This window comes from Oncorhynchus gorbuscha, linkage group LG21, assembly GCF_021184085.1.
Source record: "Oncorhynchus gorbuscha isolate QuinsamMale2020 ecotype Even-year linkage group LG21, OgorEven_v1.0, whole genome shotgun sequence".
NCBI classification, from domain to species: Eukaryota; Metazoa; Chordata; class Actinopteri; order Salmoniformes; family Salmonidae; genus Oncorhynchus; species Oncorhynchus gorbuscha.
The window spans coordinates 38,802,351-38,946,529 of NC_060193.1; the positions used below are offsets into that span (position 1 = coordinate 38,802,351).

Consider the following 144,179-nt stretch of genomic DNA (forward strand, 5'->3'; position numbering starts at 1 on the left):
AGGGTGAAATTAAGTGAGTGAAAAGTTACCATGGCACGCCTGCTCCCTCCATGGCTAAAGCCAATGTGAGAAACACACGTCTGTACTATGAAGATGTCATACTATAAAGGCACAGGACGAGACTCAGAAGCAGACACGTGAGGCAGATGGTTCGAGTCGCTGATATCTAATATAATCCAAGGGGCAGGCAAGAGAATGGTAGTGAACAGGCAAAATATCATAACAAGGTCAGAGTCCAGGAGTTACAGAGTGGCAGGCAGGCTCGAGGTCAGGGCAGGCAGTATGGTCAGGCGGGCGGGTTCAGAGTCAAGCCAGGCAAGGGTCAAAACCGGTATCCTAGCAAAAAGCAGGAGCATGGAGTAACACGCTGGTTGACTTGACAAAAAAAAAAAAAAGAACTGTTACAGACAGACAAAAAACACAGGTATAAATACCCAGGGGATAATGGGGAAGATGGGTGACACCTGGAGGGAGAGGAGACAAGCACAAGGACAGGTGAAACAGATCAGGGTGTGACACATACACAAACTTTTTTTCTAACTTTTTGGCAGGGTTGGGGATTAACGGATTACATGTAATCCGTTACATGACTCCAAGCATTTATTCAAATGGGATAATCTGTAGTTGCTACATACATTTTTGAATTTATAAATGATATATATTTATATAGTTGAAATCGGAAGTATACATACACTTAGGTTGGAGTCATTAAAACTTGTTACTAGGAGTTTTGTTAAACTGAGTTTAAATGTATTTGGCTAAGGTGTATGCAAACTTCCGACTTCAACTGTTTTTATATCCATTGACTGTTGAAGAATATATCTTCTGAGCTTAGTTCAACTGTCACACTCCGTGAGAACCCAAAATATAAACTAGTTTTTTTTACCGATTTGTGATTGTTTTATCTGTGGATTTGCCCTTTAAACTGCTGCATATTATCAAGATATCAAAGAGTCACCAACAAAAAGGTAAACAATAGGCCTATAGCAAATGCAGCATATGGCATTCATTTTTCACATGTAAATAGCACTTTTCAGTAGTGCTCAAAGCATGCCATTAAATGAGCGTAACATTTATTTTTAAACTCAAATCAATGATCCAATTCAGTCCTCCATGACAAGACAATCATAAACAACAGAGTAGGGCTGGATAATAAATCCTTAGTTTTGGGGTCAAATTCAGGTAAAACAATTTGGCTAATCTTCCACATTTCCAAGTCCTATTGTTGAAGATCAAGTATTATTATATGTAGTAGAAAGCGATGGGATAGAAGAAGCCTACATAACCAACCCATAAAATAAAATTGAACATCCATATATGGTTGAAGATCAAGTATTATTATATGTAGTAGAAATCAAGTATTATTATATGTAGTAGAAAGCGATGGGATAGAAGAAGCCTACATAACCAACCCATAAAATAAAATTGAACATCCATATATGGTCAGCTATGCCAACTTTAACATTGAGTTATCCTGCAATAGATGCAGTTCAATTGGTAAGATACATTTGTCTACTTCTAACATTAACTCATCATATTCACTTTCAGAAATGTATTTCACATGCATATTTATGCGAGAACCAGAATGCATTTTTGTGAACAGTACCTGAAAACGTGAATGATCCAGCACCTCTCAGATATATTATTTGACCTTGTTTGTTCCTGCACCTATTTACCCAGCTTCGGTACCTTACACAGCATTATTTATACACTTTGTTCACTGTTTGCACTGTCTTTTTTTAAACGATCAGAGTTAAATCAGGTTGCCTCCTGGTTAATTCTCCCGCCTCACAGAAAAACCATCATGTAAAAGTGCAGTGATCCTTCTGTGCAATCATCCTAATCCATCCACACTGAATTCAGACCTGCTCTATTATTTGTACATAATAATAATATAATAATAATATATGCCATTTAGCAGACGGTTTTATCCAAAGCGACTTACAGTCATGTGTGCATACATTCTACGTATGGGTGGTCCCGGGGATCGAACCCACTACCCTGGCGTTACAAGCGCCATGCTCTACTAACTGAGCTACAGAAGGACCATATAGGTTATGGAGTGGGCCGACCAGGTAAGTAACTGACCTTGAAACAGGTCTTGGCAGTGGTGGTCAGCTAGTGAAGAGGTCCCTAAGTGATCATGTCACGTAGCCTAGGATAGTCGTCTCCCAACTGAATTTGAAACTGAGGGAAAGCCAAATAAAAAATGAATAAGAAAAGTGCATCCACCAACGAAGTGCTTTGAAGCAGGTGCAATTTGGATGGGGCTGAGTTCAAGACTAAGTGAAATTATAACCCCTGGCTTTTCAAGCAAGATTCAAAACGCAAAAAGATCGGGAATTTGGGCCCGGAAAAGACTGGAGAGATTAAACTAGCAATAGAGTGGGTGGAATGTACAGTAACATCCTCTGCCTCCGATGTAAAAAAAGCAACAAAGAGCAGTTAGAAAAAAGTTTTTGTAACATGCCTAAATTAAGGCCCATTTAGCACCTAAATGCATTCTAGACAAGGCTAAAGGGGACACCTTAACACAGGTTGTAGTTAACACTCAAAATAAAAAGACACTACAGCCAGAGTCTTCCTAACAGCTTACAAAGAGGCTAAAAGTCACTGCTCATGATTTTGAGCAATAAATTGACTCAGGAGTTAAATGGACTTGACATGGGGAGAATTCTCCATTTCAATGTTGCTTGCTCCAACATACAGCAACATACAAAAAAACTATTTGAAAGAATAGTACAGAGCTCTCCCAAAATCAGCCTAATGCTCGATGAGGCTACTAGTTTGAGTAAAAAGTACCTTGCTCATATACATCAGCTGGCAGATATGGACGTACCAGCAAACATTTTTGCTGATCTTGTGGAACTAGAGGATTTCTCTGCTGGGGTAATTGTCCGTAATCTGTTATCTGCATTAGAGGGTTTAAAGTTTACTGAGGACATGTGATGGTGCGTCTGTCATGCTGGGACGCAAGAGCGGAGTAGCAACAAGGCTCCAGGCCCTCTTCCCTAATAACTGCTCTGCACACAGGCTTGAGCTCGCACTAGGTGATGTGGTAAAAGAGGTGGGAGCTATCAATCATTTAAAAATACTTATGGACAAGCTATATGCACTTCATAGCGTATCCAACAAAAATGGAATGCAGCTGTGGGAGTGCACAGAGAGTTTAGACATTCAGATGTGCAAAATTGGCAGCATCTATATATAGTTAAATGTACATATCGAAGATACACATGCTGATCCACAGAATCTTTTCTGGCATCTAATTTCAAAGAATAAAGCTAAGAACATTAACTTCATAGCTCACCCTATAACAATATGGAAGAAAATTAAACCTATTCTACAAGAACCAATTTCACTGTAACGTGTACGCTAAGAATCGGGAGGGAAGTACAAGGAGTGAATTTAATAAATAAAGGCACAAAACAAGAGCAGCGTACAGATATGAAATACAGAAACAGAGTCAATAATGCCTGGGGAAAGAACCAATGGGAGTGACAGATAGGGGAGGTAATCAGGAAGGTAATGGAGTCCAGGTGAGTCTCATGAGGTGAGGGTGCGCAGGTGTGCGTAATAATGTGTAACCTGGTCGAGCGCCAGAGAGGGGGAACGGGAGTAGAGGTAACAATCACTCACTAAAAGCACAACCCTATGGAACAATTCTTGGTAAGATTTTCAGAATTCATAAAATTTGTCCACATGGAAAACTAAAGGCATAGAAACCATAAATGACTTGGCAATAGGAAATACATTTATTTCCTTGACAGAATTAAAAAGCAATTTTGGGCAGACCAATGTAGATATTTTCAAATACATGTAACTTTAATATCAAGACATTTTGATTTGAAATATTTTGGACCTCAGCGCAATCTTGAGGAAATCTAATTTGAGTCAGAGAAGGATATTCATATGATGGTAAGATACACTACTGGTCAAAAGTTTTAGACCACCTACTCATTCAAGGGTTTTTCTTTCTTCAAACTATTTTCTACACTGTAGGATAATAGTAAAGATATCAAACCTATGAAATAACACATATGGGATCACTTAGTAACCAAAAAAGTGACATCTTTGCACACTCTTGGCATTCTCTCAATCAGCTTCAGGAGGTCACCTGGAATACATTTCAATTAACAGGTGTGCCTTGTTAAAAGTTAATTTGTGGAATTGCATTCTGTCTTAATGCATTTCAGCCAATCAGGTGTGTTGTAACAAGTTAGGGGGATATACAGACGATCTCAAAAACTATCAAGCGCTATGATGACCACCACAGGAATGGAAGACCCAGAGTTACCTCTGCTGCATAGGATAAGTTCATTAGAGTTACCAGCCTCAGAAATTGCATTGCAAATAAATGCTTCACGGAGTTCAAGTAACAGACACATCTCAACATCAACTGTTTAGAGGAGACTGTGTGAATCAGACCTTCATGGTTGAATTGCTGTAAAGAAACAACTACTAAAGGACACCAATAATAAGAAGAGACTTGCTTGGTCCAAGAAACACAAGCAAGAGACAGACCGAATTTGACAGAATCTGGAGTCCAAATTGAAGATTTTTGGGTCCAGCCGCCATGTCTTTGTGAGACGCGGTGTGAGTAAACGGATGATCTCTGCATGTGTATTTCCCACCGTAAAGCATGGAGGAGGAGGTGTTAAGTTGTGGGGGGTGCTTTCTTGGTGACCCTGTCTGTATGATTTATTTATAATTCAAGTCACACTTAACCAGCATGGCTACCACAGCATTCTGCAGCGATACGACATCCCATCTGGGTTGGGCTTAGTGGGACTATCATTCGTTTTTCAACAGGACAATGACCCAACACACCTACAGGCTGTGTAAGGGCTACTTGACCAAGAAGGAGAGTGATGGAGAGCTGCATCAGATGACCTGGCCGTGCCCAGTCCAGGCACGGCATCCAGTCCCGATCCATTGCCAGAGCCTTCCTCTGCACCGGTGCTCAGACCAGGCACGGCGTCCAGTCCCGCTCCATGGCCGGAGCCTTCCTCTGCCCCGGTGCCCAGTCCAGGCACGGCGTCCAGTCCCGCTCCATGGCCGGAGCCTTCATCTGCGCCGATGCCCAGACCAGGCACGGCGTCCAGTCCCGCTCCATGGCCAGAGCCATCCTCTGCTCCGGTGCCAAGTCCGGGCATGGCATTCAGCTCGTCTTCAGGGTCAGATCCTCGGTCTGATCACTGGAGCCGCCACCGACGCTAGTTGCCCACCCTAACCCTCCCCATCCAGGTTCAGGTTTTGTGGTCAGAGTCCGCACCTTTGGGGTGGGGGGGTACTGTCACGCCCTGACCATAGAGAGCTCTTGGGGTTCTCTATGGTGCAATAGGTCAGAGCGTGACTAGGGGGTGTTCTAGTCTTGAATTTCTATGTTGGTGTGAGTATGGTTCCCAATTGGAGGCAGCTGATGATCGTTGCCTCTAATTGGGGATCATACTTAATGTGGTCCTTTTCCCACCTGCGTTTTTGGGATATTGTTTTGTTTTGGTTTAGGTCTATGTGCGGTACGAACTTCACGTTCGTTTATTCTTTGTTGTTTTTTTGACAGTTCACTTTAATAAATATGTGGAACTCTACTCACGCTGCGCCTTGGTCCGCTCATTATGTATACGACGAATGTGACAGCTAGACAACCATTTTTAAGTCTTGTCATAGATTTTCAAGCAAATTTAAGTTAAAACTCAGGAACATTCACTGTCTTCTTGGTAAGCAACTCCAGTGTAGATTTGGCCTTGTGTTTTATGTTATTGTCCTGCTGTAAGGTGAATTAATCTCCCAGTGTCTGGTGGACAGCAGACCGAACCAGGTTTTCCTCCAGGATTTTTCCTATGTTTAGCTCCATTCCGGAAATGATTTTCATTCTGAAAAACTCACCAGTCCTTACATGATACAGCCACCACTATGCTGGAATATATGAAGAGTGGTAATCAGTGATGTGTTGTATTGGATTCCTTTTCACTCTGTCAGTTTGGTTGGTATTGTTGAGTAGCTACAATATTGTTGATCCATCCTCAGTTTTCTCTTATCACAGCCATTAAACTCGAACTGTTTTAAAGCCACCATTGGCATCATAGGGAAATCCCTGAGCGGTGTCATTCCAGAATTTATTTAGACTTGCCATAACAGCTTGCCATAACAGAGGGGTTGAGTACTTATTGACTCAAGACATTTTAGCTTTCATGTATTTGTTAAAATATCCAGTGTCATTATGGGTTATTGTGTGTATTGTGTGTAGGCCAGTGTCATTATAGGGTATCGTGTGAAGGACAGCGTCATTATGGGGTATTGTGTGTAGGCCAGTGACCAAAAATATCTCAATCTCAATTTAATCCAAGGCGTGTGAATACTTTCTGAAGACACTGTAAAATCACTGGCCAATAGGAGTGTCACCTCTTGAATTTTTGATGGCCTTATATAGCTCATTGAGTGGGACCTTACATGCTGACCGGACTGCTCGCGTACGTGAGTCCGCCATTAAGCGCATGTTGATTTTGTCTACCCATACCAGGACACGCAGGTTGAAATATCAAAACTAACTCTGAACCAACTATATTAATTTGGGGACAGGTCAAAAAGCATTAAACATTTATGGCAATTTAGCTAGCTAGTTAGCTGTTGCTAGCTAATTTGGGATATAAACATAGGGTTGTTATTTTACCTGAAATTCACAACATCCTCTACTCCGAAAATTAATCCACATATAAAAGGGTAAACGGAGTTTGTTTCGTTTCTAATCTCTCCTCCTTCAGGCTTCTTCTTTTGACTATATGGTGGTTGACAACCAACTTTAAGGTGCATTACCACTACCAACTGGACTGCGGACCTCAGTTCATCTTTCAATCACCCATGTGGGTTTATGCTCCTAAAAACAAATTATACTTGCAGTGAGTCAAGCGTCACAAATAGAACCAAGTTATATTTTAGCGCCTGGCTATACAGACGCTAGTTGACGCGCAAGGGCAATGATTGAGTAACATGTATGTGTACATGTATTTTGCAATGCTTGCGCATGTGACACGAGCGGTGAGGTCAGCATGTTAGCGCCATCATCGGTTTGTGGTGGTAAATAGACAGCTACGAGAAATATATAGATAAACTCTTGGTAAATAGTATGGTCTGCAGGTTATCATGATGTATTCTAACTCAGGCGAACAAAACCTTCAGACTTCCTGTAACGGTTTTCTTCTGGTGAAAGAGAGGAGGACCAAAATGCAGCATGGTTAGTTTTGTACATCTTTAATAAAGATGAAAATACAACAATCTACAAAACGTGAAAAAACCAAAAGTCCTATCTGGTGCCACAAAGACAGGAACAATCACCCACAAGAGACCTAAAGAATATGGCTGCCTAAATATGGTTCCCAATCAGAGACACCGATAAACACCTGCCTCTGATTGAGAACCTGTCTAGGCAACCATAGACTTACCTAGAGTACTACTCTAACCACAATCCCATAACCACAAACAACCCCAGACAAAACAAACCACATAAATCCCCATGTCACACCCTGGCCTAACCAAAATAATAATGAAAACACAGAATACTAAGGCCAGGGCGTGACACTTCCTTAACATTAGAGATAGCATACCAGCTGTTGTTAAAAAAGAGACACACACCTCACACAAAGCTGCCGTCCGGGCTTGACGATTTTTATTTAATTTATATTAAACTAGGCAAGTCAGGTAAAAACAAATTCTTATTTACAATGACGGTGTACCCCGGACAATGCTGGGGCAATTGTCAGCAGCCCTATGGGACTCCCAATCACAGCCAGATGTGATACCGCCTGGATTTGAACCAGAGAATGTAGTGATGCCTATTGTGCTGAGATGCAGTAGGGAACACCCCCCTATCCACATTGATGGAACAGTAGTGGAGAGGGTAGCTAGTTTTAAGTTCCTCGGCATACACATCACAGACAAACTGAATTGGTCCACTCACACTGACAGCGTCGTGAAGAAGGCGCAGCAGCGCCTATTCAACCTCAGGAGGCTGAAGAAATTCGGCTTGTCACCAAAAGCACTCACAAACTTCTACAGATGCACAATCGAGAGCATCCTGGCGGGCTGTATCACCGCCTGGTACGGCAACTGCTCCGCCCTCAACCGTAAGTCTCTCCAGAGGGTAGTGAGGACTGCACAACGCATCACCGGGGGCAAACTACCTGCCCTCCAGGACACCTACACCACCCGTTGTTACAGGAAGGCCATAAAGATCATCAAGGACATCAACCACCCGAACCACTGCCTGTTCACCCCGCTATCATCCAGAAGGCGAGGTCAGTACAGGTGCATCAAAGCTGGGACCGAGAGACTGAAAAACAGCTTCAATCTCAAGGCCATCAGACTGTTAAACAGCCACCACTAACATTGAGTGGCTGCTGCCAACACACTGTCATTGACACTGACCCAACTCCAGCCATTTTAATAATGGGAATTGATGGGAAATGATGTAAATATATCACTAGCCACTTTAAACAATGCTACCTTATATAATGTTACTTACCCTACATTATTCATCTCATATGCATATGTATATACTGTACTCTACATCATCGACTGCATCCTTATGTAACACATGTATCACTAGCCACTTTAACTATGCCACTTTGTTTACTTTGTCTACACACTCATCTCATATGTATATACTGTACTCGATACCATCTACTGTATGCTGCTCTGTACCATCACTCATTCATATATCCTTATGTACATGTTCCTTATCCCCTTACACTGTGTATAAGACAGTAGTTTTGGAATTGTTAGTTAGATTACTTGTTGGTTATCACTGCATTGTCGGAACTAGAAGCACAAGCATTTCGCTACACTCGCATTAACATCTGCTAACCATGTGTATGTGACAAATAAAATTTGATTTGATTTGATTTGATTTAGACCGCTGCGCCACTCAGGAGCCCGATGCCTAGATAAAACAGCTAGAATATTATCCATATCCTTGTTCAGTATATATGCCATTTAGCCGTTCAGCCACGACTCCAAGAAACATAGGATATTATAGTTCTTCAGGTCCCATTGATATGATAGTTTCGAACAGAGATCGTCCTGTTTGTTCTCTAGTGATTTTACATTTGCCAATAGAACAGATGGTAGATGCTGGTTTATTTACTAACTGACGTAGTCTCATCAGGGAGACTGCTCTTTTTCCTCTCTTGCGCCGTCTCTTCCTCTATTGAATCCTGGGGACTAGGGCCTGGTCTGGAATTAGCAGTACATCCACAGCTGCTGACTCGTTGAAGTAGAAATCTTCATCCCAATCAACGTTAGTGTTCGCTGTTCTGATGTCCAGAAGCTGTTTTTGGTTATAGGAAATGATGGCAGAAATAAGACAAAATACACACCAAAAAACTCCATGATTTACTGTGTACAAAGGCAAGAAAATGATCAGACATTCTGAAATGTATTTAAGCATTTTACCATTGTTGTTCTGCTATAGGTACATTTAACCACAGTTCCCAAAAATGCTTGTACTTACTTGATTGAGAACTGTAACAATTATATACTGTATGTACGAATAGTTTGAATCTCTGGCATGCATAGTGGATTTTTAAGGAAGAAGACAACAGTTTGCCTTTAGGGGAACACGGGGGTGTGTTTGACCATTTCAGCCAAACCTACAAATTAAACACTGTACTTAATACCAGGGTTTGGAGGAAGCATTTAAATTGTCTAGACATGGTGTGTCATATGCCATATTTAAACAAAGGATGCGTCCCAAATGGCACCCTAAATAGCTATTTTAATGCATTATGCAATGCTTTATTTGATTTTGGTTGAAGCAAGCTCTCCTTGCTCCAAAATATGAAGCAATGTTGACATGACTTGTGGCATTACTGGCCTAATATAAGAGATAATGGTTGTTTATACTGCATGTGCAAATACTGTGTGTAAATAGGGCATGACAGAGATGGTTTGACATCCATTGCATTGCAATACAGATACAGTACATCAATTAGAAAATACTATACAACCAAAGGGATGGCCATGCTACGTTCGGGATGAGTTTCATTGTGTCAGAACCTGTGGTGTATTCATTAGTGCACACCATTGCAAACCGTAGCAAGACATTTTGAAACTGAAAACATTTTGAATCAAAAAGTTCAGATTAGTCCCTCCCTATTTCGGTCTATTTGCTTTCATTCGGTTCCTACTGAATACACCCCAGGAGATACTCTGAGCCTAAAGGTAAGAAACATTCATACTTTTTGTCAGCAGTCAAGATGTTACACATTTCATTTAAATCCACATAAAGGATCAAAATACATCATATTACATTTTCCCCTTAGGAAATGGTGTATGTAAATACCTTGTATTTCCATATTCTCCATTGGAGGCCAGTTGTTCCTCTATTCTGAAGTATGAAATCATGAGATTTAATGAGACCTCTTTCTCCCCTCTCTCTCCAGATGAAATCTCGCGTCTTGTGACGGCCGGCCGCCCAACAACCTGCCCGCTCGACCCTATCCCCTCCTCTCTTCTCCAGACCATTTCCGGAGACCTTCTCCCTTACCTCACCTCGCTCATCAACTTATCCCTGACCGCTGGCTACGTCCCTTCCGTCTTCAAGAGAGCGAGAGTTGCACCCCTTCTGAAAAAACCTACACTCGATCCCTCCGATGTCAACAACTACAGACCAGTATCCCTTCTTTCTTTTCTCTCCAAAACTCTTGAACGTGCCGTCCTTGGTCAGCTCTCCCGCTATCTCTCTCAGAATGACCTTCTTGATCCAAATCAGTCAGGTTTCAAGACTAGTCATTCAACTGAGACTGCTCTTCTCTGTATCACGGAGGCGCTCCGCACCGCTAAAGCTAACTCTCTCTCCTCTGCTCTCATCCTTCTAGACCTATCGGCTGCCTTCGATACTGTGAACCATCAGATCCTCCTCTCCACCCTCTCCGAGTTGGGCATCTCCGGCGCGGCCCACGCTTGGATTGCGTCCTACCTGACAGGTCGCTCCTACCAGGTGGCGTGGCGAGAATCTGTCTCCTCACCACGCGCTCTCACCACTGGTGTCCCCCAGGGCTCTGTTCTAGGCCCTCTCCTATTCTCGCTATACACCAAGTCACTTGGCTCTGTCATAACCTCACATGGTCTCTCCTATCATTGCTATGCAGACGACACACAATTAATCTTCTCCTTTCCCCCTTCTGATGACCAGGTGGCGAATCGCATCTCTGCATGTCTGGCAGACATATCAGTGTGGATGACGGATCACCACCTCAAGCTGAACTTCGGCAAGACGGAGCTGCTCTTCCTCCCGGGGAAGGACTGCCCGTTCCATGATCTCGCCATCACGGTTGACAACTCCATTGTGTCCTCCTCCCAGAGCGCTAAGAACCTTGGCGTGATCCTGGACAACAAACTGTCGTTCTCAACTAACATCAAGGCGGTGGCCCGTTCCTGTAGGTTCATGCTCTACAACATCCGCAGAGTACGACCCTGCCTCACACAGGAAGCGGCGCAGGTCCTAATCCAGGCACTTGTCATCTCCCGTCTGGATTACTGCAACTCGCTGTTGGCTGGGCTCCCTGCCTGTGCCATTAAACCCCTACAACTCATCCAGAACGCCGCAGCCCGTCTAGTGTTCAACCTTCCCAAGTTCTCTCACGTCACCCCGCTCCTCCGCTCTCTCCACTGGCTTCCAGTTGAAGCTCGCATCCGCTACAAGACCATGGTGCTTGCCTACGGAGCTGTGAGGGGAACGGCACCTCAGTACCTCCAGGCTCTGATCAGGCCCTACACCCAAATAAGGGCACTGCGTTCATCCACCTCTGGCCTGCTCGCCTCCCTACCACTGAGGAAGTACAGTTCCTGCTCAGCTCAGTCAAAACTGTTCGCTGCTCTGGCTCCCCAATGGTGGAACAAACTCCCTCACGACGCCAGGACAGCGGAGTCAATCACCACCTTCCGGAGACACCTGAAACCCCACCTCTTTAAGGAATACCTAGGATAGGATAAAGTAATCCTTCTCACCCCCTCCCCCCTTAAAATATTTAGATGCACTATTGTAAAGTGGTTGTTCCACTGGATGTCATAAGGTGAATGCACCAATTTGTAAGTCGCTCTGGATAAGAGCGTCTGCTAAATGACTTAAATGTAAATGTTAAATGTAATGAGATTTAAGTTGAGCAAGTATAAGTGTCATGCAGGTGAAAGAGGACCCAAAAGCGACTTGGCGAAAACAGAGTCTTTAATCCAGTAAAGTAAATACAAACAAAAAACACAACTTTCACTCGAAATGACGAGGACAAACTGGAGACTCGATCTTGAACAGCAGGTGAACAGCAGGTTGCCTCGGGAAGGCACTTGAACCAGACAGACTCAGACACCTGCTCACCACGCAGCATCTGAGGAAAACACGACACGACAGGGCGATACACAAACACAGCACGGTGAATTCTAGACAAGGAACCGACAGGACAGGAACGGAACACAAAGGAAGAAATAGGGACTCTAATCAGGGGAAAGGATCGGGAACAGGTGTGGGAAGACTAAATGATTGATTAGGGAATAGGAACAGCTGGGAGCAGGAACGGAACGATAGAGAGAAGAGAGAGCGAGAGAGTGAGAGAGGGAGGGGGAGAGAGAGGGACAGAAAGAGGGAAAGAACCTAATAAGACCAGCAGAGGGAAACGAATAGAATGGGAAGCACAGGGACAAGACAAGATAATAAATGACAAAACATGACAGTACCCCCCACTCACCGAGCGCCTCCTGGCGCACTCGAGGAGGAATCCTGGCGGCAACGGAGGAAATCATCAATGAGTGAACGGTCCAGCACGTCCCGAGACGGAACCCAACTCCTCTCCTCAGGACCGTAACCCTCCCAATCCACTAAGTATTGGTGACCCCGTCCCGAGAACGCATGTCCATGATCTTATGTACCTTGTAAATAGGTGCGCTCGACAAGGACGGGAGGGGGGAGGGAAGACGAACGGGGGTGCGAAGAAAGGGCTTGACACAGGAGACATGGAAGACAGGATGGACGCGACGAAGATGTCGCGGAAGAAGCAGTCGCACAGCGACAGGATTGACGACCTGGGAGACACGGAACGGACCAATGAACCGCGGAGTCAACTTACGAGAAGCTGTCGTAAGAGGAAGGTTGCGAGTGGAAAGCCACACTCTCTGGCCGCAACAATACCTTGGACTCTTAATCCTGCGTTTATTGGCGGCTCTCACAGTCTGTGCCCTGTAACGGCAAAGTGCAGACCTCACCCTCCTCCAGGTGCGCTCACAACGTTGGACAAACGCTTGAGCGGAGGGAACGCTGGACTCGGCAAGCTGGGATGAGAACAGAGGAGGCTGGTAACCCAGACTACTCTGAAACGGAGATAACCCGGTAGCAGACGAAGGAAGCGAATTGTGAGCGTATTCTGCCCAGGGGAGCTGTTCTGCCCAAGACGCAGGGTTTCTGAAAGAAAGGCTGCGTAGTATGCGACCAATCGTCTGATTGGCCCTCTCTGCTTGACCGTTAGACTGGGGATGAAACCCGGAAGAGAGACTGACGGACGCACCAATCAAACGACAGAACTCCCTCCAAAACTGTGACGTGAATTGCGGGCCTCTGTCTGAAACGGCGTCTAACGGGAGGCCATGAATTCTGAATACATTCTCGATAATGATTTGTGCCGTCTCCTTAGCGGAAGGAAGTTTAGCGAGGGAATGAAATGTGCCGCCTTAGAGAACCTATCGACAACCGTAAGAATCACAGTCTTCCCCGCAGACAAAGGCAGACCGGTAATGAAGTCTAGGGCGATGTGAGACCATGGTCGAGAAGGAATGGGGAGCGGTCTGAGACGACCGGCAGGAGGAGAGTTACCCGACTTAGTCTGCGCGCAGTCCGAACAAGCAGCCACGAAACGGCGCGTGTCACGCTCCTGAGTCGGCCACCAAAAGCGCTGGCGAATAGACGCAAGAGTGCCTCGAACACCGGGATGACCAGCTAACTTGGCAGAGTGAGCCCACTGAAGAACAGCCAGACGAGTGGAAACAGGAACGAAAAGGAGGTTACTAGGACAAGCGCGGCGACGCAGTGTGCGTGAGTGCTTGCTTAACCTGTCTTTCAATTCCCCAGACTGTTAACCCGACAACACGCCCATAAGGAAGAATCCCCTCGGGATCAGTAGAAGTCACAGAAGAACTAAACAGACGGGATAAGGCATCAGGCTTGGTGTTCTTGCTACCCGGACGGTAAGAAATCACAAACTCGAAACGAGCGAAAAACAACGCCCAACGAGCTTGACGGGCATTAAGTCGTTTGGCAGAACGGATGTACTCAAGGTTCTTATGGTCTGTCCAAACGACAAAAGGAACGGTCGCCCCCTCCAACCACTGTCGCCATTCGCCTAGGGCTAAGCGGATGGCGAGCAGTTCACGGTTACCCACATCATAGTTGCGCTGAGATGGCGACAGGCGATGAGAAAAATAAGCGCAAGGATGAACCTTATCGTCAGACTGGAAGCGCTGGGATAGAATGGCTCCCACGCCTACCTCTGAAGCGTCAACCTCGACAATGAATTGTCTAGTGACGTCAGGAGTAACGAGGATAGGAGCGGACGTAAAACGTTCTTTAGAAGATCAAAAGCTCCCTGGGCGGAACCGGACCACTTAAAACACGTCTTGACAGAAGTAAGAGCTGTGAGAGGGGCAGCAACTTGACCGAAATTACGAATGAAACGCCGATAGAAATTAGCGAAACCTAAAAAGCGCTGCAACTCGACACGTGACCTTGGAACGGGCCAATCACTGACAGCTTGGACCTTAGCGGAATCCATCTGAATGCCTTCAGCGGAAATAACGGAACCGAGAAAAGTAACGGAGGAGACATGAAAAGAGCACTTCTCAGACTTTACGTAGAGACAATTCTCTAAAAGGCGCTGTAGAACACGTCGAACGTGCTGAACATGAATCTCGAGTGACGGAGAAAAATCAGGATATCGTCAAGATAGACAAAAACAAAGATGTTCAGCATGTCTCTCAGAACATCATTAACTAATGCCTGAAAAACAGCTGGCGCATTGGCGAGACCAAACGGCAGAACCCGGTACTCAAAATGCCCTAACGGAGTGTTAAACGCCGTTTTCCACTCGTCCCCCTCTCTGATGCGCACGAGATGGTAAGCGTTACGAAGGTCCAACTTAGTAAAGCACCTGGCTCCCTGCAGAATCTCGAAGGCTGATGACATAAGGGGAAGCGGATAACGATTCTTAACCGTTATGTCATTCAGCCCTCGATAATCCACGCAGGGGCGCAGAGTACCGTCCTTCTTCTTAACAAAAAAGAACCCCGCCCCGGCCGGAGAGGAAGAAGGCACTATGGTACCGGCGTCAAGAGACACAGACAAATAATCCTCGAGAGCCTTACGTTCGGGAGCCGACAGAGAGTATAGTCTACCCCGAGGAGGAGTGGTCCCCGGAAGGAGATCAATACTACAATCATACGACCGGTGAGGAGGAAGGGAGTTGGCTCGGGACCGACTGAAGACCGTGCGCAGATCATGATATTCCTCCGGCACTCCTGTCAAATCGCCAGGTTCCTCCTGAGAAGTAGGGACAGAAGAAACGGGAGGGATGGCAGACATTAAACACTTCACATGACAAGAAACGTTCCAGGATAGGATAGAATTACTAGACCAATTAATTGAAGGATTATGACATACTAGCCAGGGATGACCCAAAACAACAGGTGTAAACGGTGAACGAAAAATCAAAAAAGAAATAGTCTCACTGTGGTTACCAGATACTGTGAGGGTTAAAGGTAGTGTCTCAAATCTGATACTGGGAAGATGACTACCATCTAAGGCGAACATGGGCGTAGGCTTCTCTAACTCTCTGAAAGGAATGTCATGTTTCCGAACCCATGCTTCGTCCATGAAACAACCCTCAGCCCCAGAGTCTATCAAGGCACTACATGTAGCACCCGAACCGGTCCAGCGTAGATGGACCGACAAAGTAGTACAGGATCTTGATGGAGAGACTTGAGTAGTTGCGCTCACCTGTAGCCCTCCGCTTACAGATGAGCTCTGGCTTTTACTGGACATGAATTAACAAAATGTCCAGCAACTCCGCAATAGAGGCACAGGCGGTTGGTGATCCTCCGTTCCCTCTCCTTAGTCGAGATGCGAATCCCTCCCAGCTGCATGGGCTCAGACTCTGAGCCAGAGGAGGGAGATGGTTGCGATGCGGAGCAGGGAAACACCGTTGATGCGAGCTCTCTTCCACGAGCCCGGTGACGAAGATCTACCCGTCGTTCTATGCGGATGGCGAGAGCAATCAAAGAGTCCACATCTGAAGGAACCTCCCGGGAGAGAATCTCATCCTTAACCACTGCGTGGAGTCCCTCCAGAAAACGAGCGAGCAGCGCCGGCTCGTTCCACTCACTAGAGGCAGCAAGAGTGCGAAACTCAATAGAATAATCCGTTATGGACCGTTCACCTTGGCATAAGGAAGCCAGGGCCCTAGAAGCCTCCCTACCAAAAACTGAACGGTCAAAAACCCGAATCATCTCCTCTTTAAAGTTCTGGAACTTGTTAGAGCAATCAGCCCTTGCCTCCCAGATAGCTGTGCCCCATTCTCGAGCCCGGCCAGTAAGGAGTGAAATGACGTAAGCAACCCGAGCTCTCTCTCTAGAGTATGTGTTGGGTTGGAGAGAGAACACAATCTCACACTGCGTGAGAAAGGAGCGGCACTCAGTGGGCTGCCCGGAGTAGCAAGGTGGGTTATTAACCCTAGGTTCTGGAGGCTCGGCAGGCCAGGAAGTAACAGGTGGCACGAGACGTAGACTCTGGAACTGTCCAGAGAGGTCGGAAACCTGAGCGGCCAGGTTCTCCACGGCATGGCGAGCAGCAGACAATTCCTGCTCGTGTCTGCCGAGCATGGCTCCTTGGATCTTGACGGCAGTGTAACGAGCGTCTGAAGTCGCTGGGTCCATTCCTTGGTCGGTTCCTTCTGTCATGCAGGTGAAAGAGGACCCAAAAGCGACTTGGCGAAAACAGAGTCTTTAATCCAGTAAAGTAAATACAAACAAAAAACACAACTTTCACTCGAAATGACGAGGACAAACTGGAGACTCGATCTTGAACAGCAGGTGAACAGCAGGTTGCCTCGGGAAGGCACTTGAACCAGACAGACTCAGACACCTGCTCACCACGCAGCATCTGAGGAAAACACGACACGACAGGGCGATACACAAACACAGCACGGTGAATTCTAGACAAGGAACCGACAGGACAGGAACGGAACACAAAGGAAGAAATAGGGACTCTAATCAGGGGAAAGGATCGGGAACAGGTGTGGGAAGACTAAATGATTGATTAGGGGAATAGGAACAGCTGGGAGCAGGAACGGAACGATAGAGAGAAGAGAGAGCGAGAGAGTGAGAGAGGGAGGGGGAGAGAGAGGGACAGAAAGAGGGAAAGAACCTAATAAGACCAGCAGAGGGAAACGAATAGAATGGGAAGCACAGGGACAAGACAAGATAATAAATGACAAAACATGACAATAAGGCCTACAACCTAACACGATCTGCAATGATAGTCTTACATGCAGTGTCTTCGAAAGACCCCTTGACTTTTTCCACATTTTGTGAGTTTTACAGCCTTATTCTAAAATTGACTAAATATTTTTTTTTCCCTCATCAACCTACAGACAATACCCCTTAATGACAAAGAAAAAACGTTTTTTAGAAATGTTTGCTAATTTATAAAAAAAAAAATCAAAAACGGAGAACACTGGAGGTCGAGGCTAGGTCCCCCTGTCCATATCAGGTGGCAAGAAAATGTATGTGAACCCTTTGGAATTACCTGGATATTTGCATAAATTGGTTATCAAATTTCATCTGATCTTCTTCTAAAGTCACAACAATATACAAACATAGTGTACTTAAACTAATAACACAACATTTTTGTATTTGTATTGTCTATATTGAATACATTATTTAAACATTCACAGTGTAGGTTGGAAAAAGTATGTGAACCCCTTGACTAATGACTTCTCCAGAGTCAGGAGTCAGCTAACCTGGAGTCCAATCAATGAGATTAGATATGTTGTTTAGAGCTGCCTTTCCCTAATAAAAAACACTCACAATATGTGAGTTTGCTATTCACAAGAATCATTGCCTGATGTGAACCATGCCTCAAACAAAAGAGATCTCAGAAGACATAAGACCTTGATGTTCATCAGTCTATGGTAAGACAAATTGTCTATAAATGGAGAAGGTTCAGCACTGTAGCTACTCTCCCTAGGAGTGGCCGTTCTGCAAAGATGACTGCAAGAGCGCAGCACAGAATGCTCAATGAAGTTAGGAAGAATCCTGGAGTGTCAGCTAAAGATGTGCAGAAATCTCTGGAATATGCAAACATCTTTGTTGACGAGTCTAGAATACGTAAAACACTAAACCAGAAAGGTGTTCATGGGAGGACACCACAGAAGACTGCTATCCAAAAAAAACATTGCTACAAGTCTGAAGTTTGCAAATGTGCACCTGGATGTTCTACAGCGCTACTGGCAAAATATTCTGTGGACAGATGAAACTACAGTTGAGTTGTTTGGAAGGAACACACAACATTATGTGTGGAGAAAATAAAGCACAGCACAAAATTAATTCCCAAGTTTATCAAGACATTTTGCAGGATGATAGGCTATCTGTCCGCCAATTGAAGCTCAACAGAAGTTGGGTGATGCAACAGGACAACGACCCAAAACACAGAAGTAAATCAACAACCGAATGGCTTCAACAGAAAAAAATACGCCTTCTGGAGTGGCCCAATCAGAGTCCTGACCTCAACCCCATTGAGATGCTGTAGCATGACCTTGAGAGCAGTTCCCAAAAGACATCTCAATAATATTTCTGAACTGAAACTGTTTTGTAAAGAGGAATAGCTCAACATTCCTCCCCACCATTGTGCAGGTCTGATCTGCAACTACAGAAAACGTTTGGTTGAGGTTATTACTGCTAAATGAAGTTCAACCAGTTGTTAAATCCAAGGGTCCACATACTTTTTCTTACCACAGTAAGAATTCAGACCCTTCACTCAGTACTTTGTTGAAGCACCTTTTGCAGTGATTACTGCCTCGAGTCTTACGACGCTACAAGCTTGGCACACCTGTATTTTGGGAGTTACTGTCACGTCTGCTCGAGCCCACCCCTCAGTGCTTGAGGGCGCAAGGCTGCCCTGCATCATTCACTCCTGTCAACCATTACGTACACCTGCCTTCCCTCGTCACGCGCATCAGCGATATTGGACTCACTCATCACCTGTTATTACCTCCCCTATATTTGTCAGTTACCCAGCTATGTTCCCCACTTCTGCATTGATTGTCTTTTGTTTGTGTTACTTGTTTGCTGACGCTGTTCCATGTCCGTTATTTATTGAATGTTTTAATCCCCGTACCTGCTTCATCTCTCCAACGTCATTCCATGTTTCTACCACTCTTCTCTGCAGATCCTCTCAAGCTTTGTCAGGTTGGATGTGGAGTGTTGCTGCATAGCTATTTTCAGGTTTCTCCAGAGATGTTTGATCGGTTTTAAGTCCTGCCTCTGGATGGACCACTCAAGGACATTCAGAGACTTGTCCCAAAGCCACTCCCACGTTTTCTTGGCTGTGTGCTTAGGGTTGTTGTCCTATTGGAAGGTGAACATTCTCCCCAGTCTGAGGTCCTGAGCACTGGAGCAGGTTTTCATCAAGGATCTCTCTGTACTTTTCTCCATTCATCTTTGCCTCAATCCTGACCAGTCTCCCATACCCTGCCTCTGAAAACATCCCTACAGCATGATGCTGCCACCACATTGCTTCACCATAGGGATGGTGCCAGGTTTCCTCCAGATGTGATGTTTGGCATTCAGACTAACGAGTAAAATCTTGGTTTCATCAAACCAGAGAATCTTGTTTCTCATGGTCTGAGAGTCTTTAGTTGCCTTTTGGAAAACTCCAAGCAGGCGGTCATGTGCATTTTACTGTTGAGATGCTTCCGTCTGGCCACTCTACCATAAAGGCCTAATTGGTGGGGTGCTGCAGAGATGGTTGTTCTTCTGGAAGGTTATCCCATTTCCACAGAGGAACTCTAGAGAGCTGTCAGTATGATCATCTGGTTCGTCGTCACCTCCCTGACCAAGACCCTTCTCCCCCGATTGCTCAGTTTGACTGGGCAACCAGCTCTAGTAAGAGTGTTGGTGGTTCCAAGCTTCTTCCATTTAAGAATGATGGAGGCCACTGTGTTCTTGGGGATCTTTAATACTGCAGACATTTTTTTGGTACCCTACCCCAGATCTGTGCCTCGACACAATCCTGTGTCGGAGCTCTACGGACAATTCCTTCGAACTCATGGCTTGGTTTTTCCTCTGACATGCACTGTCAACGATGGGCCTTATATAGACCGTTGTGTCCCTTTCCATATCATGTCCAATCAATTGAATTTACCACAGGTGGACTCCAATCAAGTTGTTGAAACATCTCAAGGATGATCACTGGAAAACAGGATGCACCTGAGCTCAATTAGAGTCTCATTGCAAAGGGTCTGAATACTTGTAAATAAGGTATTTCTGTTTTTGTTTTTTATAAATTAGCAAAATATAAAAAAAAAACGTTTTTGTTTTGTCATTATAGGGTATTGTGTGTAGATTGGTGAGGATTGTTTATTCTTTCATCCATTTTAGAATAAGGCTAACTTAACCGAATTTGAGAAAATTCAAGGGGTCTGAATACTTTCCGAAGGCACTGTGTAGCAATTAAAATAAGCTAATATTTTCAGAAATAAAATAAGCTATTTCTCTGGGTTACTGAACTGTTATGCAGCTTTTGATATGTTGTCAAGTCATTGTTAAAACCACAGAAAGGTGACAATCTATTGGCTTTAGAGTAGGCGGCAGCGTAGCCTAGTGGTTAGAGCGTTGGACTAGGAACCGGAAGGTTGCGAGTTCAAACCCTCGAGCTGACAAGGTACAAATCTGTCATTGAAAATAAGAATATGTTCTTAACTGAGTTGCCTGGTTAAATAAAGGTAAAAAAATAAAAAAATAAAAAGAGTAGACAAGAAGCAAATGAGTCTGTGGGAAAGTTAGATAAAACAAAAGTTACTTATAGCCTACCCATATGCGGTATACACTGAGTGTAAAAAACATTAGAAACACCTACTCTTTCCATGACATAGACAGACCAGGGGAAATATATATCTTATGTAGATGAAGGGGAGGAGAGAAGGAAGGATTTTTAAGCCTTGAGACATAGATTATGTATGTGTGCCATTCTGAGGGCGAATTGGCAAGACAAAATATTTTAGTTCCTTTGGACAGGGTATGGTAGTAGGTGCCAGGCACACCAGTTTGACTGTATCAAGAACTGCAACGCTGCTGGGTTTTTCACATTTCACAGTTTCCCGTGTGTATCAAGAATGGTTCACCACACAAATGACATCCAGTCAACTTGACACAACTGTGGGAAGCATTGGAGTCAACATGGTCCAGCATCCCTGTGGAACGCTTTCGACACCTTGTAGAGTCCATGCTCCGACAAATTGAGGCCGTTCTGAGCGCAAAAGAGGGTCGCGACTCAATATTAGGAAGATGTTCTTAATATTTTGTACACTCAGTGTATATTCTTGATTAAATAGCAGTGACGTGCAGACAGGGTAGGCCAGTCACTATTAATGGACAGGGTCAGCATAGACATCGCTGCTTTGTCTAGCCTTCTTTAGTTGCATTGAGCCAATTTAATATTTTGCACATGTATTGGGAAAGGGGATACCTAGTCAGTTGCACAACTGAATGTAATACCAAATACCTGAATGACTATGCTTGACCTCGTGATAATCAAATGCTTGGACACTCTCTCTGAACATAATTGTCCTTGGACACCTTCTCTGACACACGGAGAGCCTACTGGACCCTTTCCTGTATAAACCAAGCCGTGGAGTTTAAGATGCACTGCTCTTCCTTCTTCATAAAATCTACATGGGTCTGGATAAACCACATTCATATGACAGAAAACGTTTTGATGATTTTTCATCTGCCTTCAACAAATTAGATCCTGATATTCTGGTGAACAAACTTGCAACCATGGGCGTCATTGACCATCTCATCAATTGGATCCGGTGTTTTCTCACCAGTCGGGTCAGAAGAGTGGTTCAATGTGAATACATCGGACCCCCTAACCAACAATATAGGGGTACCCCAGGTCAGTGTTTTTTCGACAATTCTGTTCACCCTTTACACTAACGGTTGCACCCAAATAACATCAGAATGTGCAACAGTTAAGTATGCAGATGATACAGCAATTGTTGGTCTAATAGAGGGGTCCGAGGATGACGACAGGACAGAAATAACACACTTCACTGAATGGTACAAGGAAAACAGACTCATACTTAATGTAAAAAAAAACAAGGATATTACAATAAACTTCAGAACTATAAAAGACGACACCAGGCCCATCCACATTGACTCAGAGCAAATATAATCAGTTGAGCAATACAAATATCTTGGAACTATAATGGACTCAAAACTCTCCTAGACTGCAAACAAAACAGATTTACAAAAAGGGACAATAACGACTGTGTTTCATGAGATTAAATACATATCAGGTCAATAAAAGAACAACCATAGTCTACACGTCCTTTTTTCAGTGTTCTCACTTTCTGTTTCCAAGCCTGGTACAATCAGCTATCCATCACAAATAAAAATCAACTACACAAATAGTAAAGCTGTCAAGCAAAATCAGTGGCATTAATCTCAAGAACATGGAAGCGCTGTTCCTGGAAAGCGTGGTGAGGGCAGAAGCGAGAATTGCCACCAACCTGACAGTGCCAACTCCTACCAACGGGCCGTCGAAATAGAGTCCATCTTTACAAAGAGACCCATAAATCATTCATGCTCACCAGGATAAGTCAATTGAAAAAACAACAACTGCTCAACCCCCCCACACCCCCAGAATTTACGAACTGAATTACAAACGGTATCCACATGTGTATTTTTTTCTGTAGTTATCGCTTGTGATTGATGTATTTATGCACCTGTTGGTGATGCTGTACAGTTGTTTGTTGAGATGCAAGACAAATATCCCAAAAGGAACACAAAATAAAGAAATTATATCCACATCACCGGCACCCAGGGAGCAGTTGTTGTTGGGGGTTAACTGCCTTGCTCAAGGACAGAACGGCAGATTTTTCCAACTTGCAACATTTCATTTACTGGCCCAACACTTTTAACAGCTAGGCTATCTGCCACCCTTATTGCCTAAAATGTTGTGTGGGTGGAGTAAGCTGTGCACATTTGGGTGTCTCCACATAACTTGTCGCTCGCATCCTTTTAACTGAACACATCTAGCTATCTGCAAAAAGACCAACCTGACAAATGGACACTATTGGACCCCAAAAAATATCCAAGAACAATTTAGTGCTCCATTTTGAGGGTTTGAAGAGTGGAATGTCAACTATAATGAAAGTTTAGACCCGACAGAAGCAGAGGCAGCAAAACATATGTTTTATTGTCACATAGACCGGATAAGTGCGGTGAAATGTGTTGTTTTACCAGCTATAGTAATATTAGGGTTAAGTACCTTGCCCAAGGGCATATCGACAGATTTTTCACCTTGTCAGCCCGGGTTATGGCTTTAACCTCTAGGTTACCTGCCACCCAAACAGAGGCTCTACATACAACACGTCACATGACAGGAAACCACCATCTCCCTAGCTGTCAGGCAGGCAAACAGTGAGTACTAGATCATTTGTCTGAAACGTCATTACCAATTCATACTTTTTAACTGGACTTTTACACATCTTGGACATTTATTTTTGCTTTGTGGATGGAATGGGAATTACTTTTTATGTCAGTGTGAAAATTGAACCAAAAGTGGCCTTGTGAATGTGTCTCCCTGCTGTGTGCATGCACGATAAATAATGGACATGGGGTTCTGCTGTGACTTGTACAACGTTCTCACCGAGAGATTCACCAGAGAGAATGGACTTAAGTAAAGCCCTAAATGAATTTTCCTTAGCAATTTGAGGGTTATTCTACGGTTAAATAATGAGACTAGACCGCATCCCTTCGAATGCATTTGATTCATCAAGCTGGAATTTAGTTTTAATGGGACACTTTAATGTTTTGAACTGTGTTTTTCAATTATTTAGATTGTTGATATGGACATTTCATTAGAACCTTAGTTATTATATGTGTCTTTAATAATATTTCACATAACAATATTATGTGCGTGTTTGTGTATTTGCAGGTGCTGCACGTTGAAAGAATTGTAAATCCATTGTGAAAGGGTATGGAGTCTGCAATGCGAAAAATTCAGGTTAAATGTGTCAGGTTAAATTGGTATTTTACTGCCATCTTGTAACTCTGGATGCTACATCGGTCTATGGCTGACCTGAGCTCAGTTGAGCAGTGTCATTTTTTCAGATTATGTGAAATATGCCACAATAGAAAGCTTGTGTATCTTGGCTACATTGGTATTGACATTTTTTGTTGTTGTCCATTTCGTATAATAGCCCATGTCACTGTTTGTTGGAGCTATCTGTTGTATGGTGAATTTAGGCTTCATCAAGGTTTATTTGTGAGTAAATATGGCTTTGATAATAGCCAGTGCTTACCCAGCCGCCGACCTCACCGCACGTCATTGTTAAATAAATCAGTGGATGACTGACTGGTGCAGTTTCCCGATCAGATTGAGGGGATTCGATTAATGCCCAGGCGGACCAGGCTAGCGTTGATCGCATTCGCTTTGGAACAGAGCTGCCTCCTGGGCGTGAGCCAGGTGCCCCGTTTTGGCTGACAGCGAACTCAACTCAAAGGAAAAGTGACGTGGAGTAATGAGCAAGATTCTGTGTTTTCACATTTCACACAGGTAATTGCTTTTCATTTTAAAAAGCTTTATGTGCTGTCCCAATGAAAACTAGTTTGAAAATTCAAAAAAACATTTGATGGAAAACGATACAACGTGCTGCTTTGTTGACGCCATGGCCGAGCGGGTAGATTAACGTTCGATTTGAGGAGATAACTCCTCCCTCACCACTTTTGCGAGTATGTCACAGGCCATAGCCCGGTGCACTTAATCGAAATCCCTCAATTGCTACGATAATAAACTGCGTCGATTTCAGATTTTGCTATCCGATTGGCCAGACATCCTGTCACTGTTGCCTGTTCAAGTCTGGTGTTGACGTAATCCTGTCTGCATCCAAGCCCCGCCCCAATAAAAAGCTATTCTGGATCCTCGGGACGTCCATGCCCTAAATCCTAACCCTAACTCCCACCCTTACCTGACCCCGACCTTAACCATATCAATATCGATAACCCTTACCTAACCCTAACCTTACCCTTGCATGAACCTTTTTAAATGTAAACTTCAATGGGAAAGGGACGTCCCAAAGATCCCGGATTGCATGGACCCCCCCAATAGGAGCTCAGCCGACTTGGACTTGAATGAGGTGGTGAGCTCAGAAGCCCAGCAGACAGACTGATACAAAGTAGCACAAGCTGTCTGTTCACAAACATCAGGGATACTGGAGTACCTACGGCAGGCTGCGGTCCGGGTAGGGGGAGGGGGAGGACGAAGGCAACTGAGACCCTAGACCACTGACTTCCACCCGCAGAAGATTTTACCGAGAAATAAAATATCGTATGTTTTTTTTGTTGTGATTCCTGCCCCGCCGCGCGCATGACAAGTGAACTGGAGAGATATTCGAGACGTTTTTCGTTTAGCTTTCCAGATGTAAATGTTCAACTTCATGGGTCTAATAAACGGTACAGCGGCCATACAGACCAATGTATCCTGTACATGTAACTGCAAACCCTCGACTTCATTCCAAAGCATGGAGATCAGTAAGTACTTTTTGTAATGTTCAAGCGAATTATTGCTACTTTTCTGCACGTTTCTTTCCCACTTGGATTGACCAAGCTTGATTGGGTATATTAGCTCGCGTAGGCTTCCATTGCGTGGCAGGTAGGCGAACTATTAGATATCCCACCTCTTTATACTTTCAATTCAGCACAATTTCTGGCTGACTGCCCTGTTTTTTTGTGTGCAACGTTTGTCAGCCATATCATGAGTTAACTCCCAGCAAGCAACTTTTTGTCCTTAACATTTTCGTCAACTGAACGTTTAACTAACTGTCTGCCATTGTTTGACATGATGAAACGGAAGCTTATCTGATCGTCAACGTTATTATTGTGCAGGTCAGACGTCTGGCTATCTCTGATATACACTAATTGATCCTAAATAAGTTCAATTAAACTTCCATAAAAGGTGTCTCCGCGAATATGTTTTATACTACAAACCTTGTAAATTAATTGTGTATGTCTATAGGCAATAAAAGCAAATTCAGGTTATTGAAGTGAGCTCTATTCACAAGTAAAATCTTGTACATACCATGCAGACAGTGATCCAAAATCTTCAATGGTGGAGTGACAGTATACAGTGGTATTTTGGATATTTAAATCAATAGATTGATTTTTCAGACGGATTAATAATTTAATTAATAAACCCAATAAAATAGGGTAACACATATACATATGTTTTTATTAAATCGTGTAATTAGAGTCGAGGGGACATTTTATTAAATATTAACAACAACAACAATAACAATACAATTATTTTCCCATCTAAATCCACTTGGACATGTCGACATATGATGTGTGGTCTATTGATTGACTCATATATTTTGGCAGGGGCAAGTGGAATTAATGTATCCTCTTTGATGAATATTACTCTGACAGACCCTCTAGTCCCAAAAAGTAATTTAGGAGAAAAGAGGAATTTCCTCTAAAGACAGTTAAGCTAAGCTCTGCCTGCAAGAGCTGTGTGATGTTTTGTCTAGAGATGGAGGGGATAAAAATGAGAGATTGAGATGCTCCCTCATTTGATAAGTTTCCCAAAGGAGACAACCGGTCTATATATCTTAGAGAAAGATCTGGACATTTTGAATACTGTTAAGTAATGGACTGTGAGCTCCTGTCTCCTGCGTACAGTCTCCTCTTTTCCAGATAAATATTTTCCACAAGGAACGAGCCGAAATGTCAGTATTTTTAGTGCTTGTGCAGAGATTATGGAATTTCGAATGTGTCCTGCTCTTGGCTTCCCCATAATTAAGGTGCCCTCTTGTATCCTGTCTGAACTGCTTTGTTTTTCTGTGGTAGGGCAATTCTCAATTGAAGATGAACTGTAAAGTGCATGTCTAAATACACTGTGAAGTCACTTCGTTTCGTCTAGACAGCCTGCCTAAACAACGAGATGTGGTGGATGCCCAAGCAAGCTTCAAAATCAGATGAACAGAAAATCTAAATACCACTGCCAGAATGAGGATATTATCTCTGTTTGCCTCTGTTAACCAAAAACTCAGTCTATTTGGGAATGCTCTCTGTCTTTCTCTCTCTCTGCGCATTTAAAATAATATGTTAAAATCTATTTCAATGCTTATTATCTGACTATGTGGGTGGGGTTGGCGGGGAGCTCATCTCAAGCTTCGATTTGGTGCTGTCTGGCATTCTAAAGAGCACACATTTGGAAAACCAGTCGAATTTCCAGTTCTATTTGGGATTACAGAAGTGAAAGCTATTGCGCAACCCACAGTTTTCTCAGGATGGTATTTGTCACATTAGGCCTATACAATGCACTTATTCAGTACACAATCTTCTCTTTCCCCCCTAATTTATTCAGTAACGCTTTAGCCTATACACTGAGAATAGCCCCCCACCCCTTTGCCCTCAGAACAGCCTCAATTTGTTGGAGTATGGACACTACAAGGTGTTTTTAGTGTTCCACAGAGATGCTGGCCCATGTTGACGTCAATGCTTTCCAGAGTTGTGTCAAATTGGCTGGATGTACTTTGGTTGGTGGACCATTCTTGATACACACGGGAAACTGTGGAGCATGAAAAACCCAGCAGCGTTGCAGTTCTTGACACAGACCGTTGCGCTTGGCAGCTACTACCATACCCTGATCAAAGGCACATAAATATTTTGTCTTGCCCATTCACCCTCTGAATTGCCCACATACGTAATCCATGTCTCAACTGTCTCAAGGCTTAAAAATCATTTTTAAACCTGTCTCCTTCCCTTCATCTACACTGATTGAAGTGGATTTAACAATGACATCAATAAGGGATCATAGCTTTCAGAGCTGGGGTTCTTAATGTTTTGTACACTCAGTGTATGTCTATGCTTCCAATACTGCTCAACACTTAGCCTATTCATTTGATGCAATGATGATAAACACTGGTGGAAAATAGCTTTTGATGCACAATACCAAATTGTCTATGTCTATCATAAATAAAAAAGCTATTACCTTTTATGGCTATTTTGCTTTGCCCAGCCTAGAAACCAAAAACCTCTTTTAGGTTTCTTGATGTGACAAATTCCTGTTGATGATCATTTGATTCTGTCGAGGCTCTGATTCCTTCCCAGCAAGACCGACTCAGAGAGGAATCAAAAAGGACTTCCCTCAGTTCGAGACATCGTGATACTGTAATTAATCGTAATATAATACTCTCCCATTATACAAACATGAAGGGCAGAGGTTCAGCTTTTCTTTTAATCTGTTTCTCTCTTTCTCTCCCCAAAAATATAAATATGAGTTTGCCTTTAATAGGCATGTCAATGCTATCAGGGGTATAAGCTAGAGGTCGACCGATTATGATTTTTCAACGCCGATACCAATTATTGGGGGACCAAAAAAGCTGATACCGATTAATCGGCCAATTTAATTTATATATATATATATATTTGTAATAATGACAATTACAACAATAATGAATGAACACTTATTTTAACTTAATATAATACATCAATTTAGTCTCAAATAAATAATGAAACATGTTCAATTTGGTTTAAATAATGCAAAAACAAAGTGTTGGAGAAGAAAGTAAAAGTGCAATATGTGCCATGTAAAAAAGCTAACATTTAAAGTTCCTTGCTCAGAACAAATGAAAGCTGATGGTTCCTTTTAACATGAGTCTTCAATATTCCCAGGTAAGAAGTTTTAGGTTGTAGTTATTGTAGGACTATTTCTCTCTATACTATTTGTATTTCATATACCATTGACTATTGGATGTTCTAATAGGTACTTTTAGTATTGCCAGCCTAATCTCGGGAGTTGATAGGCTTGAAGTCATAAACAGCTCAATGCTTGAAGCACAGCGAAGAGCTGCTGGCAAACGCAGGAAAGTGCTGTTTGAATGAATGCTTACGAGCCTGCTGCTGCCTACCATCACTCAGTCAGACTGCTCTATCAAATCATAGACATAATTATAATATAATAACACACAGAAATACGAGCCTTGGTCATTAATATGGTCAAATCTGGAAACTATAATTTCGAAAACAAAACGTTTATTCTTTCAGTGAAATACGGAACCGTTCCGTATTTTATCTAACGAGCGGCATTCCTAAGTCTAAATATTGCTGTTACATTGCACAACCTTCAATGTTATGTCATAATTATGTACAATTATGGCAAATTAATTACTGTCTTTGTTAGGAAATGGTCTTCACACAGTTTGCAACGAGCCAGGCGGCCCAAACTGCTGCATATACCCTGACCCTGCTTGCACAGAACGCAAGAGAAGTGACACAATTTTCCTAGTTAAAAGAAATCCATGTTAGCCGGCAATATTAACTAAATATGCAGGTTTAAAAATATATACAAAAATATATGAAAAAATATATTTTAAGAAAGGCGTTGATGTTTATGGTTAGGTACACATTGGTGCAACGACTGTGCTTTTTTCGCGAATGTGCTTGTTAAATCACCCGTTTGGCGAAGTAAGCTGGGATTCAATGATAAATTAACAGGCACTGCATTGATTATATGCAATGCAGGACAAGCTAGATAAACTAGAAATATCATCTACCATGTGTAGTTAACTAGTGATTGTTAAGAATGATAAAAAAAAGATAAGTTTAATGCTTGCTACCATCTTACCTTGGCTCCTTGATACACTCGCATAACAGGTAGTCAGCCTGCCACGCAGTCTCCTCGCGGAGTGCAATTAATCGGCCATTCCGATGAATCGGTCGACCTCTAGTACAAGCCACAGTAAATACTGCTCTACAACCAACTAACTAACAGCAGTTTGATGTATACCTTGGAGGTGCAAAACCAACAGAGCATTCTCGCCAACGCTAATGAGGCTTACAGACGTTAAATCCACCTTAAATGCTCCCAAGGTTTAGAAACAAGGAAGGGTATTTGGCAAGGGTTGGTTGTCTCACTATTTTCAAAGGGAAATTAATTTCTCAATCAAGTGTAAACTTTAGATATCGAATATGATATGCTGTGGGTTCTGTCCATATTCTCGGCCAAAAGTTTGAAGAAATGATGGTTCCAGTGCAGTGAAGATAGGCATAATCATTTGTAGCTAAATAATAAAAAAATTAAATAGACTTAGTATTGTGCCCTCTGTAATTCTATCTGCAGTTTGGATTTTTTTTAAAGACAAGGGCTTTTATTGTGGAAGGAGAATACACACACACACACACACACACACACACACACACACACACACACACACACACACACACACACACACACACACACACACACACACACACACACACACACACACACACACACACACACACACACACCTGTGTGCCATTATTCTGCAGCCTCACTTTGGTGATGGGAAAGAAAACAGAAAGTGGGAACGTACCCAGCCACGGATCTGCTATTTGGCCAGATCCGGAACATCTCGTGGCATGAAAAATATATTTTTTAGTTTTTTCAATGTAAAAAAGTTCATTCGTTAATTATCCTGCCCCGATAAAACAATGTAAAGAAGTAGATTTTCAGGCCTGGTCTGATATTCTAAGAGTTGATTCGGGTTGGGTCGGCCAGGACTTATGGTTTGCGCAACATTGTAACTAGGGATGCACCGATATTGCATTTTTGGCCGATACCGATAACTGATATTTTCCTTGCCAAAACCCCCCAGATATTTAATATTTTAATAGCCTTTTAAGCATTCTAGTACAGTTAACCTCTTGGTCCTACCTGGCACGCAGGCGTCCCATCTAGACATCTGGAAATGCAAATGCGCTACGCTAAATGCTAATAGTACTAGTTAAAACTCAAATGTTCATTAAAATACACATGCAGGGTATTGAATTAAAGCTACACTCGTTGTGAATCCAGGCAACAAGTCCGATTTTTAAAATGCTTTTCGGCGAAAGCATGAGAAGCTATTATCTGATAGCATGTAACACCCCAAAAGACCCGCAGGGGACGTAAAACAAAATAATTAGCATAGTCGGCGCTACACAAACCGCACAAATAACATATAAAACATTCATTACCTTTGACCATCTTCTTTGTTGGCACTCCTAGATTTCCCATAATCACTATTGGGTCTTTTTTTTCTCCGATTAAATCGGTCCATATATAGCCTAGATATCGATCTATGAAGACTGTGTGATAAACGGAAAAAAATAGCGTCTTATAACGTAACGTCATTTTTTAAAATTAAAAAAGTCGACGATAAACTTTCACAAAACACTTCGAAATACTTTTGTAATGCAACTTTAGGTATTATTAAACGTTAATAAGCGATCAAATTGATCACGAGGCGAAGTATATTCTTTAGCTGTCCGTCTGGAAAAAATGTCCGGGTAATTCTCAACCAAAATATCCGGTTGGAGACCGGAGGAAATGCAAAATGTCCTGGTAATTCTCAACCAAAATATCCGGTCGGAGACCGGAGGAAATGCGTTGCCTTGCGTCTGTTTGACCAAGAAACAAAGCCTAGGCAATTGACAAGACTCTAGACAACGTGTGGAAGCTGTAGGTATTGCAACCTCAGCCCCATTAAATGTGGTTCACCATTATCAATGGGTTCAAGTCGCGCATGGATATATATATTTTCAGTGATCAGATTTTCCTGCGCTTTTCGATGAAACGCACGTTCTGTTATAGTCACAGCCGTGATTTAACCAGTTTTATAAACGTCTGAGTGTTTTCTATCCACACATACTAATCATATGCATATACTATATTCCTGGCATGAGTAGCAGGGCGCTGAAATGTTGCGCGATTTTTAACAGAATGTTCGAAAAAGTAGGGGGTAAGCTTAACAGGTTAATTAGTTGAAACAAAGTGTCATATGTTCAGTTAAGAACAGATTGTTTAATAACTTGTAAAATTAGAAAAATTACACATCCATGAATGTATTTTATCGCACAACAGACACACATTTTAGCTGCCCGGGCATTACAAAGATTGTTAAGTTGTTCGTGGCACTTCTTACTATCCAATCTTGACAAACTTAAATGCTTTGAAATGAATATTGGTTTAAACTAAAATGCAGTTAATCATTTTAGCTTTAACTGCTTCAAAAAATGGCTGTCTCGGCTGTCATAAACTGCTATAAATGGCACAACAAACTTTTCAAATGTGCTCAACTGATTTGACTTGTAAAATGAGAGAACATTTACAACACATTTCATCTTTCATTAAGGAAAAAAACAAAAAACAAACAACTGCTTTGTTTTAAACTAAATGGAAATCTTGACCTATACCAGCCATGAATGAACAACTGAAAAGCCATTGTGCTTAGTAAACATTCTACCAGTGGCTCTAGATGGCTGGGTTACAATATGACTTTCCATTTACAACTTTAACATTTGGGGGAGGTTTTCCTCCACAAAGAGGACCTGCTCGGCTTTGTCACAAGAGAGTCTGTTTCTTTTTTCGTCTACAATGTGTGAAGCTGCACTGAAAAGGCACTTACTGTCCATACTAGTACAGGGAGCACCAAGATACTTACGCGCAGCTTTAGCTAGGATGGGGAAACGGTGCTTGTTACTTCTTCATTATCCAAGTGCATCTTCACTCCTAAGAATAGTAGGCTCTGTCAGGTATTCTAGTATCTGCAAATAATGGAAAAGGGGGGTGGTTAGTACATTTAATACAACATATTTCATTATTCTTGCATTCCAAAGGATCATTAGGCATAGATCAACATTGGAATTGTTGGCCGATGTAGTAACAGAAAATGAAAATACAATGCGTCTTTCTCTCACAGAGACACACACACACACACTGACTAAAAAGTTATTTTGTTGGCATTTACGTATGTCCCCATTATCAGCAAAACATAATCAAAACCAATTTCTTTCACTTTCTCCCCTCCTTGGGAAATAATAGCGTCACAAACATAGCATTCTGTTATCTTCCTTTGAAACTTCAAAATAGATCCACACAGCAGACATTGTGGGCCAGGTTAGGAATGCTGTTGTTGCACGTGTAGCGCTGTATTTTTTTGTGATGTCATTACGTGACCTTTCTACGTTATATAGGTATGCACTTCAGCTTTGACATCGGTTTTTCACATCGGCATTGAACTAGACATCAGCATATTTGACTAATATTGGCCTATTCCGATATATCCCGATACATCTCTAATTGTAACCTATGTTTGAGACCAACGCATGGCCGTGGTTATGGGAGAAGGAAAAATGTAAAATATTTCAGAATAGCCTATTACACCATGATAAGGCCCATAATGTAGCCACAGAGGATCAATAGTTTCTTTTTAAAAATTGCCTAGCTGTGGACTGTGTGTAGCCCAATAACAAGGCATAGCCTACTGTCGGGAATGTGTGGCAAGTCTGTCAGTGAACAAACAACATGCAGTCAAAACAGGCCTTTCGCAATATATCAATACAATTGTGCGGAAAACACAACCTCCCGCAGAAAAGAGAAGACTAATCTTTCTGCTGTTTGATCAACTTCCAAATATTGTTTTTACAAAGTAAAACGCGTCAGCGAGTGGGTCAGTGAAACTGGAAAGTACTTTTAGGACTATAATTTCCTCCTCATACTGTAGCCTACAACATGTCTCCACACACCTAGGCCTAGGCTATTGATGGATTCGAGACAAGGTCGTTTTTATTGATCTCTGATTCTCAGTTTGTCACTGTCAAAGTAGCCTGGCATTTCGATCATTTCTGCTGAGTTAAAAAATATTCTGCCAAAGTAGCCAGTCATGGAAAATGACATAGTATTGCATGGAATGCATTTATAAAAGGCCACATTCTTCCCGGACCCTAGGCTACTAAAAATATTCCCCATGTGTGCAACTTCTGTAAGTTCCTCAACTCTACTGCTCTATGCCACTACGCAAATGCAATGCTTTATAATAAAGGGGATTTTTTTTGTACCTCAGAGCTCCCAAGGTCACCTCAAGCTACTGCATGCTACTGTTATGCACGAGGTCTACACGCTTCTGATGCTCCATCATGTTGTCAACCACCATTTGCTCACTTTTCTTTTACAGCCTGTCCCCTTTTCTGGTTGCATTCAACTGTGGGTCTAAAAAGGGTGATTCCCTTCGCAAAGAATTCCTGTACAGTGAATTCCTACTTTATGAAAATACTAAATTAACTAGGACATCCTGGCATTCAAAGCACATTCCATTTTGACAAAAAACTACTAAATAGGACATACTGTGATACATTGGATACACCCATTGTGTGTGAAGCATAATACTGAAGCTGTGGTCATCCTAAGCATTACCTCAGAACTATCAGGCGCTTTCTTTTCAGTGAGGCTAACATACCATCTTGTGTTTATTGAAATAGCACTTCCTATTTACTTTTGGAGAATCAAACGATTATGAAGTGTACCCATCTGGACGGCATATAACTGGCCCAGGCAGTGACAAAAAATATAAAATCTGCCCCTAATTAAAAGGAAACAACATGGGGAATATTCCTCCGGACAGGATACAGGTTTTGTCCAGTAACCCCCCCCCTTCCTTCCCTCCTAAAATGAAACGAAAATAAAGTGGTTGGATTGAAATATTTTGAAGTGGCCAATCACAAGTTAATGGTTAAATTAGGCTACAATCAAATCAAATCAAATTTGATTTGTCACATACACATGGTTAGCAGATGTTAATGCGAGTGTAGCGAAATGCTTGTGCTTCTAGTTCCGACAATGCAGTGATAACCAACAAGTAATCTAACTAACAATTCCAAAACTACTGTCTTATACACAGTGTAAGGGGATAAGGAACATGTACATAAGGATATATGAATGAGTGATGGTACAGAGCAGCATACAGTAGATGGTATCGAGTACAGTATATACATATGAGATGAGTGTGTAGACAAAGTAAACAAAGTGGCATAGTTAAAGTGGCTAGTGATACATGTGTTACATAAGGATGCAGTCGATGATGTAGAGTACAGTATATACATATGCATATGAGATGAATAATGTAGGGTAAGTAACATTATATAAGGTAGCATTGTTTAAAGTGGCTAGTGATATATTTACATCATTTCCCATCAATTCCCATTATTAAAATGGCTGGAGTTGGGTCAGTGTCAATGACAGTGTGTTGGCAGCAGCCACTCAATGTTAGTGGTGGCTGTTTAACAGTCTGATGGCCTTGAGATAGAAGCTGTTTTTCAGTCTCTCGGTCCCAGCTTTGATGCACCTGTACTGACCTCGCCTTCTGGATGATAGCGGGGTGAACAGGCAGTGGTTCGGGTGGTTGATGTCCTTGATGATCTTTATGGCCTTCCTGTGACATCGGGTGGTGTAGGTGTCCTGGAGGGCAGGTAGTTTGCCCCCGGTGATGCGTTGTGCAGTCCTCACTACCCTCTGGAGAGCCTTACGGTTGTGGGTGGAGCAGTTGCCGTACCAGGCGGTGATACAGCCCGCCAGGATGCTCTCGATTGTGCATCTGTAGAAGTTTGTGAGTGCTTTTGGTGACAAGCCGAATTTCTTCAGCCTCCTGAGGTTGAATAGGCGCTGCTGCGCCTTCTTCACGACGCTGTCAGTGTGAGTGGACCAATTCAGTTTGTCTGTGATGTGTATGCCGAGGAACTTAAAACTAGCTACCCTCTCCACTACTGTTCCATCGATGTGGATAGGGGGGTGTTCCCTCTGCTGTTTCCTGAAGTCCACAATCATCTCCTTAGTTTTGTTGACGTTGAGTGTGAGGTTATTTTCCTGACACCACACTCCAAGGGCCCTCACCTCCTCCCTGTAGGCCGTCTCGTCGTTGTTGGTAATCAAGCCTACCACTGTTGTGTCGTCCGCAAACTTGATGATTGAGTTGGAGGCGTGCGTGGCCACGCAGTCGTGGGTGAACAGGGAGTACAGGAGAGGGCTCAGAACGCACCCTTGTGGGGCCCCCGTGTTGAGGATCAGCGGGGAGGAGATGTTGTTGCCTACCCTCACCACCTGGGGGCGGCCCGTCAGGAAGTCCAGTACCCAGTTGCACAACAAGTATATGACTTCTCCTATACTTGTTGTTCTTTTTCAAATGGAAGAATATATTTTATCCTTAAAAAGCCAGTCAAAAGTAACATGGTTAAATGATCATCAAGGTCATGTTCAGTGGGCATGAAACGTACAAAAACGCTCTGAAACGGAGAGTCGAAATGAGGAGGTACTATCTGAACATGCAGGACAGAGAGAAAGTAAGGGTGTTGCACCATCTCGTTTTAGAGCATTTGTGACTGCTTATTGGAAACCATTTTTAATCAAACCCTCATTTCCATATCACATTCTAGGAGGCTAGATCGTTGACTCAAGTTGAAGGACTGTAACTTTGGATATTACTATTTGCTTATACCTTCAAATGTACTCCCTCCCTGGATCTTGTATGTACAGTAATTGCAGGGTAAGATTATTTTAGTCACTCTCCTTAACCCTGAGTGCACACCCTTCCCAGCCACCTACCCACATATCCGTGGGTTAGCAAGCTAGTGGTATTGATGATCTCATCAATACCATTCACTTCCCAGTCATAGAGAAAACACAGGCCTCTGCCCTTTGAAGTCTTCACTCATCTGCTCTGACACACTAGCTAGCCAAGCAGCTTTCATTTGCATTGGAAATGAGGTGAAGTCACAAGACCTGGCAAAACCTCGCAGCAACACAAGGGGGTGAAAACTTCACAAAGGGAGTCCTGACCGCATACCTTACTCACTCACTTACTCCCTCACCCTGCTTCTTCTTCAACTCCCTACGGCTCTCTCTTTGGGTCCCATCGGGCACATGTGGGGACTTGCCTGTGAGGGATAAGGGTGCATTTTAAGGCTTTGCGAGCAAGCAGTTTGAGCTCCGAGATGTATGATGCTTTATATACCCCGCCCCCCCCCCCATCCCGTCTGTTGTTATCAGTCTAGTCCCGGTAGGGCTCCAGAATGTGACCCTTTAATTTGTCTGTGCGAGTATCACATGGTGGGAGCTGCACATTCTACCTGGTCACCTTGATCAAAACGTCTATTTTTAGGGGGGGATAAAACCATGAATTTATTAAGTAAAGTGAAGTGAAGTAAAGTGCATTATCCTCATGATTCCTGTAATAAAAGTGTCTGGCCTGCCGCTGCGCCTGCCTCTTTCGCTGGGGCCAGCGGCTGTAATGAGCGAGCCTCTCACATGCTCTTTCCACTCTCATGTGCCCCTCGTGATTTTATAACATTTCGAAATGCAATTGCGGGAACAAACACAACTTTGGGTCTCAGCTTTCTATATGGATAATAGTTGTTTCCCTAGGGGATAGGCACTAACATGCATGGCCTTTGTTGTCTGATGCTGGCCAGAGTGCCAGACTGGAGACTTTTTTTATTTGCATTTATTTGGGTTATTCAGTTCTGGGAAAAGAGGGACAGATAGAAGAGAGAGAGGGTATCAATGTGTGTATAATGTTTGTGTGTTCATGTCATTTTACGTGTTTGTTTGCACACACGTCATGTATACAGTATACATGCTAGTAAGTGAGTGTGAGAGTGTGAGAGTGTGTGTGTGCGCACATGTTCAACAGTAAGTGCACATCTAACAGTCAAACCCTTCTAGCTCACACACATCACCTCTCTCCCGATGAAGTACTGTGGAATGCCTCCTGTATTTTGAGAATCATACCACTGTGTTCCCCTTTATCAACTCTCCTAAAATTCAATATCCACAGTGTGAAACTTTGTGCTGAAGCTCTTCATTCGAGATCTGCCTGGCAGCTTGCATGTCCAGTGTATAGTGGAGGTGTTGAGTGAGTGGGCACATGCCTAGATTCATATATGTTCCATCTTGTTTAAGGAGCTTTAAATGGCCCGGAAGTGGTTGCATGAAGCCAAGGCTAACGCAATTCGTGCAGTTGAGATGTATTTGTATTTAAATATATTGTAATATATGCCATTTAGCAGACGCTTTTATCCAAAGCGACTTACAGTCATGTGTGCATACATTCTACGTATGGGTGGTCCCGGGGATCGAACCCACTACCCTGCATTTGCTGCTGCCAAGGCAGTCTTCCTGGGGTCCAGCAACATTAAGACAGTTATATGCAATTACAAATATTCCATGACGTTACATTTCATAACACTTTTCACAACACATTAAGTGTGTTCCCTCAGGCCACTACTCTACTACCACATATCTACAAATCAAAATCCATGTGTACGTGTGTGTTTTATCGTGTGTGTGTGTGTCTCTTTACAGTCCCCGCTGTTCCATAAGGTGTATTTATTTATTAGATTTTTTTATATGTGATTCTACTGCTTGCATCAGTTACCTGATGTGGAATATCGTTCCATGTAGCCATTGCTCTATGTAGTAATGTGCGCCTCCCATAGTCTGTTCTTAACTTTGGGATTGTGAAGGGACCTCTGGTGGCATGTCTTGTGGGGTATTCATGGGTGTCTGAGCTGTGTGCTCGTAGTTTAAACGGACAACTCTGTGCATTCCGCATGTCAACCCGTCTTACAAAAACAAGTAGTGATGAAGTCAATCTCTCCTCCATTTTGAACCAGGAGAGATTGACATGCATATCATTAATTGAAGCTCTGTGTACATTTAAGCCCTGCCCTGTTCTGAGACATTTGAATTCTCCGAGGTCCCTCTTTGTGGCATCTGACCACACGACTGAACAGTATTCCTGGTGTGACAAAACTAGGGCCTGTAGGACCTGCCTTGTTGATAGTGTTGTTAAAAAGGCAGAGCAGAGCATTATTATGGACAGCCTTGGCTAGAATTGGGTCAGAGACCTTGTTTAATTGTGTGTGCATGTGGGTGCGTGTGCGAGGATTGAGCTCAGCTGAGGGCAGCTGCAGCAAGCCTAGACGCTTGTCAGAGGTTGTCTGTCTGTCGAGCCCTCGGGATTTGTGTGTGCCTGTGCGTGCGTTTGTGCACGCTGGAACCGGTTGTGTTGGAACAGGGGGGGGGGGCTGTTTGACCACATCATTTAAGGTTATTGTGTCTGGTTCTAAAAACACACTTTTGCACACACACACTTTTCAAGCTCATCCTACTCCCATCTGGGAATTTTTATGACAAAAGCATTTTGGTACAGCACTGTATCAACCACAAAACACAGGTACTTCTCCGTTCTGCAAAAGATCACAATTTCTTCTTGCACTCACCATTCTCCGTTTTGTCTCTCTTTCCTTGCCACTGAACATTTTGTGCCTTTTTTGTGACTGCGGGATCCAGAACTGTTCCATCAAAACTGTAACCACAACACTGAGAAGCACTGATTTGTGTGCTTCACCAGTTGCCTTTCTCTCTCCATTTAACACAGCCCACTCCACACCATAACAGCCCTAATAGCCTCAATGAAATAGTTCTCTCTCTTCAAAACAACCAAACGGAAGAAGACTGAGAAAGAGAAAGAAAGATCTCAACCTGCCCAGAACAGAGACGGCACATTATTGTTCTGCTAGGGCCTCCATTTTACCATCTTCTTTTTTTGGATTACTATATTTATATAGCAATACGCAAACCACATCACAGACTTTTGCAATCTCACCCCGGCCAAGGAATCTAGGCTCTCTGCTTGCTACACACAGCTGTTTTACAGGCCGCTCTGCTCTGTAATTCTGGCTTTATTTAGCCTGCCTGCACACACACAAACACTACGGAGAAGCTCGCCAACCTATTTGGAAGAGATCCATAATATTAACAGAATGTTGCTCCTCTCTCTATATCCCCTAACCCCAGTGAGAGATAATGTAGCAGGTGTAAAATAAGTAGAGAAGGGGCAAGTAGAGATGCCGCTGACAGTGGGCTTGTGAGATGCCGGACCTAAGGCACTTTTCTTGAACGTCCCTTGACTCCTGCACTGTCAACAGACATCCCCCCCCCAAAAAAAACCTGACTCTCGGAGAATGAGTGTACAACTGGTAAATAGTCACTGATATTCAGTCAGGTGGCTAGCTGTGAATTTCGATTTGTGAACTAAACACGCAAACAAAAAGGAGGTATTTGGACATAAATGATGGACTTTATTGAACAAAACAAACATTTATTGTAGAACTGGGATTCCTGGGAGTGCATTCTGATGAAGATCATCAAAGGTAAGTTAATATTTATAATGATATTTCTGACTTCTGTTGACTCTACAACATGGCGGGTATCTGTATGGCTTGTTTTGGTCTCTGAGTGCTGTATTCAGATTATTCCATGGTGTGCTTTAGCTGTAAAGATTTTTTGAAATCTGACAGCGGTTGCATTACGAAGAAGTACATCTTTAATTCCTTGCATAACACTTGTATTTTCATCAACATTTATGATGAGTATTTCTGTAAATTGATGTGGCTCTCTGCAAAATCACCGGATGTTTTGGAAGCAAAACATTACTGAACATAATGCGCAATGTAAATTGAGATTTTTGGATATAAATATGAACTTTATCGAACAAAACATACACGTATTGTGTAACATAAAGCCCTATGAGTGCCATCTGATGAAGATCATCAAAGGTTAGTGACATCAGCTGATATCTCAAAGTGCTGTACAGAAACCCAGCCTAAAACCCCAAACAGCAAGCAATGCAGGTGTAGAAGCACGGTGGCTAGGAAAAACTCCCTAGAAAGGCCAAAACCTAGGAAGAAACCTAGAGAGGAACCAGGCTATGTGGGGTGGCCAGTCCTCTTCTGGCTGTGCCGGGTGGAGATTATAACAGAACATGGCCAAGATGCTCAAATGTTCATAAATGACCAGCATGGTCCAATAATAATAAGGCAGAACAGTTGAAACTGGAGCAGCAGCATGGCCAGGTGGACTGGGGACAGCAAGGAGTCATCATGTCAGGTAGTCCTGAGGCATGATCCTAGGGCTGAGGTCCTCCGAGAGAGAGAGAGAAAGAAAGAGAGAATTAGGATAGGATTCTAGCAGCCGTATTTAGCACTAACTGAAGTTTATTTTGTGCTTTATCCGGGTAGCTGGAAAGTAGAGCATTGCAGTAGTCTAACCTAGAAGTGACAAAAGCATGGATACATTTTTCTGCATTTTTGGACAGAAAGTTTCTGTTTTTTGCAATGTTACGTAGATGGAAAAAAGCTGTCCTTGAAATGGTCTTGATATGTTCTTCAAAAGAGAGATCAGGGTCCAGAGTAACGCCGAGGTCCTTCACAGTTTTATTTGAGATGACGGTATAACCATTAAGATTAATTGTCAGATTCAACAGAAGATCTCTTTGTTTCTTGGGACCTAGAACAAGCATCTCTGTTTTGTCCGAGTTTAAAAGTAGAAAGTTTGCAGCCATCCACTTTCTTATGTCTGAAACGCATGCTTCTAGCGAGGGCAATTTTGGGGCTTCACCATGTTTCATTGAAATGTACAGCTGTGTGTCATCCGCATAGCAGTGAAAGATAACATTATGTTTTCGAATGACATCCCCAAGAGGTAAAATATATAGTAAAAACAATAGTGGTCCTAAAACGGAACCTTGAGGAACACCGAAATAAGATAACATTTAAACCAGGCCAGAACTTGTCCGTGTAGACCAATTTGGGTTTCCAATCTCTCCAAAAGAATGTGGTGATCGATGGTATCAAAAGCAGCACTAAGGTCTAGGAGCACGAGAACAGATGCAGAGCCTCGGTCTGATGCCATTAAAAGGTCATTTACCACCTTCACAAGTGCAGTCTCAGTGCTATGATGGGGTCTAAAACCAGACTGAAGCATTTCATATGCATTGTTTGTCTTCAGGAAGGCAGTGAGTTGCTGCGCAACAGCCTTTTCTAAATTTTTTGAGAGGAATTCGATATAGGCCGATTCGTTTAAAAAAATATTTTCTGGGTCAAGGTTTGGCTTTTTCAAGAGAGGCTTTATTACTGCCACTTTTAGTGAGTTTGGTACACATCCGGTGGATAGAGAGCCGTTTATTATGTTCAACATAGGAGGGCCACGCACAGGAAGCAGCTCTTTCAGTAGTTTAGTTGGAATAGGGTCCAGTATGCAGCTTGAAGGTTTAGAGGCCATGATTATTTTCATCATTGTGTCAAGAGATATATTACTAAAACACTTGAGCGTCTCTCTTGATCCTAGGTCCTGGCAGAGTTGTGCAGACTCAGGACAACTGAGCTTTGAAGGAATACGCAGATTTAAAGAGGAGTCCGTAATTTGCTTTCTAATAATCATGATCTTTTCCTCAAAGAAGTTCATGAATTTATCACTGCTAAAGTGAAAGCCATCCTCTCTTGGAGATGCTGCTTTTTAGTTAGCTTTACGACAGTATCAAAAAGGAATTTCGGATTGTTCTTATTTTCCTCAATTAAGTTAGAAAAATAGGATGATCGAGCAGCAGTAAGGGCTCTTCGGTACTGCACGGTACTGTCTTTCCAAGCTAGTCGGAAGACTTCCAGTTTGGTGTGGCTCCATTTCCGTTCCAATTTTCATTTTTTTTCTGTGTTCCAGGGAGCTAGTTTCATATGAGAAATGTTTTTAGTTTTTAGGGGTGCAACTGCATCTAAGGTATTGCACAAGGTTAAATTGAGTTCCTCAGTTAGGTGGTTAACTGATTTTTTGTACTCTGGCGTCCATGGGTAGACAGAGGGAATCTGGAAGGACATCAAGGAATCTTTGTGTTGTCTGTGAATTTATAGCACGACTTTTGATGTTCCTTGGTTGGGGTCTGAGCGGATTATTTGTTGCAATTGCAAACGTAATAAAATGGTGGTCCGATAGTCCAGGATTATGAGGAAAAACATTAAGATCCACAACATTTATTCCATTGGACAAAACTAGGTCCAGCGTATGGATGTCATAAGGTGAATGCACCAATTTGTAAATGTAATGTAAATGTATGACTGTGACAGTGAGTGGTTTCAGAGACATGTTGGACAAAACCCACTGAGTCGATGATGGCTCTGAAAGCCTTTTGGAGTGGGTCTGTGGACTTTTCCATGTGAATATTAAAGTCACCAAAGATTAGAATATTATCTGCTATGACTACAAGGTCCGATAGGAATTCAGGGAACTCAATGAGGAACGCTGTATATGGTTCAGGATGCCTGTAAACAGTCGCTATAAAAAGTGATTGAGTAGGCTGCATAGATTTCATGACTAGAAGCTCAAAAGACGAAAACGCCATTTTGTTTTTGTAAATTGAAATTTGCTATCGTAAATGTTAGCAACACCTCCGCCTTTCCGGGATGCACGGGAGATATGGTCACTAGTGTAGCCAGGAGGTGAGGCCTCATTTAACACAGTAAATTCATCAGGCTTAAGCCATGTTTCAGTCAGGCCAATCACATCAAGATTATGATCAGTGATTAGTTCATTGACTATAACATTGAAGTGAGGGATCTAACATTAAGTAGCCCTATTTTGAGATGTAAGGTCATGATCTCTTTCAATAATGACAGGAATTGAGGTCTTTATCCTAGTGAGATTGCTAAGGTGAACACGCCATGTTTAGTTTTGCCCAACCTAGGTCGAGGCACAGACACGGTCTCAATGGTGATAGCTGAGCTGACTACACTGACTGTGCTAGTAGCAGACTCCACTATGCTGGCAGGCTGGCTAACAGCCTGCTGCCTGGCCTGCACCCTATTTCATTGTGGAGCTAGAGGAGTTAGAGCCCTGTCTATGTCGGTAGATAGGATGAGAGCACCCCTCCAGCTAGGATGGAGTCCGTCACTCCTCAGCAGGTCAGGCTTGGTCCTGTTTGTGGGTGAGTCCCAGAAAGAGGGCCAATTATCTACCAATTTCTTTTTTTGGAGGGGCAGAATACAGTTTTCAACCAGCGAATGAGTTGTGAGACTCTACTGAGACTCTCACTCCCCCTAATTGAGAGGGGGCCAGAGACAATTACTCGATGCCGACACATCTTTCTAACTGATTTACACGCAGAGGCTATGTTGCGCTTGGTGATCTCTGACTGTTTTATCCTAACATCGTTGGTGCCGACGTGGATAACAATATCTCTATACTCTCTACACTCGCCAGTTTTAGCTTTAGCCAGCACCATCTTCAGATTAGCCTTAACGTCGGTAGCCCTGCCCCCTGGTAAACAGTGTATGATTGCTGGATGATTCGTTATAAGTCTAATACTGCGGGTAATGGAGTCGCCAATGACTAGAGTTTTCAATTTGTCAGAGCTAATGGTGGGAAGCTTCGGCGTCTCAGACCCCGTAACGGGAGGAGTAGAGACAAGAGAAGGCTCGGCCTCTGACTCGACTCGCTGCTTAATGGGGGATATTATATATTATCTATATCTATATATTATCTATAATATTATCTATATTTCTGCTTTTTGTGACTCCTCTCTTTGGCTGGAAAAAAGGCTGTGTTTTTCTGTGACTAGGCGCTGACCTAACAATCGCATGGTATGAATTTGTCGTAAAGCCGTTTTGAAATCGGACACTGTGGTGGGATTAACAACAAGTGTATCTTTAAAATGGTGTAAAATACTTGTATGTTTGAGGAATTTTAATTATGAGATTTCTGTTGTTTGAATTTGGCACCCTGCACTTTCACTGGCTGTTGTCAAATTAATCCCGTTAACGGGATTTCAGCCATAAGAAGTTAAGCAAGCTGTAGTCTTTACAAAAGAGGGTCATTTACACTAATGTTCAAATGTTTGGGGTCACTTAGAAATTCCCTTGTTGTTTTAATGGACAAGAGGGGAAAAAACATCAAATTATTTAATTAATTAATTTTAAAAAAATTTATCAGGCCCATTATCAGCAACCATCACTCCTGTGTTCCAATAGCACATTGTGTTAGCTAATCCAAGTTTATCATTTTAAAAGGCTAATTGATCATTAGAAAACCCTTTTCCAATTATGTTAGAACTGGCCTTCTTTAGAACCAGAATAGAACTCGCAAAACACCAGGCTCAACGTCAACATTGAAGAGGTGACTCTGGGATGCTGGCCTTCTAGGCAGAGTTACAAAGAAAAAGTAATATCTCAGACTGGCCAATAGAAAGAAAAAAAGAACACAGACTCTGAACAGAGCAACTCTGCCTAGAAGGCCAGCATCCCGGAGTCGCCTCTTCACTTTTGATGTTGAGACTGGTGTTTTGCAGGTATTATTTTTAATGAGGCTGCTTGTTGAGGCCTTGTGAGGCATCTGTTTCTCAGTCTAGACACTCTAATGTACTTGACTTCTTGCTCAGTTGTGCGCCGGGGCCTCCCATTCCTCTTTCTATTCTGGTTAGAGCCCGTTTGGGCTGTTCTGTGAATGGAGTAGTACACAGCGTTGTACCAGATCTTCAGTTTCTTGGCAATTTCTCTCATGCCGTCCTTCTGTAGCTCAGTTGGTAGAGCATGGCGCTTGTAACGCCAGGGTAGTGGGTTCGATTCCCGGGACCACCCATACGTAGAATGTATGCACACATGACTGTAAGTCGCTTTGGATAAAAGCGTCTGCTAAATGGCATTTATTATTATTATTATTATTTCTCAGAACAAGAATAGACTGATGAGTTTCAGAAGAAAGTGATGTGTTTCTGGCCATTTTGAGCCTGTCATCGAACCCACAAACGCTGATGCTCCAGATACTCAACTAGTCTAAAGAAGGCCAGTTTTATTGCTTCTTTAATCAGGACAACAGTTTTCAGCTGTGCTAACATAATTGCCAAAGGGTTTTCTAATGATCAATTAAACCTTTTTAAATTATAAACCTGGATTAGCTGACACAACGTGCCATTGGAACACAGGAGTGATGTAGATATTCCAACTACAATAGTCATTTACAACATTAACAATGTCTACACTGTATTTCTGACCAATTTGATGTTATTTTAATGTACAACTAAAATTGCTTTTCCTTCAAGGACATTTCTAAGTCACCCCAAACTTTTGAGCGGTAGTGTAAATTCTCAACTAAATAACTTTTCTTTACAGAAAGTATTGAGACAGACAGTGGTGTGGCAGACTGCAATGCAGGAGGCAAATGATACACATAGAGAGGAAGCAAGCAGAGAGAGAGGTTAGTAATACAGTGGTTCCCAAACTTGGGATCGGAGACCCATGTGGGATCCCCTGCAATTGAATGGGGTCCCCTGAGAGAATCTGTTATCTTAGCAAAAATATGAATAAGTAGTTTTTCTTTTAAATTGGCATGGAATATAACATTTTCGAGTCAACTAAGGGCCTTTTGCACTGTAAGAATTAATGTCATTGTGTTGGAACAGCCTGCTGGACCTAATCTCATGTATATACAGCTCTCATGTATTAAACTGCTTAAAAGAGAGTAGTGACACAGTGGTGAGGCAAGCTGCAATGCAGGAGGAGGCAGAGAGAGGAAGCAGGGTAATATTGAAAGTTCGGCAGTGCTAGACCACCCAGGGGGCGAGATCTCTAGAAGTACTTACATTTCTATGTACTCACTCTGAAGGGCACATGACAAACATTTGTTTGCACGGCTGAAGGATTAATAGGCATCAATTAACTTTTTTGTATATTCCCTTTATACCCGGATATTTTACCACATTTCTTCAGTAGAACTTGGTCAAGTAGCATGTCATCCACATAAAGTGACACAATGCTCTAAGACCCTTCTTATTGCTATAGATAATGGCTCAATTGGGAAAAAGCAGAGTATTGTGCTGGAGATAATGAATATGAGATTGAAAAGTGGCGGAATTGCCCTTTAAACTTTGGCAGGTTATGTGCCATTTTACACATCAAAACACAAATGGCTATAGTGGCTAATACCCCTGCCCCGAAGCTAGCACCAGTTAGCCGCGAGCCAGGCGCATCTCCCGGCTAGAAAATGAAATTACTACAACTACAATTACCTCTTTCGCCTTATGGACCCTTTGTCAACACGGTACCCCCTCAACCGGCCTTCGCCGGATGTCGGAGCAGATGCTTCTACATACCCCGGCCTGCTAACTTTAAACGCTGTGTCTCCTGCATGCTAGCATAGTAACGACTACCACGCGGCTTCCCTGTTCCATCTATTGCTGTTCACAGGCTACATAGCTGATGCCTGCTGGACTGTTCATTAATCACGGTACTCCATTTTGTTTATCTGTCGGCCCCAACTCAGGCCTTGTGTGTCGTTAAACGACCCGCTCTGCCCGTTCATCGCCATTTTACCTGTTGTTGTTGTCTTAGCTGATTAGCTGTTGTTGTCTTACCCATTGTTGCCTTAGCAAGCTCTCCCAATAAACACCTGTGATAACTTTATGCCTCGCTTTGTCTCTCTCAAATGTCAGTATGCCTTGCACACTGTTGTTTAGGATAGTTATCATTGTCTTAGTTTACTGTGGAGCCCCTAGTCTCACTCAACATGCCTCAGATACCTCCTTTGTTCCACCTCCCACACATGTGATGACCTCACACAGCATAACTAGCCCGTCCAGAGATGCAACCGCTTCTCATCACTCGGTGCCTGAGTTTACCTCCACTGTACCCGCACCCCATCATACCTCTGTCTGTACATTATACCCTGAATCTATTCTACCACGGCCAGAAATCTGCTCCTTTTATTCTCTGTCCCCAACGCACTAGACGACCAGTTTTGATAGCCTTTAGCCATACCCTCATCCTACTTACTCCTCTGTTCCTCGGGTGATGTGGAGGTTAACCCAGGTCCTGCGTGTCCCCAGGCACTCTCATTTGTTGACTTCTGTAACCGAAAAAGTATTGGTTTCATGCATGTTAACATCAGAAACCCCCTCCCTAAGTTTGTTTTACTCACTGCTTTAGCACACTCCGCTAACCCTGATGTCCTTGCCGTGTCTGAATCCTGGCTAAGGAAGGCCATCAAAAATTCAGAAATGTCCATCGCCAACTACAACATTTTCCATCAAGATAGAACTGCCAAAGGGGGAGGAATTGCAATCTACTGCAGAGAGAGCCTGCAAAGTTCTGTCATACTTTCCAGGTCTATGCCCAAACAGTTTGAGCTTATACTTTTAAAAATGAATCTCTCCAGAAATAAGTCTCTCACTGTTGCCGTCTGTTATAGACCCCCTCAGCTCCCAGCTGTGCCATGGACACCATATGTGAAATGATTGCACCCCATCTATCTTCAGAGTTCGTTCTGCTAGGTGACCGAAACTGGGATATGCTTAACACCCCGGCAGCCCTACAATCTAAACTAGATGCCCTCAATTTCACACAAATTATCAAGGAACCCAGCAGGTACAACCCTAAATCAGTAAACATGGGAACCCTCCTAGATATTATCCTGACAAACTTGCCCTCCAAATCCACCTCTGCTGTTTTCAATCAGGATCTCAGTGATCACTGCCTCATTGCCTGCATCCGCTATGGGTCCGCAGTCAAACGACCACCATTCATCACTGTCAAATGCTCCATAAAACACTTCTGCGAGCAGGCCTTTCTAATCGACTTGGCCCGCGTATCCCGGAAGGATGTCGACCTCATCCCGTCAGTCGAGGATGCCTGGTTGTTCTTTAAAATTAATTTCCTCACTATCTTAAATAAGCATGCCCCGTTCAAAAAATGTAGAACTGTGGCGGACTGCACTAGCATCGAGCATCGAATATAGCATCGAATATTCCCCACGATATGCAACTTTTCAGGGAAATCAGGAACACAGTCAGTCAGTCAGGAGAGCAAAGGCTAGCTTTTTCAAACATAAATTTGCATCCTGTAGCTCTAACTCCAAAAAGTTTTGGGACACTGTAAAGTCCATGGAGAATAAGAGCACCTCCTACCAGCTGCCCACTGCACTGAGGCTAGGTAACACTGTCACCACCGATAAATCCACGATAATCGAGAATTTCAATAAGCATTTCTCTACGGCTGGCCATGCTTTTCTGACCTCTGGCAGTCTCTATGGGGGTGCCACAGGGTTCAATTCTCGGGCCGACTCTTTTATATATCAATGATGTTGCTCTTGCTGCGGGTGATTCCCTGATCCACCTCTACGCAGACGACACCATTCTGTATACATCTGGCCCTTCTTTGGACTCTGTGTTAACTAACATCCAAATGAGCTTCAATGCCATACAACTCTCCTTCTGTGGCTTCCAACTGCTCTTAAACGCTAGTAAAACCAACTGCATGCTTTTCAACCGTTCGCTGCCTGCATCCGCTCGCCCGACTAGCATCACTACTCTGGACGGTTCTGACTTAGAATATGTGGACAAATACATAGGTGTCTGGCTAGACTGGTAACTCTCCTTCCGGACTCATTTTAACCATCTCCAATTCAAAATTAAATCCAGAATTGGCTTCCTATTTCGCAACAAAGCCTCCTTCACTCACACCGCCAAACATACCCTCGTAATCTGACTATCCTACCGATCCTCGACATCGGCGATGTAATTTACAAAATAGCTTCCAATACTCAGCAGACTGGATGCAGTCTATCACAGTGCCATCCGTTTTAATATAATATAATATAATAATATATGCCATTTAGCAGACGCTTTTATCCAAAGCGACTTACAGTCATGTGTGCATACATTCTACGTATGGGTGGTCCCGGGGATCGAACCCACTACCCTGGCGTTACAAGCGCCATGCTCTACCAACTGAGCTACAGAGGACCAAAGCCCCTTATACCACCCACCACAGCGACCTGTATGCTCTAGTCAGTTGGCCCTCGCTACATATTCATCGGCAGACCCACTGGCTCCAGGTCATCTATGCTAGGTAAAGCTCCGCCATGTCTCAGCTCACTGGTCACGATAACAACACCCACCCATAGCATGCGCTCCAGCAGGTATATCTCACTGGTTGTCCCCAAAGCCAACGCCTCCTTTGGCAGCCTTTCCTTCCAGTTCTCTGCTGCCAATGACTGGAACGAATTGCAAAAATCGCTGAAGCTCGAGACTTATATTTTCCTCACTAAATTTAAACATCAGCTAACCGATCGCTGCAGCTGTATATAGCCCATCTGTAAATAACCCACCCAATCTACCTACCTTAGCCCCATCTTGTTTTTATTTACTTTCCTGCAAATTTGCACACCGGTATTTCTACTTGCACCTCATCATCTGCTCATCTATCACCCAGTGTTAATTTGCTAAACTGTAATCACTTCGCTACTATGGCCTATTTATTGCCTTACCTCCTCACGCCATTTGCGCACACTGTATATAGACTTTCTTTTTTTCCTATTTTGTTATTGACTGTACGCTTGTTTATTCCATGTGTAACTCTGTTGTTGTTGTTTGTGTAGCACTGCTTTGCTTTATCTTGGTCAGGTCGCAGTTGTAAATGAGAACATGTTTTCAACTAGCTAACCTGGTTAAATGAAGGTGAAATAAAAATAAATAATAATAATAATAAATGTTGTGCAAAGTAAAGCACGCCATTCTTTTGGGGTAAAAGTGCAAAGAAATTATTAAATAAATGCAATTTCAGCAGGAGCTCGCTAACACCCCCAAAATGTCATATTTTGGTTCATATCGGTGGTTTTTCATCTTATCTCGATCGCTCACTGGAGTTTATAGTTTACCCCCCTTTTGCCACTACATCACTGCTGGCACTAATAACATTGGTCAGTGCTTGTGTGAGTGTGTGCAAGCAATCTGGGTGAATAGAGTCAATGTCTGCTCGCATTAGCAAATGCCACAAGCACATCTTGCCAACTTGGGAAAGATCAACGTTAACGGAAGGGCTTTTCTTTCCTTTAACGATCAAACTTTCACAGAGATACATCTTTCTTTTGTCTCCCATCACTCGGTTGCAATTATTCCCAAACAATACCTTCAAAGATGCCAGATGGACAGAGACACTGTTGTTGCAACACATTTTGTAATGAAAATGTAATCACCCGAGGCTTCGTTTTTAACAGATGTGTACATTTCAAACTAAATATCTGCTCATGACATACATGCATGTTTCCCATTTTATAAACCAGACCTGTCATAAAAATGTGCGCCTATGAACAAGCATAAAACAAATGCCCTCCCGTTCACCTTTCATGGTGACAATAATGCCCTTTATAATTTGGTGCTATTGGATTTAGGCCATGCCAGTTCGTAAAGTACATTTACATTTAAGTCATTTAGCAGACGCTCTTATCCAGAGCGACTTACAAATGGGTGCATTCACCTTATGACATCCAGTGGAAAGTAGAGAGAGCAGTAAAGAAGTAAAGAGCAATGACTTATTGGATCAAATTTCTGTAGAGGTGTGAGCACAATGTTTTTATATTTTTTTGTAAAGCCTTGCAATGTTTCTATATTTTGCTGTAACTTTTTCAAACTAAACATTTATGCTGCCTATAGTAAGTGCCTGTCCGGGCATATTGCAAGATTCCTGTATATTGGAAACTAAAAGTAGGCTACCGCCCGCCCCCCTATGCAAAGGACATACTTTATTGTTGTTCAATATTTTGTTCATCAATCAATTATTTTATTTCTGTCTTCCCTTGGTATAGGCTGTCAGATTATATAGGTTTATGGTGTTGTGCACCTATTGCACAGCAATACTTTAAGCCTCTGGTCTATTTACTGTGTTGGTGTCATGACCTGGCCATAGAGAGGCTTTTTATTCTCTATTTTGGTTAGGCCAGGGTGTGACTAGGGTGGGCAATCTAGTTTCTATGCTTTCTGTTTCTATGTTTTGGCGGGGTATGGTTCTCAATCAGGGACCGCTGTCTATCGTTGTCTCTGATTGTGAATCATATTTAGGCAGCCTGTTTTGCCACCTTAGTTGTGGATAGTTGACTTTGTTCGTGGCCTGTATAGCCCTAGTAAGCGTCACGTTCATTTAGTTGTTTCTTGTTTTTGTTGGCGACATTTATAAATAAAAAATAAATGTACACTCACCGCTTGGTCCGGTCATTTCCCTGACGACGTTCGTGACAGAACTACCCACCACAAACGGACCAAGCTGCGTGGCTGGGAGGAGCAGCGTTTTCTGGAGGAATGGACATGGGAGGAGATCTTGGAAGGCAAGGGACCCTGGGGAAAATGATGGAGAGTATCGGAGTCTAAGGGAGGAGATAGAGGTGGCGAAGGCATAACGGCGACAGTACGAGGAGTTGGCACAGCGAAGCAGGCACGAGAGGCAGCCCCAAATTTTTTTTTTGGGGGGGGATACACGAGGAGATTGGCTGAGTCAGGTTGGAGACCTGAGCCAACTCCCCGTGCTTACCGTGGGGAGCGTGTGACTGGTCAGGCACCGTGTTATGCAGTGATGTGCACGGTGTCTCCAGTGCGCACTCATAGCCCGGTGCACTATATTCCAGCCCCCCGCGTCGACCGGGCTAGAGTGGGCATCCAGCCAGGATGGATCGTGCCGGCTCAGCGCATCTGGCCTCCAGTGCGTCTCTACGGCCCAGGATATCCTGCACTGGCTCTGCGCACTGTGTCTCCGGTGTGCCTGCACAGCCCAGTGCGTCCTGGACTGGCGCCCCACATTTGCCGGGCGAAAGGAACCATCTAGCCAGGACTTGTTGTGCCGGCTCTACGCTTTTAGACCTCCTGTGCGCCTCCACGGCCCAGTGTATCCTGTGCCTGCTCCAAGAACCAAGCCTCCCCAGCCTAGTGTGTCCTGTGCCTGCTCCCAGAACCAGGTGTCCTGTATGTCTCCCCAGCCTGGTGAGTCCTGTGCCTGCTCCAAGAACGAAGCCTCCGGTGATGATCCATGGCCCGAAGCCTCCGGTGATGAACAATGGCACGAAGCCTCCGGTGATGATCCATGGCACGAAGCCTCGGGTAATGATCCATGGCCAGGAGCCTGCAGTTAGGATCCACGGCACGAAGCCTCCAGTATTGATCCGCAGTCCGGAGCCTCCAGCGAGCTTCCCCAGTCCGGGGCCTGCTGAAATAGTTAACCACACGTGGGTAGGCTATTGCTTCAAATCCTATTATAACAATTGGATGACTTTGGGTGTTCCAGTAAGCAACAATTTGTTGCCTTCATTAGTCTAATTTATTCCAATATGTCTGTGATTCAGTGATATTTATTCCCATATTAATTTGTTATGGATCCATCCAGATGTGGTTAGAAAACAATGCATATGGTGGGCTGTGCAAAGCGATGGATGAAGTAACATGCCTCGCAAACATCCATTAATACATTTAAAGTCCCTAAACTCAGCAAGTCTATGGTCCTGCTGACTGCGCATCAAGTGTGAATGGCTTATTTTGTATTCCAATTTATTGGGAAGGCTGCTAAACCATTTACACCTGGCCCGCAGCTTTGTTGCATACTTACAGTGCACTTTCACTCCATTCTCCAGCCGACTCTACCAATGCCATCAGATTATTATTTTTGTTGTTATCTATTCGGGAACATTCCACAAGTAAATGTAATAAATGTAAGTCGCTCTGGATAAGAGCGTCTGCTAAATGACTTAAATGTAAAATGTAAATGTAAAACACCTACAATAAATAGCTCAGGTCTTGAAAATATGGGAAACCGTTTAGATTTTTTTGTATCTGTGTTTAGTTGCGGAGGCTTTATGGCTTCGCCATCAACTTGTTAATTTAGCAGATATCACTTGCCTATATTCAGTCTACAGTGTAACAACAGTTTTTAGTAAGTAATAAGTGTAACAGTATAACTTTAGACCGTCCCCTCGCCCATACCCGGGCGCGAACCAGGGACCCTCTGCACACATCAACAAAAGTCACCCACGAAGCATCGTTACTCATCGCTCCACAAAAGTCGCGGCCCTTGCAGAGCAAGGGGAACTACTACTTCAAGGTCTCAGAGCAAGTGACGTCACCGATTGAAACGCTATTTAGCGCGCACCACCGCTAACTAGCTAGCCGTTTCACATCCGTTACATAAGCAATGGTCCAGTTACAGCTTCTTCTGACAAAGTACAAACATATTTTTTTTAGTGGACAGAGGAAGAGCAATTCTTACACTATTGTTCGAAATTCAATCACTCTCTTCTTCTTCATCCTCGTCATTTAGTTCATTCAAATTAAATTCTAATACATTTTGTCACTCCCGTTCAACAACTCCAAATCGCTTTGTATGTGCTCCAAAGGGATAACTTGAAATTACATGATATAGGTAAATTAAATAATTCAAAGGAACGTTTTGATTATTTATTAGCTTAGTGGATTTAAGTATTTTAGGCATGTCATGTGAATTAGGCCTCATGTAAAAACATTTTCAGAAGTGCAAGAGATATTGTTGCATGACAAACTGGTGCTGTTAGATTACAATATCATTTATCTGCCAGTTTGGAACAGTGTAAACAATACTAAATAAAGTATAAGTAATACCACATAGTCTGTTCTAATAAAACAAAATTGTAAAGCCTTGCACAGCCGTTTAAAAACAGACAGATTTTTGAAACTGCTTTATCCAACATTTTGTGGTTGCATGAGACTTGGTGATCACAGAATCAGTAGGATATTAAACAAACACTCAAATAGTCAACAGAAGCAGGAACAGCATAGGGCTGAGTGAGCCACTCATTCCTGTCTTTCATTCAAAATAAGTTATATTATAATGCAGGGTTAAAGACACATTCTTTCTGATTGTCTGTAGCATGCAGTGTCTCATCTCGTTACAGCTCATTTCGTTTGAATTATTATGTGGATTATAATAAATATATATATTTGTAGGGGTTGATGCATTTTTTGTTAGGGTAAATCTTGTCTGTTATACTGAATTAGAAATGTAAAACTTTAGAGTACTTTAAGCATCCCATACATTGCAAGTTTGCCCTTTTTTGGCCAATAGGCTAAACTTTACAATAGGACTCTGACTGAGCACATCATCGGTTGGTAGTCTAAACTGTGGCACAAATTGGGGGATTTTTCACACCTAGACAAGCTATTAGACTACATTTTGTAAATTAATGGAGGTGTGAATGTTTCAGTCACTCTCTCCTATTGCACTAGAGTCCTGCATCAAGCAAGAAAAATAATAATTAGCTGGTGAGTCGTCCCGGAGTTGAGAGAGAACTTGGGTAAATACAATGGCGCAATTACACTTGACATGTGGACAGACAATTTTTGAAAATAGGATACTTGGGCCTTTACAGCCCATTACATAAACGAAGAGTGGACGTTATCCACCACAAAGTGGGACAGTGCTGCTCCAAACTATAGATAACATAAGGCCAGCTATTGTGAAATAATACTTGTGGATCTTGTTGTTTTCCTCGTTTCAAGAGGCCTACTGTCCACCTGGTAATTGTGTGGTCCCAAAGGATAAAGTATCACCTTCAGATTTTTTAAGTTATAGCTTTGTCTAATATTAGAAGGCTCTTTAAAGCGATTTGAGTTGTCGATGTGCCGCATTGCATTGTGAAAAACAAATATGTATATGTTCTTAATTCATGGTATGGTTTCTTTTTATCCAAATGTTGAATAGACATGCAGGAAAATATGAATAATAGCCTACTGTTTGTAGTCATAAAAACAATTAGGCTAAATAAATTGATATTATTTTGTTGGGTAACGAATCGGCTCTCTGAACTTTTATCTTCAATAAAATCATTCATTCAGAAGGTTAAGCCAATAGGTTTTAGCCCTGCAGTAAATGTAAATTAGATTACCAGGTTCATAATAATCCATGCCTTCTGGGAATGCTATAAACATTATGGGTGGAGTTAGAAATGTTGCTGTCAGAAGTATTACAATGGAAATGAACTTTTAATCCACCTGTCTGCATATTTCAAGAAATGACATAATAGGGTACAGTGAGATGGGTTGGTCGATACCTTCCTCGTCAATCATCTTGAAAAATGTATAATTTAAAAAACTGAAAATCAACCAATGTCAGCCTTTAAATGCTTTATTATCCAAATAAAAAGTGCGTGTGGGCGACAGAAAGCAACAAAATGGTGCAGTTTGAGACCATGTGGTGGAGAGTGATGCGGGCTAGATACTAAATTGACCAAGCCTAAGCAAATACACTGCTCCAAAAAATAAAAGGAACACTAAAATAACACATCCTAGATCTGAATGAATTAAATATTTTTATTAAATACTTTTTTCTTTACATAGTTGAATGTGCTGACAACAAAATAATAACACAGACATTATCAATGGAAATCAAATTTATCAACCCATGGAGGTCTGGATTTGGAGTCACACTCAAAATGAAAGTGGAAAACCACACTACAGGCTGATTCAACTTTGATGTAATGTCCTTAAAACAAGTCAAAATGAGGCTCAGTAGTGTGTGTGGACTCCACGTGCCTGTATGACCTCACTACAACGCCTGGGCATGCTCCTGATGAGGTGGCGGATGGTCTCCTGAGGGATCTCCTCCCAAACCTGGACTAAAGCATCCGCCAACTCCTGGACAGTCTGTGGTGGATGGAGCGAGACATGATGTCCCAGATGTGCTCAATTGGATTCAGGTCTGGGGAACGGGCGGGCCAGTCCATATCATCAATGTCTTCCTCTTGCGGGAACTGCTGACACACTCCAGCCACATGAGGTCTAGCATTGTCTTGCATTAGGAGGAACCCAGGGCCAACCGCACCAGCATATGGTCTCACAAGGGGTCTGAGGATCTCATCTCGGTACCTAATGGCAGTCAGGCTACCTCTGGCGAGCACATGGAGGGCTGTGCGGCCCCCCCATAGAAATGCCACCCCACACCATGACTGACCCACCGCCAAACCGGTCATGCTGGAGGATGTTGCAGAACGTTCTCCACGGCATCTCCAGACTCTGTCACGTCTGTCACGTGCTCAGTGTGAACCTTGCTTTCATCTGTGAAGAGCACAGGGCGCAAGTGGCGAATTTGCCAATCTTGGGTGTTCTCTGGCAAATGCCAAACGTCCTGCACGGTGTTGGGCTGTAAGCACAACCCCCACCTGTGGACGTCGGGCCCTCATACCACCCTCATGGAGTCTGTTTCTGACCGTTTAAGCAGACACATGCACATTTGTGGCCTGCTGGAGGTCATTTTGCAGGGCTCTGGCAGTGCTCCTCCTGCTCCTCCTTGCACAAAGGCGGATGTAGCGGTCCTGCTGCTGGGTTGTTGCCCTCCTACAGCCTCCTCCACGTCTCCTGTTGTCGCTCTGGATAAGAGCGTCTGCTAAATGACTTAAATGTAATGTAAATGTACTGGCCTGTCTCCTGGTAGCGCCTCCATACTCTGGACACTACGCTGACAGACACAGCAAACCTTCTTGCCACAGCTCGCATTGATGTGCCATCCTGTATGAGCTGCACTACCTGAGCCACTTGTGTGGGTTGTAGACTCCGTCTCATGCTACGACTAGAGTGAAAGCACCGCCAGCATACAAAAGTGACCAAAACATCAGCCAGGAAGCATAGGAACTGAGAAGTGGTCTGTGGTCACCACCTGCAGAACCACTCCTTTATTGGGGGTGTCTTGCTAATTGCCTATAATTTCCACCTGATGTCTATTCCATTTGCACAACAGCATGTGACATTTATTGTCAACCAGTGTTGCTTCCTAAGTGGACAGTTTGATTTCACAGAAGTGTGATTGACTTGGAGTTACATTGTGTTGTTTAAGTGTTCCTTTTTTTGAGCAGTGTATATTAAATTGCCTAAATAAACTAGTACATTTCATAAATAAATGAAGTAGCTCAGGTCTTGAAAATATGGGCAAACCTTTTCCCCTCCCTATCCTCTCTGGACTCTCTTTCATTCCGTTTCAGAAACTCACTTTATATAGAGGGTCTGTCACTCTTTCACACTGTGGTAAATAAAGCCAGTTTGTTATTTATAATTTATTTTCGGTCTGGTTTTAGAGGGACAGAAACCGAAAGTCCACGTGCCTATCTTTTTGTAAATCGTCAGTCCACATTTGTAATTGCGCCAATGCATTTACCCAAGTTCTCTCTCAACTCTGGGACCACCCGGCAGCTGATGTTTTTGTTACTGCTTGATGCAGCACTGCCAGAGAAGAGAGACTCTTGGACTGAACTATTCACTCACATTTACGAAACGATATTTCAGACTACCCATTCCAAAAAACATCTAATGGCAAATGCCTGAATCTTGTTATTATGTTTCAATGAATAAGCATGTCACCATATCCCCCATTTGCACAAAATACTTAGGCCTACTTGCCTGCTTTCAAGACAGTTCTTCAACCACTAGATGTGTGTATGCATGGCTTGCTTGGAGGACATTATATTATTACGTCATGCTCAGTTTTTATCTTTTTTTTATAAATGAGGCCCCTGAAGAATTTAACTTTCGACAAGATCATTTTTTTGTGTCTGTCTGTTGGCAGTGCTTCGGCTCAGTCGAATCCTTTCAGTACACTATCTGCAGGATTAGCTTAGAAGCTAGTCTGCAAACCCAGATGAGCTCCGAGTCCTTTGGCCCTGTTAAATTCTGTGTAGCTAGGGCTCTTGGTTTAAAGGATTCTAGGTCTGTAGGACACACAAAAAGCACCCCCATGAGGAAAGAGTGGCAGCTGAACCAATGAGGACACAGGGGCACCTATATTCAATACAGTGCCCCTTTTTAAAGGGACAAGGCCCACCCTCTCTCTGTACATTTAAAGCCAAAGGATCCTTCACTGCCCATCTGGCACGTGTTCTCAAACTCGTTAAGCAGAGGTTCCCCCTTTCTATAAATACAAACCCCCCTGTCACTCCAACCTCCCTCCCTGCCACCCCTCCCTCTACGGCGTACACTCATAGTCACACTAACCTTCTCTTGCCGCCCAGTGTAAAAGTCACGGAGATCACATGGGGGCCCTCACTATTTTTATACCCATTTACAGGTGGTGTCTCTTTTTGTCATTTAGTTATTATCCACAGTGGCTGGCAGGCTGGCAGTCCCGGGGTCCTGTCTGAAACTGGCCGGAATGAATCAGACAAATGTCTACTAGTTTAGGGGTGAATATAGGTAAACTGAGTGTAGGCTATTGCAGATCTCTGTTTAGGGATCCTTTCTGCTTTATGTGCACAAAGTAGGACCTTGTTGTATAGTAGATTAGGGCCTAATTGGGAGAAGATGGCTGCCGTTTTACAGGCTCCAAACCAATGGTCCTATTGTTGTATTTTTTTGCCTTGCTTTGTACATAATGTTTCTGCTACTGTCTCTTATGACCGAAAAGAGCTTCTGGGTTTCAGAACAGCAATTACTGACCTTGAACTGGACAAATATTTTCTCTTGAACGAGTCGGATGCGAATGATTTACTCCAGATACCCGACAAGGCCCATATCCCTGTCATTGCGTGAAGAGAATACGCAGATACAGGGGACACAAGTCCTTGTGAGAATTTGTCAGTGAGTGGGTAACCTGCCTCTACCATCTGTCCTATTGGCCAACGTGCAATTATTGGATAATAAACTGGATGATCTCTGTTCAAGACTATCCTACCAACGAGACATTAAAAACTGTAATATCTTGTGTTTCACCGAGTCGGGGCTGAACGACGACATGGATAATAAACAGTTGGCTGGGTTTTCCATGCATTGGCAAGATGAAACAGCTGCCTCCGGTAAGACGAGGGATGGAGGTCTGTGTCTATTTGTCAATAACAGCTGGTGCGCAAAATCAAATATTAAGGAATTCTCCACGTTTTGCTCGCCTGAGGTAGAGTATCATGATAAGCTAAAGACCACACTATTTACCAAGAGCGTTTTCATCTATATTTTTCGTACCTGTCTGTTTACCACCACAAACCGATGCTGGCACTAAGACCACACCCAACGAGCTGTATAAAGCCATAAGCAAACAAGAAAATGCTAATCTAGAAGCGGCACTCCTAGTGGCCGGGGACCATATTTCAGGGAAACTTATATCCGTTTTACCTCATTTCTCCAAGCATTGTACATGTGCAACAAGAGGGGAAGAAAAATCTAGACCAGCATTTTCTATCCTCCTGATTTCTGCTTACAAGCAAAAACTAAAGCAAGAAGTACCAGTGACTTGCTCAATACGGAAGTGGTCAGATGACGCAGATAGTAAGCTACAGGACTGTTTTGCTAACACAGGCTGGAATATGTTCAGGACTCATCCGATGGCATTGAGGAGTATACCACATCAGTCACCGGCTTCATCAATAAGTGCACCAATGACATTGTCCCCACAGTGACCGTACGTGCATACCCGAACCAGAAGCCATGGAATACAGACAACATCTGCACTAAGCTAAAGGGTGGAGCTGACACTTTCAAGGAGCGGGTCTCTAACCCGGACGCTTATAAGAAATCCCACTATGCCCTCAGACAAACCATCATACAAGCAAAGCATAAATGCAGGACTAAGAATGAATTCTATTACACTGGCTCCAATGCTCGTCGGATGTGGCAGGGCTTGCAAACTATTATAGAGTACAAAGGTAAGCCCAGCCGTGAGCTGCCCAGTGACACAAGCCTACCAGACTAGCTAAATTACCTCTATGCGCGTGTCGAGGAAAGCAACACTGAAGCATGCATGAGCGCACCTGCTGTTACGGACAATTATGTGATCGTAGCATTCTGTAACATTCACAAGGCTGCAGGGCCAGACGGATTATCAGGATGTGTACTCCGAGCATGTGCTGACCAACTGGCAAGTGTCTTCACTGACATTTTCAACCTGTCCCTGGCCGAGTCTGTAATACCTACATATTTCAAGCAGACCACCAAGCAGACCACCATAGTTCCCGTGTAACCTGCCTAAATGACTTCCGACCCATAGCACTCACATCTGTAGCCATGAAGTGCTTTGACAGGCTGGTCATGGCTCACATCAACACCATTATCCCAGAAACCCTAGACCCACTCCAATTTGCATACTGCCCCAACAGATCCACATATGACAAAAGGAGCACCTATGTGAGCTAAGCATTCAACACCATAGTGCCCTCAAAGCTCATCAAGGACCCTGGGACTAAACACCTCCCTCTGCAACTGGATCCTGGACTTCCTGACGGGCTGCCCCCAGGTGGTAAGGGTAGGCAACAACCCATCTCCTGGTTTCCCCATGTCTGTGTGGCAAAGCACGACTCCAACACCATCATTCAGTTTGCCGACGACACAACGGTGGTAAGCCTGATCACCGACAACGATGAGACAGCCTATAGTGGAGGTCAGACACCTGGAAGTGTGGTGTCAGGACAACAAACTCTTCCTCAACGTGATCAAGACAAAAGGAGATGACCGTGGACTACAGGAAATGGAGGGCCGAGCACGTCCCCATTCTCATCAATGGGGCTGTAGTGGAGCAGGTTCAGCGCTGTCTAACACCAACATCACCAACAAACTATCATGGTCCAAACACACCAAGACAGTTGTGAAGAGGGCATGAAAACACATTTTCCCCCTCAAGAGACTGAAAAGATTTGGCATGGGTCTTCAGATCCTCTAAAAGTTATACAGCCCCATCATTGAGATCATCCTGACTGGTTGCATCACCGCCTGGTATGGCAACTGCTCGGCTGCCGACCGCAAGGCGCTACAGAGTGTAGTGCATACAGCCCAGTACATCACTGGGGCAAAGCTTCCTGTTATCCAGGACCTCTATAACAGGCGGTGTCAGAGGAAGGCCTAAAAATTGCCAAAGACTCCAGCCACCTTAGTCATAGACTGTCCTCTCTTCTACCGCACGGCAAGCGGTACCGGAGTGCCAAGTCTAGGTCCAAAAGGCTTTTGAACAGCTTCTACTCCCAAGCCATAAGACTGCTCAACAGCTAATCAATGGCTACCCGGACTATTTGCATTGACCCCCCCCTTTTTTTTACGTTGCTGCTACTCGCTGTTTATTATCTATTGTCTATGCATAGTCGCTTTACTCCTACCTACATGTACATATTACCTCAATTACCTCGACTAACCCTAATCCCCGCACATTGACTTGGTGCCGGTACTCCATTGTATATAGCCTCTTTATTGTTATTTTATTGTTGCTCTTTTTTATTTTTACTTTAATTTTTTACATTTTTAAACTTATTTTTCTTAAAAGTGCATTGTTGGTTTTAAGGTCTTTTAAGTAAGCATGTCACGGTAAAGCCTACACATGTTGTTTTCGGCACATGTGGCAAGTAACATATAGTTAGAATGGCTAGACTAAGTGCCGCAACACTCTCCAGCTCCCCTCTTTGAGTGTTAGCCGGCCACAAAGGCTTTGGCCTCTTAATCAGTGGTTTGCAGGTCCCCTGAGTCAAGCTAGCCCCACTATAAACAGAACACCATGTGTTACAAATAGAGCCCAGTGTTGCCGTCATTGTGAGCCCTTATTCAGTACACCACCTCCCTTATTCTTTCTCTCTCGTTTTCTCCCTCTCTGTTAGTGTTTGTCCCGTCCTCTCCCTTCCCTGTTGTAGTAGATCCTCCTTGAGCCATATGTTGTTCTCCCAGTGACTTTGGTTTTTGGCAGCCCGTTTTAAAGCTCCACAGAGATCAGCCTTGTTTCTGTGCTATTCAGCACTTTGAGCTGGATGCTGGCATTTGCCTATGGATTTACAGTCCTTAAGTCAACTTGAAGGCAAACCTAGTAGGTTTTTACAGGCTGGAGTTGGGGGTATTTTTTTGGCACAGGCTTTTGAAAAAGAAGACATAACATATTATTTGATATTCCCATCATCTTTGATAAGGCACGAATAACTTAAGTTGTAGTTTTGGTATGGTGTCTTTGTAAGTTGTACCCTTAAGCTAATCAAAGTTGTGTTAGCATTAGCAAGGATTTTGGCAAAGGTGTACTGTATATTTTTCCTAACGGGTCATACATTATCTTGGTCAGTCACGCCATTCATTGAAAACATGATTTTAAAAGGTCTCATATCTCACCTATATAAATATTATCCTAAACATCCTGGCATCCTTTCACTCCCTCCTCTCTACATTTTCCTCCTCGGTCTCTGCTGCTAAAGCCACTTTCTACCACTCTAAATTCCAAGCATCTGCCTCTAACCCTAGGAAGCTCTTTGCCACCTTCTCCTCCCTCCTGAATCCTCCTCCCCCTCCCCCCCCTCCTCCCTCTCTGCAGATGACTTCGTCAACCATTTTGAAAAGAAGGTCGACGACATCCGATCCTCGTTTGCTAAGTCTAACGACACCGCTGGTTCTGCTCACACTGCCCTACCCTGTGCTCTGACCTCTTTCTCCCCTCTCTCTCCAGATGAAATCTTGCGTCTTGTGACGGCCGGCCGCCCAACAACCTGCCCGCTCGACCCTATCCCCTCCTCTCTTCTCCAGACCATTTCCGGAGACCTTCTCCCTTACCTCACCTCGCTCATCAACTTATCCCTGACCGCTGGCTACATCCCTTCCGTCTTCAAGAGAGCGAGAGTTGCACCCCTTCTGAAAAAACCTACACTCGATCCCTCCGATGTCAACAACTACAGACCAGTATCCCTTCTTTCTTTTCTCTCCAAAACTCTTGAACGTGCCGTCCTTGGTCAGCTCTCCCGCTATCTCTCTCAGAATGACCTTCTTGATCCAAATCAGTCAGGTTTCAAGACTAGTCATTCAACTGAGACTGCTCTTCTCTGTATCACGGAGGCGCTCCGCACCGCTAAAGCTAACTCTCTCTCCTCTGCTCTCATCCTTCTAGACCTATCGGCTGCCTTCGATACTGTGAACCATCAGATCCTCCTCTCCACCCTCTCCGAGTTGGGCATCTCTGGCGCGGCCCACGCTTGGATTGCGTCCTACCTGACAGGTCGCTCCTACCAGGTGGCGTGGCGAGAATCTGTCTCCTCACCACGCGCTCTCACCACTGGTGTCCCCAGGGCTCTGTTCTAGGCCCTCTCCTATTCTCGCTATACACCAAGTCACTTGGCTCTGTCATAACCTCACATGGTCTCTCCTATCATTGCTATGCAGACGACACACAATTAATTTTCTCCTTTCCCCCTTCTGATGACCAGGTGGCGAATCGCATCTCTGCATGTCTGGCAGACATATCAGTGTGGATGACGGATCACCACCTCAAGCTGAACTTCGGCAAGACGGAGCTGCTCTTCCTCCCGGGGAAGGACTGCCCGTTCCATGATCTCGCCATCACGGTTGACAACTCCATTGTGTCCTCCTCCCAGAGCGCTAAGAACCTTGGCGTGATCCTGGACAACACCCTGTCGTTCTCAACTAACATCAAGGCGGTGGCCCGTTCCTGTAGGTTCATGCTCTACAACATCCGCAGAGTACGACCCTGCCTCACACAGGAAGCGGCGCAGGTCCTAATCCAGGCACTTGTCATCTCCCGTCTGGATTACTGCAACTCGCTGTTGACTGGGCTCCCTGCCTGTGCCATTAAACCCCTACAACTCATCCAGAACGCCGCAGCCCGTCTAGTGTTCAACCTTCCCAAGTTCTCTCACGTCTCCTCCGCTCTCTCCACTGGCTTCCAGTTGAAGCTCGCATCCGCTACAAGACCATGGTGCTTGCCTACGGAGCTGTGAGGGGAACGGCACCTCAGTACCTCCAGGCTCTGATCAGGCCCTACACCCAAATAAGGGCACTGCGTTCATCCACCTCTGGTCTGCTCGCCTCCCTACCACTGAGGAAGTACAGTTCCCGCTCAGCCCAGTCAAAACTGTTCGCTGCTCTGGCTCCCCAATGGTGGAACAAACTCCCTCACGACGCCAGGACAGCGGAGTCAATCACCACCTTCCGGAGACACCTGAAACCCCACCTCTTTAAGGAATACCTAGGATAGGATAAAGCAATCCTTCTCACCCCCCCCTCCTCCCCCCTTAAAATATTTAGATGCACTATTGTAAAGTGGTTGTTCCACTGGATGTCATAAGGTGAATGCACCAATTTGTAAGTCGCTCTGGATAAGAGCGTCTGCTAAATGACTTAAATGTAAATGTAAATGTAAACCTTAGTTGTGTCTCCTCACAAAGGGGTTATTCACTGCGGTGCCTGGACAGTGGAGTGGGTCATGGGAATAAGTGGAGAGGGACGTATGTTGGCACAGAAGAGGGCACCTTCCCATCAGAACAAACCATTCCAACCCCCCTACCAGGCCATCATTAGACCATTCTGCTAGTCACTCCCCATGACTGGTTGCCACCACTGTGGCAGGAGGGTCGGGGGTTGGGGTTTGGGGAGGGGTAGCTGTCTGTCCCTCTGCCTCCCCCTTCTCTCACTCTCTGTGTCGTATTGAGCCATAAAGGCCCTGGATAGTGCATATGTTCACTTCTGGGATAGCCCAGAGAACAAGGACTCCAGTATAAAATGTCTCTGACATCCTGGGAGGCTCCTTTAGTTCTGAGTCATGGAATTGAAAGTATGATGTATCTTAGCAAAGTGCAGACAATCCTCCTCGACTGTGTGTTATGTAAACTTTTGTCATCTGCATTGGGTTGTGTGTGTCATATTGCCCTGGTTTGCATTTGAACTAGTCCTGAGAAAGGATGGGGGGACATTTTTCTCCTAATGACAATGTGTTGCGCAACTTGCACTTGAGCTTGATGTATCTGAGCTTTGTAGCAAAAATAATAATAATATAATAATATATGCCATTTAGCAGACGCTTTTATCCAAAAAAACCCACTTGTTATTTTTTTGGACTGCATTGCATCTGTTGTGGGGGAAAAAATTGGACCACCCATATGGAAAAATTATATAGTGAATTCATTTTAACAACATATATGTGCATGTATTTATGTACACGTAAATCACAGATACAGTGCATTCAGAAAGTATTCAGACCCCTTGACTTTTTCCATATTTTGTTAAGTTATAGCCTTATTCTAAAATGGATTTCCTTTATTTAATCAATATACACACAATACCCCATAATTAAAAAGCACAAACCGGTTAAGAATGTTTTTCAAAATTATTAAAACAACTTCAATATCACATTTACAGAAGTATTCAGATCCTTTACTCAGTACTTTGTTGAAGCAACTATGGCAGCGATTATAGCCTTGAGTCTTCTTGGCTATGACGCTACAAGCTTGGCACACCTGTATTTGGGGAGTTTCTCACATTATTTTCTGCAGATCCTCTCAAGCTCTGTCAGGTTGGATGGAGAGTGTCGCTGCACAGCTACTTTCAGATCTCTCCAGAGATGTTCGATCAGGTTCAAGTCCGGGCTCTGGCTGGGCCACTCAAGGACATTCAGAGACCTGTTCCGAAGCTACTCCTGTGTTGTCTTGGTACTTGGTGTCGTTGTCCTGATGGAAGGTGAACCTTCGCCTTAGTTTGAGGTCCTGAACGCTCTGGAGCAGGTTTTCATCAAGGATCTTTCTGTACTTTGCTCCGTTCATCTTTCCCTTGATCCTGCCTTGCCTCCCACTCCCAACTGCTGAAAAACATCCCTGCAGCATGATTCTGCCACCACCATGCTTTACCGTCGGGATGGTGGCAGGTTTCTTTCAGACATGGCGCTAGGCATTCAGGCCAAAGAGTTCAATCTTAGTTTCATCAGACCAGAGAATCTTGATCTCATGGTCTGAGAGTCCTTTAGGTGCCTTTTGGCAAACTCCAAGCGGGCTTGTCACATGACTTTTACTGAGGAGTGGCTTCCATCTGTGTCACGACTTCCGCCGAAGTCGTTCCCTCTCCTTGTTCAGGCGGCGTTCGGCGGTCGACGTCACCGATCCACTTTTAATTTTCCATTTGTTTTGTCTTCATCTTACACACCTGTTTTCAGTTCCCCTATGTCTGTTTGTGAGTAATTGTTTGTATTGGAGTACAGTCCGTTTATGTGGGCTCTCTTTATTGTATCGCATTTGTACATTTTGAGTAAAGTACGCTTATTTACTCATATCTGCTGTCCTGCGCCTTACTCCTCTACACCAGCTACACACAGAAGCCATCACAGTCTGGCCACTCCACTATAAAGGCCTGATTTGGAGAGTGCTCCAGAGATGCTTTTCCTTCTGGGAGGTTCTCCCATCTCCACAGAGGAACTCTGGAGCTCTGTCAGAGTGACCATCGGGTTCTTGGTCACCTCCCTGACCAAGGCCCTTCTCGGCTGGGTGGCCAGCTCTAGGAAGAGTCTTGGTGGTTCCAAACTTCTTCCATTTAAGAGTGACGGAGGCCACTGTGTTCTTGGGGACCTTCAATGCTACCCTTCCCCAGATCTCGACACAATTCTGTCTCGAAGCTCTACGGACAATTCCTTCCACCTCATGGCTTGTTTTTTGCTCTGATGTGCACTGTCAACTGTGTACCTTTCGAAATCATGTCCAATCAATTGAATTTACCACAGGTGGACTCCAATCAAGTTGTAGAACCATGTCAAGGATGATCAATGGAAACAGGACGCACCTGAGCTAAGGTTTTTTTGTCATAGCAAAGACTCTGAATAAGGTATTTCAGTTTTTTATTTTTAATACATTTACAAACCTTTCTAAATAACTGTTTTTGCTTTGTCATCATTGGCTATTGTGTGTAGATTGAGAACATTTTTTTATTTAATCTGTTTTAGAATAAGGCTGTAATGTAACAAAATGTGGAAAAAAGGCAAGGGGTGTGAATACTTTCCTAATGCAATGTACAAAACATTAGGACAGACTGACCAGGAAAGTGCAGGTGAAAGCTATGATCCCTTATTGATGTCATCTGTTAAATCCACTTCAATCAGTGTAGTCTGTAATGAACACGATGGGAGACAGAGAGCTGGTTTCAAGTACAGGGCGCAGCAGGTGTGTATTTGTAAAGGACCACAGGAGGAGGCAGGTAGCTGGGCAGGCAGAAGGTCATACACAGGGGGTCCAAAAAGGCAACGGTACAGGCAGGGAAAAGCCTAGTAACGTCGTCCGGGAGATCAGGGAATAGGTTGATAACAGGAAATCTAATAGGCTAAAGTACAGATAGGGATTAGGCAAAAGGCGTCGTTAGTGAGGCAGGCCAAATCTATCAGACACAGGAGGATTAAATTACGGGAAAAACAGAGCTCCAAGTAGAAGTGTGTCACAAAACAAACAATACCTCACAATGATGGGGTGCAAATAACTAAATAGTGTGTGATGATGACATACAGGTGTGTGAACAGGTGATCAGAATTCAGGTCATTTGGATCTGGAGAGTGAGTTGCGTTCAGGGATCTGTGTGTTTGAGAGTGTGAGCTGGAAAGTGAGCTGCGTTCATGGGAACTATGTGTTTGAGAGTGTGAGTTGAAAGCAGACGTTACAAGATGAAGAGGAGGAAACAGCTTTAAAAAACTATTGTAAGCCTTGAAACAATTGAGACATGGATTGAGTATGTGTGTCATTCATACGGTTAATGGGCAAGACAAAATATTTAACTGACTTTGAACAGGGTATGATAGTAGGTGCCCAACGCTGCTGGGTTTTTCACGCTCAACCGTTTGCTTTGTGTCCACCATCCAAATTACATTCGGCCAACTTGACACAACATGGGCCAGCACATCTTGTAGAAATCATTCCCACACAAATTGAGGCTGTTCTGAGGGCAAAAAGGGGTGCCACTCAATAAAGCCTTATGTACATATATTTAAATATATGTACAAACATATATGAGCATAGTTGAAATTGGCCTTTTCATGTATCTCTAGAAATATTTAAATACAGTGAGGTCGAACAGTATTTAGACAGTGAAAATGTTTGTTCTTATTTTGGCACTGTACTCTAGCACTTTGGATTTGAAATGATACTTAACCTGAAAACGACCTATTGTTGGCAGAGAGGTTTGAAACCCTTTTTATTGTTCTATTAATTTCAGCGCCTGGCGATGTCGCTTGGCAGGCCAAAATTCCACCCACGCAAAACAAGCAGATATTTCAGTAGTAGCAGTGCGTGGGTAAAATCACTGGGGAAGCCAAGTCAGAAAAAATATATATTACAACCCTCTCTCTCTCGGAGGACCTGAGCCCTAGAACCATGCCCCAGGACTACCTGACATGATGACTCCTTGCTGTCCCCAGTCCACCTGGCCATGCTGCTGCTCCAGTTTCAACTGGCCTGGGCCCTAGGACCATGTCCCAGGACTACCTGACATGAGGACTCCTTGCTGTCCCCAGTCCACCTGGCCATGCTCCTGCTCCAGTTTCAACTGTTCTGCCTTACTATTATTCAACCATGCTGGTCATTTATGAACATTTGAACATCTTGGCCACGTTCTGTTATAATCTCCACCTGGCACAGCCAGAAGAGGACTGGCCACCCCACATATGCTCTCTCTAATTCTCTCTTTCTTTCTCTCTCTCGGAGGACCTGAGCCCTAGGACCGTGCCCCAGGACTACCTGACATGATGGCTCCTTGCTGTCCCCAGTCCATCTGACTGTGCTGCTGCTCCAGTTTCAACTGTTCTGCCTTATTATTATTTGACCATGCTGGTCATTTATGAACATTTGAACATCTTGGTCATGTTCTGTTATAATCTCTACCCGGCACAGCCAGAAGAGGACTGGCCACCCCACATAGCCCGGTTCCTCTCTAGGTTTCTTCCTAGGTTTTGGCCTTTCTAGGGAGTTTTTCCTAGCCACCGTGCTTTTACACCTGCATTGTTTGCTGTTTGGGGTTTTAGGCTGGGTTTCTGTACAGCACTTTGAGATATCAGCTGATGTACGAAGGGCTATATAAATAAATTTGATTTGATTTGATTTGGTGATAATTGCGTTGTTTGCTCTAAAACCGGTTAGTTCATATGCCTTGCTACCGTGATACAGTATATAGGCCTAAGGCAGAGACAATAAGAAGACACGAGAATAAATTCAACCACACCTTTGTTTCATCACAAAACACGAGAAACAACCTCTGTCCGGTGAAGTCTACAAAGTTTATATTGCATGGAACAAACAGTTTCATGACCAACAGCAAGTTAATGACATTTTCAAGACTACTAAACAACTATTGATTTAGAACTTCAGCGAGTTACCGCAAGTCTCAATTCCAGATCATCAAATCTCCTCGGCTTAGTCTAATACAGTGGCAACTAAAAGATACCAAAAACTATTTAGTCAATGTAAGCTAAATATGATGTGACTGTACATGGTTCTGAAGTGTGTGTGTGTGTGTGCATGTAAGTAGAAAAAACATGTTGACTCACCCTACTTGTCGATAAACACCAATGCCATCCTTCTCTCTTTCATGTTAACCACACTTTTATTTGTTGTTGTCCTAGGTTAACTGGCTAAAATGCTTGCTCGTTAGCCTAACTTCCTTTCATGGGCAACAATGAGCCAGCTAGTTAACATTATCCTACTACATCGAGATACATATTGAACTTCCATCCTCTCAGGCCAGGGGTACAATTTATGCATTTATGGTTGGATCAGAATCATCATTATAATCATAGGAAAGGGACAATTTTAGCTATCTAGCCACCGGAGGACAACGACACAATGAGATGCAACAATTCAGGTTGTTCCTGTCAATTATGTTTGCTTTTGATGTGATTGGTGTGAAGCCAAATCCAAACTGTCATACTCTTTTTGACCAGACAGCATCAGATAGGGCTGGGCAGTATACCATGTTTGACTTTACACTGGTATTGATGCACAGACTGGTTTGGGTTTTTACTTTAGAGTGTGCAAAGCTGTCATCAAGGCAAAGGGTGGCTACTTAGAAGAATCTCAAGTATAAAATATATTTAGATTTGTTTGACACTTTTTTGGTTACTACATGATTCCATATGTGTCATGTCATAGTTTTGATGTCTTCACTACAATTCTACAATGTAGAAAATAGTACAAATAAAGAAAAACCCTTGAGTAGGTGTGTACAAACTGGACTGGTACTGTATGCAAGTTTTTGACTGCACTGACCCTTTAAAGTAGTCAAAAGTTTAGTATTTGGTCTCATTCCTAGCTCGCAAAGACTACATCAAGCTTGTGACTCTACAAACTTGCTGGATGCATTTGCAGAAACATATTATATTCTATCCATGTAATTCTATTGGGCACAAAATAATCTGAAACGCAACAAAAACAAACTGCAAATGCATCTAACAAGTTTGCAGAGTCATTACGCGCTAGGAATATGGGACCAATACTAAGCTTTTGAGTACTTTAATACACATAAGTGAATTTGTGCTTATACTTTTGGGTTCACTAAAATGGGGGGTCAATGTACAAAATGTCCAGCAATTCAATGAAAATACCCTCAAATTAAGGCTGCACTTTAACCTCATAATCATTGTATCATTTCAAATCTAAAGTGGTGGAGTACAGAGCCAAAACAACAACAAAAATGGTTAATGTCCAAATAGTTTTATTTGGACCTCATATATATTTAAATGTATGGTCTGGACATACATTTTGTCAGCATACTGTGTTAGCGAGTGAAATATATTTCATAAATATTGTATACAGTGTGATTAGAAAGTATTCAGTCCTTACAGCCTTATTATAAAACTGATTAATATAAAACAAAATATTATCAATCTACACACAATTCCCCTTAATGACAATGCAATAACAGGTTTTTAGACATTTTTGCAAATGTATAAAAAGATTTAAAACACACCTTACACAACTATTCAGGATCTTTGCTATGAGACTTGAAATTGAGCTCAGGTGCATCCTGTTTCTTTTGGTCATTTATGAGATGTTTCTACAACTTGGAGTCCACCTATGGTAAATTCAATTGATTGGCACACAACTGTCTATTTAAGGTCCCACAGATGTCAGAGCAAAAACCAAGCCATGAGGTCGAAGGAATTGTCCGAAAGAGTGCCGAGACAGGATTGTGTTGAAGCACAGATCTGGGGAAGGGTACCAAAACATTTCTGCAGCATTGAAGGTCCCCAAGAACACAGTAGTCTCCATCATTCTTAAATGGAAGATGGTTTGGAACCACCAAGTCTCTTCCTAGAGCTGGCCACCTGGCCAAACTGAGCAATTAAGGGTGAAGTGCCATGGTCAGGGAGGTGACCAAGAACCCGATGGTCACTCTGACAGAGCTCTAGAGTTCCTCTGTGGGGATGGAAGAACCTTCCAGAAGGACAACCATCTCTGCAGCACTCCACCAATCAGGCCTTTATGGTAGAGTGGCCAGATGGAAGCCACTCCTCAGAGAAAAGCACATGACAGCCCACTTAGAGTTTGCCAAAAGACTCCCAGACCATGAGAAACAAGATTCTATGCACCGGGGCCTCCCATTCCTCTTTCTATTCTGGTTAGAGACCAGTTTGCGCTGTTCTCTGAAGGGAGTAGTACACAGCGTTGTACGAGATCTTCAGTTTCTAGCCAATTTCTCACATGGAATAGCCTTAATTTCTCAGAACAAGAATAGACTGATGAGTTTCATAAGAAAGCGCTTTGTTTTTGAACCTGTAATCGAACCCACAAATGCTGATGCTCCAGATACTCTCATTGCTTCTTTAATTAGAAGAACAGTTTTCAGCTGTGCTAAGATAATTGAAAAATGGTTTTGTATTGATCAATTAGCCTTTTAAAATGATAAACTTGGATTAGTTAACACAACTTGCCATTGGAACACAGGAGTGATGGTTGCTGATAATGGGCCTTTGTACGCATATATAGATACATTACATTAATATTAACAATGTCTACTCTGTATTTCTGATACATTTGAATATATTTGAATAGACAAAAAAACGTATGTTTCTAAGTGACCCCAAACTTTTGAACGGTAGTGTATGTAAGTATGTTTGGCTTCGGTATGGGGCACCAATTGGTAGAACATTCTCCCTTTTAGCAGGTGAAATTATTCATTTCACTTTGAATGGTGTATCAATACACCCAGTCAGTACAAAGATACAGGCGTCCTTCCTGACTAATTTGCCGTAGAGGTGCAGGAAATTGCTCAGGGATTTCACCATGATGGTGACTTTGAAACAGTTAGAGTTTAATGGCTGTGATAGGAGACAACTAAGGATGGATCAACAACATTGTAGTTACTCCACAACACTAACATAACTGACAGAGTAAAAAGAAGGAAGCCTGTAAAGAATACAAATATTTCAAAACATGTTTGCAATACGGCATTAAAGTAAAACTGCAAAGAATGTGCAAAGAAATGTACTTTATGTCCGGGGCAAACCAACACAACACATCACTGAGTACCACTCTTCATAATTTCAAGCATGGTGGTGGCTGTATCATGTTATGGGTACATTTGTTATTGGCATAGACCAGGGAGTGCTTTGGTATTGAAATAAATTGAATAGAGCTAAGCACAGGCAAAATCCTAGAGGGAATCCTGGTTCAGTCTGTTTTCCAACAGACACAAATTGGGATACAAATTGTCACGACTTCTGCCGAAGTCGGCTCCTCTCCTTGTTCGGGTGGCGTTCGGCGGTCGACGTCACCATCTTTCTGGCCATCGCCTCTCCATTATTCATTTATCCATTTGTTTTGTCTTGTTCCCTGCACACCTGCTTTTCATTCCCCAATCACACTACATGTATTTATTCCTCTGTTCCCCCTCATGTCTTTGTGTGAGATTGTTTTGTGTTGCGTATCTATTGTGACGCGCTATACTGGTATGTGTTTATTCCGTGTTTTATTCACAAGGTATGTTTATTTGTTTGGTACATAATTATTGTGACTGTTTGCGCGTTTTGCACTTTTGCCAATTGGTTGGAGGTTTCGGCGCAGTGGCGTCCGTCTGTTGGTTTCTCCTGTCTAAATAAAGTGTGCGCCTGTTCACAACTCTCTGCTCTCCTGCACCTGACTCCGCTCCCAGTACGCACATCATTGACACAAATGGACCTTTCAGCAGGACAATAACCTAAAACACAAGGCCAAATATACACTGGAGTTGCTTAACAAGACGAAATGGAATGTTCCTGAGTGGCCTAGTGACAGTTTTGACTTAAATCGGCTTGCATATCTATGGCAAGACTTGAAAATTGCTGTCTAGCAATGATCAACCACCAACTTGACCGATCTTAAAGAATTTAACAAGAATGTGCAAGTATTTTACAATCCAGGTGAGCAAAGCTCTTAGAGACTTTCCCAGAAAGACTCACAGCTGGTATCTCTGCTAAAGGTGATTTCTAAAATGTGTGAATATTTTAATGAGATATTTCTGTATTTAATTTTCAGTACATTTGCGAACATAAAAAGAGTGCAACATAACAAAATGTGGAATAAGCAGTGGCGTGTAGTCATGGATGTGAAGGGAAACCAGGCTTTCCCAAATAATTATGTAAAACAACATACATTATTTTGTATTTTTCAAACATTCAGCCTCTTGCAAATTGAAGGAAATGTATCTCACCAGGGAAAGCATCCAAATGACACTGGGCCCCTCTGTCTCAGTATGTGTAGCCCATCTTTCTGATGCTGTCTGGTCATAAAGAGCCTGATATTGTTGCCCCTGTAGCATTGAATGCAAAGGAAGCGAGCAAGCATTTGGCCTCCCTTGATAATATTTTCAATAAAATAATAGCCACTCAAGTGTTGTGCTAAACTGAGTGAGCTCAGCTGTGATTGGTCCTGGCTCACCCCAAAAGAGTGTCAAGTGAAGCCAGTTTGGCTTTAGCTTTCACATCTATCATATCACCAGAATCCAAACCTCATTGACAACAAAAAACATGTTTTATTTGCATCCGGTGGTAAAATCGTCACATGCCTAAATTAGCCATGAATGGAGATAGTTATTTGGGCTTGTGGTTTTACTTAATTTGACCAATGATTTTAACGCCGATTCTGATCCAACCATAAATGTATACATTGTGCCCCTGGCCTGAGAGGATGGTTAAAAATGTAGCTAGATGTAGTAGGCCTGGCGCGTCGTTGTGTTATGCAGGTGAATGAGGACCCAAAAGCAACTTGGCGAAAACAGAGTCTTTAATCCAGTAAAGTAAATCTACAATCATAAAGCATAATTCCACTCGTAATGACGAGAACAGACTGGAGACTCGATCATGAACTGCAGGTTGCCTCGGGAAGGCACTTGAACGTAGCAGACTCAGACACCTGCTCACCACGCAGCATCTGAGGGAAACACGACACGACAGGGCGATACACAGACACAGCACGGTGAACAATAGACAAGGATCCGACAGGGCAGAAACGGAAAACAAGGGGAGAAATAGGGACTCTAATCAGGGGGAAAGATAGGGAAGAGGTGTGGGAAGACTAAATGATTGATTAGGGGAATAGGAACAGCTGGGAGCAGGAACGGAGCGATAGAGAGAAGAGAGAGAGGGAGGAAGAGAGAAAGAGGGGAACGAACCTAAAAAGACCAGCAGGGGGAAAACGAACAGAGGGAAAAGCAAAATGACAAGACAAAATAAGACAAAACATGACACGTTGCCCATGAAAGGAAGTTAGGCTAGCATTTTAGCTAGGTAGCCAAGGACAACAAAAACGTATAGCGTGTACTGTATGACAGAGTCATAGACGGTTGAGGTAACAGGATAGAGGAGAAAGGCATTGCCTGCATTTCTCTACAAATAGGGTGAGTCAACATGTTTCTTTCTACTTGCAAGCATGCACGCACACACATAAACACACACACAGACGGAAATCCATAGCATGGACAACCACGTCATATTTAGCTTACGTTGATTGGACAACATTATTTTTGGTATCTTTTGTTGTAACTGTATTAGCTGAATTCATGGAGGTAGCAGCTGTTTTCTTTGCGACTTGTGGTAACTCTCCATGGTTCGAATTCAATAGTTTAGTAGTCTGAAAATGTCGGAAACATGCCTTTGCTTGACCATGCTGTAGGTCATGTTTGTTACATGAGGACATCACTGGACAGATGCGTCTCTCCGGTTTTGTGATGAAACAATAGTTTGGTTGAATTTATTCTGACACTGTGTCTTCTTATTGTCTCGACCTTAGGCCATATATATCATAGTGTCGAGGCATATGAACAGGTTATAGGTGATTTTACCCATGCACCGCTACTGGGAATAAGTCAAGGGGTACAAATACTTTCTGAAGGCACTGTGTGCCACCACCCAAAAGGGCACTTGGTAAATGGGGGTTGCAAAGCGGCAGCTGCTCGGGCACAGGTGGACTCCTATCTGTGCACGTGCCTGCTAAAGTGCAACCATTTTGCTGCATATGCTCCTAAATATTTTTATATTTAAAAAAAATGAAAAATCCCCCAGATAAGTTGTTGTAATGATAGGCTTCACTGTGCAGTTGTTTCAGAGTGCCCTAAAGAAAAAAATGAGTGCAGATCTGTTTAATCCAAAGCCTACATGTAAAGAATATTAAAGAATGCATCAGTGATTTGCATTTCTTTCTGAAGACGTAACGGCATGGGAATGCCTGTGTCTACCACTTTTGCGTAGCCAGTTAGCGATGCCGAAACAGTCACTTTCCAAATTAAATGTTAACTCCAAAGTAGGTTTACCTGGCGGAATGATATGATCTTATGAAGATTTGTATCAATCAGGTGGTCTTTTGTTTTGCAAACTACTGTTGAGCATGCAGTACAGAAATACCACCAGCCAAACACCAGTCTCTTGAGGTGCACAATTCTTTTTTCTTCGCCTGACCTCAAAAGGTGTCTCCTGACCTGGTTTAAGAATTGTTGTGGACTTACATCATCCAATTTAGTTGTTTTTCAATTTAAGAACATTTGATTTTGAGAGTGAAAAGCTATAAAAAAAAGACTCCGAAACCTGGGGAATAAAAATACAAAATCCTGTGTTTTTTTGTGTTATTATGGAGAATAAAATGATTGTTTGGTAGATTTTATCTGGCTGGTGGACCAAAACATTTGTTTCTAGGTCCTGTTCAGCCATGTCGCAAGAAGCCTAATATTCCACAAATTACTTTGTATTTTCAGTTACAGGTTTTTGTATCAACATTTTAGCTTTTTATAATAAGCGAATGTATTTACAGGGTTAAATATTTGTTTCTAGAGCACAGCATGTCCTTCAAAAGTAACTGCAGGGCATATAGGCCCAATATGCCCTATCTCAATCAATACTATTTTTGTATATCTCCTGGTGCTCCTAAACATGTTCATTTAGATCCCTGATTAGAACAACCAATGAGGTCCAAAACATGTCACGACTCTCATTTTAACTGGCTCCACACACAGAACTACTACAATTCTGTTTTTCTTTTGTATTATAACTTTGTATGAATGTATATATAAGATGTACAGAGTCCACGGGACATATCCATTTTACCGTGGTGTGTCCGTACATGCCACGTTCTTCTGTACTTGTAACTCAAAATGGTAGTAATAACACATATGACACATATAGATGAGAGTTATAAGGCCTATCCAGTTTTACAGCACTCTGATATGGTGTAGTAGGCTGTGAACATTCTTCTCCTATGTGTGGCTGTGGGCTGTCACCTAATAAAACACAGCTGGTCACAAAGACCAGCGTGGAGACCCCCAGGTTACACCTCCCATTCCCTTCCAACATCCCCACTATAATGATTGGAATTCAGATTTATGTAAATCCAGTTTTGCATATGAAACCAGGCTTCTGCAGGGAGATGGAAAGGGCCGGTTGGAGTCTCCCGGCAACCTGGCGGTGTCTGAGTGGTGAAGGTCAGAGGGGAAAGGTCATTGGTTATTAAGGGGTGGCACCCCTGCACACAAAGCAAAGGGTTCATTGTCACAAAGACAGGGGGTGCAGTGCTGGTGTGGTGGGGGTAGTTATAGTTGCCCCAAGACAACAGAGCTAGCCTGAAATCAACCCTACATCCCCCACACACCATCCATTTTTTACCCCTGTTATTAATATCGCAATCACAATTGCGGCGTCATTTCAGACATACTCTAATTTAAAAGGCATTCTGTCTCCCCCCCACACACTAAATGTCCCTTTCGGTTTGGTCCTCCCAATGGCTGCCAGTTATACATGACATGGGACCAAGTGTTCCTCGATACTAGTCTGTGAAAGATATGAGGATTTTGGTGTCAGTCGCTCAAGTTTTGCCCCAACTTCCCCCCCATCAAAACTAAAGTAATCTGAACCGGAGTCTCAGACGCTGACAGAGTTGAAAGTAAAGCCCCTTTTTCTCCTCCTCTCAAATGACGCTATAAAAGTAGAAACCCAGGAAGCAGTCCTCTGGGTCTGATGTGCTCTTCCTGAAAACTGCTTGATGTGCCTCCAGAGCGGGGCTGAGGAGTGTGTGTGTGTGTTTTAATTACCATTAGGCTGTCTGCAGTTAGCATCAGCAGCTAATGTGCGACCTAAAGAGGTTGGAGTAAGTACGGTAAAGTTCCCCATCCTGTTTTTTCCTCTCAAACGTATTAAAAAGTGTACAACATCATACAGCATGTTTATTTAGGAAGCAATCTCTCGAAATGTATTTTTCCTGGTTTTATTATGTCTTTTGACTTTCATGTCTAAATAACTGTGCAGACGGAGGCCTGAAGCTTGCCGTATCGAGAACTTATTTCCCCTCGCTTTTAAGCCGCTTAGTCTGTGTTGTGGCCAACTATAATAGTCTTTCCAGACAGTCACAAAGGGAGAGAAGTTTAGATCTGCTTGTTGTTGCTTGCTGGTTGATTGATTTTTTGAATTTGAAGTCAATTGAATCAAGTCAATGCATGTATCACTCCTGTTCCCTCTGTGAAGTAAAACATTTAACTTCATACTTTGATCAAATGTTGTTGATTTTACGAGTTTGGCTGCTGTCGTCTAGCTGACAATTTGCCTGGTAAGCATAGTAGCACATACACACATCTTAAATGCTGTTAATAGTTGGCTGTGAGGGGGAGGGAAGAGGTGGTGAAAATGTTGAATATTTATGTTGGTGATGGTGTGTGCTGGGGCTACCCTCTGGTCTGAAGTGGTCATTGTTAGCTGCCTTGTGTGTGTGTGTGTGTGTGTGTGTGTGTGTGTGTGTGTGTGTGTGTGTGTGTGTGTGTGGCCCCATAAAAAGGGGTGTGTCTCCTTTACCTAACCTCAAAATAGGAAACAGCTGGGTCTGTCCGATTTAACAGTGCATTCGGAAAGTATTCAGACTCCTACCCTTTATACACACTTTATTATGTTACAGCCTTATTCTAAAAGGGATTGAATACACATTTTTCCTCAGCAATCTACACACAATACCATTTTTCAAATGTATAAAAACAAAAAAACTGAAATACTTAATTTACATTAGTATTCAGATCCTATGAGACTCTAAATTGAGCTCAGGTGCATCCTGTTTTCATTGATAATCCTTCAGATGTTTCTACAACTTGATTGGAGTCCACTTGTGGTAAATTCAATTGATTGGACATGATTTCGAAAGGCACACACCTGTCTATATAAGTTGACAGTGCATGTCAGAGCAAAAACCAAGCCATGAGGTGGAAGGAATTGTCCGTAGAGCTCCGAGACAGAATTGTGTCAAAGTACAGATCTGGGGAAGGGTACTAAAAGATTTCTACAGCGTTAAAGGTCCCCAAGAACACAGTGGCCTCAATCATTCTTAAATGGAAAAAGTTTGGAACCAACAAGACTCATCCTAGAGCTGGCCGCAAGGCCAAACTGAGCGATCGGGGAGAAGGGCCTTGGTCAGGGAGATGACCAAGAACCCAATGGTCACTCTAACAGAGATCCATAGTTCCTCTATGGAGATGGGAGAACCTTCCAGAAGGACAACTATGTCTGCATCACTCCACCAATCAGGCCTTTATGGTAGACTGCCAGACGGAAGCCACACCTCCGTAAAAGGCACATGGCATTTAATGACTTGACTTGTAATTAAAGACAAATTAAATTAAAATATGATTTCAGGAAATGAGTAGCATTTAAGATATTATACTGAACCAAAATATAAACGCAACATGTAAAGTGTTGGGCCCATATTTCAAGAGCTGAAATAAAAGATCCCAAAAATGTTCCACACTCAAATGTTGTGCAAAAATTAGTTTACTTCCCAGTTAGTGGGAATTTCTTCTTTGCCAAGATAAGCCATCCACCTGACAGGCGTGGCATATCAATATGCTGATTAAACAGTATGATCATTACACAGGTGTGCCTTGTACTGGGTACAATAAAAGGCCACTCTAAAATCTGCATTTGTGTCACTCAATACAACATCACAGATATCTCAAGTTTTGAGGGACCATGCACTGATTAATCCCAGTTTCAACTGTACCAGGCAGATGGCAGACAGCGTGTATGGCTTTGTGATTGCGAGCAGTTTCCTGATGTCAACGTTGTGAACAAAGTGCCCCATGGTGTCGGTGGGGTTATGGTATGGGCAGGCATAAGCTACGGATAATGAACACAATTGCATTTTATCAATGGCAATTTGAATGCACAAAGATACCGTGACAAGATCCTGAGGACCATTGTCATGCCATTCATCCTCCGCCATCACATCATGTTTCAGCATGATAATGCATGGCCCCATGTCGCAAGGATCTGTACACAATTTCTGGAAGCTGACTATGTCCCAGTTCTTCCATGACCTGCATACTCACAAGACATGTCATCCATTGAGCATGTGTGGGATGCTCTGGATCGATGTGTATGACAGCGTGTTCCAGTTCCGGACAATATCCAGCAACTTAGCACAGCCATTGAGGAGGAGTGGAACAACATTCCACAGGCTACAGTCAACAGCCTGATCAACTCTAAGTAAAGGAGATGTGTTGTGCTGCATGAGGCAAATGGTGGTCACACCAGATATTGACTGGTTTTCTGATCCACGCCCCTAACATTTCTTTAAGGTATCTGTGACCAACAGTCATGTGAAGTCAATAGTGAAGTCAATTTATCCCCAACAGTCAACCATGGAGTGTATATATAATTATATTCATGAGCATATTAGGTTTAAAAGGAGACCTGCAAAAATCTGGCTCAAAATGTTGGAAACTAAAAAGGTAACTGGGATTCAGAGTTAAATGTTTATGTTCAAAGTTTGTTATTTTTCATTTTTATTGTTGCAATGAGACGTATGACAAGGAGCCCCTATGTTAATACGTGTAAGTGAAAAATCGAGATGGTAGTTGTAACCACCAAGGCAGAATTATTACATTCCTACAATGTGAAAGGTATCCATTGACCAATTTAAAAGAAACTCACAATGTGTCCGTTTTCAGGTGGCCTGACAAGGATATAAAATACCTAGGTGTTGCTATCACTACCTCTGGAGGACCAGTCTAAAACAAACTATACCTAATTCATGTATGTGATAACCATAGATCTTAGATGATGGAAGATTTTACCTCTTTATTTACAGGAAAGGTGGAAACAATTAAGATTTAATATTCTCCCTAGGCTGCGATTCCCATTTCAGACTATCTGTTCTGGTCCCAGAATCCATATTTCAACAATTACACTGTCTAATTTCAAGGTTCCTATGGCAAGGTAAAAAACCAAGGGTGGGGTACAAAACACTCCAACTGCCAAAGGAATCAGGTGTCCTGGGACTACTGGGACACGCAATTGCAACCAATGATCACTTAATCCAGATGCCGTAGTTGGCTAAATCGAACAACTCACTCAGAAAAACGGAGCATGACTCTCGAGTTAGTATAAAGTGTAATGATATTCGTCTGCTGTTTGGAGAGAGTCAGACCGAAATGCAGCGTGTAGGTTACTCATGACTTTAAATGAAGAAAATAGCGGTACATGAAATAACTGAAAATACGAAAACAACAAACGAGTGAAACTAATACAGCCTATCTGGTGACTAACACAGAGACAGGTACAATCGCCCACGAAATATAACGCGCACTCAAGCTACCTAAATACGGTTCCCAATCCAAGACAACTAGAATCAGCTGACTCCAATTAGGAATCGCCTCAGGCAGCCAAGCCTAACTAGACACACCCCTACTAATACACACTCCCAATTAATACAAACCCCAATACGAAATACAACATATAAACCCATGTCACACCCTGGCCTACCCAAACATATAACAAAAACACAAGATACAATGACCAAGGCGTGACAGAACCCCCCCCTAAGGTGCGGACTCCGGGACGCACCTCAAGAGCATAGGGAGGGTCCGGGTGGGCGTCTGTCCATGGTGGCGGTTCTGGCTCGGGACGTGGACCCCACTCCATAAATGTCCTAGTTCCTCCCCTTCGCGTCCTAGGATAATCCACCTTCTCCGCCGACCATGGCCTAATAGTCCTCACCCTGATCCCCACATAACTGAGGGGCAGCTCGGGACAGAAGGGCAGCTCGGGACAGAGGGGCAGCTCGGGACAGAGGGGCAGCTCGGGACAGAGGGGCAGCTCGGGACAGAGGGGCAGCTCGGGACAGAGGGGCAGCTCGGGACTGAGGGGCAGCCCGGGACCGAAGCAGCCCGGGACCGAAGCAGCCCGGTACTGAGGGGAAGCCCGGTACTGAGAGGGAGCCCGGTACTGAGAGGGAGCCCAGTACTGAGAGGGAGCTCAGTACTGAGAGGGAGCTCGGTACTGAGAGGAAGCTCGGTACTGAGAGGGAGCCCAGTACAGAGAGGGAGCCTACTACTGAGAGGAAGCTCAGTACTGAGAGGAAGCTCAGGCAGGTAGTAGGCTCCGGTAAACCCTGGCTGGCTGATGGACCTGGATGATTAAGGTTGTCTGGCCGATCTAGAAGATCTTGGCAGACTGGCACTTCTGGCGGATCCTGGCAGACTGGCACTTCTGGTGGATCCTGGCAGACTGGTGACGCTGGGCCGACTGGCGGCGCTGGGCAGACAGGAGACTCCGGCAGCGCAGGAGAGGAGAAAAGCTCTGGCTGCGCTGAACAGGCGAGGCGCACTGGACGCGCTGGGCCGACTGGTAGCACTGGTGGCGCTGGACAGACAGGAGACTCCGGCAGCGCCGGAGAGGAGAAAGGCTCTGGCTGCGCTAAACAGGCTGGAGACTCCGATAGCACAGGAGGGGAGAAAAGCACTGGCTGTGCTGAACAGGCGATGCGCACTGGACGCGCTGGGCCGACTGGGAGCACTGGTGGCGCTGGACAGACAGGAGACTCCGGCAGCGCAGGAGAGGAGAAAAGCTCTGGCTGCGCTAAACAGGCTGGAGACTCCGATAGCACAGGAGAGGAGAAAAGCACTGGCTGCGCTGAACAGGCGAGGCGCACTGGAGGCCTGGTGCGTGGTGCTGGAACTGGTGGTACTGGCGCGAGGAAACGCACAGGAAGCCTGGTGTGGGGAGCTGCTACCGGAGAACTGGTGTGTAGAGGTGGCTCTGGATAGACCGGACCGTGCAGGCGCACTGGAGCTCTTGAGCACCTAGCCTGCCCAAGCTTACCTGGCTCGATGCCCACTCTAGCCCGGCAAATAGGAAGGGCTGGTATGTGTCGCAGCTGGCTCTGCACCCGCACTGGAAACACCGTGCGCTCCATAGCATAACACGGTGCCTGCCCGGTCTCTCTAGCCCAACGGTGAGCACAGGGAGTATGCGCAGGTTTCCTACCTGGCATAACTATTCTCCCTTTTAGCCCCTCCCAATATTTTTTTGGGGGTGACTTTCCGGTTTCCAACCGCGTCGCCGTGCTGCCTCCTCATACATGCGCCTCTCCGCTTTAGCTGCCTCTATTTCCTCCTTGGGAAGGCGATATTCTCCCGGCTGCTCCCAGGGTCCTTGACCGTCTAATTCCTCCTCCCATGTCCAAATCTCCAAATGATGCAGTCTCTCCCATTGCAACTGCTCTTCACGATTAACAGGGAGAGTAGGCTCAGGTCTATTCTCTGACTCAGCCACTCTCTCTCTGCGCTTTCCCCCTTTACCTACGGTTTTCGCTCTGTATAGCAATGCTTTCCTTCTCAATTCCATACGTGTATAGCCCTCTTCGCATTGCTGTAGGGAATCCCAGGCGGGCTCCTGCACTCGCTCTGGGTCAGCCGCCCACCTGTCGATTTCTTCCCACGTCGTATAATCCCTGCTTCTGCCGTCCATAGCGTCCTCCTTTAGCTCCTGCCAGTTCACACGCTGCTCGGTCTGTGAATGGTGGGTGATTCTGTAATGATATTCGTCTGCTGTTTGAAGAGAGTCAGACCGAAATGCAGCGTGTAGGTTACTCATGACTTTAAATGAAGAAAATAGCGGTACATGAAATAACTGAAAATACGAAAACAACGAGTGAAACTAATACAGCCTATCTGGTGACTAACACAGAGACGGGTACAATCGCCCACGAAATACAACGCGCACTCAAGCTACCTAAATACGGTTCCCAATCCGAGACAACTAGAATCAGCTGACTCCAATTAGGAATCGCCTCAGGCAGCCAAGCCTAACTAGACACACCCCTACTAATACACACTCCCAATTAATACAAACCCCAATACGAAATACAACATATAAACCCATGTCACACCCTGGCCTACCCAAACATATAACAAAAACACAAGATACAATGACCAAGGCGTGACATAAAGTTGTTAAAAAAATTGGAATTGTTTGTGAACCGCACATCACTAGTTTAATTGCCAAATTATTGAATACAATAAACAATGTTAAACATTGTGTTTTTACTAAATATTTGTGTTACATCAACATATTTAATCATATCAGTAAATCCAACATGGCTATTATTATTTCTCTGGACTTTATGTTTTTAAATAATAAAAAAAACAGGTAATTCAATATACTCAGTAATATTACTGTGTTACCCATATTTTTGTAGATTCATTTTTACAGTGTACATTAATTTAGTGGAGTTTGGGTTTGTTTGGTTTTTGTTTAGGTTTGTTTTGTCTAGTTCCCACCCCAGACGAAAACTAACCGGATTCCTGCCAGGGCTCTTGTAGTTAGACGAGTTTGACTGTGGTGGTGGTGTTCTTGCTCTAGACACAGTGTTATGTCTGGACGAATGTTGAGTCTGTCTGCAGCTGTGGCTGACAGGCATGGCACGTTTTTCAGCGCTGGAGAAACTTGGCAGCAAACTGTTTATAGATGAGGCTGCCATGCTAGCAAACGTCTGTGTTCCCTCCAAGAGAAAGTTTACACAGCGCAGACCTGGAACATAAAACCTAGCACCTGTAGCAGCACCTGGAAATGGCCTCTCTTAATCAGCATTTTAGGCCCATGCAGTCATTAGTTGTTCTGTTCCAACAAGCTTTTAAAGTCAACAGTAGAGCAGACTGTTGGGTTTTTATTATCAGAGTGAAAGTGAAACATTTTCGCTTGATGTCTTGAACTTTCTATCCTCATAAGAATCCCTTCCTTTATATGGCCAGGTTATATAAGTAGTAGTAGTATGTTTTCCCTGCAATAGGCCTGTCATGTCTTATGTCTGGACACCCGTTGGAAAGATTTATTGTAGGGAGGCACTCACAGTGGACATGTTTTAGGTTTGGATGTCTATGTGTATGGATGTTGTTAGGGGAGACAAAGCAGATCCACCCTATTCAGACTGTAGCCAATATAATAATTATGTCTAGCACCACCCCAAACGGGAGTGACTGTCAGACAGAGTGAGGGGTGCTGGAGCTAGCCAAGCGCTGGATGACTTGCTCTTTGCTCCCCAGTCTGGCTCTTCTTTTATCTTATTCAAATGAAGGGGGGTGCGGATGTGTGCCCTTGGCGACAACAGATAAATTAGGTGGTGAGTCTGTGACCGGGGAAGGCGAACCGAGTGCTAGCTCCCTTTGGCTAGAATGACAATGAGCGACAGGCCAGCTGATAACAAGGTTCGATTTTCATACGCTTTAGACATCTAGGTCTGTGCGTACCTGCCGGCAGGTGAGGCAGACTCGTGCCTGCGGTGGGCAGAGGTGCTTGTGCACTAATCGTCCGCTGAGCTGTGAAGGATGGCACAGAGGAGGAAACTCCATTTGAGATTACGCCATGATGCTTTTAAAACATAGGGAGCAGACGTTGCAGACAGCTCTTAAGCTTCCCTTTTCGATCTTTAGGAAGAGATGGTTATTTGTGTCTGTTTAATACCACTATTGTCAGCTCCATATTGCGATGTTGCTATCTATTCATCCATGTTTCAAGGGTGGTGAATCACATGGAGGGTATGTACTGTATGACTATACCTTACAGTACACACACACAACTCCAGACTATACAGGCGCTAACCGGCAACCTTCCCTCCAACCCATGGTCTGTCTCGCCCGAACTGGACCTTTTGAAACTCCCCTTTCTGTCCTGTAGCCACAGAACCAAGCAGCCTTATTTTTCCCATTTCCAGGGCTCCTTCACCCATCCAACTCCTATTTGCTTTAGGACACTCTTGTAGAAGTAGTCAAGTTAATCCAGTAGCCCGGCTCATCCTTTGTCCTTCCCCTCACTTGTTTGTTTCAGTAATTTGCCAGCCAGGCCTCCACGTGTCTTCTAATAGATGGGGTGTGGAGTTAGGGGCGAAATTAGGTGGGGCGGAAGATGGGGGATGCAGTCTAGGATTCCCTGAAGCTGCCAGGTCTGTCTGGTCTGGGAGAGGATGGGGAGGGGGCGACATCTCCCATGGGACGAATCCGAGATGAGAGAGAAAATATGTGTTTATTTTGTTTATCCTCTGACGCAAACTGTCAGCGAGTGGTGAGTCCCAGACATATTTCACGAGTTTGAAGGGGCACAGACATGGTGAATATGGTAAAGATGGCATGGGTGTCATGTTTTGCCCCTGGCACCTTGACCTGGTTATGACGAGACTCGAGTCCCCCCCCCCCCCCCCCAAAGAGAATTCACTCTTCAAAGCCTGACCGATTCAGACAAGCGTTGGCCACAGTCACAGATCGAAAGTGGGTTAGCACAAGCTGTGCACTGGAACAAACATTGGCTGTGCTTCCTCGGGTTTGCTTTTCTTCCTTATGGGTCATTCCACCTCAAAGCAGAAGAGGAAGATTGTGCTTTTACCATTGAAGAGGCCAACATTGAAACTATTAGAACTGCTGTAGCCTAATGGTTTATCTAATCCAAACCAAAGGAAATTAACCACACTTAGAGGAGCTGTTTCCTGGACATGGGTTAAGCCTAAGAGAAGGACAAACTGAATTGCTTTCATGGAGGAATGCCTTGATTTGTGAGGATGCCCATATAATTGAATTTCATTATGTGCAAAAGCTGTTGGTTTACTACCCAAAGTTGCAAAGAAAATGTTGTGATCCATTTAATAAACACAAGAGACTAACAATATTGATAATAAGGTGTGGCAGACATCTACAGTCGTGGCCAAAAGTTTTGAGAATGACACAAATATAAATTTTCACAAAGTCTGCTGCCTCAGTTTGATGACAATCTGCACATACTCCAGAATGTTATGAAGAGTGATCAGATGAATTGCAATTAGTCCCTCTTTGCCATGCAAATGAACTGAATCACACAAAAAAATGTCCACTGCATTTCAGCCCTGCCACAAAAGGAACAGCTGACATCATGTCATTGATTCTCTCATTAACACAGGTGTGAGTGTTGACGAGGACAAGGCTGGAGATCACTCTGTCATGCTGATTGAGTTCGAATAACAGACTGGAAGCTTCAAAATGAGGGTGGTGCTTGGACTCATTGTTCGTCCTCTGTCAGCCATGGTTACCTAAAAGGAAACATGTGCCGTCATCATTGCTTTGCACAAAAAGGGCTTCACAGGCAAGGATATTGCTGCCAGTAAGATTGCACCTAAATCAACCATTTATCGGATCATCAAGAACTTCAAGGAGAGCGGTTAAATTGTTGTGAAGAAGACTTCAGGGCACCCAAGAAAGTCCAGCAAGCGCCAGGACCATCTCCTAAAGTTGATTCAGCTGCTGGATCAGGGCACCACCAGGAATGGCAGCAGGCAGGTGTGAGTGCATCTGCATGCACAGTGAGGCGAAGACTTTTGGAGGATGGCCTGGTGTCAAGAAGGGCAGCGAAGCCACCACTTCTCTCCAGGAAAAACATCAGGGACAGACTGATATTCTGCAATAGGTACAGGGATTGGACTGCTGAGGACTGGGGTAAAGTCATTTTCTCTGATGAATCCCCTTTCCGATTGTTTGGGGCATCAGGAAAAAAGCTTGTCCGGAGAAGACAAGGTGAGCGCTACCATCAGTCCTGTGTCATGCCAACAGTAAAGCATCCTGAGACCATTCCTGTGTGGGGTTGCATCTCAGCCAAGGGAGTGGGCTCACTCACAATTTTCCTAAGAATACAGCCATTAATAAAGAATGGTACCAACACGTCCTCCGAGAGCAACTTCTCCCAACCATCTAGAAACAGTTTGGTGACGAACAATGCCTTTTCCATGATGGAGCACCTTGTCATTGTGATAACTAAGTAGCTCGGGGAACAAAACATCAATATTTTGGGTCCATGGCCAGGAATCTCCCCAGACCTTAGTCCCATTGAGAACGTGTGATCAATCCTCAAGAGGCAGGTGGACAAACAAATACCCACAAATTCTGACAAACTCCAAGCATTGATTATGCAAGAATGGGCTGCCATCAAGCAGGATGTGGCCCAGAAGTTAATTGACATCATGCCAGGGCGGATTGCAGAGGTCTTGAAAAAGAAGGGTCAACACTGCAAATATTGACTCTTTGCATCAACTTCATGTAATTGTCAATGAAATGCTTGTAATTATACTTCAGTATTCCATAGTAACATCTGAAAAAAATATCTAAAGACACTGAAGCAGCAAACTTTGTGAAAATTAATACTTGTTTCATTCTCAAAACGTTTGGCCACGACTGTAGTGGGTAAAACCTACTTTCACAATAATTTATAGTAAATAATGCAAGCAACTACAATGGTTAATTTCTCTAAACAGGGTGGAAAAACCCACCAGATTCACAGGGAATACATTACATAGGATGAGGACGCAATACTCCAAGAAGCAGCTCGATACTACTTGTCAGACATGTAGAACTAATACTGTATACTGGTTGTTGGGGTGGGATTGGCGTGGGGCGTCCATGGGGGATTTTGACAATTTAATGTCTTACCCAATGGTAAGAAGAAGTTTGGTCCAAATCGCATGTTCAGTACTATATCCAATTCGGATATTCAGTACTATATTTAGTGAATAGTAAATGGATCCTATAAATCACGGCAGCCAATTTGAGTGCAAACAATTAGCTTAATTTCTCAGAGATCAAATAAAATGTAAAGAAAATAATGTTGCAGGAATGCTAGTCTTATCTGTTTCTAACTACAGAAATGATTTCAGAACAATCTGTGATGGTGGGTGTCATGACACGACTCTAATACCAGTCTGTGTGGGTTTTTTCTAAGCCGTACCTTGAAATCAAGAATCTCTATTTATCTAGTTGCAAAGTCTGTAGGCCTTTCCCTGTCCTGGTATTGCATTCAGATTATACATTTCCTTCATTCCTGGTTTAGGATCAGTTCTTAGTTAAGCCACAGCGTTGCGTTCCTACTGTGGACGGGACTATGTTGCACTTTGGAGAACAGTTGCTTTTTGCAATTCATTTGGTTCTTGAGGTAGTTTTGTTGCCCTTCATTGGACTGGGATTGTGTGCTGCCTGGTGTAACTTGGCATAGTGCATGAGGGTTAGTGTAGCCTAATCGATGGGCCCACAACCCCTGTATCTTGATGGCTAAGTGTCTTCCACACACATGACTGGAATGACGGTTCGAGTCCCTTCCTGGTGCTTCATTGCAGTGGCTTTAGTTTTTCTCTCTGTTTTACAATTCCGTTCTTGTAAAGATATATTGGCCCGAAATACATTTTAAATCCATTCATGGGACAAATGTGGTGAAATAAACGTCAACTGAAAAAGCACTGCACTCCATATCATTATGTCACGTCTGCCTGCTTATCTCCCTTATAGTGTTTGTGTGTGTTATGTCCACTTAGTGTGTGTGTGTATTCCCATACTGTGCGTCCGGTTCGCCTCAGTTGGTAGAGCGTGGCACTTTCAATGCCAGGGTTGTGTGTTCGATTCCCATGGGGGACCAGTATGAAAAATGTATACACTCACTACTACTGTAACGCGGCTCTGAATTAGAGCATCTGCTAAAATGACAAAAGCATTTATGTAAACATGTGTTTCTGAATGGCTCTTAACTAGGCATATGAGTCTCATATACAGCAGCTCAGTAAAACTGTGTTTGAATGGGTGTGGGTTGCTTCGGTGTCTGGAAATGCTTAACAGACACGCCGGGCAGCAATTGAAACTAGCTCTGAGATGTTAAGCTATTTCTGAAAACATAAAATACAGAGGCAGAGATTTTAAAGAGCAACAATTCTGGTTTTGTTTGTCTTAATGGTCCCCTTTCCTCCTGACTAGATGACAACCATAGTTCCACTAGACCTGTTTTCCGACAGCTGTTGTCTGGACTCACCGCTCATTCTATCAAATCCATTTAGACTCCTTCATGCGTGCCCCTGTTGTTTGGGTTGATATAATTACTCTAACTTGAGTTTGATTAAAGCACAGTCAGCTTTGTTTATTGAACATTTTCTCCCCCCAAGACTTGTCCAAACAAAGACCCCAGGAAGGTTTCCCATTACGTTGGGCCTTTTCACCCTCTCTCTTTCTCCCCCACCCACCACCTAACCCACTAGACATGTGTGAACATAGACTCACAAACACCTATGAAGTTCACCAAAGCTCCAGCCATAAGCTGGGTGTTGGGTGGTGCATGCTTTGCTTGCAGTTCAATTGGCTCTTCTGAGAAAGCGTAGTCTCAGAATTTCACTGAAAGCTCCACATACTGGTATTGATTTTTACAATATAGTTTTTAACAATGTTTAGATACAATGCCAACAAAAATGTAAAGTTATAGAAGTCAGACTACTTCACTGTATGTTTTCTCCTAGTTTGGTTGAGTATAAATTGACAAAAATATTGTCATATAATATTTGGGACATATCGCCCAGCCCTACTGACTAACCTCTAAGTTCCCAACTTTTTGACTGAGCTGATCAGTGTTAGCATCTACGCTATAATTTCCCTATATAAGGCAAAAGGTGATTCCTCACAAACAAAAAAGACCATGCTTTTATTGATTTTCACAAAATGTAACCCATAGAAGGGTCCCTTTGGAGGAAATATTGTTGACTTATTTGACATTTGTAACTTAAAGCATAATTGAGAAATAATTAATTGAAGTTGCAATATTTGTGACATTTTGGCCTTACCCAGACCTCCTTTAAAACTCCATAATGTTTGTAGGTTCTAGAAAGATTGGTGTTTCCCGCTTTCTCTGTAATATGAGTATTTTTATTTCAATAACAATTTTCCTACATTTAATATTTCAATATTGAAAAATATATTTTCAATATTCATGTTTTTATTTTCCGTTATTCATAAATGAATGTAATTAAACAAAATTGTTATTGAAATCAAAATACTACTCATATTACAGTGCAGGTTCATATGACATAAATGTTTGCTTTGTAGCACCTACAGATGAAGTCTGAAAGGAGGCCTGGGTAAGGCCAAAATGTCACAAATATGTCAACAATCCTTCCTCCAAAGGACTGTTCTATGGATAACATTTTGTTACATCATGGCTTTTTTTCCTTTTAGTTTTGTGAGAAATCACCCGAAAGCTAAATAATTCACTTAGCCCAACTTCCCCCTTGCCACTCCTTTTTTTCCTCACCCGTATCAATAGTGTGAGTATACCCAGTCTAAAGTTCCCACACTTGTTAGTTGTGTGACTGTGGCTCCAAAGTCAATGAAAAGTGATGTGCTTTGTCATCCCCCCCTTGTGTCTCTCTATCACTCTTCTCTGTCTAGGTCTCTCGCTGCTCTGCCCTTCTCAGTGACTCTGCACAGTGCAAACGTGCCCTGTCTGCTCTGAGTATTGCAACCCCTTTCAACACAGTCTTTTCTCATCTACAACCCCCTCTGTCACAGACACACACGGACATGAGCACACACACCCCTCCTTCCTGCCCATGTGAACAGACAGTTTTACAGACTGATAACCCCCACCCTTCCTTGTACACACACACACACAATCTTCTATCTTGCCACTCCCAACTTCCCACGACTAAAGGCCTCGGCATGCTTCGGTTTGGCATGCACCTAACACCGAACGAGTGCGCTCGCTTACTCCCTTAAAATACTTTTGTTTGAAAAATGAGAAAAGGTACTGTTTGTCCATCTGTTTTTTACTGAGGAGATCTTAGTCATACAATTTTTCATCAAACTAAAATGGAAAACGAGTCATCTATTGTTGAATGACAACAAACACTTGAAGACTGTTGACCAATGACCAAGGAAGGGGCGTAGACTTTCTGCACGAACAGCTGAAAAAAAACCTTGCCAAAGACTAAAATGAACATAACTTCATAAAATGTCTTCACATAATATATGTACTTTCTGTTCCAAACTGTTTTGGATGAGAAGTGCATAGACCTTTTGGGGGCCGGGTGATTCAAAACAACAACAAAACAATAATGCAACTGTGGTCATAGACTCGTTGAGCAATTGTTAAATGTAATGTAAATGTAAGAGGGGAAAGCAGCACAAACTATTTTGAACTGGAATAAATGCTGCCCTTCAGATTGATTTATATAACCCTTCTTACAACAGCTGATATCTCAAAGTGCTGTACAGAAACCCAGCCAAAAACCCCAACAGCAAGCAATGCAGGTGTATGTCACGTTCTGACATTAGTTCCTTTTTTATGTCTTTATTTTAGTTGGTCAGGACGTGAGTTGGGGTGGGCATTCTATGTTGTTTTTCTATGTTTTGTTCTGTTGTTATATTTCTATGTGTTTGGCCTAGTATGGTTCTCAATCAGAGGCAGGTGTCAGTCTCTGATTGGGAGCCATATTTAGGTAGCCTGATTTCTATTGTGTTTTGTGGGTGGTTGTATCCTGTGTTAGTGTTTTCACCATACAGGACTGTTTCCATAGCCGCAGGCAGAACAGTTAAAACTGGAGCAGCAGCACGGCCAGGTGGACTGGGGACAGCAAGGAGTCATCATGCCAGGTAGTCCTGAGGCATGGTCCTAGGGCTCACGTCCTCTGAGAGAGAGAGAGAGAGAGAAAGAAAGAAAGAAAATACTTAAATTCACACAGGACACCAGATAAGACGGGAGAAGTACTCCAGATATAACAGACTGACCCTAGCCCCCCGACATCTAAACTACTGCAGCATAAATACTGGAGGCTGAGACAGGAGGGGTCAGGAGACACTGTGGCCCCATCCGATGATACCCCCCGAACAGGGCCAAACAGGCAGGAGATAACCCCACCCACTTTGCGGGAAGAGGGATATCTTCAACCACCAACTTACCATCCTGAGACATGGCCGAGTATAGCCCAAAAAGATCTCCGCCACGGCACAACCCAAGGGGGGCGCCAACCCAGATAGAAAGATCACGTCAGTGACTCAACCTACTCAAGTGATGCACCCCTCCTAGGGATGGAATGGAAGAGCACCAATAAGCCAGTGACTCAGCCCCTGTAATATGGTTAGAGGCAGAGAATCCCAGTGGAGAGAGGGGAACCTGCCAGGCAGAGACAGCAAGTGCAGTTCGTTGCTCCAGAGCCTTTCCGTTCACCTTCACACTCCTGGGCCAGACTACACTCAATCATATGACCTACTGAAGAGATGAGTCTTCAGTAAAGACTTAAAGGTTGAGACCAAGTCTGCGTCTCTCACATGGGTAGGAACTCTATAGGAGAAAGCCCTGCCTCCAGCTGTTTGCTTAGAAATTCTAGGGACAATTAGGAGGCCTGCGTCTTGTGACCGTAGCGTACGTGTAGATATGTATGGCAGGACCAAATCGGAAAGATAGGTAGGAGCAAGCCCATGTAATGCTTTGTAGGTTAGCAGTAAAACCTTGAAATCAGCCCTTGCCTTAACAGGAAGCCAGTGTGGGGAGGCTAGCACTGGAGTTCTGGTTCTAGTCAGGATTCTAGCAGCCGAATTTAGCACTAACTGAATTTTATTTAGCACTTTATCCGGGTAGCCGGAAAGGAGAGCATTGCAGTAGTCTAACCTAGAAGTAACAAAAGCATGGATTCATTTTTGGACAGAAAGTTTCTGATTTTTGCAATGTTACGGAGATGGAAAAAAGCTGTCATTGAAACAGTCTTGATATCTTCGTCAAAAGAGAGATCAGCGTCCAGAGTAACGCCGAGGTCCTTCACAGTTTTATTTGAGACTACTGTACAAGCATCAAGATTAATTGTCAGATTCATCAGAATATCTCTTTGTTTCTTGGGACCTAGAACAAGCATCTCTGTTTTGTCCGAGTTTAAAAGTAGAGAGTTTGCAACCATCCACTTCCTTATGTCTGAAACACAGGCTTCTAGCGAGGGCAATTTTGGGGCTTCACATTGTTTCATTGAAATGTACTGCTGTGTGTCATCCGCATAGCAGTGAAAGATAACATTATGTTTTCGGATGACATCTCCAAGAGGTAAAATATATAGTGAAAACAAAATGGTCCTACAACGGGGAACACCAAAAATTACAGTTGATTTGTCAGAGGACAAACCGTTATCTTTCCGACAGATAAGATCTAATGCAGGCCAGAACTTGTCCCTGTAGACCAATTTGGGTTTCCAATCTCTCCAAGAGAATGTGGTGATATATGGTATCAAAAGCAGCACTAAGGTCTAGGAGCACGAGGACAGATGCAGAGCCTCGGTCTGACGCCATTAAAAGGTCATTTACCACCTTCAAAAGTGCAGTCTCAGTGCTATGATGGGGTCTAAAACCAGACTGAAGCATTTCGTATACATTGTTTGTCTTCAGGAAGGCAGTGTGTTGCTGCACAACAGCTTTTCTAAAAATGTTGAGAGGAATTCAAGATTTGATATAGGCCGATAGCTTTTAAGATATTTTCTGGGTCAAGGTTTGGCTTTTTCAAGAGAGGCTTTATTACTTTCAGTGAGTTTGGTACACATCCGGTGGATAGAGAGCCGTTTATTATGTTCAACATAGAAGGGCCAAGCACAGGAAGCAGCTCCTTCAGTAGTTTAGTTGGAATAGGGTCCAGTATGCAGCTTGAGGGTTTAGAGGCCATGATTATTTTCATCATTGTGTCAAGAGATATAGTACTAAACCACTTTAGTGTCTCTTGACCCTAGGTCCTGGCAGAGTTGTGCAGACTCAGGACAACTGATCTTTGGAGAAATACACAGATTTAACGAGGAGTCCATAATTTTCTTTCTAATGATCATGATCTTTTCCTCAAAGAATTGATTATTGCTGTGAAAAGTGAAAGCGATCCTCTCTTGGGGAATGCTGCTTTTTAGTTAGCTTTGCGACAGTATCAAAAACACATTTCGGATTGTATATATCAATGATGTTGCTCTTGCTGTGGGCGATTCCCTGATCCACCTCTTCGCAGACGACACCATTCTATATACTTTCGGCCCGTCATTGGACACTGTGCTATCTAACCTCCAAACGAGCTTCAATGCCATACAACACTCCTTCCGTGGCCTCGAACTGCTCTTAAACGCTAGTAAAACCAAATGCATGCTTTTCAACCGATCGCTGCCTGCACCCGCATGCCCGACTAGCATCACCACCCTGGATGGTTCCGACCTTGAATATGTGGACATCTATAAGTACCTAGGTGTCTGGCTAGATTGCAAACTCTCCTTCCAGACTCATATCAAACATCTCCAATCGAAAATCAAATCAAGAGTCGGCTTTCTATTCCGCAACAAAGCCTCCTTCACTCACGCCTCCAAGCTTACCCTAGTAAAACTGACTATCCTACCGATCCTCGACTTCGGCGATGTCATCTACAAAATGGCTTCCAACACTCTACTCAGCAAACAGGATGCAGTCTATCTCAGTGCCATCCGTTTTGTCACTAAAGCACCTTATACCACCCACCACTGCGACTTGTATGCTCTAGTCGGCTGGCCCTCGCTACATATTCGTCGCCAGACCCACTGGCTCCAGGTCATCTACAAGTCCATGCTAGGTAAAGCTCCGCCTTATCTCAGTTCATTGGTCACGATGGCAATTCATGCAGTCTCCTCTGAAAAGTTGATGTTGAGATGTGTCTGTTACTTGAACTTTGAAGCATTTATTTGGGCTTCAATTTCTGAGGCTGGTAATTGAGCTTAACCTGTGCAGCAGAGGTAACTCTGGGTCTTCCTTTCAGCTATCCTCATGAGAGGCAGTTTCATCATAGCGCTTGATGGTTTTTGTGACTGCACTTTCAGAAGTTCTTGAAATTTTCAGGATTGACTGACCTACATGTCTTAAAGTAATATTGGACTGTCGTTTCTCTTTTCTTATTTGAGCTGTTCTTGCCATTGTTCAACACTTTTGTGGTTACTACATTATTCCATGTGTGTTATTTCATAGTTTTGATGACTTCACAGTTTGTCTACAATGTAGAAAATAGTCAAAACAAAGAATAACCCTTGAATGAGAAGGTGTGTCCAAACTTTTGACTGGTACTGTATGTAAATAAAGTTTTTGTTTTTAATTTTTAATACATTTTCTAACATTTCTAAAAGCGCACCCATAACTACCACGACCAGAAGGCAGACCGCTCACAGCATGAAACCAAACCATAAAACATAAATAGCGAAAGCAAAACATACAATAGTCCCAACCTCACTCCTGATTTAGAGGAACTCAAACATTTATATTTTACATTCATTTATATAATTATTCCAACACTCTTCAACTCCACCCTTCAGACAGCCACAGATCAACCCACGTTTCCCAATAAATCGTCATTCTACCATTTCTTCTTCTTCTTCTGAAAAAATAAAAATATAATTTTTACCCAATAGCACAATGATATTTCCCATTGACTGACTGTGGCCCTGCAAATCCCCAGCAATACAGTTTGCAGGTCCAACTGCACCTGGATATTATGGGATAACAACCATTCCTGGACCAGACTCCAAAAACATTTGCATGTGCATTCCTCAAGATAAGCCATTCAGGAGCATGAAGGGGAGCGCGGCTGAATCAACAATAAGATGAACAACTTCCATTTCGTTTGCCTTTCTCATAACAATATTACTTCTCTCATGCAATGGTTCGTCTGTTCAAATGATCCAGAAACGATAGATACAATAATGCACTTCCAGTAGTCCATTTTCTATGTCGGTTGTAAAGTATTTTGTCTGTACTGTCTTTTTCGCTATGTGTTGGACCCCAGTCAGACAGACTAGCTGTCTCCATTGGTATCGACTAATAGGGTTCGTAATAAATCAAATCAAAATATAAATTAATACCAACACAAAAAGACTTCTCACAAGACACAATGTTGGTTGTAGACGATGTAGCTGGCTTCATTGTTGCTTTGATATATAGCCTCTGATATGATGTAAGCCTAGCCTATGATATAGGGTACCCAATAACACCATGTCCCTGGAATCTACATAATATAATATCCCAAATAGACATGTCAGTGGAACCAGACATTTGGCTCTGTCTATGGAACCCCCAAGGGGGGGAGACTGAGTGTTTGGGCTGGAGAGCTGAAGCCCAGCTGGATAGGGAGAGAGGGGGCCTAGGGAGGGGGGTGAAGAAAGGGAGAAAGCAAGCCAGTGGGCACTGCGATGTGGTCCTATAACTAGGCCACTCCGGAACATTCAATATTATCTTGGTAAGCATCTCCAGTATATATTTGGCCTTGTGTTTTATGTTATTGTCCTGTTGAAAGGTGAATTTCTCTCGCAGTGTCTGGTGGAAAGCAGACCGAGCCATTATCTTTGTTTTTATCCTAAAAAAAACTCCCTAGTCCTTACCAATGACAAGCATACCCATAACATGATGCAGCCACCACCATGCTTGAAAATATGAAGAGTGGTACCAAGTGTTGTGTTGGATTTGCCCCAAACATAACGCTTTGTACTGAGGACATAAAGTTAAATAAATAAAGTAATAAAGACAAAGTTAATTTATTGGCCAATTCTTTTCTGCAGTTTTACTGTAGTGTCTTATTGCAAACATGATGCATGTTTTGTAATATTTGTATTCTGTACAGGCTTCCTTCTTTTCACTCTGTCATTTAGGTTAGTATTGTGGAGTAACTGCAATCTTGTTGATCCAGCCTGTGTTTCTCCTATCCCTGTTTTAAAGTCACTGTTGGCCTCATGGTTTCCTTCCTCTCCAGCAACTGAGTTAGGAATGACGCCTGTTTCTTTGTAGTGACTGGGTGTATTGATATCTTCACCATGCTAAAAGTGATATTCAATGTCTGTTTTTGTCTTTTGTCTACCAATTGTCTACCAATTGGTGCCTTTTATTGGAAAACCTCCCTGGTCTTTGTGGTTGAATCTGTGTTTGCAATTCACTGCTCGACTGAGGGACCTTTACAATTATTGTATGTGTAGGGTACAGAGATGAGGTAGTCATTCAAAAATGTTAAACACTATTACTGCACACAGAGTGAGTCCGTGCAACTTATTATGTGACTTGTTTATGCAAAATTTCAGGCTTGCCATAAAGGTGCTGAATACTTATTGACTCAAGACATTTCAGCGTTTTGTCTTTTATTTAATTGTAAAAACATAATTCCACTTTGACCTTATGGGGTATTGTGTGTAGGTCAGTGACACAATATTTCAATTGAATCCATTTTAAATTCAGGCTGTAACACAACAAAATGTGGCCAAACTTTATGAATGCACGGTATTTGTGTTTCTTTTCCATAACTGTTGACTTTAATAACTTGAGGAATACTAGTAACATACTTTGTATTATCTGCAGGTTTGTGTATTTAAGGTTGTAAATAAATGTGTTACGAAGAAGTGTAATTTACAGTATTATTATTAAATGTATAGGAATGTGCTTTGCAGTGGTAATTCTGGTAATTTCCTTTCTCTCATATTTCAAGTAAAATTAACTCAATCAAAAAAAAACAGGCTAGACTCAATGGCTTGGGCCACATTGGAGCTCTCCTTTTTTCACCCTCCTCATCCCTCTCTTTCAGTCTTTCTCATATCATTATCCCCTCCATCTTTGACCCATCTGTCTGTCTGTGGTCTGTCCTACCACTCCCCCTAAACCACTCTCTCCCTCTGGAAAACGAGGTCTGTTTGTTCTCTTTTCTTGCCTCCTCCCTCTACTTGTCCCCCATATTTGTGAGCGAGAGGGAGGGGGGTTGCAGGAAGTCAGCTGTTGTGTCTGTCGAGGAATGTGTGTGAGAAAAAGTGGGGACAAGGCTGCAGACCTTTGTGAGTCGCAGTGTGTGTGTCATCTCGCTCACCAAAGTTCAGGTATTAGTTAGTAGGTAACACGATGCAGCCGGTTTCAGGAGGTCCCCACCACCACTCTAACTGTGTTCAAACTCCATGTAGCGGTGAGTTGTGCATTCTTGGATTGGGGATTTTAATATTTGTGTATCTTGTATTTTAATGATTGTGTAAAGTTCATAATGCATTTGTAGTTTTTATTCCCAAGTCAAAAGTGTAACGCGATGAGTCTTTGTGCTCATTTTCTAAACTTTCTCGAATTTCAGTTTATTCTCCAATTGTGTGGTTGTCTGTGTTTAGCTACTGCGATAAAAGCCTTTGTTAATGTCTGAGGATGGCAAACTCTCCTTGAATACAGCTGCAAGTCAGACAACGTTGTGTAATAGTTGCTGGTAAGAGTTATGGAATTTTGCAACAAACTATTATCAAGTCTGTCTAGCCTGCGAGAGCATTTCAGTATCTGGGTTATGTGCACACTCTTTGCATAGCTTGGTCTCTTTGTCATCTTGAATAGAATAGACTGTTTCACAGAGGAAGCTACTGTGTTATCTTATTTTTTTGCTTATCTGTTTAGTTAGGCTGTCTGTGTTTGATGGAAGTAGTTGCTTGGGACAAATGTCCCTGCTGGGTTTTTTATGTAGGGCTGTCCGTAAACTTTCTCTCACTCTTTCTCTCTGACTGATGAAGTGTCACAAAGTGTGTCTGAGTTAGTTTGTGTGTGTGTGCGTGTGTGCGTGCGTGCGTGTGTGCATGCTCCGTCTGTCTGGGGTCACATGGGGGAGGGGAAGGTCAGGCTGTCCTGCCCTGTCTCCAAACAAAGATTGCTCTGTCTGTCTGCATCGACACTGTTGTGAACTCTGCTGGGGAAAAGAGCTCCCATCGCCTCAGGATCAATAGAGCCTCTAAGCGGACCACTAACTTCACTCTTTTCACTTCACATGCACAGACAGAAAGACAAACAGAGACGCACAGGCACAAACATACTGTACACAAACACCTTTGGAGTGAATCACTATGGTGATGATCACTGGTGATATTCAAACATAAGACATTAAACATTTCACAGTGAGGTCTACACCTGTTGTATTCGGCGCATGTGACAAATACATTTGCTTTGATTTTAATGGATTCTGTTGGTATTTTCCAGGAAGTAAATAACAAACTTTTCACTGGAAGCAGCCAATCAAATTAAATAACATTTTATTTGTCACATGTGCCAAATACAACCTTACAGTGAAATGCTTATGTTTGAATATCATCTTACCGTGTAATGCTTACTTACAAGCCCTTAACCAACAATGCAGTTGAAGAAATAGAGTTAAGAAAATAAACTAAATAAAATCAAAAACAAAAACAAGATTTACATAACAGTAATGAGGCTATATACAGGGGGTAGTCCGGGTGGCCATTTGATTGTTCAGCAGTCTTATGGCTATGCGGTAGAAGCTGTTAAGGAGCCTTTTGGTCCTACTTGGCCATGCGGTAGCAAAGTCTATGACTTGGGTGACTGGAATCTTTGACAATTCTTTGGGCCTTCCTCTGACACCGCCAAGTATATAGGTCCTGGATTTCAGGAAGCTTGGCCCCAGTGATGTACTGGCCCATACGCACTACCCTCTGTAGCGCCTTATGGTCAGATGCCCTCTTCACAACTGTCTTGGTGTGTTTGGACCATGATAGTTTGTTGGTGATGTGAACACCAAGGAACATGAAACTCTCGACCCGCACCACTTCAGCCCAGTCGATGTTAATGGGGGCCTGTTCGGCCCTCCTTTTCATATACTCCACGATCAGCTCCACTGTCTTGCTCACATTGAGGGAGAAGTTGTTGTCCTGGCACCACACTGCCAGTTCTCTGACCTCTTCCCTATAGGCAGACTCATTGTTGTCGGTGATCAGGCCTACAACTGTTGTCGTCAGCAAACATAATGATTGCGTTGGAGTCGTGCTTGGCCACACAGTCGTGGGTGAACAGGGAGTACAGGAGTGGACTAATGTTATATATATTTTTATTTAACAGGGTAGGCCATTTGAGAACAAATTCTCATTTACAACTACAACCTGGCCAAGATAAAGCAAAGCAGTGCGACATAAACAACACAGAGAATTAACAAACATACAGTCAATAATTCATTATAAAAAGTATATATACAGTGTGTGCAAAGGAGGTAGGATAAGGGAGGTAAAGGCAATACATAGGCTATAGTGGCAAAATAATTACAATTTAGAAGTTAAACACAGGAGTGATAGATGTGCAGAAGATGAATGTGCAAGTAGAGATCCTGGGGTGCAAAGGAGCAAAAAATAAATAACAATATTGGGATGAGGGAGTTGGGTGGGCTATTTACAGATGGGCTATGTGCAACGATCTGTAAGCTGCTCTGACAGCTGATGCTTAAAGTTAGTGAGGGAAATATGAGTCTTCAGCTTCAGTGATTTTTGAAATTCGTTTCAGTCATTGGCAGCAGAGAACTGTAAGGAAAGGCGGCCAAAGGATGAATTGGCTTTGGGGGTGACCAGTGAAATATACCTGCTGGAGCACGTGCTGTGGGTGGGTGCTGCTGTGGTGACTAGTGAGCTGAGATAAGGCTGGGTTTTTGCCTAGCAAAGACTTATAGATGACCTGGAGCCAGTGGGTTTGGCGACTAATATATTTAAATATATATATATATATTTCACCTTTTTAACCAGGTAGGCTACTTGAGAACAAGTTCTCATTTGCAATTGCGACCTGGCCAAGATAAGGTATAGCAATTTGACACATACAAGAACACAGAGTTACACATGGAATAAACAAAACATACAGTCAATAATACAGTAGAAAAGAAAGTATATATACAGTGAGTGCAAATCAGGTAAGATAAGGGAGTTATGGTAATAAATAGGCCATGGTGGCGAAGTAATTACAATATAGCAATTAAACATTGGAATTGTAGATGTGCAGAAGATGAATGTGCAAGTAGAGATACTGGGGTGCAAAAGAGCAAGATAAATAAATAAATACAGAATGGGGATGAGGTAGATAGATGGGCTGTTTATAGATGGGCTATGTACAGGTGTAGTGATCTGTGAGCTGCTCTGACAGCTGTTGCTTAAAGCTAGCGAGGGAGATATTAGTCTTCAGCTTTAGTGATTTTTGCAGTTCGTTCCAGTCATTGGCAGCTGAGAACTGGAAGGAAAGGCTACCAAAGGAGGAATTGGCTTTGGGGGTGACCAGTGAGATATACCTGCTGGAGCTCGTGCTACGAGTGGGTGCTGCTATGGTGACCAGAGAGTTGAATGACATTGAAGCTGGTCTGGAGGTTTGTTAACACAGTGTCCAAAGAAGGGCCAGAAGTATACAGACTAAGCACAGAAAGGGCCCAGGATGAGGATCAGCGTGGCACATGTGTTGTTGCCTACCCTTACCACCAGTGGGCGGCCCGTCAGGAAGTCCAGGATCCAGTTGCAGAGGGAGGTGTTTAGTCCCAGGTCCTTAGCTTAGTGATGAGCTTTGTGGGTACTATGGTGTTGATCGTTGAGCTGTAGTCAATGAACAGCATTCTCAAATATGTGTTCCTTTTGACCAGGTGGGAAAGGGCAGAGTGGAGTACAATTGAGATTGCGTCATCCGTGGATCTGTTGGGGCGGTTTGCGAATTGGAGTGGGTCCAGGGTTTCTGGGATGATGGATGTTGACGTGAGCCATGACCAGCCTTTCAAAGCACTTCATGGCTACCGACGTGAGTACTATGGGGCGGAAATCATTTAGGCAGGTTACCTTCGCTTTCTTGGGCACAAGAACTATGTCAACATTCACAAAGCTGTGTGAAACATGTAGGTATTACAGACACTGTTTGAAACATGTAGGTATTACAGACTTGGTCAGGGAGAGGTTGAACATTTCGATGAAGATACTTGTCAGTTGTTCTGCGCATGCTTTGAGTCCATGTCCTGGTAATTCGTCTGGCCACGCAGCTTTGTGAATGTTGACCTGTTTAAAGGTCTAGCTCACACAATCGTCCAGAACACCTGGTGCTCTTATGCTGTGTTGCTTGCCTTGAAGCAAGTTTAAAAGGCATTTAGCTCATCTGGTAGGCTTGCGTCACTGGGCAGCTCACGGCTTTCCCTTTGTAGTCTGTAATAGTTTTCATGCCCTGCCACAGCCGACAAGCATCAAGAGCCGGTGTAGTAGGATTCAATCTTAGCCCTGTGGAACGCAGTGTGGTCTACAGCTTATCATGAGTTGTTCTACCTCAGGCAAGTAATACTGCAAGACTTCTTTAATATTAAACATTGCACACCAGCAGTTATTGACAAATAGACACACACCCCCGCCCCTCGTCTTAACAGACGTAACTGCTCTGTCCTGCCGATGCACGGAGAAGCCAGCCAGCTCTATATTATCCATGTCGTCTTTCAGCCACGTCTCGGTGAAACATAAGATATTACCGTTTTTAATGTCCTGTTGGTAGGATAGTCTTAATCATAGATTCTCCAGTTTGTTTTCCAATGATTTTACGTTGGCCAATAATACAGAGGGTGGTGGTTTACCTACTGGTCTGTGAATTCTTACAATGCACCCCGCCATTCTCCCCTTTTTTCTCCATCTTTTCTTGACGCTGATGACTGGGATTTGGGCCTTGTCTTGACAAAGCAGTATATCCTTCGCGTCGGACTCATTAAAGAAAAAATCTTTGTCCAGTTTAAGGTGAGTAATTGCTGTTCTAAAGTCCAGAAGCTATTTTCGGTCATAAGAGACGGTAGCAGCAACATTATGTACAAATTGAGTTACAAACAAAGAGAAATAAACAAACAAAATAGTACAGTTGGTTAGGAGCCCGTAAAACGGCAGCCATTTTGCCAGTAGGTGTGGATAAATGTTAGCAGTTCTTAACATGATATCGGTGGGGGCCCCCCGGTCGGTAATTCAACCATGATTACTACAAGTTTAGATATCTGGCCGCCAGACTAACTTATCAATCTTTTGTTGTTGTTGCTGACATAGGCTCATTGAGTGACTGTCAGTGACTGACGTAAGAAAACAACTGCTGATGCACTACTATTCAAATTTTTAACATTAAGTCGAGACCCCGACTGAGTCCCCCTCTCCCCCCCCCCCCACCCCCGCCCCTTTGGAAATTGATCTGCGGGCCAGTTGCTCATCCCTGCCCTAGAGTCTGCAAAGCTAACATAAGGAATTGTTTTAAGATGGTCATACCAAGTGTACAAATCATTAAGGACACCTGCTCTTTCCATGACATAGACTTACCAGGTAAATGCAGGTGAAAGCTATGATCCCTTATTGATGTCACCTGTTAAATCCACTTCAATCAGTGTAGATGGAGGGAAGGAAACAGGTTAAAGAAGGATTTTTAAGATTTGAGACAATTGAGACATAGATCGTGTATATGTGCCATTCAGAGGGTGAACGGGGTATGGTTTGTGTCAAGAACTGAAACTCTGCTGGGTTATTCACTTTCAAAAGTTTCCCATGTGTGTCAAGAATGGTCCATCATCCAAAGGACATCCAGCCAACCTGACAAACTGTGGGAAGCATTGAAATCAACATGAATCAACTGTGAAACGTTTGCGAAACCTTGTAGAGTCCATGCCCCCGACGAATTGAAGATGTTCTGAGGGCAAGGGGGGGGGGTGCAACTCAATATTAGAAAGGTGTTTTTAATGTTTTGTACACTCAGTGTATTAACAGTATATATATTTAATGAAACATTCAATTTGGCCTTACTACTGTAAGCCCATAGAAATGCATTGAATAACATATTCATTTATGGCATAACAGATAGTCAGTCAAATAGAATTTCAAAAGAAAGTATATTTTGAAGTGAAATATAAGAAAGCTCAGGAAACAGTTTTCATAAATGATTTACCCATATTTAAAAAACTATTGCCTTACTTCCATACATTTTTGAAACCGATACTGGGTTATCTTCAGACTAGTCTTCTGAAGCTTTTGGGTGTCATAGAGCAAAACAACCGACATGTACGTGCTTGTGAGTCTCAGCTTTCCATGGTGGGGTCATTCTAGTCTGTAGCCCAGACCGTGCGGATTCTACAGACAGAAGTTGGCAAGTCGGCTGTACCAACTTCTGACGAGTCCCGTGACGCTTGTAGGGGTCGTATAGAGCACGGAAAAGACCATTGTGTTCGTGAGAGTCTCAGCTTTCCATAGTGGGGTGATATTAGTTTGTGGCCTAAACCAGTCGACTGATTTTCGGGATGTCTCATGGTCTGAAAAACACCACTGTAGCTCTGCCACATTCCGCCACAGAAGGCTGACGGATGTGGTGGATTGAGAAGCAGCCGATGCAACAAAAACAGCTTAAACAGAGATTTGGATGGGACATGTTTACTTTTGCTAATTTGTTTTCCACCTGGTTGCGGACATTGACTCTAGTTCATGCTTTATTACGTAGTTGTAATTGATGTAGCTAAACCTACAACAAGTTATAACATACAATGAACTGAGACAGATTATTAATGAGTTGGCCATACGTGCCTACATTTCAGTTGTGAAAACTCATGGCCTGCTACAAAATAATATCTACAATATCGGTTTCTATGCAATCAGTAAGAACAAGTTAGTTGCTATGCTAGTTGCGTTTCGTGACATCGGATTAAGTCGTCATGACCTTCAATCACCATGGTCCCAAACACCCTTTCCCCATAAACTGTGCAATGTGCATATCCTTGTATCTGTCCTCTTGGGTTCTCTGCTCCAAAATGTGATCTTTTGATGAAGCTTAGGTGATACAATCAGAACGTCTTCCACTAGTTCTAACCTGTCCCCTCTCTCTCTTCTCTCTCCAGCCCAGTTGGAGTTTGTGCAGATCCTGGTGATCGTTGTGGTGATGATGGTGATGGTGGTAGTGATCACCTGCCTGCTCAACCACTACCGCCTGTCAGAACGCTCCTTCATCTCCAGGGACAGCCAGGCCCGCAGACGCCACCTACCACTGGCCTCTGTAAGTACTCTACCCTGACCAGGGCTGTAAACTAACGTTATAGTCTTCATACAGACTTACAGCCTCCACACAGACCAGGACATAAATTTGACAGTCTTTAGAAGCACTCCACACATCTTTACAGGCAATATACTTTATTTGATAGCCTCCACACAAACCAGGAAGTAAACTTTCCTTTACAGCATTTACTCCAGACCAGGATGTAGACTACTTTACAGCCTTCACACAAACCAGGGCATAGACTTAATATGAAACGAAAACCACCCTTGTTTCTACTTGGAAATAGGCAAGCCATAGTACAGGGTCCTATTTCGACATCATGGCAGGCCCAAACTAGCCATGTCAGAAAAGCAGATCATTTTTTACTAATGCAAACACATATGATAAGCAGACAATGGTATTCAGTTGGACCTGTATACTATGTACAGTATATGTGTTGATGTCGGTGTTTCCTTCTTTGTGTCTCTTTGTGAGACAGAGGCTCACTGGAGACAGGTTGTCTGCCACATCGCTCAGTGCAGTGATCTGGAGATTCCAGAACCATATGACTGCACTGCTGCTTTTTGAATCACACACAAACGCATACTGCTGCTGAATCACCTAGCCCGGCATTCATCTGTTAGTAAATATGGGGCAGGATGCTGTGTGTGTGTTATCAGGTTTGTGTTTAATTCAGAATTGTGGAATTGACTCCCATTCAACTCGTGAATTGCATTGGCCACACCCCACAGGATGTAGAATTTGAGTTTAAGCGACAGGACACAGAATTGAATTCAGTGCAATTCAATGAAATTCCACTCAGTTATACAACATGAGAGTTTCATTGAATCTGACAGGTTACAATTCAAGAAACCAAATAATATATCACTTTACTCCAAAAACAATGTTCAAATATTATTTTAACCTCAGTGCTTAGAATAGTAAATTTAATTTTCCACCATTAATTGAATTGGTTTGGCTTCTTTTTGAAGGCTTTAGGGTCAACTTGAGGGCTGAACTAATGCATTCCGGGAAATGTAGTCTTTCCCCCATATTGAACAAAAGTTAAGTGATTTGTGAAATATAATAACTTAGAATATTCACATTTTTCAATACAATAGGCTTACACCTAATGTGGAATAGACTAGGCATTTGAATTTCACTGAATTCAATTATATTTCCTTTAATTCAAATTACAATTTTGTATCCTGTTTACTGCTTCGATTCAAATTCAAGAATGTAATTGGAATTTATGAGGCATTCAATTCTGAATTGAGCACAGCCCTTTGAGCTATGCAGAAGTCTGTGTACTCTGCAGGAGGGGGTATGAGTCATAGATGACAGAGCGCCTCTCTCTCTCTCTCTCTCTCTCTCTCGGTCAGTGTCAGTCTGTGTGTTTGTCTGGGATTGCTTCTGTGAAGAGCACTTTAATACTACATGTAGCCCATCTATGTGAAAAGAACATGGCTAGGAATGAAAGGACAGGAAGTCCTCCAGTATTAGCCATTGGGTTCAGACAAATTGGCTCAGGGATTAATCTCATCTCCCCCACCCTATGCTCTGTGGTTGGCTCTTTGACTGGAAAGGGAATAACTCCACCTAGTGGCACAAGATGGTATAAATTGACGTGATACATGCTCTCTATCTCTCTTCCTCACAGGATGGGAGTCTGTGGTCCTCAGATGGCCCAGGGCCCGCCAGTGGAATGAGCGAGGTAAAGTGGATTATGAGTGGGAGTGGGCAAACTACTGCCCATTCAATTCGTCCCACAGGAGTTTTTATTTTGGGGGGGAATGATTATAATGGGCAAAAAAACATACCAAGCCACTCGTGAACATTTAAAACTAGATAGTAAGTATGTAGGAATGATAATGGACCTATATATTTTTTAATAACTGCACATTTTCTGACAGCAAATTGATTTTGACTAACATATCGTTACCAAAACAATCTTTGCCACCCTCCGTTCAACTTCAAAATCCCAATGTGGCCCTTGAGCCAAAACATTTGCCCACCCCTGCTTTAGGTCTATAGGGGTCATCCCTAAACACAGGGACCTGCACAGGGACCTAGTCTGGGCCTTATTCCCTTTAAAGTGCACTACTTTTGACTGGGGCCCCAAAAGTAGTGCACTGTATAGGCAATAGGGTGCCATTTGGGCCGTAACCCCAGACTTAAAGAACCTACCCGGGAACCTGGGAACACTACTTGTGTTTGTCCGGAAATTAATTATGCATTCGTCCTTGGATATTAGAGCAGATGGGCTATGAATGTTTATTGACGTTCATAGCATAGCGATGACAACAATGGTGCTGTATCAATATACCCTCACACTAAGTCACTGTGGATAAAAGAGGGTTCTGACAATGGGAATACATTGCTAAACTTGTTTTGTGTGTTGTCCTCACAAAGATAAATGACCAAATATAAATGTGTGCGCTAACTCTTCCTGTCCTCCTCCCTTTAGCAGCAGGTGTACACCACGCGTCCCCCGGACCGCGTCCCCTCCTATCTGCAGAGGGAGCGTCTGGCCCGCTTCCAGCCCACCTACCCCTACCTGCCCCACCCCATCATTGACCTGCCGCCCACCATCTCGCTGTCGGACGGCGAAGAGCCTCCGCCCTACCAGGGCCCCTGCACTCTGCAGCTCCGCGACCCCGAGCAGCAGATGGAGCTTAACAGGGAGTCGGTGCGTGCGCCCCCCAACCGCACAGTCTATGACAGCCACCTCCTCGACACCTCCCTGTGCCCACCGCCCAGCCTCAACTCCGGGGTCAGCACTACCACGGTAGCCACGGCTGCCCAGGCCTACTCCAGCCGAGTGGAAGGGGCACCACCAACTTATAGCGAGGTGATAGGGCACTACTACCACCCCTCTTCACTACCCAGGCACCACCACCAGACTGCCAGTGGGGACAGTGGCGCAGGGCGTGGAGTCAGGTTAGGAGGCCCGGGTCCCTCGTCGCCGTCCTTGCTACTCCACGGGATTCTCAAGCAGGCCCACCTGAGCAGCCTGGAGAGCAGGAATGTGCGCAACAAAAAGGAGAAGCAGACTCCTGAACAGGTGTGACGACAGTGTTGGTCTCGGGCATTGTTTTCCGAGGCTGCTTTCTCCTTCTCCGCGCACTTTAGCTGAACTGTTGGTGGCAAGCAGGGTTGGAGAGGGTGACATGCAGTGGCGGGGTGGGGGGGGGACAGGCGCACAAAGAAAAAGGACTGCACTCCCCTCTTAACTTTACCCCCGGTCACCGTCTTACTGAAACCTGCCACCCCTAAACTTACGTTGTATAAATATTTACTTGTTTTTTTTCCTTGCTTACAGCTTTTTTTCTGTACTGGTAAATGCAAAAACAACAAAACAAAACTATCTCCAAGTATTTAGGTTTATTTTGTTTTCTCTGCATAATTTCTAGTTACTGATCTCCTCGTAGTTTATCCTTAGTTCCTCCGGAAGTCTTTCAGAATGACCAGGTCTTCCTTTTTTTGAGATGCAGATGGTTATTTTAGTGAGCCTCCCCCGAACCCCTTTCTGGCTTTGAATACTGTCCGTGTACCTGGCTTGTACAGGGAGGGCATTGATAGCACTCTTGTAACAGGTTGACAGTTTCAGGCTCTCACGGGATCCAAGACTGAGATTCATACGTTAACCCGAGTTAGCCTCTCAGCTCATGACCCAGTTAGCCTCACTGCCAGACAGATCCCCATCACTCCCCGTCAATCTGCATCAGAGGGTGCGGTGGTCAACGTTGGCATCTATGGAAACACATGATTGACAGCTGAATGGGTTTGTGATGTCAGGCCATGTGTGTCAACATGAGTACTGGAGTAGAGTCCTGAGTCTGGGTCAATTGAGTTCAGCACTGTGCCCACTGAAGTCATATATATCCACCGTACTGTACTATCTAGACCCATCTGAGGTTAGTACTGTACTTTAGTTCTTTGTCTATTCGTGTTTAGTACTGTCTGTGGGTCTTTGGCCAGACAAGTTCAGGAGTTCCTGTGTGCGAATACTCTTCTTGTTTTTTTTATTACGATCTTTTTTAAAGAGATGTTTGCACAAGATTCAAGACTGTTTATCTAGAGAAAAAGAAAATCAATCTGCAATATGTATCATAAGAGAGAAGAGCAGCGGTATTTTTGTAAACAAATGGATTCTAAAGATTAAAAAAACGTTTTTTTTTTATGTTTTGCCTGCTCTAGAAGAAAAGGTAAAAACGGTAATCTGTTGGTGTGCCAACTCAAACGTGTTTAACTTTGTGCTATCTATACATATACAAATTATTGGCACCATGATAAAGATAAGCAAATAAGTAAAAACAAACAACATTTTATCTGTTACATCATTCTACTTTTTAAAAATTAATCTCAGTTTATGGAACTTTATTATGGCCTTCCATGAATTCCTGTTTCACTGGGGTATAAAAATGAGGTAACACGCATGTAAAATCCCTTTGTCATCCATCACCATGGGGAAAGGCAAATGAAAAGAGACAAATGGTTGTTGACCTGCATAAATCAGGCAATGGGTACAAAAAAACAAATATACCACTTACCACTATTAGGGAAACAATTAAGGAGTTTAAAACCACTGGAGCAATGGTAAACTTACCTGGTATTGGATGCATGTGTATCTTGTCCTCATGCACAGTGAGGAAGATGGTTTAGGACATTTACATTACATTTACATTTAAGTCATTTAGCAGACGCTCTTATCCAGAGCGACTTACAAATTGGAGGCAATGAACAATCTAAAGGCCAAAATTGGAGAATTACAAAACTTAGTCGTATCTACAATTAAATGCAACTTCCATGCCAAAATGTCTTTGGAAAGGTTGCTAGAAAAAAAGCCTTTATTGCAAGCAACCGACAAATGTAAACGCCTGGAATTTTCTAAATGGCATTGTCACAGAATGGTACCTGTGCTATGGTCAGATGACATGAAAATAGAACTCTTTGGCCAAGCACACCAGTGGTGGTTTGGCATTGAGAGAAGGATGCATATACAGGAAATAACCTCATTCCTACTGTAATATATGGTGGTGGGCCTTTGACGTTAACTTGGCCGTAAGTGAACATTCAAGCAAGACAATAACCCCAAGTACACATCAAAATCCACAGAGAAGTAGTTAATTGACCAGAAAATCAAAATTTTACAATGGAAATAAAAGTCTCCGGACTTGAACCCCATTGAAAACCTATGGTTTGAATTAGAGGGCAGTCCATAAGCGCAGACAAGATATATCAAGGATCTGGAAAGATTCTGTATGGAGGAATGGTCTAAGATCCCTCCCAATGTGTTCTCCAGTCTCATAAAACAGGGTGCCGGAGTATTGAAAACAGGGGTGACAATAATTTTGACACCTCTCTTGCATCTCTGAGCAATTGTATTAGTATAAAATAATGTCATTTCCCAACTTTTTGGTAGCATACAATATAAATATAGCGCAGTATTTGTATTATTTATTTTACTAAGGTTTTTGCTCATCTTTATCAAATGTGCCAATCATTTTAGACATGACTATATATGTATCAATGTATGTGTGTGTGTTCTATAAACAGTACCAGTCAAGAGTTTGGACACACCTACTCATTCAAAGGTTTTTCTTTATTTTTACTATTTTCTACATCGTAGAATAATAGTGAAGACATCAAAACAACATATGGAATCATGTAGTAACCCCAAAAGTGTTTAAAAACACTACATATATTTTATATTTGAGATTCTTCAAAGTAGCCAACCTTTGCCTTGATGACAGCTTTGCACACTCTTGGCATTCTCTCAAACAGCTTCATGAGGTAGTCTCCTGGAATGCATTTTAATTAACAGGTGTGCCTTGGTAAAAGTTAATTTGTGGTATTTCTTACCTTAATGCGTTTGAGCCAATCAGTTGTGTTGTGCCAAGGTAGGGGTGGTGCGCCGCCGCAAAAACCATCAAGCGCTATGATGAAACTGCCTCTCATGAGGACCGCCACAGGAAAAGAAGACCCAGAGTTAGCTCTGCTGAAGAGAATACGTTCATTAGAGTTACCAGCCTCAGAAATTGCAACATCAACTGTTCAGAGGAGACTGTGAATCAGGCCTTCATGGTCGATTGCTGCAATTACACCACTACTAAAAGACACCAATAATAAGAAGAGACATGCTTGGACCAAAAAACACAAGCAATAGACATTAGGTGGGAATCTGTCCTTTGGTCTGATGAGTCCAAATTTGAGATTTTTGGTTCCAAAAGCCGTGTCTTTGTGAGACGCAGAGTAGGTGAACAGATGATCTCCGTGTGTGTGTGGTTCCCACCGTGAAGCATGGAGGAGGAGGTGTGATGGTGTAGGGGTTCTTTGCTGGTGACACTGTCAGTAATGTATTTAGAATTCAAGGCACACTTAACCAGCATGGCTACCACAGCATTCTGCAGTGATACGCCACCCCATCTTGCACTTAGTGGGACGATCATTTGTTTTTCAACAGGACAATGACGCACCACACCTCCAGGCTGTGTAAAGGCTATTTGACCAAGAAGGAGAGTGATGGAGTGCTGCATCAAATGACCTGGCCGCCACAATCACCTGACCTCAACCCAATTGAGATTGTTTGGGATGAGTTGGACACTCTTGGCATTATGAAGATGGCACAATGACTGTTGGAAAAGCATTCCAGGTGAAGCTGATTGAGAGAGTGCAAAGCGTGTGCAAAGCTGTCATCAAGGCGTAACTACTTTGAAGAATCTAAAATATATTTCAACACTTTTTTGCTTTCTAAATGATTCCATATGTGTTATTTCATTGTTTTGAAATCTTCACTATTATTCCACAATGTAGAAAATATTAAAAATAAAGAAAAACCCTTGAATGAGTAGATGTGTCCAAACTTTTGACTGGTACTGTGTGTATACAGTTGAAGTCGGAAGTTTACATACACTTAGGTTGGAGTCATTAAAACTAGTTTTTCAACCATTCCACAAGTTTCTTGTTAACAAACTATAGATTTGGCAAGTCGGTAAGGACATCTTCTTTGTGCATGACAAGTAATTTGACCATTATTCAAGTCTGGTTCATCCTTGGGAGCAATTTCTAAATGCCTGAAGATACCACGTTCATCTGTACAAACAATAGTACGCAAGTATAAACACCATGGGAACACACAGCCAGGAAGGAGACTCGTTCTGTCTCCTAGAGATGAATGTACTTTGGTGTGAAAAATGCAAATCAATTCCAGAACAACAGCAAAGGACCTTGTGAAGATGCTGGAGGAAACAGGTACAAAAGTATCTATAGCCACAGTAAAACGAGCACTATATCGACATAACCTGAAAGGCCGCTCAGCAAGGAAGAAGCCACTGCTCCAAAACCGCCATAAACAAGCCAGACTACGGTTTGCAACTGCACATGGGGACAAAGATCGTACTTTTTGGAGAAATGTCCTCAGGTCTGATGAAACAAAAATAGAACTGTTTTGCCATAATGACCACCGTTATGTTTGGAGTAAAAAGGGGGAGACTTGCAAGCTGAAGAATACCAAGCTGTTTAAAGGCACAGTCATCTTAGTGTATGTAACCTTCTCACCCACTGGAATTGTGATACAGTGAATTATAAGTGAAATAATCTGTCTGTAAACAATTGTTGGAAAAATTACCTGTGTCATGCACAAAGTAGATGTCCTAACCGACGTGCCAGAACTATAGTTTGTTAGCAAGACATTTGTGGTGGTTGAAAAATGAGTTTTAATGGCTCCAACCTAAGTTTATGTAAACTTCTGACTTCAACTATATATATATATATGTGTGTATATATATATATATATATATATATACAGTGGGGCAAAAAAGTATTTAGTCAGCCACCAATTGTGCAAGTTCTCCCACTTAAAAATATGAGAGAGGCCTGTAATTTTCATCATAGGTACACTTCAACTATGACAGACAAAATGAGAAGGAAAAAAAATCCAGAAAATCACATTGTAGGATTTTTAATGAATTTATTTGCAAATTATGGTGGAAAATAAGTATTTGATAAACAAAAGTTTATCTCAATACTTTGTTATATACCCTTTGTTGGCAATGACAGAGGTCAAACATTTTCTGTAAGTCTTCACAAGATTTCACACACTGTTGCTGGTATTTTGGCCCATTCCTCCATGCAGATCTCCTCTAGAGCTGTGATGTTTTGGGGCTGTTGCTGGGCAACACGGACTTTCAACTCCCTCCAAAGATTTTCTATGGGGTTGAGATCTGGAGACTGGCTAGGCCACTCCAGGACCTTGAAATGCTTCTTACGAAGCCACCCCTTCGTTGCCCGGGCGGTGTGTTTGGGATCATTGTCATGCTGACAAACCCAGCCACGTTTCATCTTCAATGCCCTTGCGGATGGAAGGAGGTTTTCACTCAAAATCTCACGATACATGGCCCCATTCATTCTTTCCTTTACACAGATCAGTCGTCCTGGTCCCTTTGCAGAAAAACAGCCCCAAAGCATGATGTTTCCACCCCCATGCTTCACAGTAGGTATGGTGTTCTTTGGATGCAACTCAGCATTCTTTGTCCTCCAAACACGACAAGTTGAGTTTTTACCAAAAAGTTATATTTTGGTTTCATCTGACCATATGACATTCTCCCAATCTTCTTCTGGATCATCCAAATGCTCTCTACGAAACTTCAGACGGGCCTGGACATGTACTGGCTTAAGCAGTGGGACACGTCTGGCACTGCAAGATTTGAGTAACTGGCGGCGTAGTGTGTTACTGATGGTAGGCTTTGTTACTTTGGTCCCAGCTCTCTGCAGGTCATTCACTAGGTGATTATGGGATTTTTGCTCACCGTTCTTGTGATCATTTTGACCCCATGGGGTGAGATCTTGCGTGGAGCCCCAGATCGAGGGAGATTATCAGTGGTCTTGTATGTCTTCCATTTCCTAATAATTGCTCCCACAGTTGATTTCTTCAAACCAAGCTGCTTACCTATTGCAGATTCAGTCTTCCCAGCCTGGTGCAGGTCTACAATTTTGTTTCTGGTGTCCTTTGCCAGCTCTTTGGTCTTGGCCATAGTGGAGTTTTGAGTGTGACTGTTTGAGGTTGTGGACAGGTGTCTTTTATACTGATAACAAGTTTGAACAGGTGCCATTAATACAGGTAATGAGTGGAGAACAGAGGAGCCTCTTAAAGAAGAAGTTACAGGTCTGTGAGAGCCAGACATCTTGTTTGTAGGTGACCAAATACTCATTTTCCACCATTTGCAAATAAATTCATTAAAAATCGTACAATGTGATTTTCTGGATTTTTTTTCTCATTTTGTCTGTCATAGTTGAAGTGTACATATGATGAAAATTACAGGCCTTTCTCATCTTTTTATGTAGGAGAACTTGCCCAATTGGTGGCCGACTAAATACTTTTTTGCCCCACTGTATATACGTATATGGAAACAAATAAACTAACTTAGAAATGGCAATTTTAGAGTTATTTATATAGTCTAATTGTTAAAAAGAATTGCACTATTTGTTATTACAATGAAATGGAACGAGAAATAAAAATTCACCTCTATTGTCAAGGAAACGTGGGGCCCTCATTTATAACCGTTGTGTACATTTTACTCTAGATAGCTGCGTGCGCTATTTCTGAAAAGAATATTGAGATTTATACACTTGGAGGACACCATACATGCGCATGTTTCCCTTTAAAAATCAGACCTATCGTAAAACTGTGCACATGTGAACGAGCATTATAACTGCGCCTGCATTAACACCCATCATTCACCTTTTATCGTGACATTAATATCCTTATTTGCTGTATAATTTGATAGTATTGAAATTAGGCCAATACATTATATCTAAAGGAAATCTACATTTGTGAACTTGATCAAATGTCTTTGGAGGTGTTGCCAAAATGTTTGTTTTTTCCAGTGAAATTTGATGTTTGACCATTTCTGAAACACAAAAACAATTCCAAATTGTTGTGGACTTGTAAACAGATCCTTTAGCCCGAACCTAAATGTGATGCACTGTCCACGAATTCTGAAAAACATTTCAATTACAGTACAGGCCTACTTACAGTGGTAGCCTACACACTTCAATGCAAAATATCAACTGTCTGTTCACCTGTTAAATTCTACTGTAGGTTATAAACTGCGCTCCATTTTGGCTGCATTGAGCAAAAACGTATAAAAAAATTAAATTATAATAGCCTTTCTAATAGGCCCAATTAAATTCGAGATGTGCATGGTAATTTGTTGTATTGCTACAAATATGAACTATCGTGGCCAGAAAAGGTGCAGTCGTTATGATATTATGCATCATTTTTACAAATAAAATATTGTTTAGGCTGCTCGAGAACTTTGACATTACAGTATTCAGACATAGCCTTCAAACATCAATGGAAAAGGTGAGCCTTCTTCTACTGTTAAACTGCACATCAGATCGAATAGAGCAAAATACTTTAAGTACCGGTAGCTTATCTTTTTACTATTATGAAGTGGTCCAATTAAATGAGAGATGGGACGAATGGTAGCCCATCCTATCTTGTTGTAGACCTATAGGCTATTTCGCTAGTATCAGTCAGAAAAGGTGAGGAATTTATTCTGCAATTATCATGGAAACTAAATAAATAATCGGAAATAGATTTCAGATTATTTTAGAAGGCAAAGATTAAATAAATTGAATTTTGCTCTTCTCACTAACAGCAAATGATTGCATCTTATTATTATATTTAACTACCTGTTTTTTTGTTATGGATAAGTCATTATGTATTCCCAATTTGCACAAGACTACTAGGGTACATTTGCCTTCTTGCAATGCAATACTTCAACCACTAAAAACTGTGCTTACCCACGGTTACAGTTTGTGGGAGGATAAGCACATTCAATTGTCAAGTTCAGTTTTTATGAATGCCAACTTTTGCTTGAAAACTGGCGCATGCATATGTTGTACACGCACAATGTTTATAAATGAGGTTCCTGGAGTTTTGTGTAGATGTGTGATCATGAAAGACAGAGCCATCAACCTTTAAACTCCAGTTCAAGTCCTTTATCTGCAGAGAGCCCAGATGGTCTGACCAGAAGTAGGGTGAAATTGCCCCAAGACACTGATGAGGGAGAGAAGTAGTGAGGAAAGGAAAATAAAGGGAGAGGGAGAGAGATTAGCAGGCAACTGTACGCTGGACACATCCGCCTACTGTCTGGGCTTCTCTCCAACAGGCATCTCTTAGCACTTTAATTAAGAATGAGAGAGCCACAATCTCCCCCTGTCAGCATTGGTCGCACTTCTCTATTGACATGATTCAACTTCTTCCTCTGAGGCTAGACCCAAGCTGCAAGGGGTCCCAACTTAAGCTTATATCACATCAAAGAAGAGAGAGGGAGGGAAGAGAGGACAGAGGTCGACGAAAAAAAACACCAGACAAGGTGGTCCACTCGCCCCTCTCGCTTTCTTCCCATTGGCCCTGCTTAATTTAATTTGTACTGTATCTTTACATTAAATTTGAGGACAAATACCTAAATAAAATAAAAAAGATGTCTGACCCCTCATACGCAAGCAGCTAAAGGATTGATCTAAGGGGTGTGGCTCTTTGACTTCTGACCCCTGGTGACATCTCATGATGCAGTTTAATGACCTCAGAGGGGAGCTTGTGTAGGTTTCCTGGTTGGATTCCAGTCTTTTCTTCAGGGAAACCAGTGCTGACTGATAACTATGCAGGCAGGGTGGGAATTGACCCATTAGAAATGAAGAAGGAGGAGCCACTATTGGCATACCAAATCATACTGCTTTGTAATCTTGACATAACACTTGCCATTATGCCCGTCGTAACATTGTATGACTGTTCATTACAACAACCTTTTTTTCGGTACTTGAAATGAAATGTCATGGATAATGACAACAGGCGTTAAGGAATGTTAATGAAAACAACATAATGTGGGTATCATGTCAAGTTGCATCAAGTAAAGAGCAACTTTTTCCTCAGAACTTAACTTTTCAACATATCTGCTAATACAATGTACTTAATTGAGAAATTTAAGTCATTGCAAGATCCAATGTTTTTCATTCTCCCATAACATGTTTGTTTGCATTGGTCATGTACGCTGCCTTGCCCCGCTAATGAACTGTACCGTCTAGACCGGGTGGTCAGATGAAAGTAAAACAGAACCACTCAGACAAAACAGATAATCCCAAAGATTTCAAATGGTGTGCCTTTAGGGTTGACTCGATCACCCCCGTTCCCTGTCTGTAATGAGCTCTTCCTGTTCCATAGAGATGCCTGTGTTTAATGAGGGAGTCCCACACAGACCAGCTTGTGCTGCCATAGGCTGGCTGTCGGTCCCATTGAAAATGTTTGTGTGCCTGCCTGTGCTGACAGATTGGGCTCTGTCTGAACTATCAATCTGACTAAACTGGCTCTAGACTGACTCACATATTGACAGAGACTTATAGTTGATGATAACAATGATGATAATGTTGATAGAGGTGTCATGGAGAGCGTTGCAATATACCTAATCTTTGCCTTTTGATAATGTAGTAATTGTTTAAATTAGGAGAAATGTAATGATTGTTTTCTATTCTTTTCAAAAAAAATATTTACATTTTGCTCCAATTCATTGTACATGCGTATGATGGTTTTGCTGTATAACTCGCAAATTAATCACAGAACATTTATTCCATGATTTGACCACTAGGTGTCTTCACAAGCAATACTGTCTACCATAGTGAGTCAGGCTTTGGAGACAATGGCCCAAACCAGGTTGGGCATCACTTTGTTTCAATGTATCCAAGACCACAGGTTTCTGCACTTAAGTCAAACTGGTAGAGTTGATGGGAAGTACTATTAGGTGATCGATCAGGTGCCAGAATGATGCCTTTGCTTCTATTCACCCTTAAGTTGTCGTCAAAATGCCCTGTAGTTTTTAATGTGGAATGTGTTTCTCTAGCTTTTGGGGGCACCATTTTGAAAATGAGTATGAGGAGAAACCAGATGGGGTCAGGTTTAGAGGCATCACCCTGGTTAAGAACTTTCTTTTACCTTCCAACTACATTCTCCTTGACCAGTGTGAGCAGTACGGTGTCCATATTAGGACAGCAACGATTGAGGCTGTCCTAATATTGACAGTGTAGAGTGGACCTGACTGGGTTCAAATCTGCCATATTACCCAATGGTCAACATACCCAAATCGCTATAGATTCCCTTCTCTACCACATGCTCAGTTCTAGATGTGTGCCTTCTGTGGTTGAGACTATTTTTGTAATGCGTAATAGTGCAATTTTGTGGGCTCTGGATTCATTTTCTTTTTCACATGTAACAAATCACCCTTCTTATTTGCAATACCAAAAAAAATACAATAAAGAATTGACTCCATGTTCTATCATAAGATGATAATTTCCAACTCTACTGCATACATGCCGATAAAAGTAAATGTCAAATTTGAAGCACTAAAGTAAACCAAAAGGGAGAAGCATGGGATGGACAGGTTCCTAAGGGCCCAGCTCTATGAAAATACAGTAGAACATAGCAAACAGAACTTGTCCTAGTATACAATACATGTCCCTCTACTGCATTATAACATTTTTTACTTAATCATCTGTTTTAGATTGTTATTTGCATTATTTCTTTCAATAAGTTACTGTTGAGGGTTTGAGTGAAAAAAAGGCATTTTCAAAGAAGGAATAAAAACCTAACCAGAACCTTCTGGACTGTCCTCTTTTCCTTTGTTTGGACCCTTTTTAACTGTTCTGTTGCTTTGTTTGTATAAACCTAACCAGAACCTTCTGGACTGTCCTCTTTTCCTTTGTTTTGGCCCTTTTTAACTGTTCTGTTGCTTTGTTTGTATAAACCTAACCAGAACCTTCTGGACTGTCCTTTTTAACTGTTTTGTGGCTTTGTTTGTATAAACCTAACCAGAACCTTCTGGACTGTCCTCTTTTCCTTTGTTTTGGCGCTTTTTAACTGTTTTGTTGCTTTGTTTGTTTTGCCCTTCAAATCAGTGTTGCTTTGTTTGTTTTGCCCTTCAAATCAGTGTTGCTTTGTTTGTTTTGCCCTTCAAATTAGTGTTGCTTTGTTTGTTTTGCCCTTCAAATCAGTGTTGCTTTGTTTGTTTTGCCCTTCAAATCAGTGTTGCTTTGTTTGTTTTGCCCTTCAAATCAGTGTTGCTTTGTTTGTTTTGCCCTTCAAATCAGTATTGCTTTGTTTGTTTTGCCCTTCAAATCAGTGTTGCTTTGTTTGTTTTGCCCTTCAAATCAGTGTTGCTTTGTTTGTTTTGCCCTTCAAATTAGTGTTGCTTTGTTTGTTTTGCCCTTCAAATCAGTGTTGCTTTGCGACTTTTAAATATATAAATACATTTTAAAAAACGAGTGATGATTGATTTTTTTTTAAACATATGGTTACAGTATAAGCATATTTATAAAACTCTTAAGCAATGTATTAACTGTACAGAAAAACGTACGATCCTGGTGCTTATTTTGTTATGACGCTTTCTGTACTAATGAAGAGGTAATGCTATACTGTCAATATAAAATCAGTTCTATTCTATAACAAGCTCCATGACGAGATGTATTGCAGTAAATAAGTAGGTCCTACAATTGTCGACAATAATTGCTTACGTATATCAACATTGTTTATTTTAATATACAGTACCAGTCAAAGGTTTGGACACACCTACTTATTCCAGGGTTTTTTCTTTATTTCCTACATTGTAGAATAATAGTGAAGACATCAAAACTACGAAATAACACATATGGAATCATTTAGTAAATAAAAACGTGTTAAACAAATCTAAATATATTTTATATTTCAATTCTTCAAAGTTGCCACCATAACAGCTTTGAACATTCTTGGCATTCTCTCAAACAGCTTCATAAGGAAGTCATTTCAATTAACAGGTGTGCCTTATTAAAAGTTAATTTGTGGAATGTATTTCCTTCTTTGAGCCAATCAATTGCGTTGTGACAAGGAACGGGTGGTATCCAGAAGATAGGCCTATTTGGTAAAAGACTAAAGTCCATCATTACTTTAAGACGTGAAGGTCAGTCAATCCGGAAAATTTCAATAACTTTTTGCTGCTAAGAAACCACTACTAAAGGACACCAATATGAGGAAGAGACTTGCTTGCGCAAAGAAACATGAGCAATGGACGTTAAACCGGCCTTTGGTCTGATGAGTCCAAATTTGAGATTTTTGGTTCTAACCGCTGTGTCTTTGTGAGATGTACAGTATGTGAACGGATGATCTCCGCATGTGTGGTTCCCACATGAAGCATGGAGGAGGAGGTGTGATGGTATGGGGTTGCTTTACTGGTGACACTTTAAAGGATTTATTTAGAATTCAAGGCACACTTAACCAGCATGGCTACCACAGCGTTCTGCAGCGATATACCATCCCATCTGATTTGTGCTTAGTGGAACTATAATTTGTTTTTCAACAGGACAATGACCCAACACACCACCAGGCTGTGTGAGGGCTATTTGACCAAGAAGGAAAGCAATGGAGTGCTGCACAAGATGACCTGGCCTTCACAATCACCCAACCTCAACCCAATTGAGATGGTTTGGGATGAGTTGGAATGCAGAGTGAAGGAAAAGCAGCCAACTAGTGCGCAGTATATGTGGGAACTCCTTGAAGACTGTTGGAAAAGCATTCCAGGTGAAGCTGGTTAAGAGAATGCCAAGAGTGTGCAAAGCTGTCATCAAGGCAAAGGCTGGCTACTTTGAAGACGCTAAAATATATTGGTTACTACATAGTTCTGATGTCTTCACTATTTTTCTACAAAGTAGAAAATAGTTTTAAAAAATAAAGAAAAACCCTTGAATGGGTAGGTCCAAACTGTTCAAACTTTTGACTGGTACTGTATATTGGATCCCTAAAGTGTTGCTGGGTTTGTATCTATATTTGATAAGAACAAGACAATGTCTATTACAGAACATGCTATGAATCTGATACATTTCAATTATACCCCAATTAAACAAATAAAAACATTTGATAAAAACTGTCTGCTTGTCTTTTTACTCTCTCACTGACCATGAAGAGTAAAATACAGACATTAGTCCACAACTACACAATTTCGTATGACGCTTTATGTCAATGTACAACCTCCCTTATGGAAAGAATTCACATATTTTTATAAAGTAAATGTTATGATTATGGCTTTCTATAAGAAAACACAACATGATTATTATGCAATTCCTATGTTTGTCGAATACAGTGAGCTCAAAAAGTATTAGGAGAGTGACACATTTAACCTCATAGTCATTGTATCATTTCAAATCCAAAGTGCTGGAGTACAGAGCCAAAACAACAACAAAGTTGTCACTGTCCCAATACTTTTGGAGCTCACTGTATATTTGACAACATTATAAGGAAAACATATGGTTATTATATTATGGCTGTGTATGAATGTGGCCTACTTAATTTAAGACATATACCAGTTATGGTTCTTACTACATGTTGCAGGAGTACCCATATAAGAATTCATAAATTATTCTAATGGGCTGACAATTTCACAGGTTGCATGTCACTGTTCAGACGCTATAGAATATAAGTAAAGTCCTTTACTCAACCTGTTTAATAAAAGTCTTGCTCATTTAATAGTGCTAGTAAATACTACGAAAAAATACTTGCACACTTGTCTTTTCTGTGGTATGTGGTTGCCTCACCTACTGTAGCTCTCTTCAAAGATGTCTGCAAAATGACTCAAATGTGAAAATGTACTACCAAAAGATGGCAGTCATACACATTTGTTGGAGTATTACTCCACTGCAGCTTTCCCACCATGCTTGTGTAGATACAGATTATCAATTTTGTTGACCAGGTACACCATTGGCCGTTCTAATAATGAAAAGCCAGTCGGGAGGAAGCAAGATCAGGTGGGACCATTCTAGCCAATGATACAAGGGTAGATACATGTATGATAAGTTTCCGGGATGTCACGTGTCCTACTTATATCAGTACACTCGTAACAACTTAAGCATAACTAAGCGTATATTTGATAAGCCAAACTTGGCAAATAAGCGATTACATTTTGTGTTTACAAAATTTGACTCTCATTGACCATACAAAAACTGGTTGATTGGTGAGCAAAACATTTGTTTTAAATGCCGCCTGCAGGAGAAGACAGATTTTGGGCACAGTTATCCCTCTTTGTTTTGCCTCTTTCTCTCTGGTGTAGGCATTGACACTCAGTCTCCAACAGAAGGTAGGTAGGCTTTTATAATGTATTATTATAAATAGACCACACACAGTAGCCTACACAGAGACTAAGGATTATATTCCAAATGGACCTGTAGCCCCTACTCCCCAGCCAACCAAACTAAATGACTATTGTCCCATAGCGCTCTCGTCTGTCATGAAGTGCTTTGAGATACTAGTGTCGTGTCTTTGGCTATGCCGGATTAAGTGATATGACATGCTATTCTATGAAATAATTTCTTCGTAATTAATATCACCTGATTGAGCTGATCATGTAAATATAATTAACTAGAGAGTCGGGCACCACAAAATAATATTTATAGAGCTGTTATCTTCCGAATAAACTCTTAAAGACCTAGTAATATTTTACATTAATAGCAGTCAACATTAATCTTACTTCAGTCTCATCTGAAAGTTGAAAATGATTGGTTATCTGCAAGAACCCTGGCTAACAAGTTGAATCAGCAAAACAAAATTGGGTTTAATTATTTATTTACTAAATACCTAACTAATCGCACAGAATTCACATACACACAATTAATCATAACTTGATTACAAATTACGTCATAAAGGAAAACGTCCCTAGCGGGCGGAACAGATATGACAGCTTGTTACACAAAGGAAAAGGGGCTGGGTTGAGTGAAAGAGCGGGAAGACAGGAACAAAGGCGAAGCTGTGCTATCGTAAATACAGTATCTTATGCATTCTAAATTACCGCCCATTTGGAAAAAGAAAATGCAATAAATATTTACTCTGAGCTGCGCTTCAGTAGGTGGGTGGTAGATGGAAAGCCGTGTTGTCAATTGTCTCTGGTTGTCAATTGAATACGTTGTAGTAACGTTGATGTGTGATAGACGGGATACTCTGTCTGTTCCTTCCTAACCTGCGTTAGCAGCTGTGGTCGCTAACTCAACAGCTAGGAGGTATCACTTCTATAGTGAATAAGAGTTCAAAGTTCGCAACCAAAGCTCATGCTGATGTTGGCTTCATTCTGTAGTTATTATCTGAACCATTCTGACATAGGACCGTCATCCTACCTCATCGGAACAGGAAGTTATGTTGTCGTCAAGGCTTTATATAGGAAGGGAGAAAAGGGGTGTGTGTCATAGTTTACAAACTCTGTCTCTTCACATGGGAGGGCCACTGAGTGAGCAGCAATATCGTATGAAAACCCACTTCTCAAATTTTAGAAGCTAAAATCCCATTTCATCCCATCACAAATAATTTAATATTCAAACATTTAAATTGAACAACAATTCCATGTGAATCCGATAACTCTGATGTGTAGACTTTCCACTGTAGAGTTTATATCATCTTTGATGAGATGACAACCGAATATTGACAACCGATGACAACCGAATATTCATTGACTTCTTGCGACTAGGTGGCGCTGTTAAAAATGTTGGATGAAAAACGTTCCCTTTTTAAACAAGATATTTTGTCATGAAGAGATGCTCGACTATGCATATAATTGACAGCTTTGGAAAGAAAACACTCTGACGTTTCAAAAACTGCAATGATATTGTCTGTGAGTGCCACAGAACTGATGTTACAGGCGAAACCCAGATAAAAATCCAACCAGGAAGTGCCGCATTTTTTGAAACCGCCTCATGCCAATGACTCCTTATATGGCTGTGAATGAGCTACGAATAAGCTTACGTTTTCCACGTATTCCCCAAGGTGTCTACAACATTGTGACGTCTTTTTAGGCATTTCCATTGAAGAATGGCTGTAAGGGACCATATATAGCATGTGGTCACATGGTGTCTCCTGCGTAAAATACTGAGGTAGCCATTTTTCCAATCGCTTCTTATGAGAAACCAATTGCCTCGACGGATATATTATCGAATATATATATTAAAAACACCTTGAGGATGGATGCTAAACAACGTTTGCCGTGTTTCTGTCGATATTATGGAGCAAATTTTGAAAAATGTTTGGCGTTATAGTTGTAGCATTTTCCGGTCGATTTCTCAGCCATGCAATGATGAAGAAACGGGAGCTATTTCGCCTACAAAAATAAACTTTTGGGAAAAAAGGAACATTTGCTATCTAATTGGGAGTCTCCTGAGTGAAAGCATCTGAAGTTCTTCAAAGGTAAATTATTTAATTTGGTGCTTTTCTTATTTTTGTGAAAATATTGCCTGCTGCCAGCAGAGCCTAGCATAGCATTTTGCCATGATAAACTTACACAAATGCTTGTCTAGCGTTGGCTGTAAAGCATATTTTGAAAATCTGAGATGACAGTGTTGTTAACAAAAGGCTAAGCTTGTGTTTGAATATATTTATTTAATTTCATTTGCTATTTTCATGAATAGGAAAAGTTTCTAGGGGTATTTATGTCCGCTGCGTTATGCTAATGCGTTTGAGGCTATGATTACGGATAAGGGATTGCTCGTCGCAAAAGGTTAAGTACCACCGCATATGTTCAATTGTTTGGATTACCAGAATATAGTTCATTTCCCCCCACATTCTGACGTTCCCAGAATCTCTATGTTAACCAAGGGTTTTGCAAATGTAACCTCAGTAGGGTGGAGAGGAAAAAGGGGGGAAGAGGTATTTATAACTGTCATAAACCTACCCCCCAGGCCAACGTCATGACAGTAGTCAAGGATCATTTCACCTCTACCTAACCTGACACCCTAAACCCACTTCAATTTGCTTACCGCCCCAACAGATCCACAGACGATGCAATCACCATCGCACTACACACTGCCCTATTCCATTTAGACACCTATGTAAGACTGCAGTTCATTGAATACAGCTTAGCATTCAACACCATAGTACCCTCCAAACTCATTATTAAGCTTGAGGCCCTGGGTCTGAACCTTTCTGACGGGGCGTCCCACGTGGTGAAGGTAGGAAACAACACCTCCACTTCGCTGATCCTCAATACTGCGGCCCCACAAGGATGTGTGCTCAGCCCCCGCCTGTACTCCCTGTTCACCCATGACTCTGTGGCCACGCACACCTCCAATTCAATCTTCAAGTTTGCTGACTACACAGTAGTAGGCCTGATTAACAACAATGACGAGACAGCCTACAGGGAGGAAGTGAGGGCCCTGGGGGTGTAGTGCCAGGAAAATAATCTCTCACCCAACGTCAACAAAGCAAAGGAGCTGATGGTGGACTTCAGGAACCACCAGAGGGAGCACCCCCCTATACACATCGACAGGACCGCAGTGGAGGAAAGCTTCAAGTTCCTCGCTGTACACAACACTGACAAAGTGAAATGGTCCACCCTCACAGTGTGGTGAAGAAGGCGCAACAGCGCCTCTTCAACCTCAGGAGGCTGAAGAAATTTGGCTTGGCACCTAAAACCCTCACAGATGCACAATTGAGACCTTCCTGTCGGGCTGTATCACCGCATGGTATGGCAACTGCAACTCCCACAATCATAGGCTCTCCAGAAGGTGGTGCAGTCTGCCCAACTGATCATCTGGGTCAAACTACCTGCCCTCCAGGACATCTATAGTGTCACCCAACCACCCGAGCCACTGGCTGTTCACCCCGTTATCATCCAGAAGGCAAGATAGTACAGGTGCATCAAAGCTGGGACCGAGAGACTGAAAAACAGCTATCTCAAGGTCATCAGACTGTTAAATATGTTGTTATCGTAGAATGTATGCACACATGACTGTAAGTCGCTTTGGATAAAAGCGTCTGCTAAATGGCATATATTATTATATTATTATTATTATTATTAACTAGCAAATCTAGTGCAGTCCATGTTGTTATGATCTAATTGTCTAATGTTGTTATGGTCTAATGGTCTAATGTTGTTATGATCTAATGGTCTAATGTTGTTATGGTCTAATGTTGTTATGGTCTAATGTTGTTATGGTCTAATGTTGTTATGGTCTAATGATCTAATGTTGTTATGATCTAATGCTGTTATGATCTAATGATCTAATGTTGTTATGGTCTAATGTTGTTATGGTCTAATGGTCTAATGTTGTTATGGTCTAATGGTCTAATGTTGTTATGGTCTAATGGTCTAATGTTGTTATGGTCTAATGGTCTAATGTTGTTATGGTCTAATGGTCTAATGTTGTTATGGTCTAATGTTGTTATGTTCTAATGTTGTTATGGTCTAATGGTCTAATGTTGTTATGGTCTAATGTTGTTATGATCTAATGGTCTAATGTTGTTATGGTCTAATGGTCTAATGTTGTTATGGTCTAATGTTGTTATGTTCTAATGTTGTTATGTTCTAATGTTGTTATGGTCTAATGGTCTAATGTTGTTATGGTCTAATGGTCTAATGTTGTTATGGTCTAATGTTGTTATGATCTAATGGTCTAATGTTGTTATGGTCTAATGGTCTAATGTTGTTATGGTCTAATGGTCTAATGTTGTTATGGTCTAATGGTCTAATGTTGTTATGGTCTAATGTTGTTATGGTCTAATGTTGTTATGTTCTAATGTTGTTATGGTCTAATGGTCTAATGTTGTTATGGTCTAATGTTGTTATGATCTAATGGTCTAATGTTGTTATGGTCTAATGGTCTAATGTTGTTATGGTCTAATGGTCTAATGGTGTTATGGTCTAATGGTCTAATGTTGTTATGGTCTAATGTTGTTATGGTCTAATGTTGTTATGGTCTAATGTTGTTATGGTCTAATGTTGTTATGATCTAATGTTGTTATGGTCTAATGTTGTTATGGTCTAATGGTCTAATGTTGTTATGGTCTAATGTTGTTATGGTCTAATGTTGTTATGGTCTAATGGTCTAATGCTGTTATGATCTAATGTTGTTACGATCTAATGTTGTTATGATCTAATTGTCTAATGTTGTTATGGTCTAATGGTCTAATGTTGTTATGATCTAATGGTCTAATGTTGTTATGGTCTAATGTTGTTATGGTCTAATGTTGTTATGGTCTAATGTTGTTATGGTCTAATGGTCTAATGTTGTTATGATCTAATGTTGTTATGATCTAATGTTGTTATGATCTAATGGTCTAATGCTGTTATGGTCTAATGGTCTAATGTTGTTATGGTCTAATGTTGTTATGGTCTAATGTTGTTATCGTAGAATGTATGCACACATGACTGTAAGTCGCTTTGGATAAAAGCGTCTGCTAAATGGCATATATTATTATTATTATTATTATATTTATATTATTAAATAGCCATCACTAGCACATTAGAGGCTTCACCCCTATATACATAGACATGAAATCACTGCCCACTTTAACAATTGGAACACTAGTCAATTAAATAATGTTTACATATTTTGCATTACTCAATTCATATACTGTATCCTGTCCTATTCTACTGTGCCTTAGTCTATGCCGCTCTGACGTTGCTCATTCAAATATTTATATATTCGCAATTCCATTATTTTATTTTAGATTGTGTGTATTGTTAGATATTACTGCACTGTTGGAGCTAGAAACACAAGCATTTTGCTACAACCGCAATAACATCTGCTAAACAAGTGTATACATTTAGCTGAAATATACCTTTAACCTGACAAACTCTACCAGTTACAGCTACACTGAAGCATATAAACTTCCAGCATATTCAAATTCACAATCCTGTTTCTGGCTATTTCAATTGACAATATACCGGTGATTCTTAAAGGCTATCGTAACCCTAAACCAAAAGTTGTATACTTCCATTAATATTTTTGTTGTCATTTGAGTCTTTGTAAGTAAAATGTAATGCTTCAAAATCTGTTTAAAACTATAATTTTGCTCTCATGAACTGTCAGTCATTGCATTCACAGCTCTGTGGATTTTAGTTTCCCGGTGGTACTGTTAAGATCGATAAGAGACCGTACAGTGCAGCTGTATTCAAAGACCTGGCCAAGGCTTTCGACTCTGTCAATCACCACATTCTTATTGGCAGACTCAACAGCCTTGGTTTCTCAAATGACTGCCTCGTCTGGTACACCAACACCTTCTCAGACAGAATTCAGTGTGTCAAATCAGAGGGCCTGTTGTCCTCTGGCAGTCTCTATGGGGGTGCCACAGGGTTCAATTCTCGGGCAGACTCTTTTCTCTGTAAACATCAATGATGTCGCTCTTGCTGCTAGTGATTCTCTGACCCACCTCTACACAGACATCAGTCTATATACTTCTGGGCCTTCTTTAGACACTGTGTTAACTAACCTCCAGACGAGCTTCAATGCCATTCAACTCTCTTTCCGTGGCCTCCAACTGCTCTTAAATGCAAGTAAAACTAAATGCATGCTCTTCAACCGATCGCTGCCTGCACCTGCCCGCCCGTCCAGCATAACTACTGTGGACGGTTCTGACTTAGAATATGTGGACAGCTACAAATACCTAGGATTCTGGCTAGATTGTAAACTCTCCTTCCAGACTCACATTAAGCATCGCCAATCCAAAATTAAATCTAGAATCGTCTTCCTATTTCGCAACAAAGCATTCTTCACTCTTGCTGCCAAATTTACCCTCGTAAAACTGACCAATCTCGACTTTGGCGATGTCATTTACAAAATAGCCTCCAACACTCTACTCAACAAATTGAATGCAGTCTATCACAGTGCCATATACTACCCACCACTGCGACCTGTACGCTCTCGTTGGCTGGCCCTCGCTTCATACTTGTCGCCAGACCCGCTGGCTCCAGGCCATTTACAAGTCTTTGCTAGGTAAAGCCCCACCTTATCTCAGCTCACTGGTCACCATAGCAGCACCCACCCATAGCACGCGCTCCATCAGGTATATTTCACTGGTCACCCCCAAAACCATTTCATCCTTTGGCCGCCTCTCCTTCCAGTTCTCTTCGGCCAATGACTGGAACGAACTGCAAAAATCACTAAAGTTGTAGACTCTTACCTCCCTCACTAGCTTTAACCACCAGCTGTATGAGCAGCTCACAGATCACTGCACCTGTACATAGCTCATCTGTAACTTGCCCATCCAATCTACCTCATCCCCATACCTTATTTATTTATCTTGCTCCTTTGCACCCCAGTATCTCTACTTGCACATTCTACCATTCCAGTGTTTAATTGCTATATTGTAATTACTTCGCCACCATGGCCTATTTATTGCCTGTTTATAGATTTTTCTACTGTATTATTGACTGTATGTTTGTTTATTCCATGTGTAACTCTGTGTTGTTGTATGTGTCGAACTGCTTTGCTTTATCTTGGCCAGGTTGCAAATGAGAACTTGTTCTCAACTAGCCTACCTGTTTAAATAAAGGTGAGAAAAAACACCCCTCTGACTTTAGAGCTATTGTTTGCTGGTGGGACTAAGCCTTGTGCACCTTGGCGTTTTAATGCGTGCTTGTTGTCTGATTAATGTTTTTTCAACTTTGTGACTGCTCAGATGTGTTTTTATAGCTACTAATGACATCCCAACATTTCAGTTTAAGGCCTACATTAGAGATCAAATCATGTCATATGAATGGCAGAGTGTTCTAAGGCATTGCATCTCAGTGCTAGAGGTCTCACTTCAGACGATGTAGAGGCCTACACTACGGTTCGATTCCAGGCTGTATTACAACTGGCCGTGATTGCGTGGTGCACAATTGGCCCAGCGTCGTCTGGGTTAGGGCTTGGCCAAGGGTAGGCCAATTGTAAATAACAATTTGTTCTTTAACTGATTTTCCTAGTTAAATAAATGTTAAATTAAATGAATAAAATATAAAAAAAATATACTAGATTTGAAAGAAAAAAGAGACTTTGAACTGACAATTAGTATTTTGCATTTAGACAATACTTACGCTACCTCACCATCCCTGAATGTGTACAGGGATCGTCTCTCTTTACAAGCTGAATTCGATACCTTGTCAACAGGCCAAATTGAGGAGCAGCTGCTTAAGTCGCAACATACTCACTATGAGTATGGTGACAAGGCAAGTCAATTGCTTTCTCATCCACTTCACCAGTCTTCCTCTGCTCAACACATCATTCAAACGCCTACAGGTGCAACAATAGATCCCCACCTAATAAATAACAAGTTTAAGGACTCCTTTACACTACGGAAACAGTCTGCTGACCCCTCGGCTTTTGATACATTTAAATAAATATATTCTGTCGTGACTTGACTTTAACACTAATCTGAAGACTATTATTTATCTAATTAAATATGTTTAATTGTTACCCGATTAAATTAATCATGTAACTAACTCATTAGGATCTGGGGCACCACGAGAGTGGTTCTTTAAAGAGTTACCATCTCCTGAATTAAACTCTAAAAGGTCTTTACCAATCACATATATAAACAGTCAACTTATTCATCATAACCTCGTATCATATCATCATTCTGAACAGTCGTAACCTCTTTCCATCTGCAAAACCCAGAGCCTTAGTTATGATTCAGTACTACCCAAATTGGTTTAATTATTTATTTACTAGCTAATTAAATGGGAACATACACACTTTAAACATACACACTTTGCATCGGTTATTGACTGGAGACTTAATACGCTGGAAACAGATCCCTAGCGGAATGACAACAACATGGCTGCTTGTTAAAGAAGAGATGGAGACGGAGAGAGAGGGACATAGACACCTAACATTGGTACATTCAGAAAATACTCACCTCCAGTAACCATATACTTTGCACATGAACCACCTCCTGCTTTGAGTAAGAAATCATGATTGTATTTACGTGAAATATTTGCCGGGGATCTCTTTCGGTGAACAGGACAGCCTTGGAAAGGGAGTTGGCATTTTTATGGCACACTTGTAAGGCTTTAATTGTCCAAAATTGTTCCAACCTTCTCCGTAGTTGTCCAGTATCCGGTGACTTGTCATGTAGTCCTGAACAGAACTACAGAGTTGACTTTCCTTTCATGCACTCTTGAAGAGGTTTATTTGAAGATAGACTAGACTAGCCAGCCATATCGATGGTTTGAGCAGAGTAACAGGATGGTCCGACTTAAATTCTCTTTCAAAGATAATTTACTTAGGACAGCTAATCAGCCATTACAGTGATTGTCCGGGAGGGGAGTTTATCGCCTCCACCTCGTGTTGAGATTCAAAGTTCAAACCAATTTAAACGTGCAGCTTCACGTCTTTCTGGTATGGTATGTTAATTTCTTAAGCCGTCATTTATATAGTTTGCAGGAAAGGGGCGGTTTAGGCAGGCTCTCTGACCTCACTCAGGGACAGTGACTACTTACTGTGCAAAGTTATAAAAACAATTATCTCTTATAGCTTCTCAAATCACATCACTCTCTTAACAAAAACACGTTCATCATTTTCCTATTACATGCACAACGCATAGTATGGAAACTTCATACATGCAGTGGGTATACTTTCCAAGTTACGGTGTTTCCTTTATAACAAAATCACAAAATAACAAACAAAATTACATTAGTGTTCTATAGATCGCCTCTGACCATTCCCAATGTTCTATGTTAGAACTATTGTTCCGGTATTCGCTTTTGAACGTGTTAGAGTTTCAGCTGGAAAAAAGTCTGTTGAAACAAAGCTCATTCCTGTGGTGAACCTTGAGTGCAGACCTGAATCTTCTCCCTTGATTTACAACAGGGAGTGAGTTGTTAATCCCTACTAGTTATTTACTTCCCCCCTCTAGGGTAAAAGGCGGTCTGATTGAAGTTTTTCATTGCAAATCTGATCTGACCTATTTGGATTCTTGCGGACAGTCATGACAACTCTAACTGTCCCAACAATTGATTCAGTCTCCAAACTTCAATTGGAGGAACCTATCCCCATGGAAGAGATTTGAGGTGGCACATGCAATGCAAGGTGGTAAATGTCCTTGACCAGATGGATACCCAATATCATTTTATAAGAAGTTTCTGTATAAATTAGACCCGCTCTTGAATAATGTTTATTGAATCCTCTGAATCAATATCTCTCCTTCAAACCTTAACACAAGCCTCCAGTTCATTTACATTGCAAAATAATAAAGATCCTCTCTCCTGCAGGTCCTATCGCCCAATCTCAATGTTCAATGTGGATGTTAAGCTCTGAGCTAAACTTCTAGCTGTGCGTTTGGAGTCGGTTTTACCATCTGTTATTTTCTCTGACCAAACAGGATATATAAAAAATAGACATTCTTTCTCAAATATCAGACAATATATGTAGAATCCTTCAATCTCAAAGTAGCCAAAGATTATAATATCTCTAGATGCTGAGAAGGCTTTTGAGAGAGTGGAGTGGGGCTACCTTTTTCATACTTCAGAAAAATGTGGCTTCGGTAAAAATGGATTGCTTGGATCAAGTTACTATACACTTCTCCACTTGCATCTGTCAGAATGAATAACACCAACTCAGACTATTTCCCTCTCTTCATATGCACTAGACAGGGGTGTCTATGGTCTCCCTGGCTTTTCTCCATCGCCATCGAGCCCCACGCTATTGCATTTAGATCCCACCCACATATAACAGGAGTATTCAGAGGTGACATCGAACAAAGGGGCTAATGTTATGCTGATGACTTGCTTCTCTATATCTCAAACCCCTTTTTATCCTTACCCATTGTGCTATCTGTTCTCCATGCATTTGGCCTGGTCTCTGATTACAGGGTGAAGATAGAATCTTCCTCATGTATGCCATCCTGACTGGCTGTTTTGGCACATTCCCCTATTCAGTTTGCTACTTCAGGTTAACATTTTGGTAAAAACCACTCTCAAGATCTGTAACCAGTTTAGACGTCACTTTGGTTTGCAAACCTATTTTTTTATTCAACTAGGCAGATCAGTTAATCAGAACAAATTCGTATTTTACAATGACGGCCTACCCCGGCCTTACCCTCCCCTAACCCAGACGACGCTGGGCCAATTGTCCACCAACCCTATGGGACTCCCGATCACGGCTGGTTGTGATTACACCCCAAGATTAAACCAGGGTCTGTAGTGACACTTCTAGCACTGAGATGCAGTGCCTTAGACCGCTGTGCCACTCGGGTGCCCCCTATTAAGGGTCCTTCTACTCAGAAATCAAGTTTTCCATCACTTCCCTAGTAGATGGAGCCGTCTCCATGTGGTTCAGCCTTGGCATCAAATCATTTACAGTTTGTTTTCAATTGCTAACATGCATTGGTCAAAACTGAAGTCACATTGTCAAAACCCTTCACACAGTCAGCGAAACAGAAGTGTATTTGGACCAAATCTTCACACAAAATGCATTCAATGACCACATTCTCCGAAATCCATGAACTCATTGATTCATCTCTCATTCATACTCCACCACCTGCAAAACTATATATTTGCAGCACGTTTTCAAATGCTAACACACTGTTTCCAAAACTGTTAAAAACGCATTGAAAACAGAATGATGGCAAAATGTTGTGCATTTCTGCAGTAACCAGATTGAAACATCTCTACAGAATATTTCATCATTCCAAACACAGCTGATTGTAATGTCAGCTGAAAGCCTACCCAAGTGTCCTGTTTTTAGTTTCGTTACCAAACAGACAAAAGAGGACGGCTTCAGAATGATTTTGTTTGGAAAAATGGATCAAGGAAGACAGGTTGGTGGGGAAAGAAGAGTGGCAGGGAGAGGTAGACTGCCTGGAGGACAAAGGAGAGGAAGACCAAGAGTGGTGGTCTCTGATGAGATATGGGCCACAATTATTGACCTTGTAAACCATGGTCTCTCTTTGAGAGAGGCTGGTTTACAGTTTCTCAGTCGCTTTGGTGCATTTCTTAGATCAAAAGTGCAATTCTTGATACTACTTGTACAAATTCCAAATCATCCAGTCACTTGTGCACATCATTAAAGCAATTTCGTATTCATTTGAACAAATTGCAATTGATAATGTACAAGTGTCAGCTTTTTGTCCACATTATCAATTGCTCATGTCATGTTGATCAAAATATAGTAGATGGTTCTCTGTTGAATAGTCTTACCCCTCAAAACATCTAGGCATTAGTTCCTTGCATAAGTCATTACGTGCAAAATTGTTTAACTATTTGTCATAAACTGTCAAGCATAGTTTTACACGTTTCTATTAGACCTTTTGTACAAAAACGTGAATTGATGAATCGTGCAGGTGAAATTGACCCTCACTCATGAAGGAATGTAAAGTGTTAGTTCAACCAACAATCAACCAGTTGTCTAAATTGCTCAAAGGTGCATCTCATGACGAATCAATTGGCAAGCATATATAGACAGACCACAACACAGAGTTGCAATCTTCCAATAATGGATGGACCAGGAAACGAACAGGGTCAACAGCCAAGAGGAGGAAGAAGAAGAGCAAGGGATGCGTGGTGGAAGGCAAAACAGAGGAATAGGCAGAAGAGGACATAGGCGCATATCTGATGACATAAGGGCCACTATTGTAGACCATGTTGTCAATCATGGCCTTACAATGGCTGAGGCGGGTCGAAGGGTGCAGCCGAATATTGGGAGATCAACTGTGTCCTCAATAGTTCAAACGTTTCAAAGGAACAGGTATGTCCACCAATGTACAGTGCACTGTTACTGTATATAAGCAGTATACTGTATACTTCCTACAATGCTTCATATTACAGTAGTCCACTTGTATTTCACAGCATACAGAAATATACTCTATACAGATACATACTGCACCTTACATGCACCCACCTGTATGTTTTACAGTAAAATGTGTGTTCGCATAGTTTTTGTCTATGTGAAAGTGTGCGATGCATCCCTGCATTTTTCCCCACATAGGACTGCAAGACTACCTCAAACCGGTGGCAGAGGACGCCTTTTCACACCTCAACAGGAGGAGGCTATTTACACCATGGTCCTGGCAAACAATGTCATGAGACTCAGGGAAATACAAAGGGCCATTATAGAAGACAACGATGTCTTTGAAAACATCCATACGGTTAGCATCTCAACCATCGACAGGGTGCTGCATAGAAACCAGATGAGTTTGAAACCGCTGTACCGCGTACCATTCCAAAGGAATGAGGACAGAGTTAAGGAGCTACGTTACCAGTAGGTACAGGTAAAACATATATCTATGTAACTACTTTACAGCAACATTTTATAGTGATACATAGTACAGTAAGCATAAACTGCACACATTTCCATTGCTGTGGAAGGAACATGCAATATATGTACATTTTATGTCACTCTTCCTTACCAAATCAAATTCAACTGTGTGTTCTGGGATATAGCGTATAATGGAGTTGGAATAAAGCGAACCCTCTCGCAACTTTGTATACGTGGATGAGGCTGGCTTCAACCTGACCAAATGCAGAAGGCGGGGTCGGAATATCATCGGTCACAGAGCTACTGTGGATTTGCCAGACCAACAGGGAGGAAATATCACCATGTGTGCTGCTATTTCAGAGCATGGTGTCCTAACCCATATCCCCCTTATAGGGCCATACAACACCCAGCATCTACTCAACTTTTTAGAGACTCTCTACAGGGCTCTCATCCCTGATGATGAAAGGGGTCTGTTTAGAGAGGATTTGCAAAGTATGTGGTCATTTGTGATAATGTGAGTTTCCATCGATCAAACATCATAAGGCAATGGTTTGTGACCCACCCGAGGATGCTCATAGAATTCCTCCCACCTTATTCACCATTCCTTAACCCAATTGAGGAGTTCTTTTCAGCATGGGGGAGGAAGGTGTACGATCGTCAGCCACACACACAGATGACCCTGCTGGCTGCAATGGATGCAGCATGTGAGGACATCACAGTAGACGCCTGCAGAGGATGGATAAGGCATTCCAAAAGATTCTTTCCACGTTGCATTGGAAGGGAAAATATCCGGTGTGATGTGGATGAGAATATGTGGGCCGACAGACAGGAACGTCTGGATGTGTAGAGACAGCACAACAGTGCTGTAGGCAAAGTTGTGCCTTAGGGGTGGTTTCCTGTGTTTCTTTCTAATTATTATTTTTTCCATTGTGCCCCTTGGGTTGTCCAGTCTCTTTCAATCAATAACCCACAATAACCCATAATATGTAAATAGTACTGTTGAAATTGATATATGCCATAGAAGTACAGCCTTGTGCATATTCAATACAGTAACTGTCATCCAAACTGTAGTTTACATCAGGTAATACTGTCAAAGTACACAGTTACATTGACAACATGCCTAAATATTTTGACGACCTTGTTAGTGAACAATGACTCAATGACTTTTATCATTCTGATGACACTGACATGATCATTGGCATGAACACTTACTTTTGAGAGATGTACTAAGGATTTTTAGTGACTGACTAGCTTTGGAAACATATCTATTGTATATTGCAGTTTGTACAAATTGTTCTGAGAAATGCACTTATTATTTTGCACATGTTAGGGATGATGTGAAAAATGCACCAAAGCGACTGAGCAAAACCGTAAGAGTGCTACCAAATCTGCAGCGTTCAACAGTTGCATCAATAGTACGAATTTTTCAGTAAAACAACAGGTGAGATATGCAATCCTTCAATGATAATTGAACTACATGTTACAGTACAATACAGTATGTTCACATTTTTACATGTACTGACATTTTTTAATATATGGATTGTTTTGTGTTTTCAGTAGGATTCAAAGGTTGCCTCCCACAGTAGGGAGAGGCGGAATATTATCAGATTAGCAGGAAATTGCCATTGCTGACATGGTAATTGGCCACAATGCAATAAAATTGTGGGAAATTCGGGACAGAGTGCTGGCAGACAATAACACTTTTGTGAATGTGAATACTGTCAGAATAACGACAATTGCCAGAGTCCTAGAGAAACATAAAACAAGGATGAAGCAGTTGTACACTGTACCCTTTGAGAGAAATGGTGAACGTGTGAAAGAACTCCGGTATCAATATGTCCAGGTAAGATGTCTGTTCAAAAACCAAACAGGGTACATACACAGCTATGCAAAATATAAAGTGCTGTAAAACTGTGGATTTACTGTATTTTAGAGAGTAGTGGAGATGGAAGCCAGGCAAACTGCACATCCATTAATCTTTGTGGATGAAGCTGGATTCAACCTGGCAAAAACACACCACTGGAGAAGAAATGTGATTGTCCAGAGAGTAACCGTGGATGTCCCTGGCACGAGAGGAGGTAAAATCACAATGTGTTATGGTGGAACAATTGACAGATTATGTTATAGTACTTTTATTGCATCAAATGGTTGTTTTATTCAACAGGATAGAGTATTCTTAACTATTGTGTCTGTGTTCTACTGAGGTTGGGCCTCTGGGAGATAACACTGACAGGAGAGATTTAAGTTGTCTTTTGGGTGATAAAACCTAAAGAGCATTCCAGAGCATGAGTTAATGTTTCTGTTCTATACCGTACCAGGGAAAGATGCCTCCAGTTTGGAGTCGGAGGGCCAAACACTGGTCTCTACACAATGAAAACTGTTGACGCAGATACTATCTGCTGTGTATTATAGGTATCTTTCATACAAATCTTAACCTTGTGACCCATTCTATACATCTGTTGTTTGTCATGTAGGTTGAAAGGGGTATATCTTGGCTATAAATTACCTTTTGTATTTTTGTCCCTGGGCTCTCAACGAATCATCTGAGCGTGAATCGTCGACCAGCCTTGACCAGCTATCATTATCGTAGAGCACTCAATTGATTCACTTTATATGTGTGTGTTGTATTGACCTGCTCCCTTATTAATAAGTGATTAAAGATTTTGTTTAAGTATAACTCTGACTTGTGTGATAAGTTTGTCTCTTCATTTGACAGTAAATAAATTAACCACCAGTGTGTAGCACTGTCCAATGATGGTTTGCAGTTACACAAACCACTCATTAGCCCCTACAAAACAGAGAGGCTCATTTATTTTCTTGATGACCTGCATAATGGACTTGTGCCAGCGGAGGAGAGAGGGGCCACAAACTCCCCTACCTTCGTTGTTGTGTAGGATAATGTGGCATTCCACCACTCTGCTGCAGTCACAGACTGGTTTGCTGCACATTCCAGGATGTCAGTACTATTCCTGCCTCCATACTCCCCCTTCCTAAACCCCATAGAGGAGTTTTCTCTGCGTGGAGGTGGAAGGTTTATGACCACCATCCACATGACCAGATGTCCTTACTGGATGCCATGAATATGGGGTGTGGAGACACTTCTCCGGAAGACTGGCAGGGTGTGGAGACACTTCTCCTAAAGACTGGCAGGGTGTGGAGACACTTCTCCTGAAGACTGCCAGGGTTTGATTAGACATTCCAGAAGATACTTTCCAAGATGCATCGCCCGGAAGACAAAAGATGTGATGAGAACTGCGGGAGAGAGGGACAACTAGAACCCTCACAGTACTGTACGAGTGTTATATTACACATGTTTTTTGTTGTTGTAATTATTAGTGCAGCCCTGGAATTTCAGGAATTTGTTTAAACTTTTTAGTTTTCACAAGTAAATTACTATATGCAAAAATATAAAAGAAAGACTATTGAAGCAAATTGCTGCATTTCTGATTCATTCTTGTGACATGTACTTTAGTACAGTCAATAAAGTGAAAAGGTGTCACTTATTCTATAATGAAACACTGATTTATATGAAAATTGATTCAAACTTCTAAGAGAAAAGTTAAAGTATGTAATGCTCCCTGTTAGTGTTTTTGTAGGTCAGTGTGTTATGAGCGACAATCTATGCTTTCTGAATGAGAATTGTTGCCGGTGTTATGGCCCAATGAGCTTATTTTGAGACATGTATGTAGTGTTTTGGTGGTTTGAGTGAGTTTTGGAGGTGAGATGAACTGTTTGGCCGTGATACATGTTGGTAAAGCAGACTGAAGAGTTTTGAAAAAGGGGCTTCAGTATTGAATGTTTGTTAGCAATAGAAAACAACTGTAATGATTTGTATATTGACGGCACGTTAACTTCATTCCAACAAGTAACAACGTTTACTTCGTTCCACCTTCTGAATAGTAATTTCTTTAGATATTTACAACTGACCTGCATAATGGGCTTGTGCCAGCAAAGGAGAGAGGGGCAACAAACTCCCCTACCTTCGTTGTTGTGTAGGATAATGTTGCATTCCACCACTCTGTCCGTGAAATGACCTCTCAATTCCCCACTCTTCCTGTGAGTGGGGAATTGTTGACGCTGTTTTGCGATAGGTTTCGGCAAGCCCCTGTTTCATTAATAATGCATATGTTTTGGTATTGCTCTTCTCTACATAACTATTGGTCTGACATCTTGATACAATATCTAAAGTATTACAACTGCCATTTACTCCAACTGCCATAACATACTTATTTTGGGTAATGCCTGATATTATAACACTACCAAAATACACATCTGACTTTGTAGCCTTTTTAGGTTTGTTGGCAAGAAGGTAGGTTTTACTTCTGTGGAAATCACCTTCTCCTCCCTTTCATTTTGTGCAGATTAAAGATGTCTTACACTAGTTAATTGGAGAAGATAAAAGCAACTACAAAATGTGGCAGACTTTCTTTACCTATGTAGAGACCATGCAATTTCCCTTTACAGTAAACTGCCTAGCTACGCCTTGTATTAGGTTTTTTAAGTCAGTTAAGTCAGTTAAGAACAAATTCTTATTTTCAATGACGGCCTAGGAACAGTGGGTTAACTGCCTTCTTCAGGGGCAGAACAACATTTGTACCTTGTCAGTTCGGGGACTCAATCTTGCAACCTTTTGGTTACAAGTCCAACGCTCTAACCACTAGGCTACCTGCCGCCCCATTTATCTACATTTGTGAGTGTTTAATATGAACCTGTCTTATCACTCAGAATTTTTCTATTCATTTGGAAGACTAGCCATTTTTTTGGTGCCCTTTTTTGTTTGTAATGTATGTTTTGTTATGAAAGTATTGCATTTGGAATGTATTACGACCCCATGACTTTCTCCACATTTTGTTAAGTTACAGCCTTATTGTAAAATGGATGAAATAAAACATTTTCCTCATCAATATGCACACAATACCCCATAGCGACAAAACAAAAACAGGTTTTTATACATTTTTGCACATTTATAAAAAATAAACAACTGAAATAACTTATTTACATAAGTATCCCGAACTGTTGCTCAGACTCTAAATTGAGCTCAGGTGTATCCTGTCTTCGTTGATCATTCTTGAGATGTTTCTACAATTTGGAGTCCACCTGTGTAAATTCAATTGATTGGACACGATTTGGAAAGGAACACACTTGTCGATATAAGGTCACACAGTTGACAGTGCAGGTCAGAGCAAAAACTAAGCCATGATGTCATGAGAACTGTCAGTAGAGATCCGAGACAGGATTTGTGTCAAGGCACAGATCTGGGGAAGGGTACCTAAACATTTCTGCAGCATCAAAGGTCACCAACAACACTGTGGACTTGATCGTTCTTAAATGGAAGAAGTTTGGCACCACCAACCCAATGGTCACTCTGTCAGAGCGCTAGAGTTCCTGTGGAGATCGTTGTCCTTCTGGAATGTTCTCCCATCTCTGCAGCACTCCACCATTCAGGCATCTCTGGAGAGACCTGAAAACAGCTGTACAGAAACGCTCCCCATCCAACCTGACAGAGCTTGAGAGGATCTGCAGAGAAGATTGGGAGAAACTCCCCAAATACAGGTGTGCCGAGCTTGTTTTTATTTATTTTTTATAAATTTCTAAAAACCTGTTTTTGCTTTGTCATTACGGGGTATTGTGTGTAGATTGAGGGGGGGAAACAATTAATAGATTTTAGAATAAGGCTGTAACCTAACAAAATGTGGAAAAAGTCAAGGGGTCTGAATACTTTCTAAAGGCACTGTATATGTAGCCTGTTAATATTTGTCATGGTTTCACAATCCAACCATTGTTATGCTACTTTGCAGATAAATCAACACACAGCATTTAAATACTTTGATGGCTCATAACTTCCTACAGCTAAATTAAGACAAGACCAAGGTTCTTATTATTGGAACCAAAGCACAGAGAGAATCTGGCTGCACATTTTCATCCATGGTCAATAAAGATAAAACACCACCATCTGTTTCTATCTCAGGCTGATACAGAGAGACCCATCCATGCTTTTATCACAAGCAGGCTTGACTACAGTAATGCTCTCCTATCTTGTCTACCCAAGAAAGCCATTGGTCAACTGCAAAACATACAGAATGCTGCAGCATGGGTACTGGGTATATGGGTATATATTTTACCTCTTGGGGATGTCATTCGAAAACATAATGTTAACGTTCACTGCTATGCGGATAACACACAGCTGTACATTTCAATGAAACATGGTGAAGCCCCAAAATTGCCCTCGCTAGAAGCATGTGTTTCAGACATAAGGAAGTGGATGGCTGCAAACTTTCTACTTTTAAACTCGGAAAAAACAGAGATGCTTGTTCTAGGTCCCAAGAAACAAAGAGATCTTCTGTTGAATCTGACAATTAATCTTAATGGTTGTACAGTCATCTCAAATAAAACTGTGAAGGACCTCGGTGTTACTCTGGACCCTGATCTCTCTTTTGAAGAACATATCAAGACTGTTTCAAGGACATATTTTTTCCATCTGCAGTGCTCTACTTTCCGGCTACCCGGATAAAGCACTAAATAAACTTCAGTTAGTGCTAAATACGGCTGACTAGAACCCAAAACTTTGATCATATTACTCCAGTGCTAGCCTCCCTACACTGGCTTCCTGTCAAGGCAAGGGCTGATTTCAGTTTTACTGCTAACCTACAAAGCATTACATGGGCTTGCTCCTACCTATCTCTCTGATTTGGTCCTACCATACATACCTACACGTACGATACGGTCACAAGACGCAGGCCTCCTAATTGTACCTAGAGTTTCTAAGCAAACAGCTGGAGGGAGGGCTTTCTCTTATAGAGCTACATTTTTATGGAATGGTCTGCCTATCCATGTGAGAGACACAATCTCGGTCTCAACCTTTAAGTCTTTACTGAAGACTCATCTCTTCAGTGGGTCATATGATTGAGTGTAGTCTGGCCTAGGAGTGGGAAGGTGAACGGAAAGGCTCTGGAGCAACGAACCGCCCTTGCTGTCTCTGCCTGGCCGGTTCCCTCTTTCCACTGGGATTCTCTTCCTCTAACCCTATTACAGGGGCTGAGTCACTGGCTTACTAGGGCTCTTTCATACCGTCCCTAGGAGGGGTGCGTCACTTGAGTGGGTTGAGTCACTGATGTGATCTTCCTGTCTGGGTTGGCGCCCCCCCCCCTTTGGGTTGTGCCGTGGCGGAGATCTTTGTGGGCTATACCCAGACTTGTCTTAGGATGGTAAGTTGGTGGTTGAAGATATCCCTCTAGTGGTGTGGGGGCTGTGCTTTGGCAAAGTGGGTGGGGTTATATCCTTCCTGTTTGGCCCTGTCCGGGGGTGTCCTCAGATGCGGCCACAGTGTCTTCTGACCCCTCCTGTCTCAGCCTCCAGTATTTATGCTGTAGTAGTTTATGTGTCGGGGGCTAGGGTCAGTTTGTTATATCTGGAGTACTTCTCCTGTCCTATCCATTGTCCTCTTTCTCTCTTTCTTTCTCTCTCTCGGAGGACCTAAGCCCTAGGACCATGCTTCAGGACTACCTGACATGATGACTCCTTGCTGTCCCCAGTCCACCTGGCCGTGCTGCTGCTCCAGGTTCAACTGTTCTGCCTGTGATTATTATTATTTGACCATGTTGGTCATTTATGAACATTTGAACATCTTGGCCATGTTCTGTTATAATCTCCACCTGGCACAGCCAGAAGAGGACTGGCCCACCCCACATAGCCTGGTTCCTTTCTCGGTTTCTTCCTAGGTTTTGGCCTTTCTAGGGAGTTTTTCCTAGCCACCGTGCTTCTACACCTGCATTGCTTGCTGTTTGGGGTTTTAGGCAGGGTTTCTGTACAACACTTTGAGATATCAGCTGATGTACTAAGGGCTATATAAATACATTTGATTTGATTAATGAGCAAGACCAGACAGAGAGCACTCATTATACCGGTTTTAAGGTCTCTGCACTGGCTGCCTGTAAGTTTTAGACTTAATGTTAAGATTCTTCTACTGGTTTTCAAATCAATCCACAATTGTGCACCCCAATACATTCACAAGCATTTCGCTACACTCCCATTAACATCTGCTAACCATGTGTATGTGACAAATAACATTTGAGTTGATATCAGACATGCTTTTAAATTCTGTACCCAGTAGGTCCCTCAGGTCCTCTGGTACTGGCCTTTTAAATAGCGCAAAGCCTAGGACCAAGAGGCATGGAGAGGCATCTTTTAGTTACTATGCCCCCTGCCTCTGGAATAGCCTGCCAGAGAACCTGGGGGGGGGGCAAAACTGCAAACACATTTAAGAGATCTTAAAACACACCTTTTTGGCTTTTCCTTAGGGTTTTAGTCTTAGTTTTACATTTTTATTTAGTTCTTTTCCCCCCTTGTGTTGTAAATATATAAGTTTTATTTCAGCAT

At 42.5% G+C, this 144,179-nt stretch overlaps 1 protein-coding gene across 6 annotated transcripts; it reads left to right on the forward strand.

Moving 5' to 3' along the window:
• The first annotated feature begins 24,651 nt into the window (after positions 1-24,651).
• On the forward strand, positions 24,652-110,452 carry LOC124007674 (protein TMEPAI-like). 6 transcript variants are annotated; one of them, XM_046318356.1, is made up of 4 exons: positions 24,652-24,871; positions 105,658-105,812; positions 107,452-107,505; positions 108,259-110,452. In XM_046318356.1, exons 2-4 carry the CDS (start codon positions 105,699-105,701, stop codon positions 108,859-108,861), a joined length of 771 nt encoding a protein of 256 aa, XP_046174312.1. In that variant the 5' UTR covers positions 24,652-24,871; positions 105,658-105,698; the 3' UTR covers positions 108,862-110,452. The 6 variants fall into 6 exon arrangements, with proteins under 6 accessions (XP_046174312.1, XP_046174309.1, XP_046174310.1 ...); XM_046318353.1 differs by lacking the exon at positions 24,652-24,871 and adding an exon at positions 25,326-25,845; XM_046318354.1 differs by lacking the exon at positions 24,652-24,871 and adding an exon at positions 25,326-25,845 and having other exon boundaries at positions 108,262-110,452.
• The last annotated feature ends 33,727 nt before the right edge of the window (positions 110,453-144,179 follow it).

Bases quoted from the DNA above. Each gene is read 5' to 3' on its own strand.
- LOC124007674 (XM_046318353.1), top strand. From the start codon at position 25,740: ATGTTCAACTTCATGGGTCTAATAAACGGTACAGCGGCCATACAGACC. The intron at 25,846-105,657 runs GTAAGTACTTTT...TTCTCTCTCCAG, and splicing joins ATTCCAAAGCATGGAGATCA to CCCAGTTGGAGTTTGTGCAG. The intron at 105,813-107,451 runs GTAAGTACTCTA...TCTTCCTCACAG, and splicing joins GCCACCTACCACTGGCCTCT to GATGGGAGTCTGTGGTCCTC.